Genomic DNA, 136,142 nt, shown 5'->3' with positions numbered 1-136,142 from the left:
ACAAAAGGTGATTGCTAAAGAAGCTGGCTGTTCGCAGAGCTCTGTGTCCAAGCACATTAACAGACAGGCGAAGGGACGGAAAAAATGTGGTAGAAAAAAGTGTACAAGCTCTAGGGATAACCGCACCCTGCAGAGAATTGTGACGACAAACCCATTCAAAAATGTGGGGGAGATCCACAAAGAGTGGACTGCAGCTGGAGTCAGCGCTTCAAGAACCACCACGAGGAGACTCATGAAAGACATGGGATTCAGGTGTCGCATTCCGTGTGTCAAGCCACTCTTGAACATGAAACAGCGCAAGAAGCGTCTCGCCTGGGCCAAGGACAAAAAGGACTGGACTGATGCTGAGTGGTCCAAAGTTATGTTTTCTGATGAAAGCAAGTTCTGCATTTCCTTTGGAAATCAAGGACCCAGAGTCTGGAGGAAGAGCGGAGAAGCACAGAATCCACGTTGCATGAGGTCCAGTGTAAAGTTTCCACCGTCAGTGATGGTGTGGGGTGCCATGTCATCTGCCGGTGTTGGCCCACTCTGTTTCCTGAGGTCCAGGGTCAATGCAGCCGTCTACCAGGAAGTTTTAGAGCACTTCATGCTTCCTGCTGCTGACCAACTTTATGGGGATGCAGACTTCACCTTTCAACAGGACTTGGCACCTGCACACAGTGCCAAAACCACCAGCACCTGGTTCAAGGACCATGGTATCCCTGTCCTTGATTGGCCAGCAAACTCGCCTGACCTTAACCCCATAGAAAATCTATGGGGTATTGTGAAGCGGAGGATGCAATACGCTAGACCCAACAATGCAGAGGAGCTGAAGACGACTATCAGAGCAACCTGGGCTCTCATAACACCTGAGCAGTGCCACAGACTGATCGAGTCCATGCCACGCCGCATTACTGCAGTTATTGAGGCAAAAGGAGCCCCGACTAAGTATTGAGTGCTATACATGCACATTCTTTTCATGTTCATTCTTTTCAGTTGGCCAACATTAGAGAAACAAACATTTTTTCATTGGCCTTTAGAATATTCTAATTTTCTGAGATACCAGATTTGATGTTTTCATTGGTTGTCACCTATAAATATCAAAATTAAACGTAATAAACATCGGAAATACATTGGTCTGTGTGCATTGCATGAATATAATGTACAAGTTTCACGTTTTGAATGGAATTACTGAAATATTTTCAACCTTTTGATGATATTCTAATTTACTGGCCAGCACCTGTATATAGCAGGGGTATTCCATTCTGGGTTTGGAGGGCCATCCAGTATGCTCTAGTTTTAACCTGCTTCAACACACCTGATTTCAATCAGCAGGTGACTAACAGGCTGCTGCAGAGCCTGGTGAGCTGCTGCACAGGAGATTCAACAATTGTGTGTTGGAGCAGAGAAACAACTAAAATGTGCTGAATACCCCAGATGTGTTGGATAGCCTGGAGGGTTGGGTGAAAGGCACTTCTCTAGATCAGTGCATGGTATGTGTCGGGATTGTTACCTCGTAGAATTACTTCCATGAAGCACAGATGAAAGTTAACTTCAATTCAGACTTTTAGGAAGCTCTCCCTATTTGTTCATCAGTGTTCTTTATTTAGTTTAGCTTTATTGAACAAGGACAGCACAAAGTAAAGTTACAGCCATGCAACTGTTGTATTGTACAGAGGTTTTGTAGCCAGAGGCTAATTTACAAACCTAGTCCTTGGTTGGACTTTGAGACAATCCAATGACAACATTTATAACATATAACACACACACACACACACACACACACACACACACACACACACACACAATGTAAATAAATAAGTTTAGGTGACGAGAAACATCGGTGTTCACAAGTTTGTTTTTGTTTCAGTCATTTTTCACCTGGGAATTAAAAGTTGTAAAAAAGTATTAACAGCTTTATTGCTGATGGTAGATTGTTCCAGAACGGAGGTCCTCTAAATGAAAACGAGGGTTGACCAAATGTTGTTTTGTATTTTGGTGGTTTGCAGTTGTCCGCTACTACTCTGGTTGTAGCTCCTGTGCTGCTACGATGCTACGATCCGCCTGCTCAGCAGCTCCGGGATTCGGCCATTCAGACATTTGAATGTCAGTTTTATACCAGAGAAGTTTAGAAAGTTATCAGAACTTAGGAGATTGTACTTCTCCTGTATTTCACAGTGGTACTACCCTATTGGTTTATTTATTTTTTGTCCAGTACGCACACAGACTGGGTTGCTTGCGCCAAACAGTTCCATTCCATTTTATTCATTAAGGACATTTCTACACGGCCGAGGCCAACCAAAGTGCTGCAGAGTAAAAGAGCATAAAAATCAACACATGGGAAGAAAGTAATAAAAGTAGTACTACAGTAACTACTATAAAATCAACAATAAAAATAAAACAGACATAGTAAAATGCTAACTAAGCTAAAGTAAAAGCCAAGGAATAAAAAAATAAGCCTTCAGGCGTGATTTTAAATCAGAGAGAGAGAGGGGGGGGGCATTCTCACTGCTAGAGGAAGTTGATTCAAGAGACGAGGCGCACAGATTGAGAACGCTCATTCTCCTCGTGTCCTCACCCGAACACTTGGGACCTGTAACAGGCGGTGGTCTGCTGACCGAAGAATTTGACCAGATATGTAGGGCTGAACCAGCTGAGTCAAGTACAGAGGTGCCTAAAGATAGAGCGACTTAAAAACAAGAAGAACATTTTTAAACTGGATGCGGTAGCGCACCGGGAGCCTTTTCAGCTAAGCCAGAACAGGAGTAACGTGCTCCCTCCGTCTGGTGTGCGTCAGTTATACTAGTGAGAGGTGAGACAGAATCATGGCATGTGGGTACAGCTGGGCAGCTTTTACAGGCAAATACGACCTTATCAGACAGAAGCAGTTAGAATCCACCTGATGAAAACAACCATGCTATGGACCATGTTTGCTCGTCTAACTATTTAAGGGGTCAGTAGAATACTGTTTATTTACAGTCACAATGACCCAGGATCCATGATAAACACTGCTGAGGGTCCAGTTGGTGGTGGAGCGGAGTGTGCTGACAGATGGGAAAGTAAGTGTCACATTAGGTCCTGGAACATGAGCGCTAGAACATTCTTTGTGTACCTTTAGACCATGAAAGATGTTCTTCAGTAGTTCAGTCTAGGGTTCACATCAGGAACTAAGACTCCCAAACCTGCCGTCTGAAGATACTTTCTCCTCCAGCTCACCTCTACTTCCTTATTCAGGTGCATCTGGACTTTATTTGTATGTATGACTTAAAAAGGCATTCACTCCAACTAGACCACTGCAAATGTATTAATTGAATGAGCGTGTAACACATTTAATAGCTTTTCAGGGCGTGACCTGAAATAGATAGGCTTTTGCAGCCTGTTCAGCATCCAGGGACCCAGTGGAAGTAGGCCTGTGACCTAATGGGACTCACACTCCCCAGGTTAGAGCGTGACATCCTCACTCTGATGGTAGATTGCAAACGTGACCAAATAGCAAAAATTCATTAACCCTCTGAAGGCAGGCGTTGCAGATTTGCAGCAGTTAAAACCTACCTACCTGGTTACTCCACATATGTATTTCATGAGTATTTTTTAACTCAGAAGTACCCCTGAAGGACTTAGTTGTTCGGCCTTTTATCAAAACTTATTTTGAGCCTGAGGGGGTTAAATGGGTTTGAATGGCAAAAAGTTGTATTCATGCATATTTGACAAGCCTTCTTATTCTGTCATTACATTTTTATACCCGTAGAACTAATTTAAACCACTAGAGGTCACTGCAGCCAAATATTCAGGCCTAGGCCACTCATTCTCCAGTAGACCCATCAGCACTCACGTCCTTTTTCTTTCCACACGATGATGCTTGAAATATTCACAAACATTCAGCCAGAAGAAACTAAACGACAGACAGGTCTCTTAAATTGAAGTAAAACTAGATTTTGTGTTTCCTTTTGAATCTTACATTTTGGTTTCCCCTCTCAGTTAAGGCGACTTACACTGTAGAAACATGTTTCCCCAGCTGAGCCACTCGCTCCTAAAATAACCCAAACAAGATGGAGCACAAGGGCTAATTTTGTCAGCCTCCGGGTGAACCCGCGTGTCTCTGTAACCTGGATACCGCTGGCACCCAGCCCCTATCACTATGCCAGCAACTCCAAGAAGAAACAGTTACAAGATCAGTACTTTAGACTGGAATTATTATTATTGAAGCCCTGGCGTGCCATGATGAGCTCTTTAGCCTGTATGAGGTCAATGATTCATGCCGCCGTCTCTAATCTGCTAAAAATGCTTCATGCATTCTGCAGATGACAGTCGGTAGTTGAAAAGTTTCTGAGTTCCTAAAATCCAGTTTTGAATGAACATTTTTGGGTTAAATTGTTTAAATTTGACTCACTTCTTCTGTATTTAGATTTGAGCAAATCCAACTTTTAAAAGTTGTCTTGAACAGAAATCCTTTAAGGCATTTTGATAGTTAGACGTTTTATTATTATTATTATTGTGCTTTATTTGCCTGATTGCATTTTAAGCATCAGGGAAAATCATGGCTGCTGAAGAGCTGGGCTAGCACAGACTTGTTGAAGGCTGGATGAGGCACATATTTTTATCCACAGATCTTCTTACCCTGATGCATCTTTCCATCTGGAACCGAGTCGACACACCACAGTAATCCTTTCCAACAATAAAGTACAAACTATTCCCAAACTACAGCTAGAAACTAACAAACTTAAACAATTGTCCCAGATTGACTTCATTTGACCTGTTTAATAAGTAATTTAACACTTTTGCATGAAGTTGCATGTTTTTTTATTACACCAACGTTGATATAAACTTGCCGCATCAAAAATAAAACAAAATCAGAAACTGATCGGTTTATTGATATAAACACATAGATGTTACATGTAGCTCTCCTATGAGGAACAGTAAATTGATTTAAGTAAGACTAACGAGATGTTTCAGTAGGCGAGAATAGGGTTTGATCATGTGACGGTAACCACTAAAGGGTGCTGGAGTGACTCAAATGAAAGTGAAAGACTTGGTGGACATGGATATGGACTTTATGACGAATGCATGAAGTGATGATAACAACTGTTCATCTAAACAGAAGTTGGTAAGCGTTCACAGGCTACAATCCATTGGTGGTGGTCACCAGCTGTATATACATGTTCGTCCAGGAATCCGACACCTTCCTGTGGAGGCAGAAAAATAATTAACACGGCTGACATCTTCATTTTGAACATTTGAGGTGAAATTATTCATAGGAATTGAAGGTGCAACACACCTTATGCTACAAAGGCTTCGTACCTTCTGCTCCTAGTTTTGGGGTTGCAACAGATTTTTAAAAAGAAGAATTCAGATTAGCAATTCATAAATCACTTTTAAACACATTTAAATTTCACTCTGATGATCTCTAACGTTAAAATGAAGCTCTGGAGGGAGAAGCTGCTGCTGCAGCTGCTGAGTCGAGGAAATGTGATGAAGTCACCTGACTGAGCACACCAGGAGCCATTTTAGCTTTAATTTATGGCTGCTGCTGCTGCGGCTGCTTGGACTGTCTCAGAGGCAGAGGCTACCCTTTCCAAGTTTAGTGACCTCCATGTATGGGCAGCCTCCCCAGTGGAAGTCGCTGTCCGCTCATTTATGTAACCCGTGAAATAAAGTCACTGCATTTGTTTAACTCGTGTAAACACAATAAAAAATTCACCCCAAATCAAACACGATAAATGCTAAATCACAACATTTAAAAGAAGATTCTTGTGGTTCACCTGTGACTGAGAGGACGTTCTCTATTTCTTCTCTGCATCTGGATTTGCTGGTTCTATTAAACACAAAGTTCAGCCGCTTACGTCGATGTCAGATGAGACGTACGTACAAGCGCGAGACCCGGACTTACGTTTGACCTCCAGCTTGCAGCTGACGACTGCTTCTCCGTGATCGTTCTTGGCTCTGCAGGTGTACACGCCGCCGTCAAAGTTACCGGGTTTTCGGATCTCCAGGGAACAAATTCCCTGGACGCAGATCTGCCTGAATTTAGGATCGTCTCCAATGATCATCTGGTTCTTCATCCATTCAACCTTGGGCTGCAGAAAGACAGATATGCAGCAGTGTCTGTTTTACTTGGCAGGAATGAACCACGTTGAGGAGAAGAAAACACACAACGCTCGCTGGTACAGGAGGTGTAACGATAACGACACAGCGAGTGCCTCTCAGGCCCCCAAACAGAATGTAGCACATGCCACCCAGCTTCCTCTCCTCTCCCCACGGCTCTAAAAAGAATTCTGTTGACGTTGTGTCCAGCCGGTAACCCGGCTGATTATCAGCCAAGCAAGAACTGACATCGGTGCATGGGGGTGGGGGTGGGGGTGTGTTGATGCTCCTGACAGGTGATGGAAATCCGGGTCTCTGCTATCTGTTCTACTGGCGTTTACTCCAAATGAGAGGATTGCATTGTAGGAAGAGCCAATTAAATCTGATTTATTGGGGTTTTATGTTGATTCTAACTTATGATCCAACTTACATTACATGAGTCTATACATGTTATTAATTAAATCTGTTGCTTTTAGATGGCTGGCCCTTCAAAAATAGATTTCATTTGTTTTCTTGCCCTGCGCGTCCCGCTGAAGGCTTATAAAAACGACACCAGAGCAGGTACTGCACCTTAGGGAATCCCCTGACGGAGCATAGCAGCTTGGTGCTGTAGCCCACGGTGGTGCTTCTGTCGCTCAGATTGGTGGTGAACTTGGGCGCCTCGGTGAAGTCATGCTCCTTGTAGTCAGGAGGTTTGTACTGAATACCTGAACAATGGGACACAGAAAGACTCATTAGCATCGAGAAACGATGTAGAAACGATGACGCGAGCAACATCCGCTGAGATACCGCAATTAGCGCTTAGCCACTGGGTTGCATGCTGAGGTTTTATTTCTCGTAGCAGTTTATTTGAACATTTAAGAGAATTTTTAAAACTTCTTGTCTAAAAGAAAATGTACTTGCGTGGCTCGGGAATATGTTGCGCTTTTCGCGGTTGTACTAACAACCAGAAAGTTTAAATCTGTAGCTGCAAGAGCAACGTTTGGAACATGCGCTCCGCTTTGCTGTACATCAGTGCAAGATGACCCTAAACCCACAAAGAAGTGCATTGGATTATGCTTTTAACAAGTGCCAAATGATTTAAATAGAGCTCAATGTTAAACATTATCAAATGTGTTGAAAATGATCGTCAGCTTATCGTAATTCGCAAAAACCTGCTGTTTGTCTTTCACCTGATGTAGAAACTAAAAGCCAGGCTTGCTGACGAGGGAGTTAAGGCTCTGACTCGGCTCTGCGTCTGCTTTTAACTAAATAAGAATGTGTACCTCTTTCAACAAAACACACCAACTTTGTTATGTAGGTACTGCTAAGCATCAGAGCTCCTAAAACTCACGAGGCAGAGTCAAGAAAGTAGTTCATTTGTTACTGTATGTTCGCTTTGGCTAGATTTTCACATCTTCCTCCATCCCTCCAGTGTCGTAGGCAGAGCGATTGTAACAGTGACCTGTTTGAGCTCTGACAGCTGGTGTTCCCATGTAGTTTACATCTCTAAAAAGACCCTTAAATGGTGGATTAGCATGAACAGATTGCATCATTCATCCATGGTTGCAATGTTAACAAACGCCAGGCCGGAAGAAGGTCGCATATTTCACGCAAAGGGCTCATTAGAGCTAGGATTAGGGAGGACATCGTTTCATGGTGCAGAAAAAAGACAGAATGTGTGTGAAAATGAAAGCTACTCTCAGAATGACATATTTTTTATTCAACTTGGATACTTTATGAAAGGAATTTATATATTCTTTAAATTAAGACCTCTTTTTTGTAAAGAAATAAATTCAAATGGGTGAAAATCTCACCTGTTTTTAGGATCTTAGCCTCGCCCTTTGTAACAGCAGCACTCTCGCTCATTCCACACTTGTTTTCAGAAAACACTCTGAACTTGTAGGTGTTGCCCATGATGAGGTCAGAGATGGTGGCGTTCAGCCTGTGGTAGTGCTCCAGCACAGTGAACCAGTCCTGTAACGCACATCGGTGATAAATCAGAGGAGATCCGAGGTAACTCGTGCATTACTGAACACGACAACCTTTATTCTCACTCACTCCAGTCTTTTTGTCGGCCTTCTGGATCGTGTATCCTGTGATCTCAGTGTTTCCATTGTCTGTGGGCGGGGTCCACTCCAAAGCAACGTTGAAGCCCCAGGTATCAACAATCTTCACGCTGGCAGGAGGCCCCGGAAGCTCTGTTAATCCACATCAACAGATTAAGTATCAGACTAGGAGTCATTTGAAATGTCACCTCACCGTGTCAATGTTTTACTCACCAACAATCTGAAGAGTGATGGAGGTCTTATCTTCAAAGCCCTCCACCTTCACGGTCATCTCGTACACACCGGAGTCCTCTCTCTCCGACGCACGGATAAACAGGATGCTATCTCTCTCCGTGCTGCGGATGTTCACCCTCTTTGGGTCCAAGGGCTGTCCATTCTTCGTCCAAGTCACCACGGGTTTGGGCTTGCCCTGTGGAACAAATAAGAAATAAATGTAAAAGATTCCTTGTTTTATTTTACAAAGTAACAAAAAAAAAAACAAGCCAAGCTCTTTGCTCACTGTGAAAGGGATGGTCAGGTTGATCTTCTCCCCGACGTGAGCGACGTATCTCTGCCTGAGGAAACGAGGCAGGCGGACCTTGGGACGGTCTGAGGAGAACAAAACAAAGTGAAAAGACAAGAATCGCGAGCTTAAACCGAACATACGCTCATCAAAACAATATTTTGTGTTTCAACCAGCATCACAATTATGTTGATGGTTCACCGACTCGCATGTTGATGATTGATTTTACATTTATCCTCCCTTCCTCTGTGAAATGACGGCCCTTCTATCATCTAGCCTTGCTATGTGTTTTTATTTTGAGGAAACCCACATTTCCAAGCATGTTTGGCCAATTATTGTAACTGAGATGAAACAAACACAAGAGTCAGAAGAGTTAAGCAACCCAGACAGACGCAGCAGCATGGGGGGGGGGGGGGGGATCTTTACAGTAAGTATACAAAAAATGTGTGTAAAACTACAGCCTAGAGGCTATTTAATGTAATATCAGGAATGCAGAACTCTCAAGTACATAGGTGGCAGGAACGGCCAATCACACGCTAGCAAGTATCAGCAGAGCCAATAGATGAGCTTAAGCACCCCCCCCCCCAAAAAAAAAGACTAAAACAAATTTTTATTTTCCTTTTGACACATTTAAATCTGGCTTTTTTGTTGGCTTCTGTATCTTAGGTCGATAATAACTTATTTTAATACCTGCAATGGTCAATGTACCTTTTTATAATCAGGCTAATTTGTGGGCAGCCTAGAGCTGCTGCCAAATGTATTAACGTTCCTGAAAGACATCTGCTTAATAAACACTTTAAAACATCACTGTCAACTGGCTTTCTTTTGATTTACCCGTTTCCTAATTAATACTTGGTCAGTTAATTGATTTGTTGGACTAACTTGGACAGTTAATTGATTTGTTGGACTAACTAAATTTAAATGTTTGATTTTAAAACTGACATGTGCACAGAATTAAGATTCAAGAGTCCAAAAACTGATTCAGCTTTAGAAATGTTCACTGAAGCATCCAACGTTATTATTGGTGGTATTTTTGCACGTAGAAAAGGCACAAAGCCTTTAGACATCAGCAGTGAAAATTGCTCTAAAATTTTTCAGCAGCACACATCGGCATTAGAAAAATCCACATCGATCCATCTCTACTCCCGGTCTCCACATTCATTTATATCTTCAAACCAACTAAATTCAGAGCTGGTGACAGAGACAGCTTTTCTACCCACTCAGAAAGAAATGTAAACTTTTCTGTACAAATGACCACTTATTTTCTAGTCAGTCCTCATTAAAGCAGCAGAACACATTTAGCCACTTTGACTTCAGCTGCGATACCGAAGCCTCAGGCAGACACTTGGAAGCACCTCACTGCAGCTCACCACCTGCTGAGTGCAGCAGAGCAACACTTGTCGGCACTCTAAATAAAGAAGGCATACGGTTGCTTTCACTATGTCAGCTCTCTTCATGACATGAGATTTGCAGATTCAATTACATCAGAATGCATCGAAGTCTGAATCAAATGGGACGTGAAAACAGCTGTTTGGGGCTGAAAAACGCCTGATTTGTAGACATAAAAGTTAAGATTTCAGTGTGTAAAAGAACAAAGTGAGGTGAGCGACTGCAATGTGGAAAACACATAACTGGCTACGTGTTTTCTCTCTTCACACAGATAGGCACTCTGCTTGTTAAGCCTGAAGCATGTGGGAAAATACACGGGGAATTTCAGGAGCTGTCATTAGATTTTGGTGTCATCTGAGCAGTCAGAGACCCACCCCCCTACTGAGACTGGACCCAATGGAATTTAGTACCCAACCCCAGTCTTCGCTTCTTCACTGCCCCCACCTGCTTGCAGTCAGATAAACTGACACCAGAAATTAACCCGACCTGTTCCTCAGCGTGAGTTCCAACAACACAGTCCAAAAACTCCCAGAAAGTAGGAGTTTTGAAAGTGGTCTTCCCAGATATTCATGAAATATTCAAAGCTGTTTTGGTTAAACCGTTGCTTTAGATGTGGACCACCTGTTATGGTGAACTCTGAACATGGACGTGGTCGTTGAAAGACAACCGATCGAGCTGGGATCACGTTTCCTCACCTCCCCTCCCTCCATCCCCTTAAGAACAACCGAGAGTTAAAGTAACGCCGCTCGTCCCACTAAAGCCCTCTGGGTCCAATCATCATTTAACCACAAACCACTTCAGTGATACTGTCAGTGATTAACACTGTCAGGTGGTGCGGCATCACCCACCACCTACTTATCACATCGTGACTGTCTCGACGTAAGGTGGGAGCGAGAGAGCAGATCACAGTTTTATACCTTTAATGCTGCAGGTATGTGGCAACAGGACGAGGAAAGCTGAGAAGAAAACATTGCTGAGCTGTTTCGGTGTCCCTCCTCCTCTTTATAATTAATGACTAAAACAGACAAACCCATATTAGATATGTTCTATATTTGTTCTAGAGCGCTGTAGACATTAAAAACCTTACAAAAATGTCTAAATACAAGCTACGTTCTAAATTCTCATTGTGGAAGCCATCTGTGTTGATGCTGCTGGAAAATGATCCAACTTAACACTGAGAGACAATCTTTTTGTAACACCTTACAATAAGGGTTCCTTTATTAGTTCGTTATTAAGCATTAAAACTGCTTATGTGATTATGTTATTTATTATGAAAAGCATAGCACATCAGCCCTTTGTCCTAACCTTAAGGACACTTAACAGTTAACAATAACAGGGACATTAATAAAGGGACCTTTTGTTTATTAATGCTTAATAACATACTAAGTAATGTCAATAAAGGAACTCTTTGTTTATTAATGCTTGATAATGTACTAAGTAATGTCATTAAAGGGACTTTATTAATGCTTAATAATTCACTAAGTGACGTAAATAAAGGGACCCTTTGTTTATTAATGCTTATTAACATACCAAGTAACATCAATTAAGGTCCCTTTGTTTATTAATGCTTATTAACATACCAAGTAACATCAATAAAGGGACCCATTGTTTATTAATGCTTAATAATGCACTGAATAATGTCAATAAAGGGACTCTTTAATATTGCTTAGTAATAAAGCAATATTAAGTAATAAAAGGACTCTTATTGTTAACTGTTGCCATTGATTTCAGATTTACTTTTCCACTTTCAGACTTCTCTTACCTGCGACCTCCTTGACCAGAACAGCCTCGGGGAGGGTGACGGGGGTGCTGCGGCCTCCTTCGTTCACAGCCACGACTCGGATCTTTAGACGATCATCCGTGGTCAGGTTCTTGATAACATAGCGAGAGGACTTCTGCAGCTCCTCGTTAACTGCTTTCCAGTCCTCGGCTGGATGGAAACATGACACATGCTGATAAAGCTGTGGCAGAAATGTTTGGTCACGTGATGAAATAGCTCCTTAAACCCATTAATACAATTAAGACCTGAATTTGCTTTAACTCAAAAGCACGTCTGCACATTGACCACTATTCTAAAATGCTATTATTGGTATAATTCATAAAACTGCATGATTATTTTCTCACCTTTCCCCCAAAAATAAATGATTTAAAATTAACTAAAGGACATTCAAACATGTTCGTTAATGTTATGCATCTGCACTTCATCTACTGACCCTTTTTTCCAAAAACAGGAAAAGCAAAATTGTACATTCCCAAGGATCTCATTCACATAGTTAGAGTGCATGAAGCAACGAATGGAAAGGACAAGAAAACACAGTCGCCCCTCCTCCCCAGCTGCAGGTAGAGAGGGAAAGTCCAACAACTGATGCACAATGATCGAGAGGACACGTAAATCCAGAACATTACAGCAAAGTGTGGTGTTCCTCTCAGATGGAGAAGTATCCTGCTATGGGTAGCCATCTCCTTCTAAAGATGTCATATCTCTGTTGTAATTGGGCCGTTAGATCCACCATTTCATAAACCTCACCTGACTCCACTGAGCATTCATCCGTTTTGTTGACACCATTTCTCCAGCGATCATCAAAAGTATGTGTATCAGATACTTTTGGCTGCTGGTAGACGCATCTTCAGGAGTCAGACTGAACAGAACTGGTCTTGGAATGAACGCTAAATAGATCCCTAGAGTCCATCTATCTCACTCTTTATCCTCCTCTAAAACGGACGCATCAATGGGTAATCCCAAAATATGTGCGAATGATCACCAACCCTTCCTAATTTCCTCCAACAGAATTTTGGAGATTATCACTAAATTTGGGGACCTACCAGGGCATCCAAAAGAAAACATCATCTTCCTCGTCCTGGTCAAACTCCTCCCACATATTACTGTTAATACCCTCCTAACATCCAGCATATGTTATCCCATTCTCCATACTCAATTATAATGTTAGTCTCCAGCTCCCATTTAGTTTTATGTGAAAAGTACTTTCCAGAGCATCTAGTAATACTACTGCCACACTCTAACCCATTTTTCTGTTTATTTCAACAGCAGCTAGTTATGTATAAGTCTACTTTATTCATTCATTCATCAAACACCAACTATATCTTTCATAAATGTTCAGCTTTTTGTTTTAGAAACACTTTTTTGTTTTATTCTACTTGATAAAAAAAGACAAAGTGCACATATTTCCAGATCTGATCAGATGCTGTCCACACAAAACTCATTGGTCACATTTTGAACTAATTAGTCCTATAGCAATAATCCAATTCAATTGTAGAATAAAACATACATCTTTTCAATTTCTATCTGAACTTTAAGCCTCAGCTACTAAAGGTTCTTTAAAAAATCTACATAGCACTATAATCTTACGTAACTTTGGGCCCTGTAACGAACACCGCCCTCCTTATTTCTGCTGACTAATGCTTTCATCTTACACAAACATGAAACTCCCTTTTCCAAGAACACAGACACCAGGTTTCCTGCACTTCAAGAACACGCCGTAAATCCCCCCGTGGGACCTGCCTCGTCAGATTTACGACTACAGATGGGATAAATGCAGATTTCTTAAAGGAAAGGTCGTATTTGGGAATTGAAAAGGATTCCGTGAGCCACACAAAGTTGCTGTGTGACTGCTAAAACAAGCCGGCTGAGATTAGCTTAGTGCTGTGAGTCTAAAAGGAGGACCTCCAGCAGGACTAGAGCGGCTCCTGAAGGGCTCCTCTCCTTCTAGGGAGAAGTCAGGAAGCTCATGTTATGACGCTGGGAGTGACACCTCAGGGACAGCTGCAGCTGATAGGGATGACCCACACTGAAGCAGCAACTTCACATTTTCACGAGTTTCCTTTTAAATAACCAGCTTCGGCGTTGAAACTGGAGTATGGGTAAAGCTGCACACGTCTAGACCTAGGAAGCCGTCAACAGGAAATCTGTTGATATAATTTAAAGGTCATCTTTGCTGTCAGGGTGTATTAATAAGTCTATCTGACCCCTTTTGAGCACATGGTATTACAGGAGTTCAAAGCAGCGCAGGACTCACTTCCGTCCTTGCAGATTTCAATGACGTATCCATCCAGACCGGTGGGCCCAATGTTCGCAGGCTGGCTCCAAATGATGGTGACTGAGTTGTCATTTTTGTCCTCAACAAACAGATCCACGGGAGCACTTGTTGGCTCTGAATGTGAGCAAAATTTAAAAAAAAAGAGTCATTTCAATGTAACGAGTGCAATTGATGTTTTTAGAAGGAGGATATACCTTTGGGTGGTGGTGGAGTAGGTGGTTTAGGCTCCTCAGGTGCAGGTGCAGCCTCACCTGACGTTATACAGACAGTTCTATTAAATCAGGGCTCAGCTAAAATGTTAGTGAGCAGCTTTGTGCATCGCAGCAACGATGCCCAAAGGTAAATTACGCCTAGGGAAGGAGAATAAAAGTATAGAACTTTTGCAGGTTTTACCCTCAGCAGGCGCTTCAGCAGCGGGAGCAGCTTCCTCTGTGGCCGGAGCAGCAGCAGCTATTATTGAATGTTAGACATGAATTAGTGCATGAAGCAGATGGGACATAATCTAACAAATGACTATAAATGTGTTGAGAATTTCTGATCCTGTCCTAAAGAAGTCCGTTGGTGTAAAAGCCAGACGCTCAGTTCCATCTGAATTAATTATGTTCTCCTTGTTTTATTTGTTTGCTTCGGCCATAAACAGGAGCATTATTAGCAGCAGCACATAGTGTTCCCGCAGCATGAGCAGCAGCTGGTATTACAAGTTTGGGTGTTAGAAAAAGCTAAAGAAGCTCGCTGTCCTGAGGATTCCACCTGATTTAGTTTTTATCAGCAGCAGAGACCTTCAGCAGCGGCTGATGATTTAGGATGGAGCCCCTGCAACAGCTGCTGAGGCTGATACAAGTTGAAAATTAATATATATTAATAGAGAAGATAGCTTACTAGAGTTTTTAAAATTCTGATAATCATTTATTATTTTTCCACATTTTAAAACAATTTAAAAAAAGTAAAAATAAAAATGATTACATTTCAAAAGTAAACCAGATTAAGTGTGATTTGGGGACCATCTGGTGTAGGTAATGAAGTTGTGCATCACTCCTGAATCATTTCAAGGCCACAAGATAAGATTAAAAAAAAAAAAAGGCGCACCAAAGCAAAGCTAGTTCATGTGTCTGAGACCCAGAAGCCCATGAGCACCGCACACTTCCGGGAGGATTTAAAGATGATTCAAGTGTGTGATGGTCTGAGGAGCCAGAAGCTGAACAGTGTTAGTCAGAAAGCAGCTTCCATGAGATTTTAATGGCTTCAACCTCTCATCAGAAAGTAAGCGCGCACGTGCGCAAACAGTGACAGCGCGCTACCTGCAAAACAAATCTTAATTTAAATTATAAACAACGTATCCTAAATTGGTCCGTGTGGAAATTAAGCAGGGTGGAGTCCGGATTTGCGCGCGCTGGACATTACCTTCTGCGGGGGGAGCACCCTCCTCAGCTGGGGGAGCCTCTCCTTCAGCCGGGACGGCTTCCACGGGCTCAGCGGGTGCTGGTTCCGGGACGGGCTCCGGAGCCGGCTCTGGAGCCTTCTCCTCCTTCTTGGCTGGTTCTTTCTTGGCCGCCTTCTTGATTGGGGCAGGCTTGGACGGCATGATGGAGGTCGCAGCTAATTCCCAACTTAGTTAAGTCCTTCAAACAGTATCCAATGCCAGCATTCCTCTGGGAACGTCGGGCTTATATAGGGCTCAGCAGGCCAAACACCGCCCCTTAATGAACAGCATGTAATAAACACCACGCATGACTCACATCATCATATCTGTCTCATTAACACGTAATCTAATTCTTATTTAGGGACGTGGAGTTTAATTAATTATCATAATTTATTAAGAATATTTGTTAAGACTCCTGTTACACTCCTGAGCCAAATGAATAGCTCTTTGAATGGGCTCAGTTTGAAGAAACAGAGATTAGTTCCAATTGAATAAACACGTACAGAATGATCCATCATTGGGTCTTTTACAGCGTTTTGTAACGTCTTGATTGCGTTCGATGGTGGAGCGGGAGTGGCAGAAACACATGAAAAGACAGGGAATGACTGACAACCACTCAGGCTCTGGGGAATCTCAAAAATGATAAATGATAAATGACCTGCACTTGTATAGCGCCTCTCAGAGTAAGGACTCCAAAGCGCTTTACACTACAGTGTATCATTCATCCATTCACACACACAGTGATGAGCTACGATGTAGCCACAGCTGCCCAAGGGCGCACTGACAGAGGTGAGGCCTCTGACCACCAGCAGCAGTCAAGGTGGGTTAAGTGTCCTGCCCAAGGACACAACAGCAGAATTCTCTGTCCAGACCCGGGATCGAACCTGCAACCTTCCGATTACTGGACAACCCGCTCAACGTGTTGAGCTACTGCTGCCCTTTAATAAACACACTCTTCAACAACCATATAACTCCCGGTTGAACGGCTGCTATCTCACCATACCAGAAACAAGCAGTGTTTACACAACCCGTAACGATACTTGAGTGAGGGAGAGAAAGTTTAGTCCACGTGTCCAACTGCAGCACGCTTCACCCAAGTTTTGCAAGAGCAGGAGGTAGTGGCGCATACTGGTGACATCATAACAAGACAATTTTGGCTGTCTCAAAGAGACCACATACTTACGGCTGTTGGTGTCTTACAATAATTTCATCTTTGCCACAAATTTCACATTCATATCACCCAGAGGTAGCCTACAAATATAGAAAGGCAGGATCTGAAGCAAAATTACTTTGCTCTGCAAGTTGGTCTACGCTCAGGAGCCTCAAGTCCACGCCCATCACAGCGCAGTATCGGTTTGGTGGGCGGGATAATGCGATGGAGCAGAACAACTAACTTGGCATTGGCTCATTTGAAACAACTTTGGCATCATCTTTGGACTTGGGCGTTTCTTTGAGTCGAGAACAAATAGAGGTACTTGAGTCCTTTATTTAGAAAAAGGATGTTTTTGTGTCTTCTTTGATGGTGTAATGCAGACTGCCCTGTTGACTGACATCCATAGCAGTGAGTACGCCTTGCTGTTTGTTGTCCAATAGACTCCGCTCCATGACAGAGCTCTGTCTATGGGTCATGGCCAGATGATGTATTCTCGTATATACTGACTTAAAAGTAACAATGAGCACTTTCCTGCTCCTCTGTCCTACAAACAACCTTGCTGTAGCTAGCGCTAACAACAATAACATCAATGGGCTCGACACACAGGAAGCAACTTCGCCTCTCCTCCATTTATTTTAAATGAGACGTGCATGACAAAGCGATAATCACGGGCCTCCCTCCTGCTAAGCGACACGCAAAAAAACGTGCATGTGAAATTTTGCACTTGTGCATGTGATGTGCACAGGCGAGCCAGTGATGTGATCTCAGAAAGTTAAGAAAATTTTAACTTTTCATCGCCGTCACTTGGAGAAGGACCAATCAGAGGTTTCATTAACTGACCAATGAGTGGGCAGGATGTTTCTCAGTACATCTCTGGGAAAACATGAAAAAAAAGTAATACATGTCAGATGTCCCAGAGCTTTACAACAATTCTACAAAAGAATATGGAGATCTTCAAAAAGGCAGCAGCATGAGAAATTGTTGGTTGTGAGTGTGGTCTCATATTCACGGTTTCTTTTTCTTGTTGTAACATGGCATGATCCCATTCACATATTTTTCTTTTTTATATAGTAAAGTCAGAAGTAAGACTTCACTTAACTCTAGCAAAACCTCATACTTCATATCTACGGCTTTTTCAACTCTGAACTGCTCTAACTCAACAATCCCTCCAATTTGGTCCAGCTGGTCGCTGCCGCATGTTGCGTCCCATGTGTCAGGTTATCAAAGCGATAACGAAAAGTTTCACTGATCGCAGTTGTTTGTCACCTCCTGTTTGTCGAGCCCTTTACATGATCCAACTAGTACTAAAATAAACAACCCAAAGATCCCCACTGTTGTACATAAATATTACTCACAAGTCCAGTAGCAACAAAGCCAGGTCACTATCAGTTCTTGATTTTGTAGCCTCCTTTAGCTCCCTCACACTAGTGTAGGCCATGCAAATGTTCACTCTGGTTTTAGCGCTTTGCTTCACCTCCAATAAAATTATTCTTTGACTTTTACTTTCAGGCTCCGCCATGATGCCGACAGAAAACGCAAAATTCTTCTTTTCTTCATCTTGTGCTTTTTTTTTTGATGATCGGCAAACTGAAATTGCTAACCTCTAGCACTGCAGCTAACAAAACTGTTAAGTGCAGTACGACAGCAGAGTGGTGTCAACTATGAAACTGGTCAAGATTCTAACTCAACAATCACTGAGTTCGATGGTAAAGCTCTAGCTTAACTTGTTACTTTAACTCCTCGGCCAGCCGCCCTGTAATAGTTAGGATATTAATTCTTTATTCACTTTTAACAAAAACACAATACGGTATCTGTGCCTTCAAATCAAATTAAAACACGAGGAAAATCTAAGTCGTATGACATGTATTTTATTTTATTGTTTCCAACAAAAAGTTCTAAGTGAATGAAAACTTTATCCATGTACTGAACCTAGCTGATAATTTATCTTTTCTAATGGATGCTTTTATTTTATCCTGCTCTGATTGTTGCTGCATCCAGAGTGGTAACATTGTGTATTTACAGCCTTTACACGGATGAACTGTACAAAATAGAGAAATCAAGTTTTACAAAGGAGCATTAAGAAAATAAAAGAAATATGAAACATTTCAGTTTTAAAAATGAATGACTTTCCTAATTGATGTTGATGTGAAGGTTTTTCTCATCACACGGCAGTTTACATGCATTTACAGCACTTACAAACCCTTAACATTTGCACATCAGTGACATTAGATACAGCATAACAATACTTTTTTTCTTCTTCTTTTTAATCTGAGCCCACAACAAGCTTTGCAAAAATATGACTATTCAGCAACCTGTATTGGCCGAGGACATGAGTAGTATCTCCGATTCTGGATCTAAATCAACTATACCAGCATAAAAGAAAGCAGGTGTAAGTAAGCCAACGCGGCTCATGGTTTGATTTTTATTAGCAATTTTTCTAAGTTTTTTGACCATTTACAAAATCACATTTCCTCTGTTTCCATTCATAAACTCAAAACACATCAAACAGCTTAAATACTCTGACTGCGTTTATAAACCCTGTTCAAAACCGTCCATTCCTTAAGGCTGAGTCTCACTGGCTAAAACGGGCTTTCACTTTTGTCTCTCTTGTGCAATATGGTCCATACAAGGAAGTTAAAGACCAGGAAAAAAGCAGTGAAGTGACATCCGCCAACTGCCAACACCAGTAGAAGTTGCTGCATAGTCCTGATGCACTAACAAGCAAACACAAGTCACAGCTACTACAGAGCAACAGGCACAACAACCAGTAATGAGACGAGAAGCTGGACCTAGTAGCTTTAGGTATCCCGCAGGACACATCAGAAGTGATTCTGGGAATATTTACAGCAATGATGTCTCCTCACATAGTTTTGCTCTTTAAAGACCAAGTTCACTTGTCTTTTTTCAACACATCTGCAGTGGTCTCTAGCATAAACAAATGCCTTGTGAGCCTGGGCTCTCCTGTTTCAGGAAGTTAGCCAGAAAAGAGGGAAGCAGAGCACAGCAGGATTAGGAGTCCTATTTCCTGGTATTTAGACATCTCACCTCTGATTTTCCAACATCGATGACTCTACCACTGACTCAATTTGCTCTGCGACATTGATGTTTTATCTCCACAAAGAAAACAAGCCTGAAGGAGTTCTGCTGTGTGGTGGAATTGCTAACGTTAACAGTTAGCTTCTATTATTCTATTAGCTGAGACATTCTCTGCTCTCTATTAGACACTAAACCAACAACAGCCTTCCTCATCGCGAGTCAGGATGGGTGAGTCCATGAATGTTGAGTGACAGTGTGACATAGATCTGTCAGGATTTTCTAATCCTAGAGTTTCTCCGTCTGTTTTCTATCAGAAGCTAATGCAGGAGATAGGTGTAGGAGACCATTTCCATGTTCAGCCTGCATGAAAAACTCAGAGTGACCCATTATAATTTAAAAAGAACAAGTAAATAACAGTTTCTCAGTGAACTTGGTCTTTAATATCTGTAAATAATTTCGTTTTCTCATGACCAGCCATCAATCAGAGCTGCAGATTAGTACCATGCACAAACGCAACAACAAATCTGTTGCTCAAACACAATCTAAAAGGTTCCTTATCAAGCTGTCATCAAAGTGCTCCAACATTCACTTAGAACATTTACTCGACTTGAAACAGTGAGATGGGGACTATTGCACAACCATTATCATTCATTTAATCCATTAAGACGTCTTCACAAAAGTCTACACAGAGCACCTAATGAAGTTTTAATAAACCTCTTTTCAACACAGTTTGGCTTGCGTCGTGTACCCAGAATGAAAACTGCACGACACTCACATGGGTTCACCAGGATTTACCTATATTACATTAATCTCATTACTTTTGTGTGTTTGACAGAAATAACACCTCGACTAGATTACTCTGCACAACTAAGTGACTCTCATTTAATCCTAAATTGGGGGCCTTTTTAAAGAGCACCATATATATGTTTAAACAATAGAAAAAAATGGTGACAAACGCTTTAGTTTTTGAAGCAGATTAACTATCCAGTAAAACCACAACAGTTAAAAAAGGTTCTGCAGTGGTACTCCGATAAGGCGTCCTTTAAAAGCACCAACTACACAATACTGTCATACAGTCGTAAAGTGTTTTATATACATTCATAGATAAAATTGAACTCCTAACTCGACAGTCAATAAGCAAACTTAAAGTATTTGGTTTAGTACATCAGATATTTGCACAAACTAATGCAGATAAAGTAATTGCAACATTGTTTGGTTGTATGTACATCCTATGTACAGTATGCTCAGGGAAAGAGGTGTAATTTCTTATGAAATATAATCATCAGAATTAGATTCACTGAGCATTTGCTCAGTTTGTGTTTATCAGAGGGTGTTTATTATAATATCCCTGTTTGGTAATACCTGATATATCCATATGGCAGCACTGCTGGTGCAGTTATAGAAAATAAAACTTAAACGCTCTGAAAAAGTAGCGTGTGCAGCCACGAAGGGATCCGACCACACTGGTGATAAATACGTTGTTTTATTCAAAAGAGTATGACAGCCAGTTATGCTTTAAACTTAAAAAATGCAGAAAATTATAAAGAAGACTATGATAAGGTTTTTAAATAAAATTGATCTCACAGAGTTCAGTTAGTTTTGCTCTAAAGAATAACCAGAAATAGATTTAAAGAGATCTGATCAAGTAAACTGACGGACTGATGAAAGCACCAATATATTCTGCTTAGCTTGAGGTGATGTGGATGTCTCTGCTGTTAAGGCATTTTTCACCTGCTCGGGTTATAGAGTTAAGGATTTGCATATGTGCTACAATTTAGCCTTCAGAAGCTAGACAGACGCTAGATATGTACCAGAAACCATTGCTAGCAACAGCTTTTTGTGATGCTGTCATACTCTTTTCCAAAACAATTGAACATCATCAAGAATTGCGCCATTTAATAAGGACTCAACATCCCACGATGCACTTGGGGAGAAAACAGGATGGACGGTGCACGTTTTTGCAGAAATCCCCTGAAGTGAAAGTGCTTAAACACTGGATTTCATTGTAAACTGTTAGCACCAGTCTGAAGGCTATTAAAGTGTTAAATGTAATGAATTAACTTTCATTTTAGATTCGTGAACAGTGTTTATACTGTATGTGTTGGGATCACTTGTGGTTTTTATCTTCAACCTCCCACTGCAGAGTGAATTAAACCCACTCCGTCTGCTAGGGTGCGTGTTTCTGATTGTGCACTGCTCAGTCACAAGTGCTGATGTAAGTTTTAGAGTTTGGGCAGGTTCAGATCTTCTTTGTCTGGAGATTCAATGTAATTGGCCGCCTCTTGGAGTTTCAGAAGCATTGCCATCTAGATAAAATAAGAGAAAAGTTGAGAAATCGAATCATCAGTTCACTTTTACAGATTTTTATGAAGAGAAAAGGCATCGATGGTGTCTCTTACCAGAGGATCTGATTCCATTGAGCTGGGTGGAGTTTCCTTGTGAGACTTCTCCTCGCTGGCTTGGCACGGGCTGCTGGAGCCGATGCTCGGAGGAGGAAGATGGAACAGCTTAGCCTGGTCCTGCTGTGCAGACGGCCAAGGCAGCGTGCCCCTTACCCACTCCACTGGGTCCTCCCACACCGCCTTCTGACCATGGACCTGAAGATTCACAACACAGAAACAAATAGGAAAAGGGTCAGAACACACTGTGTGTGTGTGTGTGTGCACGTGTGTGTGTGCGCGTGCACGTGTGTGTGTGTGCGTGCGCACGTGTGTGTGTGTGTGTGTGTGTGTGAGCTCCGTCTTCTCAAAACTCCAGTGACAGATGGCTGAGCCAGGATCCTCTGGAGGTTTCTTTGTTAAAAGCAAGTTTTCCTCTTTACTGTCGCTGCATGCGTGCTTAGTATGAGGACTGCTGTAAAGACTCTGACACTAGTCAGTGACTCGATGTGTCAGGTCCTCATCACGCCCAACCTGCAACACCTGCACATTATCTACTCCCCGCCTCACCATTGGACAACCACAGCAAGACCAGTTAAATACTGCTTTCACTCACTCTGATGCTCAGTCATCATCTCTCCATGATAGAGCTCCAGATCCGTGTTTTCACGTATCCACAAATCTCCGACCAACTATTTGCTTTACCAACCCGCTCCAGTTCCAATCCAGGCTCAGCCTTCCTCCTCGCCATCCATCCTTAGCTCCACTCGCTCTCACGAGATGCCATCCCATCCTCTCTGCCACCTGCTCCACTCGCCCCTGCTCTCCTCTGCGTGTGCGTCTCACCGTCACTTCCCCGTTCCTCGCCTCGTCGCCCTGACACACTGACACAATGCAACCCGCGGGGTTCCTTATACAGGAAACTTTTTTACTTATTGGCTTAATGAACTGAAATCAATGTACAGATTATCAGTTCAATTAAAATGTTTACTTTGTGAAGAGCCTTGAGACAACTTTGTTATTTGGCGCTATATAAATGAACTGAACTGAACTATTTAAAAATGAAATGACTGGATGTAGTGACTGAGATTGCCGTTCACACATTGATTCAAATCCTTAGATAAAATGTGTAATATCTTCATGGATGGAACATAACACAATAATTCAGGAAAATTGTGAGCAAGTCATTTTCTATCTTTTACTCCACTACATTCCCTAAAAAGTTTCTAAAGAAAATAGTTCTCTCATTCACGTTTTGTCAGACCCCCATTCCACCCGTGATCTGATGAATATGGGCAGCACCTTCTCTTGTGTTTTGCCCCACCCCCCGGGCCGACAGCACACTTCCACACACACACACAACACATTTTTAAATGTTACTTGAGCACCTTGTGGGTTGATGTCTGGGGGAAAGCTCTGGTGCTCTTGTTTTAGGAATTAGAAGTGAACCAGAGGGGAAGTGAGCAGAAGACTACTTGGATTTGGAGTCTTAATTCCTGATATTTGGACGGCCCACCTTGGATTGGCTAACTGCAATGAAACTCTACCACTGACTCTGATTTATCTCCACAAACAACACACGCCCAGAGGAGTTCTGCTGTGTGGTGGAGTTGCTAATGCTAATGATTAGCTTCTACTAGTCGAGACATTTTTCTGTCATTTCCTGGACGTTAAACCAACCGCCTTCACCGTCTTGAGCCAACGTGGGTGAGTCCATGAGTGTTAATCTGTCAGGCTTTTCTAATTCGAGCGTTTCCTGGTCTATTTTCTATCTGCAGCTACTGCAGGAAACGGGGGTAGAAGACTATTTTCATGTTCAGCCTACAAGTGAAACTAAGAGTGACTGGTCGTATTTAAAATACAACAAGTAAAAAAATGGTTTCTCAGTGAACCTGGACTTTAAGTACATTTGAAAATGCATACTTATTACTTTTACTTCAAACATTTCTTCGATCTTTCCACTTCTGGGTAAGTACTTTCTCTACACTTTTATGTGTACTTTTACTTAAATAAAAAATCAAGTATTCTTCCACCATTCATGATCTTTTTCTGAGGGTTCACACGTCGTTCTTTTGTTTGCTGTGCTTGAATTTACAGAGAGGTGCTGAAAAACCAGATGGAAAGTTCCTGCTAAATGAAAATATGTGATATTCCAGAGAGAAAACGAGAATATGCTCCAAGACGCCTTCATTTAGATTTATTTCTATTTGTTTTTTTTTATTTATCAGACCCAAAATGTGCCCCTGTGGAACATGTAATCTCACCTTGATGCCATCCTTTGCCCCTTCCTGCAGATAAGGAATAATAGAGTGATTCCAAAGATCGATGAACCAAGATCGAAAATCATCGACTGTGACCGGGCAGGACAGGAAGAAGCATGGCCCTGTGGACACATAACTCACACTCATATTTGTTTCTAGTCCTGTTCTGACGCTGTTCTGTATTTTTCATACCGATGAGGAAGTCAGATGTGCTGTGCTTCTCGAGGAAGGTGTGCAAATGATACCACAGTTTGGGAACCCAATCCAAGACCCGGATCAGGTCTTCGTTGGTCAGGTTCCTCTCATCTTCTGATTCCATCAGCTTCCTGTGCAAATATCGTACGAGAAAACCATTCGCTGGTTCCACGTTGTTAGAGAAGGTCACCATTCTGAAGAAAAGGTCACATCACTTTAAGATCAATCAGCTGCAAGCCACAACATTTGCATCAAAAGTGCCAATAACGTTAACTCTGAGACAGTTAAACCCTTGATTTAAAACCAACCTGAAGCTCAGATGAAGGCTGTGGTTCGCTGTCATCTTCACTGGCTGATTGCTTGTTCCAATGATGTAAGGACTGAAGGTAGAGAAAACGTCACACATGAGGTTATTTATGAAGAACACGCGTCGCTACCATCTGTACGTGACAGTTTTACCATTTGTGATATTTGCATGTCAGAGCTCCGTTGACGAGCTCGCTGATGGAAACCGGATCATGAATATCATCTAATATCAGCACCAGCGGGATCTCGGACGCACTGCTCTCCCGGTCTATTTGATTGGCCAAATTAGAAAGATACAGCTGCAGATCCTAGAGGAAGAAAAAAAGAGGCAAAAAGAAAGCGTAGCGTGAGATGATGAAAGACGAACTGATGTTCTGACAGGCCTAATAAATCCAATGAGACCTAGGTTTTGCCGGAGCGTTGGTTTCTGTTACCTTGCATGACTGACGGTGCATGTTGAACGTGATCACAATGCCGTTGGTGACCTCACGGGCACTTCGGTCCACCAGGTACTCAGCCAACCGGGAAGCAAGGTAGCTCTTACCCGTCCCGCTTGGACCAGATAGGATGAGGCGGCGATGTTTGAGTAGGAGACTGATGTAATGCTGCATCATGGTTTTAGGAATGAGGGTTTCAAAAACAAGGCTGTCCACACACTTCTCTTTCAAACCTGGACACATGGAAAGGAACAAGTCAGGATCACGCTGAACGATGCTAATGGAAATTTGGTTGTTTGGTTTAGTTTTTCCTATTCTCTAAGTGTAGGAGCTGCCCTAACGAGTGAATTTCCCCACTGTGGGATCAAGAAAGTCCATTCTGTTCTTCTATTCTAGTGTTTAGAGTTCTGCTAAAACCAGAGAAAACACGGATGGATTTGAACAAGAGCAGATTTCTATCACCTCGCATGTACTTCATAAGCAACACCAAGCTCCGGCATTTCATTCTCAAAATAACTTTGCTTCAAGAGTGGGAAGTGGGTGTGCGCCCAACCCCCTGGCTGCAGAACTGCAACCTGCCTTAACATCCATGGGGCCCATGTGTCTTAGGGTGGTTGAAGGCGATCGGCTCAGGTTGCTCAGAGCACTGCCTGTGCTGCAGCTTTCACAGCTCTTCTTGCATTCAAGCGTGCAAAGACGAAGGTGGCTGACAACTAACTACAAGCCCAAATGCAGCTCTTCTTATTGCACATTGAAATTAGTACTTAGGATTAAAAAATACCTCAAACTTTACTAGAAAGACAGTGATTTGTATTTTTCATGTGTTGTAGTGTGTGTGCAGACCTTTCAGAGCCACCGTGATGCTGCTGGGTCCTCGTGACATGCAGCGAGACGGCTGTGTCTCAGGGGCTTCTCCTCCCAGAACTCTCTTTATGTGGCCCATGCTGTAGCTGTAGATGGAGTCTGTGGAGAGGCCCAGGCTGAAGGTGGGGTCCACCTTGGCTATGTAGACCTGCGTTAGAACAAACAGAAAACCAGAACAGATTCTTGTGTGAAAATGTTCAGCATGACACAAACAGCTAAGAAAACCTACAGTAACATGATAACTAGTTGTTGTTTTCTTAATCTTTTCAGACTAAAAGTCTCACTTTAAAAGCCTGGCTGACAGCAGAATCCAACATGACCCAGTCCATTCTGCCATTCACCCTGACTGTACCGATGAAGAAGTCCTGCTGTTTAACCTCCTGCGGAGATGAGATGAAATCACCAGGTGATCCAGAAACAGTGAGGTTCCTGAAAAAACAAACAAAACAAAAAAACTCAAACCTCACCTCTTTAAAGACCCGTAAATCTGCGACGCAAACGACCACTCTGACACGGTGATCATCCCTCTGTGAAGAAAAGCCGAGGGAGTCGGCAGAATGGACGTCTGTTGGAGAGAATGAGAACATATGATGAATTTTCTAAATGATTTAAAAAAAAACATCTGTGGCCTGACTAACTTCTTCTTCAAAAGCATAATTTAATTAGAAAGTGAGTTTATTTTTTGACTGTGCTTATTTGTCCTCCTCCTGATCTATTTTTACTCTTGATCTTTTTAGCTCGTCAGAGACTGGACTGTACCTGAGCTGCTGCCCTCGCTCAGCCCTCTGCTGTAGCTTTTGGGCATGTGCATGGCTACAGACTGTCGAGGTGATGAACTTCCCAGAGCTGTGAGCCCAGAGGACTGGGAAGCGGAGTTGGAGGGTCCCGGGGAAGGACAGGGAGACAGATTGCCCGTCCTCAGATGATCGTTCTCAGCCTTCAGACTCTCTACTGTCCTCTGTGAAGCAACGTCACACGTGTGTGTTTGTTAGCAAAGAGCTGTGTTAATGCTGCAGGAGTGGAGCACGTTTCTGTGGGTGCAGTCTAAAAAATGTTCTAAAACTGCAGCAGAAATACTGAGCCACTTTAAAATGATTCAACTGGCATGAAAAATTTCTATCAGAGAGCAAACTGGTGAATAAAGCGCTACTTATTTGTTGATATAGAAATATTCAGGCCATAGTATATGCAACTTTTTCATATTTGAAATAATCTTTTGAGCCAGTGTGAGCTGAAATGACCATTTGCAGGGTTAATAAAATGTCCTTCAGACCCCCCCACCCTCTGCGGCCAGAATACCACACTTGCAACTTCAGAGTTGCTGGCCCCTCTTAGACTTAGTAAAGTGGAGCTGACATGCTAGTGTAGAAGTCTGCTTCCAGCACGTTTCCTGCATGTTTTAGATCATGAACACAGTTGATTTGTTTAATTTAGTGATGTAGAAACAAGTGAAGGCCGGGGAGACATTTCAGCTGTTAGATTAAGGTGTTAAAGAGAAGAACGAACAGCAAGGAGAGGGGTTTAATTTAGTTTTTAACTAAACCAACTCTAGGGGGTGATTAAACTGCTGAGTAGCTCTCTAAGCACACACCTGCATGCTGATCATGGCCTCCTGAAGCTGCTCCAGCTGATGTGCTGAGTTCAGAGCCTCCAGACGGATGTCCGTCAGTTTACGCTCCTTCTCCCACAGCTCCGTACGCAGCTCCGTTACAACCTTATCATCTGCAACCTCACCTCCTTCACAGAGTCTAGACAACATCCCATATGATAGGATTAAAATTAAAATTTAAATACTGTAAAAAGGTCTGTTTTCAACTGTCACTTTGAAAACGATATCTAGTTCATTGCGAAGCTTTACCCTGACGATGAGGCAGACATTACAGACTTCATTGACTGCTGAGGGGTATCTCCAACACCGTGGACCTTGGGTGAAGAAGGTGCAGAAGATTCTGGAGTGGCTATCTCTTCTATGTCAGCGTACGGACCAGACTTGGTTCCCTTCTTACTGAACGCTTTGTTGAAAGAGCTGCGCAGCTGTTCACAGGATCAAACACACAGATCAGAATAACCAGAAGCTTTGAAAACTACTGAAAAAACATAAACACGCATGCACGTGTGCACACACACACACACACACACACACACACACACACACACACACACACACACACACACACACACACACACACAATAAATGTGTTAACATGCTTGTTTCCTGGTGAATCCTGGTGAACTTTAGCCAAGTTATGCTGTGTTAAATCTCTCTTATGTCTGTAGATATGGACATGATGGATAAATATGGAAAAAAAAGTTAATATTATGTCTCCTTTTTTAAACTTGTATCCTGATGATTCTGTCCAGTGAGAAGCATGACTCTACAGGATGACGGATGAGATCAGAACATCATTAAAACACAAAAACAGGGCAGGGTTTTGGGGCATGACTCATGCAGAGTGGAAACTCCGGAAGGTTTTATTTACCACAGCAACATCACTCACCTCATAGACCTACATTTAAACATAAGGGGAGCATGAGGGGGAGAATAGAGTCATACTTAACAACACATGTGGAACAAGTTGCATCAAAAATCATAAACATGCAAAAGGACAAAGCAGGAGGACCGACTGCTACGGGGGTTTAATTCTGTTATTGGTCATTCTGTTTGATATCTTTTGTTCAAACATTAATCATTTTGAAGTTAGGCCCATGTGGTGCATCAGTTCATACCTAAAACCAGTGTTTACATCAAATCAAATCAAATTAAATCAAATTTATTTATGAAGCGCTTTTCATACAAATGCAGCTCAAAGCGCTTCACAATATTAAAAACAACCAGACAGCAGTCGGTTTCCCACCCCTCCCACACAGATTTACATAAGAGATCCCATTTGTATCAATTACATCAATTTAAAGTTTACTGGTGAACAGTAAGGCTCCTCCCCTTCCACTTGGCTCATGGGTTATAGAAGATATTATCTGGTCCACTGTGCCGTACTACAAATCAGAATGAAATGACATCACAGCTGAATCTCTTCTCCCCCAGCATCGCTGCTACTGCCCACATGGCCAGATTTATGGTGTTTTTTTCTGTTTAATGCACCTTCTGTCGTCCTGGAAGAAGGATGTGAAGCTTGCTAAACTCACAGCCAATTTTCTTCTCTTCTCCACGTCTGGTTCAACGACGTCAGTTTGGTGACATGAGCATTTGTGGTCCGCTACGTCTTTTCACACAATGTTAAATCCATGGCAAACAGAGTCAGAACATGACTTATCACTCTACAGACTCCCGTTTATTTGTTATTTGGCAGTAGGGGGCTTGTTTTCCGGAAGTAGATGAACGTGACTTAGGCTCCCTATCACCCAGACAACATCCGGAACGTTTGCAGAGGGAAAGTACTTCAGGTGGGACTGATTTCACTGCCACACACAAACACCACAGAATGTGTGAAAATTAGACATTGGGCATGTTAACTGCGAAGGTAGCTGGGCCAAAAGCAAAAGAAATTTTGTGTCAGTGGTTTCCAACCTGAGGTTTGTGACTCCCCCCAAAAGGTTGCAAGGGTCCCCAGAATGCTGTCTGTGCTGAAGCTGTGAAGTCACCCAGACTATTTATAAAACCTGCCATTTTAAAATCCCAATAAAGCACTCAGTAGTGTAATTCAAACTTTGTCTAAGAGTCATAACTCTGTCGCGATAAAGTTTGTAATAAATCACTTAACATATATGTGCAGGTCTATGGCAAGCCAAATGAGCATTTATTCTGATATCAGGATATCAGCCAGAATTGTCATGAACATGTAAGCCATTTCTGTCCACTAGTTAACTAGTTAGCCATGTTTGTGTCAACTAGTTAAATAGTGACAGCCTAAATGTCAACTAGTTAACTAGTAAGGCCTAAATTCTCTCTAGTTAACTAGTTAAAATGTTTCATATCTTACTAGTTAACTAGTATTGCTCAGTGTGTTCACTAGTTAACTAGTGGACAGATCAATGTCCACTAGTTAACTAGTTAAAACACATTTAGTTTTTACTAGTCAACTAGTAAGGTACAAAAACTCGTACTAGCTGACTACTGAATGTAAAAATCCCACTTGTTAACTTTGCCCAATTTGGCCAGCCGCTTGAGCATTAATTCTGATATCTTGTCAACAGGTCAACTAGTTAACTAGTGAGGGTCAAACTGTACACGCTAGTTAACTAGTGAACACATTTTGACCTTCACTAGTTAACTAGTTGACACAAAAATAGCTCATTAGTTAACTAGTAAAGGCCAAAATGCATACCAGTCAGCTAGTTGAAGGTATTTGTGTCTCACTAGTTAACTAGTCAGGGTCAAAATGAGCCCACCAGTTAACTAGTGGGAGACGGAAATGTTCACTAGTTAACTAGTGAACACATTTTGGCTTCACTAGTTAACTAGGTGACACAAAATGGCTCACTAGTTAACTAGTAAAGGTCAAAATGCATACCAGTCAGCTAGTTGAAGGTTTTTGTGTCTCACTAGTTAACTAGTGACGGCCAAAATGTGCACACCAGTTAACTAGTGACAGAAGAAATGCCCACTAGTTGACTAGTGAACACATTTTGGCTTCCTAGTTAACTAGGTGACACAAAAATGGCTCACTAGTTAACTAGTAAGGGCTAAAATGCATACCAGTCAGCTAGTTGAAGGTTTTTGTGTCTCACTAGTTAAATAGTGACAGTTCAAAGTGTCCACATGTTCACTAGTGAAGGCAAAACTCCTAACTAGTTAAGTAGTTGGAGTAGGGCAGTGCCACTAGTTAACTAGTGAACCATTAATGACTCACTAGCTAGCTAGTTGATTGTAGCAGGCTCACTAGTTACCTAGTTGATGCATCCATTGTCCAAACTAGTTAACTAGTGAGGACATAAATGTATACTAGTAAACTAGTTCAAGCCTACATTCACACTAGCTAGCTAGTTGCACAGAATTCTAATTAGGAGGCAGAGAATTTCTCAAATTGAGGCTTTCTATTGGCTCACTATGTTAAAATAAAATATGACAACCAATCACAGTGCAGAATTTTGCAAAATCCCACCCCAAACATTTGCATGTGGCACACAAGTTAACATGCTGGCGAGAGGAACCTCAGCTAGTAAACTAGTAGTGGCTTCAGTGTGACACTTACATGTAAACTTGTGAAGGCGGAACTGCTCACTAGTTAACTAGAGAGGGTACAAATGTCCACTAGTTAACTAGTGAGGTGCAAAATAAGTGTCACTAGTTCACTAGTGGGCCCCAAAACGCCCACAAGTTAACTAGTAAGGTGTGGATATGCTCACTAGTTAACTAGTGAGGTGCAGATTTGCTCACTAGTTAACTAGTGCACCCTTAAGCGCCCACTAGTTAACTAGTAAGGTGCAAAAAAGCATCACTAGTTAACTAGTAAGGTGCAGATATGCTCACTAGTTAACTAGTGGGCCCCAAAACGCCAACTAGTTAACTAGTTGGGTGCGGATTTGCTCACTAGTTAACTAGTGAGGCGCAGATATGCTCACTAGTTAACTAGTGACGTGCGGATTTGCTTACTAGTTAACTAGTGAGGCGCGGATATGCTCACTAGTTAACTAGTGAGGTGCGGATTTGCTCACTAGTTAACTAGTGAGGTGCGGATTTGCTCACTAGTTAACTAGTGAGGTGCAGATTTGCTCACTAGTTAACTAGTGAGGTGCGGATTTGCTCACTAGTTAACTAGTGAGGTGCAGATATGCTCACTAGTTAACTAGTGAGCATATCTGCACCTCACTAGTACCTCACTAGTTTACTAGTGAGCATATCTGCACCTCATTAGTTAACTAGTGAGGTGCGGATTTGCTCACTAGTTAACTAGTTGCATCTAAAAACACATACAAGCTGACCATTTTTGTCCACTAGTTAACTAGTGGAACAATTGAAATTTCACCAGTTTACATGTGTGGCAGTGCAGCAGCTCACTAGTTAACTAGTGCCTGAAACACAAATTATGCATATTCTAATGAGAAGGCGGGCAGAAGACTCCTGTTGGGTATAAGAATCCCACCCAGTCTAAAACGTATGTGCTGTGGCCTCACAATCTGATGGGTGTCCCTGAGCGCCAAGGCTTGCACTCATTAGTCATGGTTTGACACCTACTGGTTGGTCGTTGCGGCGGGTTCGAATCCCGCAGATGGCATTCCGCAATTGCTGTAACATTATTTATTTTCTCTTTGTGTTGTAATGTTCAAAGTTTTATTGTTTTACTGCTTTTATTCCCCCCTCCCAAATCAAGTAAAGCACCTCGTTTGGTGTCGTGTAAGGGAGATCAGTTGGCGAGTTCAAGTCCCATTGAGGAGAATTGGAATTTAGTGTGCCAGTAATTTTATTGTAGTTCATTTTTGTTTGGTATTGAAAGTTTGGTATTGAAAAAGGCTATATTAAAAATAATTATTGATATATATATATATCTCCATCCATCCATCCATCCATCCATCTTCCCAAGAAATAGATCAAATGACACTGAGGGAAAAAACTGTGGTTATTTTGGAGAGGGTGCTGGCTGCAAAACCACAAAGGCGGAGCTGCACCCCGCCCATTCACGCAAACTCAGCCTAGCCCACTGACTTCCGTTTTTGTTTTCAACTTTATCGCAAACTGACCTGACCCACATGAATTACGGCTGTTACTAGTTTACAGTCGTTAATGCTATGTTCTATACTCCAATTAAACAAGATAAATATAACTTGCTACATGACAAAGACTGAATATATCTCGAAATGAAAAGGTTTCTTTTGCGAATATCTGCCTACAGCTGGTCTAATAAAAGTGGTGTACAACAGCACTTCAGTCTATTGAACGGCCTCTGGTAGTCTAGTGGTAAAATCGTCTGAGTTGGTTTTTGCTTTCCCCTCAGCTGATGCTGGTTCGATTCTCGGTGGGGTCATCAGCAGTCTATTTAGCCACATTCAATTTGTTTATATTTTAGTTGTAATGTTTCTTTTCAGCAAAATATTTATGTCGCTAAAAGTTCTTTGAATTTGGTCGTTCCTAAACAGCATTTTAGTTGAAACTCTGCTCACAAATGGACTCACACTGGCTAAATAAACGAATAAATAAATAAATAAACACATTATATGTTAAACGGTATACCAGTAAATTGTTGTAAACATAGTACTGGCAAGTGTAGCTAGAAATGAAGAAAAGAGGTTGTAAACTACCTAAAACTTACACTACTGGGAGGCGAAACAGCATGTCAACCTGACTCCATAACCACTACACCACCACATCTGTTATAAATCAAGTGGCGTTACATGTAATTGTGCTGCCCAGTGTGTCTCTGAGATGGGATGTATGGTTTATTGGCGGTGTCTCAGTAGAAGTCATTTCAGAAATAATTTGTCAGAAAATTCACAGAATATCCAGATTTGAGAACCAAGACCAGACCCGCTTCGGGGGAGGAGACCAAATTGAAGCTGAGATGGGAGGAAAATGCATGAATGAGGCTAAAAATGGCTTTGGCGTGTTTCTTATGAGGAAATGACAATATAACATGATTAAAAGTTCCAAAAGTTAGATTTTTAATTATATGGAACCTTTACAAAAACTGTTCAATTAACTTCTCAACTCCGTCCTCAATCTCGCATTTTTTAGCTACAACACCCTCTTTGGTTCCAGAATGCTATCAAGTCTGACAACTGGAAGGAATTAGACTGACTCTGATGGAATGGGCGGGGCTGATTCTGGAATGGGCGGGGCTGACTCTGGTGCAGCTCCACCTTCTGGTGCAGCTCCGCCTTTGTGGTTCTGCAGCAAGCACCACTTGTTATTTTGAGCTAGTACCAGAAGACAGTGTAACCTTTTTTAGTTCTCTCCAGTCAAAACAAAACTTTAGACTTTTTTCTTTTTTAAATTTAACAGGGAACAGCAATCAATTGAACAGGGAACTGCAACCAGTAGTCACACAACAAAATAAAATCACACAAACAAAATAAAGTTACTCTCCTTTTTTCTTGGTGTCTGAAAAGGGCAGGGAAAACCATCAGACTCCAGTCACCCATCGAATGGACTCTTCACCCTCCTGCCCTCTGGGAAGCGCTACAGGAGCCTATGGACTAAGACTACCAGGTCCCGAAACAGTTTCTTCCCCACAGCTGTCAGACTCCTAAACTCTGCCTGCTGACATAACACCCCAAACCAGCAGCACCCTACATAAACTCTGTAGAAACAAGAAAGCCCTGGAAATCGATGCAGAGCGTCGCGGGATATGCCTGACTGGTCATATATATTACCTCTCATGACACTGACCTCTGACCCTATGAACTTGTGTATGTGATGAGTTTATTTACCTTTGATAGGGAGTTATGACCTCTGATTTTGTCAAAATCCTTCAACCCGTTCAGGAGATATTGCACACAAAAGCCAAATTTTCATATATACGGCCTCACACAACCTTGACCTTTGACCCTATGAGGTTTTGTACCTCATGAGTTTATTTACCTTAGATAGGGAGTTCTCACCTGCGATTTGGTCAAAGTATTTCAACCTGTTCAGAAGATATTGCACACAAAAACCAATTTTTCATATATACGGCCTCACACGACCTTTACCTTTGACCCTATGAGGTTGTGACCTGATCAGTTTATCTACCTTTGATAGGGAGCTATCACCTCTGATTTGGTCAAAATCATTCAACCCGTTCAGGCAATTTTTGATATATATATGACCTCACACAACCTTGACCTTTGACCCTATGACATTGTGTTCCTAATCAGTTCATGTACCCTTCATAGTAATAAAATACACAGGCGAGGGTCCGACTCTCTGGAGGACGCCATGTTGGATTTTATGTTTATTTAGCTGTATTTATGGTTTTGCTGGTGGTTTTTGACTCCTTTGAAAACTGTGCAACAACACTCTTCTTCTTCCTTTTCTCGTGTGTTATTTGGCGGATGGCACTCAACATAAAAAGATGCATTTCTCAAACAATTAATGTATTGGAGCATGAACCAGAGTCATTAATCTCATATCCTAATTTGAGAGTTACAGCTAGAGTCCAGAGAGTTTTGTTGGCTTTATGAGCATTAGTTAGTAAGGTCCTCACTTGAACAAAAAATACAGCTTGTTTGCAGTGACTTTGGTATTTACTACCCCCTATTGCCAGAAATCTACACACTTTCCCTTTAAGCGCGTTGTCTCTTTAAGCCTGGTCCTGGGTGACATTGGAGTTTACAGCGAGGCCGTAGAAATTCTCTGTCTGGATATTTATTGTGGAGATTAATGGACTAAAATGGGTTGCTGCACCGTGACTGTCTTCTCCTTTTTTTGGAGAGTAAAAACTATATTTTGGTTTTTAAATGCTGCCGCTGCACCGTATTAAGAAATCATATTACTGGTTGGTTCGAAATGGGTTGAAATGTTCACATTTCTTCTTTGCTTTACATGCTGATCACTAAAGCGTGCTTTAATTAATATTGCGTTTTCGTAAAACGTAAGAGCAAACAAGGGGGATTTTAATTGACAAAAATAATAAAATCAGCACATTTCCAAGCCAACTGCGGTTAACATTGGCACGTCGGCTTGAAAAATATCTCCTTTTTGCCGTAAATAACACACATTTCATAGCTGTTGTGGGTTATGTATGTGTTCATCAGTGCTTGAGAATTGTAACTTTGGGGAGCGGGTCGTAATTGTGGGCTTTTAATGCGGTGCTGTCTGTGGCGAGGTGTTGGTAGGGTCTGATCGGAGCTGCAGCCAGAGCGTTTCTCCCGACCAGCGGCTGCTGGGAGCTGGTCCACGGTGAAGCAGCCCACGCAGCCGAACGAGGGCTTCCCGGCTAAGAGCTGACCGCAGCGGCCCCGACGACCGCGGGCCAGCGACCCGAGAAATAACATGGGGAGTCCTGCTGCTGCCTGCTGTTGTTTGTTTTCCGTAGTAAATACCTGAATATGCAGAGACTCAACAGGTCATTCAGTTGTGTGGTATCATTCAGATGATCAAATGAAATGTTGCAACATTAATATCAGTTTACCTGATCTTGATCAATAATCACATTGATGAATTGGTGCATGAATAACTACAGACCCTGCTTCCTGCAGCAGCTTTTTCTGCTCTAGATTTATGATCTGCTATTTGTATATTTCAACGAAAAAGACGGAAATGGCATTAATTATTTAGATTTATTTGTGGATTTTTTTGTCGATGTTAACCCTGTTGTGTCTCAGTTCATGAAGCTGTTTTCAATGTTTCCCGCGATGCGAGCAGCTGATTGTGCAGCAGATGGCCGCGGACATGATCAATTTCGAAGTGCTAGTTCTGGATCAAGAGAAAGCCTGCTGTGCTGTGCCGATGATTTTATTTTGCGAGGATGGATTGAGGAAGGTGGACACACATGCTTAAATATCGACTGTCGGCAATAATCAGATTCATACTCATAAAATACTTGTTTACATGTTTTGTGTGTGTGTGTGTGTGTGTGTGTAACTCTGCCCACTAATCCGTTACGTATTTTGTTTCTTGTTGACATAAATACAAAAATTATGCAAAAGAAAAGAAGTGAAATAATGTACAAAACTAAAGTGTATGATCCAGTATCGAACCCGCGACCTTCACCATTGCAGGCGAACGCGTTAGTCACTAGACCACCGGCACTGGGTGCTACATCTCCTTGCAAATTCATACCTTTAAGACACTATGAGTGCTGGCAGGCTTTACAGCAACGTATGTAAAATAGAGCCTTTTTTGTTATTATAAACTTGTCGCTTCCGTACAAATGTGAAACAATATATCTGACGGAGATTTCTGCGGAGTTTCTGCACTTTCCTGTCAACAGAAACAGACATGCTGTCTGCCGCTGCCTTCCGCCTCCAGGCTTTTTCAGACTAATAACTGAAAACTAAAGACTGCACACGTTAACTGAACAAAGATTACAGCAATACACCACAACTTTCTCGCTACAAATATCGTCAAAACATATTTATGTGCTCAAACGATCTTAGTTTATCAAATTTTCTCTTAGAACAGCCTGAACAGAGTCCGCCATACTTTCTCTGTTTCTCAGTCCTACATGGACCAATCACATAGCTGTTCTGCATTTCTTCATTTGCATGTAAAGGCCGGATTTGCTCACTAGCTAACTAGTGAGCAGTACAGCGGTCGAACTAGTTAACATGTTACACAGAATGCCAGCCAAGTGTGTATTTATTCAAATTCCACAAATTTACTAGTTTTAGGGGCATTTTTCTGCAGCTAGTTAACTAGTGACAGTGTTTTGTGTTCACTACTTAACATGTAAGGCTCAGTTTGCCCTCTATAAGCTAGTGAGAAAAAATTATAATGCAGATATGCTCACTAGTTAACTAGTGAGTGCTTCCTGTCCCATTACAAGTGAACTAGAAAGGCCAAATATGTCAACTAGTTAACTAGTGAAGGTAAATTTGTCACTAGTTAACTAGTAAGAACACATTTTTACATAACAAGTAAACTAGATTGCTCCAAAAACAGCAACTAGTGTGCGTCTTGTGCGCACTAGTTAACTAGTGAGCATATCTGCACCTCACTAGTTAACTATTGAGCATATCTGCACCTCACTAGTTAACTAGTGAGCAAATCCGCACCTCACTAGTTAACTAGTGAGCAAATCCGCACCTCACTAGTTAACTAGTGAGCAAATCCGCACCTCACTAGTTAACTAGTGAGCAAATCCGCACTTCACTAGTTAACTAGTGAGCAAATCCGCGCCTCACTAGTTAGCTAGTAAGCAAATCCGCACTTCACTAGTTAACTAGTGAGCATATCTGTGCCTCACTAGTTAACTAGTGAGCAAATCCGCACCCTACTAGTTAACTAGTTGGCGTTTTGGGGCCCACTAGTTAACTAGTGAGCATATCTGCACTTTACAAGTTAACTAGTGATGCTTTTTTGCACCTTACTAGTTAACTAGTGGGTGCTTTAGGGCACACTAGTTAACTAGTGAGCAAATCTGCACCTCACTAGTTAACTAGTGAGCAAATCCGCACATCACTAGTTAACTAGTGAGCATATCTGTGCCTCACTAGTTAACTAGTGAGCAAATCCGCACCCTACTAGTTAACTTGTTGACATTTTGGGACCCACTAGTTAACTAGTGAGCATATCTGCACTTTACAAGTTAACTAGTGATGCTTTTTTGCACCTTACTAGTTAACTAGTGGGCGCTTTAGGGCGCACTAGTTAACTAGTGAGCAAATCTGCACCTCACTAGTTAACTAGTGAGCATATCCGCACCTTACTAGTTAACTTGTGGGCGATTTGGGGCCCACTAGTGAACTAGTGACACTTATTTTGCACCTCACTAGTTAACTAGTGGACATTTGTACCCTCTCTAGTTAACTAGTGAGCAGTTCTGCCTTCACAAGTTTACATGTAAGTGTCACACTGAAGCCACTACTAGTTCACTAGCTGAGGTTCCTCTGGCCAGCATGTTAACTTGTGTGCCGCATGCAAATGTTTGGGGTGGGATTTTACGAAATTCCGCACTGTGATTGGTTGTCATATTTTATTTTGACACAGGGAGCCAATAGAGAGTCTTAATTTGAGAAATTCTCCGCCTCCTAATTAGAATTCTGCGCAACTAGCTAGCTAGTGTGAATGTAGACTTGAACTAGTTTACTAGTATACATTTATGTCCTCACTAGTTAACTAGTTTGGACAATGGATGCATCAACTAGGTAACTAGTGAGCCTGCTGCCATCAACTAGCTAGCTAGTGAGCCATTAATGGTTCACTAGTTAACTAGTGGCACTGACCTACTCCAACTAGTTAACTAGTTAGGAGTTAAGCCTTCACTAGTTAACTAGTGTGCACATTTTGGCCATCAATAGTTAACTAGTGAGACACAAAAAACCTTCAACTAGCTGACTGGTATGCACTTTGGCCTTTACTACTTAACTAGAGAGCCATTTATGTGACAACTAGTTAACTAGTGAAGCCAAAATGTGTTCACTAGTTAACTAGTGCACATTTATGTCTACCACAAGTTAACTAGTGTGCACATTTTGGCCATCACTAGTTAACTAGTGAGACACAAAAACCTTCAACTAGCTGACTGGTATGCATTTTGGTCTTTACTAGTTAACTAGTGAGCCATTTATGTGTCAACTAGTTAACTAGTGAAGCCAAAATATGTTCACTAGTTAACTAGTGCGCATTTATGTCTACCACAAGTTAACTAGTGTGCACATTTTGACCCTCACTAGTTAACTAGTGAGACAAATACCTTCAAGTAGCTGACTGCTATGCATTTCTGCTTTTACTAGTTAACTAGTGAGCAGTTTTTGTGTCAACTAGTTAACTACTGAAGCCTAAATGTGTTCACTAGTTAACTAGTGCGCATTTCTGCTGTCACTAGTTAACTGGTGGGCACATTTTCACCCTCGATATTTAACTAGTTGACACAAACATGTCTAACTAGTTAACTAGTGGACAGAAATGGCTTACATGTTCATGACAATTCTGGCTGATATCCTGATATCAGAATAAATGCTCATTTGGCTTGCCATACAGGTTGGCTTTGGTGTTGGGGACCTCGGCTTGTCTTGGACCCAGGCAAGGGGGTCTTTAAGGAAACAATGTTGGAAACCACTTTATCACACAAAAGCACAGGTTGTTAATGCATAGAAATTGCATCGTGTTGACTAGGTGCTGTTTTGCGTTTATTTGGCTCTTTTGGGTAAGGTCGGTCTGGCCTCGCTGCTGATTGGCTGCCAAGAGCTTGGGTTGAACCAACGCAGAGGTGGCTGCTGGTGTGTTTATGCAACTTTTGAAACCTTTAAAGTGTAAAATATGTCCTGTTGATCATTACCAACACACTTTAAAATAATAATCACCCTAAATATTTTCATTAAAATCCATACAATTTATTAAAACTGTTGCCACACCCTATTTGAAACTGATGGACCTTTATTTCATTTAGCTGTTTTTGTTTGCTTATTGTTTTTTTGTTGTTGTTGTCATGTTCTATAAACCCTTAGTTTTACATTCTGCTTCACAAACACAGGAAATTAATTCACTACTAACTTTATCTGCATGTTCCATTTTTTCTGTATTTTAAAGTTTTGTTACGTGTGTGTGTGTGTGTGTGTGTGTGTGTGTGTGTGTTTCTCTACTAGTTTATTCACACAAACAGAGATGTCCTAAGTGAAAGTTTTAATTGTTAAAGTATTGGACAGTTCTTATGGATGTACTCCTTGTGATTAGTGTTGTTTGAGTCTATAATTTCCTCACCCAGCTCTTCTTTTTCTTCTTCTTGGCCTCCTGCTCTTTGAAGCTCCCCATGCTGGAGTGACTTGTAGTGCTGGCGAGACTGGAGATGCTCTCTGAGGAGTTCTGGCGATTAATCAGCAGCTCTGAATACCAGAAACAAACAGAGCAGCTATGGTGACCAGAGAAAAGGTCTGCTGTGAGCCTGAAACACACAACGCCTCCTTGTCACACACTCCACCTTTAGGTGTGATGTCTGGATTAGTCAAAGCATCCTGAATGATTTCCTGGGCTTCTGTGTTTTTGGCTTTTAAAATCTCAATGGTATCCTTCAGGTCAGTGAGCTCAGAGTCCTGCGGAGGGAGAAAAAGTGTGATTATGCTTGCTGAGACTTGGTACAGGGACTATTTTGGACTCGGAGGTGTGATATGTCTATAATTGTTCACTGGGGATGTCAGGTTGTGTTAGGTAGCTGATGACAGCACAGATAATCCCACCATGTAAACCTTTGACCTACACCTAATTTATAGGAGAAATAAAAGTCACTTAGCAGGCTCTGCTTTGCTACAAATATGGCAGAGTGCAGCTTTAAAATGATTTATATTAATAGTGAGCCTAAATCTCCCCCTTTTCCGGTCGGCCCACGGGTCCCCAGAAGAACGGAAAAATGAATGTAAGTCAGCGGGGCTAAAAACGCTATTTTCTAATCCGCTTCGCCTTACGCCCTGGATCGCACATATGTTGTACTGCTATTTAAATGAAAAGTAATGATGGGTGTTTCGACCATGCCAGTCACGTACTTTGAGATTTATCAGCTTGTAAAAATGCGTAATTAGTATGACTACAAATCAGAAATTGGTACATCGCATGTGACGTCACCATATATTCTCCTCTCCCCTAGCATAGCGTATGATGGTTCTTTCTTCCTGTGGGAAGTTTGTGGACCTTACAGCCCTTTTCCCTCAGTTTTCTCCGTGTCTGGCTCGATGACGTCACTTTCGAGAAGCGCATTCGTAGTCCTGGACTTATTTCCACACAAAACCTAAAACTGCGTTTCCCCCTGATCGAAAATAAGCGCGTTCTGGGGTATCAAAATGCTTCTTTAAAATTCATGGGCATCATATGTGAAATCCGTGGCACAAAACAAGCGGAATTAGAAAATAGCATTTTTAGCCCCGTTGACTTGCATTCATTTTTTCGTTCTTCCGGGGACCCATGGTCCTGAAGTAGATTGGCGTGACTTCAGGCTCCCTATTCTCTTTTAGTTGTTGAATATGTTCCGTCATCCTAACATCAGGTACCTTTTGATCTGAGGAGACTGACAGTGTCTGCAGGCGCGCCGTCATCAGTGCCAGACTTTGCTCAAATGCTGCTACCAGATTGGCCTACAGCAGAGAAAACAGGAGATAAGCAAACAAAACAAAACTTTATGTGTGTGTGGACAGAGGACACTACACAGCTATGAGTCACAAGGGGAACATTTGTAACAAATTAGAGCACAGAGACTGTAGCTGGAATACTCCAAATACCCCTTTGGCCTTTACTGATGTAAACATAAATAAATAAATAACTTAGAAAGTGTTAAACAGGATTACATTCCACATAAAAACTGTGTCAAGGCTTAATCCATTGTTTTTGGTAAATAAATGGTATCATATCTAAGGTGAAAAGTAAGTTTTCAATTCTTTACTTATATGACTTGTGTATAAAAACACAAACTTTTAACTTTAAGTAGATTTGTATTGTTTGTGTACATTTTATTTGAATTTTGAATATTTTATATGACAAAAGTTGTACAGAAGCAGCCCTGGTAGCATCGCCCTTTTCACAACAATGGAAGAAAGAGAGGAGAGATTTGCGCCCACATAGTAAAACAAGTCTGATGTTATTAGCGTGCAAGGAATTCCCAACATGAGTTTCACTAAAATAATAAAGGCTGCAACAGCTCTGGGTAACATGTCACTGTCACAACCCCAACACAAATGATAGCGCTGATGACACAATAACCTCACGTCACACTAACAAACCTGGCCTAGCTGCTACACCCAGCATCCAGAGGTGTGGGTCAGTGGGCGGCAGGCAGGGGGCAGCAGTGAGTCCAGCCAAGAGCGCAAAGAGAGGGACAGTTGTGTTAGGATTAGGAAAATAAAAAGATATTTATATTTAACATCCAACACAAACAAGTGGGCTTCACACACTCACGATGATCAAAACACAAACAGCAAAACAATTCTGCAAATATGTGAAGGAAGGCTGTTATTGGATCCGTGGATGCTGAGACAGGGTGGAAATAGAGTCAAACTCATGCAGCAATATGTGGTTAAATAATTAGAAGAAGCAGGGACGAGAATGTCTTCAGCTACAGGTAGTTAAAAACAAAAGAAAGTAAATAAATAGGTTTAAGATTACAAGGGCACCAAAGCGTTTAACACAGATACATCTGAGTAACAGAGAGAGAGAAGATGAAAATATAGTGTCAGAATATTCAGTTAACTGGTGTAAACTGGTTGTTTTTATTTTTTATTAAAGCAGAAATACAACGTTTTCTCAGAGGGCTTCATCTAGAGACGGAAAAATGTATCGCATCTTAAGCCCCACTCCCTATTTCTGTTATTGTAACTAGAAGCAATACTTATGTTTGCGTTTATTTATTTGGTAGGTGCTTTTATCCAAAGCGACGTAAAATTTTTCACCTATAGGGCATGTTGTGATATGTGGGGGAAACCGGAGTACCCGGAGGAAACCCACGCATGCATGAGGAGAACACGCAACTTCACGCAGAAAGGCTGCAGCTGAGATTCACACCTGCAACCTGCTTGCTGCAAGGCAAAAGTGCTAACAACTATGCCGCCCATTCACAAAGAGCTAAAATATCATTTTACAATCATTATTCTCACATTATGCTTCTTACCCATACAGGTACATCTATTTAAAAACTTGCCTGACATCTGTATGAGGCTAATGCTACTGGCTAATGCTGAGTGGTGCTCAAGTAAAATTGTATGGGGCTCTATGGGACAGGAGGATGTATTGCTTACATTTTATCACAACACTATCATTTAACAGATTTTAAAAAAAACTCCTGATTGCTGCTTTAACTATCCACCAGTTACCACCACATAGCTAGTGTCATGTTCCCCATCCATAAGGTATTTCCATTGTTGGAACTGTAGGGTAAATTCTGGGTGGGGGAAACTGAGAGTGAGATACTATGACCCGGTCCTCTCAGCTGTTGGGTCTCCGTACAGCAGGGCCAAAAAGCGTCCACACTAACATTAATAACATTAAAGGCATTTATTCTGTCAAAATATATCACAATCTAATCCGTTAACATTTGTCCCAAAAATGTAAAGTAGAAAGCAAATAAGCACATTTTACACATTTGGTTATGTTGGATTACGATCAGTTCACGTTGTACATTTATCATTAAGAGCTAATCTCTGATACAGAATAGTAAAGCGTCAGCAAAGACACAAACTGAATAAAACATTTACATACGTTGGCAGAAAGCTGCACGGTCAGGTTAGCGACCTTGTCCTGGGAGGATTCCAGCTCTCTCCTCAGTTTGCGGATTTGCTGCAGGAGAAGCACAAATCAAGTTTAGGAGGTTTTAACACATTTTTCCTTAAATGTTACATGTTTATTATTAATGTAATGATGGGCGTTAAGTGCATTCCTTTAGTCTATGTCCAACCACAATATGCAATACAGATAAAAAACAAAGGTTATTGCACAAAAACGACGTCAACTAAATGATCGCAGTAAATGCATTCCAAAGCACAAACAGGTTTGAGATTAAAGTTCTTTTATCAGTTTCCTCATGCAGTGAGAGTGTTATGAGGTCTGGCTGTTTGTGTCAAATACGAGACGGGGTATTGAACATCAAACACGAGAGATGAAACGAAATGAACAGAGTTATGAGCCACTGAGATAAAGATCCCCGGTCTTTTTGGAGAGCTGAAAACACCGTCTGATGACTCAACACATTTTAAGATGAATCAGCGTATGATCGATGGCACGATGGCCTTACCTCTCCGTGTATTCTCTCCTCATTCTTTTGAAGCATGGAGACAGCAAAAAGGACAGGATGGAGGGTTAACCCTAACGGCATAAAAGCTACTCAACCACATTAGCAAGGGGGCAATGAGTCCTTTAGACATAAAAAGGTGATAAAATATCTATTGGGATTAGCTAATTATTGATTATTCGCTTATAAATAAAAGAGATACAAAATAAAAATAATAAGCTAAATCTTCCTTATGTCAGTAAGTATTTATGAATATGTGAGTTTGAGAACATGATACAGGGCAAAGTGAAAAATCTTGGTGCTTAAAGTCTAAACTCCATCAAGAGAGTTTATTTTGCTACGTTGACTCACCGCTGAATAGTTGGATGACGCGTTGGATGCCAAGGAGAGAACAGAGCCGTGCACTGGAAAAAAGGTCACATTAAACACGTGAATAGCAAATCTGCTTAATGAATTAAAAACATTTAAATTGTGTTATGGAAAAATTTATGTTTATTAATTCTTGATCATGGACTCAACCAACTGGATGTAATATGTACTGCTCTATGCATCTCTGCATTCTCTCATACACACACACACATTCTTGTATTCATACACACACTGACTCCCTCTCTCACACAATGGCCGCACTCCTCCTTTCTTATCTTCCTCTCTATAAATAGTCTGTGAACAGATGTTCGGGGCATTTGCTTCGGCATCTTGCCACAGTTATAACTGTTTGACTTGTCTGCTCATTGCCTCCTTCTCTCCTCACTATAGGTAATGGGTTATTGATAAGCATATTGATAAAATCCACGACATTATTTGGTCCTTCGAGCGGGGGTCCCATCACCTCGCAGCGCCAAGAGCCGACGCTGGAGGACTGTCAATAACCTAAATCTCCTCCAGCGCTGAGTTTGCTGGGGGGTCAGTGAGGCCTTGGCGACATTAGGACTGCAGATCCACGAACTACTCAAGCTGTGAGTGGAGAGAGATTCGGTGAAACAAGTTTTTTTTTTTTTTTTTTTTTGTCGCTTTGTCTTGTGTTACCGAGAGAAAATCCTAGGTGACCAGGGGTTAAAGTTGGTTTTTGAGCGTTTTGCCGGAAAATATAAACGCAACCAGATTCCTGGAATGCTGTTTTGGTAGAGAATGGACCGGGGTGATAACTGAGGGGTGGCCTAAGTGAGAGGTGGCCTGGCTTTTGAGCGTTTAGCCTCTAATACAAACGCAACTTCGGTTGTCATTCTTGGTTGTGTGGTCAGAGAGAAAGATAAACAGATTCCAGGAATACGCTATTGGCTTGGTTTTCTGCATTTTAGCCAAAATTAGAAATGCAACTCGGGTGTAAGAAATAGATGGTGTCGTCCGCCGTGAATAGGATGGTTTTGTAAACCGGTATGACAACTATTGAGATTCAAATTATGGTGTCGTCCGCCTTGAATAGGGTGGTTTTGACAGGTTCCTTGAATGCTGTAAGGTGGTGTTAACAGATTCTCTGAACGCTGTCTGTATTTGGCTTGGGATTTTGACTGTTAAGTAGGTCCATGGTTGTGAAATTTACCTTGAATAGAAACGTTGTTCTGGTTATCTTGTTGTTGTTGTTTGTTGTGTTGGATGTTGTCTGTTTAAATTGTTGCTTGGATAAATGAGAGAGAGTATGGAATGCTTTGTACGTGTGGTATCTATGTATGGGGGAAAAAAGAACTCACGAAATACCTTTTGAGTAAATATGGATGAAAGTGAAGATCGAGTATATGGTAATATAATATACTTAATCTGGTGATTAAAATAATTTGAACTACAAACTGTGTCGCTTTTAGTGGCTGAAAGGGGAAGGGTTTTGGTTAAATCCCTCAATTTGAGACATTAACTGTCTATCAGTACCTGGTAGTAAAATAAGTGCCCAAATAAAAAAAGGAAAATGACTGTTGTCACATTGTATTTTATCTCCTTATTTTGTTTTTAAAATCTCTCTCTCTCTCTCTCTCTCTCTCTCTCTCTCTCTCTCTCTCTCTCTCTCTCTCTCTCTCTCTCTCTCTCTCTCTCTCTCTCTCTCTCTCTCTCTCTCTCTCTCTCTCTCTCTCTCTCTCTCTCTCTCTCTCTCTCTCTCTCTCTCTCTCTCTCTCTCTCTCTCTCTCTCTCTCTCTCTCTCTCTCTCTCTCTCTCTCTCTCTCTCTCTCTCTCTCTCTCTCTCTCTCTCTCTCTCTCTCTCTCTCTCTCCATGCACTTAAATATTAATGTTCTGATTTTATTGAAAAACTTGTTCTGTAATAGTTCCTTTACTATTGTGATCAAAAACATTTAATCTCAACTCTGAGGCTGCTCTGTAAGTAGTTTTCAAATAAACAATACACATAGCAACTTCTGATCAGACTTAAAATAACATATTGGTTAAACTACACCCATTTCCGGGTTAGGCCACGGCCACTCCGAGTACAGATACGGATACAGATAATTTAGATGGATGAACAGATACAGATACAGATAGTGGTGTACTCGCTCATCCCTACCTGCAACGTTTCGTTTGCGTCAGCCTGACGATGTTTGCAGCCACAAACGAAACATTGCAGGTAAATAAACCTTTCCTGTGTTTTAAAAAGAACCAAAAAATGATTTTTTCTTCATTCTGCTCCTTTTCGTTAAAATTTGATTTTTTGTTATGTATTTCTTATTGTTTATATGTTTTATTTGTTTTTATTTTGAATGAAATATAAAAGAGAAAAAAAATTAACAGTATTTATCTCCTGTTGACACATTTTACACATTATCTGAGTAGCACTGTTGAGTGACATTGCACGTTGTTGATGTGCTCTGAAATGACCTTACCTTACTGAATCTATGTGGATTTGAAATATTATTTTTATAATTAGGACTGGTATCGTTAGTTGATTCCAATGTTAGAAGCAAAGAGATTAAACTATGAAGTCACTAGAGGTGAAAGTTTCTGGCATAATAAGAGTGAACACGTAGACTCTATGATATTTTTGATTTGTTATTAGTTGGGGAAGCTCACAAGCTCTCCCTTTTATTTCCCGGATGGGTTGATTCTTTTGATTTCACTGGATTTAAATTTTTGCCACAGCTCTTTTACTACTGTTTCTCCTGTTACTCCTAGGTGATGTAAATCATTTTTTGTGTTTATTTTCAATTTTCTTTACATGGATTATAGCTTTTTGTTAGTTGTTTAGTTGTTTTTTTTTTTTATACACACTGTGTTGTACGACTCTGCCCCCTGCTGACGTGATCTAGTGATTGCAAGTTCCTTGGGAATGGGTGTTTGTGTTTGTTTTTTTTTTCTCATGTATGTGAGGTCCACTTTTAACATCGGGTAAGCACAAGGCTTGCCAGTATCAGACCCTTTTGTTTATGTTTTGTTTCTGGTGGGCCCTGAGTTGCCTCATACCTCAACAGGAGGGGAGGCTGATAACAATTTCCTCGCATTACTGCACTACCTGGATGGAATTACCTTAAATATTAAATGATTTTTGCTGAAAACAATTCAAAATCAACAGTGATCTCCCAGAATTGTCTTGTGCTTTTTCACCACAGTACGTGAAGCCAGGAAATTGGGTTCTGATGAAGGCGCTGAAGCGAAACAGATGGGGCAGCCAGAGGTCCATTTGAAGTACTCCTCATTACTCCCACCGCTGTGAAGATTGCTGAGAGGCCATCTTGGATTCATCAATCCCATTGCAAGCTTATCAACCAACCGCCACTAGGGCGGCAACAAATTCCAGACTACAAAGGGGTGGGCCACCACTAGGGTGCCGTCTCTCAAACCCGGTGAAGATAAGATCAAGATAAGATAAAGAACTGCTTCGAGCTTGCTGGGTTCACCACATTGTTGATGATGGTGGTTGCACTCATGGCCCTGCACTTGGGCCGTCTCTCAGCACCTGATGGAACAACTGAGACAGCAGTATTTGAGGGGGTACTAGAACTGGAACTGAAACGACAGATTGGGACTGCCCCTGAGCCCACCTATAGAAAAACGTAACCTGCATCCACCTCAGCTGAAGACCCCTTGGACACAACTACAACAGGCACAGCGAAGAAGAGATGCTCGGAAAGGATCAACTACCTCAAGCACCTGGACCCAAACCTCCAGACTGGTTTCAACCTGTAGGACCTTTTCGAGGACAAGATCAGCTCCCTGACTAGGGCTGCAACAACGAATCGATAAATTCGATAAAAATCGATTACTAAAAGCGTTGGCAACGAATTGCGTCATCGATTCGTTGTGTCGCACAACTCTTCCAAAAGCCCCCGCCCGCCGTTGCGCGCAGACCGGAGCAAGTCAGATCAGCGCGAGGGAGGTGTTTGGAAGAGGAACATGGCAGAAGCAGCGAGACCCAAAAAAGTAAAAACTTCTAAAGTTTGGGAGCATTTTCAGTTAAATCAGGCAAAGACATTCGTTACCTGCAACGCTTGTAGGTCAGACTTAACATGGCACGGGAGTACTGCAGTGATATTGCAGCATCTTAAACGCAAGCATGTCGGAATCATCAGCGAGGAAGGAGAGAGCTCTGTGTCCGGGAAGTTAAAAACTTTTCAAAAGTGATTCACCCAAGCCCCGGATTATTACACAGGCTAGACATGCCCTAAGCTCGTAAGAAAAAGTCTATAAAATCGTAAGCGTGACGCTATTAGATAAACGGGGGGGGGGGGGGGGGGACGACACTCGCGCTGCTGCGAACCGGTTCCGCCGTCACATTCCCGCAGAAAGTGGTTGATCACACCGGGGCCAGACTACTAGCATGTGGTTTTACAACCACAATGTCCTCGGAAGCGAAAATGCTTTTAAAAGGGAGGGAGGAGTCCTAACTGTTGCTGCAGGCGTGTTGTGTGAGAGTGCAGTTATATACTGGTTAATATATTTTTGGGTTTAGTTGCTTTCATGTGGCCTAATGTGAGCCTATTTGGGATCATTGGAATGATCAGCATCTCTTGATGTGACTTTATGGCAGTTGCCCAGGGCATCATCGCAAGGAGGATGACATTCATTTATTTTTGTTTTATTTGGTATTTTTTCAGTCATTTTTGGAAATAGTGATTAATTTTGATTAATTCACAGCCTATGTTTAATTACATTTAAAAATTAGTTGTTTGACATCCCCAATTATAATAAATGTCTACAGATGAGATCAAACAAAACAGATGAGAATTGCCCTTAAAGAGCAAGTCACCCCAAATAAACTTTTTTTTTGCTGATAAGCTAAATAAACGAGTGTCTAATCGTGCTGCAGACACGTGTCGTCAATAATTTGGCACTTCAGTGCATCTTAGTTAAAATTTAAATATTCTGCCTAAAACTGGCAGTGTTGTGCCGTTGTCAGGTAAAAACTCTGCACTGTATTTTAATTTAAATCTGCCACCGCTATTGGCTAAGAAGTATGCTATGATGTATACTGGTACATTATGATGTCACAATGCTGTCGTGAGCCTGAGTGTGTGTGTATTTGTTAGCGGCTCCGCCCTCTGGGTCTGCCAGGCAACAGCATGTGTTGCATTTTTCAAACATGAAGTGGGAGTGGAGTTAGACTCTGGTAGGGGTTGACTTGCTCTTTAAGCTGTTTAACTTGGACCAAGCATTTTAGGTCACAGATAGGTGTAGCTCAGGGTCTCTGTCTATACACCTTATAAGACAATTTAGGTGATGGCATGTTGTTTTTCTGCTATTGAACTGTTTTCTATTAATGTGTTTAATAAAGTGAAGGAAGGAGAGAAATAACGTTTCCCTAGCAGTTTTTAAAAATGTCCCAATGTAATCCGATTAATCGATTAATCGTGTCGAGACCCCATCCGATTCATCAATTATCCAAATAATCGTTTGTTGCAGCCCTATCCCTGACCATTGGACAACCGCCTCGACACGCCACGGAAGGACCCTGAAGTCTTCCTACTGAGAAGTTGAACTTTGAGCTTCATGCTCCGAACTACATTACTACGCTCCGGACCTGGACATCAAGATACTTATCAACGTAAGACTGAAACCATCCTGATCAACGGAAGAGGACTCTGACTTTCTAACCTATTCTCCAACCAAGACTCCCAGTCTACGGTCAAGCCCTTTGATGATGAACGCCTGGTTTGCCTCAGCTCTGCCATGGTTAGAGCTGCGCAAATTAATATTACACCATCATTTTTCCTCCTTCATTGAAAGATTCGTCTGCACCTTGGAGCTTTGATTTAAATTCACATGATGTTTCAATACACCGAACTGATGTTTTCTGTGTATTATATGGTTTTGCTAACCCTTCCCAATCTCCTTACAGGAACTGCCATAAGTTGTGGAATTGTGCATCACAGTAAATTAGTTTCAATATGTACGGAAAAGTTTTTAAGTTTATAATTGTGTTGATTTAGCTGATTCAATTTTCTATCTCTGTGAACTGCTGACAAATTGTTTTTACAAAAATTCAAGTTTTTTAAAAAAAATGATGATCTATCACTAATCTATGAGAAATGTTGGACGTAAAACTCCCAAATCTTCTTGTGACCACTCATTTAAATGGTGATGCAGAACATTAGAAGCTTCAAATTTGTAATTTAGAGGGTGAAAATACTCACCATCCTCCCCTGGTTCCCGGAAAGACCCAGACCGCATCATGCTTTTTGGCCGGTCAGCCAGAGACATACTGCTGCCCAGCGGGGAGGAGCCATACAGATCGCAGGGGGACTCACTGGAGGGGCCCGTGCTGTTGGAGCGCGATAACCTCGGGGTGCCACAGGAAATTGGGGCAACTATCAAACAAAACAAAGTGGTAAACTTAAGCCACACACATACACAATCAGAGCAGTCTAACTGCACATACAGTGTCTTATTATCACCTCAAATATAGAATTTATTCAATGGAAATACTTTGAAGAAGAAGAAGAAAAAAGAAGAAAATATGTTTTCTATAGCGCCTCAAGATAAAAACAAAAAAAATGTAAAAATATAAAAAAGAATTTAGAAATTGATTATAAATATATTTAAAATGAGCAAAAAATAGACGACTGTGAAAAAATATATATAAAGAAAGAGAGTGAATAGGAAAGAGGGAAATCAGTGGATCCTGAGGAAGGTGGAATGGGTAGGGAGAGCAGAACAAGGAGAGGGTGATGAAGGTCACACCAAAATCAGCCTGAACAGGTGAGTTTTCAGCTGCTTTTTAAAGGAGACCACTGAGTCCACTGATCTCAGGCTCAGTGGGAGAGAGTTCCAGAGTCTGGGGGCCACAGCAGCACCACAGACACGTGAAAAGAGAGTTGCAGTAGTCTAAGCGTGAGGAGATGAAGGTGCGGATGACTGTCTCAAGTTCAGAGCGGGACAGAATGAGATTCAGCTTAGCAATGTTCCTGAGATGGAAGAAGGAAGAGCGAACAAGAGAACTGACATGAGAATCCAGGGTGAGAGCCAGGTCAAAGGTCACACCAAGATTCCTGACGGAAGGTTTGGTGTGAAGAGCAAGCTGACCAAGAGAGTCTCTGACTTTGGGAACCAGCTTGTCTGGGGCACAGATGAGGATCTCAGTCTTATCTTCATTCAGCTGTAGAAAGCTCCCAGCCATCCAGGTTTTAATAGAGTCTAAGCAGGAGTGTAACATTTGCAGCTTAGACATCTCATGGGGCTTAAAGGAGATGTACAGTTGGATGTCATCTGCGTAAAGATGGTAGGAGATTCCTTTGAAGGAGCTCAGGATGTGCTGAAGAGGAAGCAGATAGAGGAGGAAGAGCAGAGGTCCCAGCACAGAACCTTGTGGGACACCATGGGTAAGGGAGGTGGTGGAGGACCTAAACTTGGGTGACAGCCACAGAGAAGGAATGCTCAGAAAGATAAGAGGAAAACCACTCCAGAGCAGTTCCTTTGCTAGCTTTTCACCTACAACAAAACATCTGTTTCCAAATAAACTCAAGATAAAATATCTCATTAGGCAGTCTTTGGATCCTGACCCACACTCACCCACGTTTGTGAGAGGAGTTCTACTGGAGGACGGATGAAGAGCACGAGTGGGTGAAGGCAGCTGAGGGGGGCTAACACTCTCCGTCATGCTCACTGCGTTGTGGGAGTGGCGCCTTCCTGGTTTGCTTCCATCACTGTCTGAGAGCGTTGAGCCATAGCGCCTGAAGATGAGAACATTATTTAACAGAAATCATTAATAAAATGAAAAAAAAAAAAGACTTTAATTAGATGCATATTTGTCCAGACTTACTCTAAACCTTTCTTAGGCAAAGTGTTCCGGTCGGTATGCAAACTGAGAGAAAGGGTAAAAAGAACATTAACTCAGCAACGGTTTTAAAATTCTGTTCGTCAAACCGTCAAAGTTTTATAACAACTTCATTTAATGTGATTAATTCCTCTCTCAAGACATTATATTTTCATGTCTTTTGCAAATCCCTGACATTTATTCAACAGTCTCTCCTGAGAAGACGGCGTCGGATTTCGAAAACATGAAGTCTCCAGGCACGAAATGGTGTTTCTAATTCACCATTGGCATTGTTAGCTCTATGTTAGCCTTTAGCCTGCTTCACCCGATTGTCGTCGTCTTCCTCCGCTTATCCAGGTCCGGGTCGCGGGGGCAGCATCCCAACTAGGGAACTCCAGACCATCCTCTCCCAGGCCAGCTCCACCAGCTCTTCCGGCAGGACCCCAAGGCGTTCCCGGACCAGATTGGAGATGTAACCTCTCCAACGTGTCCTGGGTCAACGCGGGGGCCTCCTGCTCGCAGGAAATGCCCAAAACACATCCCCAGGGAGGCGTCCAGGAGGCATCCTGACCAGATGCCCAAACCACCTCAACTGGCTCCTTTCAATCCGGAGGAGCAGCGGTTCTACTCCGAGCCCCTCCCGAATGTCCGAGCTCCTCACCCTATCTCTAAGTTGAGCCCGGCCACCCTACGGAGGAAACTAATTTCGGCTGCTTGTATCCGCGATCTCGTTATTTCTGTCATTACCCAAAGCTCATGACCATAGGTGAGGATTGGGACGTAGATCGACTGGAAAATCGAGAGCCTAGCTTTCTGGCTCAGCTCCCTCTTCACCACGACAGATTGACTAAGCGTCCGCATCACTGCAGACGCTGAACCAATCTGCCTGTTGATCTCCCGATCCCTCCTACCCTCACTCGTGAACAAGACCCCGAGATAATTAAACTCCTCCACTTGAGGTAGGACCTCTCTCCCGACCCGGAGTTGGCAAGCCACCCTTTTCCAGTCGAGAACCATGGTCTCAGATTTGGAGGTGCTGATCCTCATCCCAGCCGCTTCACACTCGGCCGCGAACCTACCCAGCAAGAGCTGAAGGTCAGAGCTGGATGAAGCTAGGAGGACCACATCATCCACAAAAAGCAGAGACGAGATTCTCCGGCCACCAAACTCGACACACTCCACACCACGGCTGTGCCTAGAAATTCTGTCCATAAAAGTAATGAACAGAACCGGTGACAAAGGGCAGCCCTGGCGGAGTCCAACCCTCACAAGGAAAAAGGTCCGACTTACTACCGCCGATGCGGACCAAACTCACGCTCCTCTGGTAAAGGGACTGAATGGCCCTTAACAGAAAGCCACCCACCCCATACTCCTGCAGCGTCCCCCACAGGGTGCCCCGGGGACACGGTCATAAGCCTTCTCCAAATCCACAAAACACATGTGGATTGGATGGGCAAACTCCCATGCCCCCTCCATCACCCTCGCAAGGGTATAGAGCTGGTCCACAGTTCCACGGCCAGGATGAAAACCACATTGCCCCTCCTCAATCTGAGATTCAACTATCAATCGGACCCTCCTCTCCAGTACCTTGGAGTAGACCTTTCCAGGGTTGCTGAGGAGTGTGATCCCCCTACAGTTGGAACACACCCTCAGGTCACCCTTCTTAAAGATGGGGACCACCACCCCGGTCTGCCACTCCACAGGAACTGCCCCCGATGGCCATGCAATTTTGCAGAGACGTGTCAACCACGACAGCCCTACAACATCCATAGCCTCGAGATACCCAGGACAAATCTCATCCGCCCCCGGGGCTCTGCCGCTGTGTAGTTGTTTGACTACCTCAGCAACTTCTGCCCCCGAGATTGGACAGTCCATCCTCAGGTCTCCCGGCTCTGGTTCCTCCTTGGAATGCGCATAGGTGGGATTGAGGAGCTCCTCAAAGTATTCCTTCCACCGTCCGACTATAGCCCCAGTTGATGTCAGCAGCTCCCCATCCCCACTGTAAACAGTGTGAGCGAGTTGTTGCCTTCCTCTCCAGGGGTGCCAGATAGTTTGCCAGAACCTCTTTGGAGCAGATCGATAGTCTTTCTCCATGGCCTCACCGAACTCCTCCCACGCCCGAGAATTTGCCTCGGCAACTGCCACTGCTGGCACCCCGCTTGGTCACTGGGGCAGCAGTGGCTCAGGTGGTAGAGCGGCTGCTGCCTCCAGAGACCCACAGACCAGCCACGCCCTGTAGGCCTTTGTCTTCAGCCTGACGGCGCCCCGAACCTCTGGTGTCCACTAGTGGGTACGGGGGTTGCCACTACGACTGGCACCGGCCACCTTGCAACCACAGCTAGCAACAGCCGCCTCAACAATCGCAGAGTGGAACAAGGCCCACTCAGAGCCAATGTTCCCCACTGCTCCAGGGATGCGGTCAAAGCTCTGCCGGAGGTGGGAGTTGAAGACCGTTTTGACAGGTTCTTCTGCCAGGCATTCCCAGCAGACCCTCACTATGAGTTTGGGTCTGCCAGGTCTACGCGGCATCTTCCCATGCCATCTGATCCAACTCACCACCAGGTGGTGATCAGTTGACAGCTCCGCTCCTCTCTTCACTCGGGTGTCCAAAACATACAGCCGCAGGTCAGATGATACGATTACAAAGTCTATCATCGACCTGCGACCTAGGCTGCCCTGGTACCAAGTGTACCGATGGGCATCCTTGTGTTCGAACATGGTGTTCGTTATGGCCAAACTGCGGCTTGCACAGAAGTCCAATAACGAAACACCACTCGAGTTCAGGTCAGGCGGGCCGTTCCTCCCAATCACACCCCTCCAGGTCATGCTGTCATTGCCCACGTGAGCATTGAAGTCCCCCAGCAGGACAATGGAGTCCCATGATGGAGCACTACCTAGCACTCGTCCCAGGGACTCCAAAAACTGATATTTGGCCCATAAGCACAAACCACAGTCAGGACCCGTTCCCCGACCCGAAGGCACAGGGAAGCCACCCTCTCGTCCCCCGGGGTAAGCCCCAACACACAGGCATAGAGTCTTGGGGCTAACAAAAAGCCAACCCCACCCCTCCGCCTCTCACCCGGAGCAACTCCAGCAAAGGAGAGTGTTCAACCCCTCTCAAGGACTTGGGTTCCAGAGCCAATGCTATGTCTCAAGGTGAGTCTGACTATATCTAGCCGGTACCTCTCAACCTCTGCCACAAGCTCCTGCTCCTTCCCCGCCAGCGAGGTGACGTTCCATGTCCCAAAAACCAGTTTCGTTGTCCAGGGATCGGACTGCCAAGGCTCCCGCCTCGGTCTGCCACCCGATCCACATTGCACCGGACCCTTCATGTTCCTCATGCGGGTGGTGGGTCCACACTTAGATGAGCCCATGTATCCGTTCAGGTTGGGCCCGGCCGGGCCCCATGGGCGAAAGCCAGGCCACCAGGCACTCGCTCACGGGCCCCAACCCCAGGCCTGGCTCCTTGGTGGGACCCCGGTAACCCCCCCGGGCAGGGTACTCCGACTCTTTGATTGTGTATCCATGAAAGATCCTCTGAACCGTTCTTTGTCTCACCCTTCACCTAAGACCAATTTGACAATTTGAGCGACCCTACCAGGGGCACAAAGTGCCCCAGACAACATAGCTCCTCGGATCATTAGGGCACTCAAACTCCTCCACCACGATAAGGTGATGGTTCAAGGAGGAAGCTTCACCCGATATTAGAGTAAAACAAAGATGACATGGCTTCTTCGGGATACACGGAATAACTTCTGGGTCGCTCTGTTACCTGCTTTGGTTTAAAAAAAAAACGCTGCTGTGTTTTGCTGGCCGGTCAGCTGAATGACCATAGCCAGTGCTGCAGCGCTAGCTGGTGCATACTCGACAGCCTCACGGCTCACTAATTGTAAACAATACATATGTCCATCTTTGACCTTTTTAAAAGGAGAAACACTGACATCCCCTCAGTCGGCCTAGAATGAAACCTGCGTCAGTATAACCCTCCTTCTAACACAATTGAGACATTAGACTGTTTTGTGATAATTTACCTGTAGAATTCTTACTTTATTCAAGGGCGCCCCCAAGGGGTGGCCATGGCCACCCCCAGAAAATTGCTGCCCCCCCCCCCCAAGGAAAAGCCAGTGTTAACAAATCATATTAATGTTCAGTCAAACCATATATTGATCTTGTTTATTCAAGACATAATTGTAAAAAATATATATATATTACAATTAATGAGAAAAGACATAATCAGAATTTTAAAAAATACATATGTTTCTGCAGCTCACCATTTTAAAGAAGTGTTTATCTCCATAATTATTCTTTGTGTGTGTGTGTGCGTGCGTGCGTGCGTGCGTGTGTGTGTGTGTGTGTGTGTGTGTGTGTGTGTGTGAAAACAGCAACAGGTGAATTAACCTTAAAAATACATTTTTAAATTAAATTTGTGATAACATAACTGAAATTTATTTTTCTAAAATGTTTGTGTTTGTGAAATGTACGTTAAATGTTTTGGATACATACTGTTATGTTAATAAAAACTAATAAAGGCGCAATGCAGCACATTGCCACAGACTAAATTCAACCAGAGTTACCACAAGGACCAATTTGGTGTGCCACCCCAAAAATTTCTTTGGCCCCATCTGGCCACCCCTATCAAGATTTTCTGGAGGCGCCCCTGACTTTATTGTACTTTCAAACATCAGTAGCAGTAAATTATATTTTTGGAGGGACATTTATTTAATTAGCTGTAAAAACATGTTTGATAGACCAAAATAACTGATTTAAATCATGTTTTACCTCAAACACTAACTTTTTTCCGGAGAGTGACGCATGCACAATACTTGCCCGTCTGACATGTTGAGAGATGTTCTACTGCCACCTCCCCAGGTTCCTAAACCTCTTTCTTCCTTCCCACATGTGTCTGCTGGGACAAACCGAGCACTGGAGGGCACGCTCATTTGGAGTGGTAAGGACTCCATACTGCGATGCATGCCAGACAGTTTAGGGTAGGGCATGGGAGACCCGCTCAAGCTCAAGCCTTCACTGGTGTATGAGGGAGAGTCAATGTGAAGGACAGGCGCCGGGCTTGGGGTGAGACGAGCGGCTGTGAGGGAACCAGCCAAGTCTTGAAGCTTGGCATATGGGGGTACTTTGGGTGGAAGGTCTTGGATGGTCACACAGGAGTCGAGGCTGTTGGAATTGACCTTGTCCAGATGAGCCATGCTGGGTGGGCGACCCAAAGATTTAGTGTTGAGCATCCTAGGAATTAAGGAGAAGTCATTAAATGTCAGAAAAACCAGAAAAAAGCAAAGTCTGACAGAAGTATGTTAGAGACCTGGGTGTTGTGGGGGAGGAGAGTTCAGGGTATTTGCTGCTGCTGGTCCGTCTCAGGCCAAGTAGTTTCACTGTAGACTCTCCGGTGGACTCAGTCTGACTTTCCTCTCCCTTCAGAGAGGCACAGTCCATGTCAGCACCCACAGCTTTGGCCATGGCTCTTTCCTTTTCCTTCTCTCTGTCCGTCTGGTTCACTGGACTGGTTCGACTGGTCATTTTCCCGCTACAGCTACCAGGCTCTTTCAACCTGGGACCTGCAGAGGCTATAGGTACGGGCTTCAAGCTCAGCAGACTGGGGTCAATGGTACCACTGACAGGCCGGGCTGCTGGGCGACCAATTACACTCAACGTGCTGGACTTGGCGGGTCGAGGCAGGCTGCGGTACTGAATGCTGTTTCGGGCATTTGGCCCCAGGAAGCCCTGCTCACTACTGGCATCAAAACTGTTCTTTCTACCCAAAGATGTTCCTCCCCCCACAGGTTTCACAGGAATGCCAGTTGACTTGGGGGCTTTTCCCACTGTAGCAGAACCACTGGAGATGGTGATGCCACCTGCTGTTAAAACGGTTGCAGTACCGGTGGTTGTTGGTTTCTTGTATCCAAAGGAGCTTCCAGCAGATGGTCTGACCAAACCCGAGGGGGGCTTACGGTGCTCTCCGTGATTATCCCTGCCAGCATCTGAACGCGACCGTTGGAGGCCAGCAGATCGTATGGAGATTTTGGATTTGTCCAGAGGCTTCTCAATTTTTGAAGCTTTGGAGAGAAAGAAAAGCAACAATAAAATTGTTTAAATGCCAAAACAATTCTGAAGCAATTAGAATAATTAGAGTTATAGATTAGATCAAATAACTGAAATTGGAGCTGACACTGACAGCTTGGTAGTGGTCCTCCTGTTTACATTGTGACAGAGTGAAAGGTCCGGAGGCAGCGGGGGGCTCCAGGGGCCGGGAAGAGGCCAGTCTTGGGGACCACTGACTTAAGTAATTTAAAAAAGTAAAAGTAATGTAGCTACAAAATATTGCAAATTCAGCTTTCTTCAGCTGAATGAAGATAAGACTGAGATCCTCATCTGTGCCCCAGACAAGCTGGTTCCCAAAGTCAGAGACTCTCTTGGTCAGCTTGCTTCTCACACCAAACGTTCTGTCAGGAATCTTGGTGTGACCTTTGACCCAGCTCTCACCCTGGATTCTCATGTCAGTTCTCTTGTTCGCTCTTCCTTCTTCCATCTCAGGAACATTGCTAAGCTGAGTCCCATTCTGTCCCGCTCTGAACTTGAGACAGTTATCCACTCCTTCATCTCCTCACGCTTAGACTACTGTAACTCTCTTTTCACGTGTCTGAGCAGAACCTCCCTGAACCGTCTACAGGTGGTTCAGAATGCCTGTGCTCTTCTGACCAAGTCCTCCAAACACACCCACATCACCCCGCTTCTCCCCCAGCTTCACTGGCTGCCAGTCAACTTCAGGGTTCATTTCAAGATCCTGGTTCTGGTCTATAGGGCCTTACATGGACAAGCACCATCATACATTCGTGATCTTCTTAGCCCCTACACCCCCAGCAGGCCCCTGAGGTTCAGTGATCAAAGCCTACTGGTTGTGCAGCACCAGGCTAAAGACCAAAGTTGACAGATCATCTGCTGCTGTGGCCCCCAGACTCTGGAACTCTCTCCCCCTGAGCCTGAGATCAGTGGACTCAGTGGTCTTCTTCAAAAAGCAGCTGAAGACTCACTTGTTCAAGCTGGCTTTTGTATGACCTTCTTCACCACTCTCTCTTTATTCTGCTCTCCCCACCTATTCCACCTTCCTCAGGATCCACTGATTTCCCTCTTTCCTATTCACTCTCTCTCTCTTTCTTAACATTTTTTTTATCGCAATTGTCTGTTTTTGCTCATTTTAAATATATTTTTAAACATTTTCTAAATGCTTTTTTATATTGTTACATTTTTTGTTTTTGTGAAGCGCCTCGTGACTTTTGTCTTGAGAGGCGCTATAGAAATGATATTTTCTTCTTCTTCTTCTTCTTCTTCTTCTTCAAATAATAACAAAAGCTTAAGTGGCGCAATGGTGCAATTTATCTGGATAGGCCTTTTTGTCTGAATAATGACAATGAAAAAAACAAGTAATGAAGCAATTTTTAAAATGTAAGGAGTAGAAAGTACACAATTGCATGAAAATGTACGAAGTAGTAGTAAAACGTCAGCTAATAGATGCCTTTGGCGGTATATTTCTGTTACAGTCTCCTTCCTGCATTTTACTGTTTTCTAAATCCTCATTGCCGGGGGAAGCTTTGCACCAACAATGAAAATGGAAAGTTTTTTTAAAAGATTTTGAAGATTATAGAAATGATAAAGAGAATAAACGTCTCACAACAAATCTAAATTACGGTAAAAATGTAAATTACAACCCCCTATCCGTAATGCTAACTGTGTATGTGCTTACATAGGTACTGTTGTAGCGTCTTGTCGTATTTTATTTTTGCAATCTTGGTCGCTATCTGCCTGAGCTGTGGTAACGCACAAATGTCCCCACTGTGGGATCAATAAAGTCTTATTGCATCTTATTAATTTAAGCATATTTACATCAAGTCACCTGCTGCAGAATCTTGTTTATATCGACATTCAGGAAGTAAATCATTTATTGCTCTCATTAGTGACCTATAGATCTTTTGCCATCGGGGCTCACCTGCAACTTTAAGCATACTCTGTGAGGTATGAGTGATGGGAGAGGTGACACCCACAGGAGGATTTCTGCTCTTTTTGAAACTTCCCGGCTGACCCAGACTTTGAGGCTTCTTTAGTTCCACTTTCATCCCGAAATCTTCACCAAGACTCGGTGGTTTTTTCCTCCACTTGCTGGGCGCTTCGGTTTTGAGACTCCCTGAGTTGTAGTTGCAACCATCAAGCTTGTGGCTGGCTTTGCCATCCTCGCTGTACCAAGAGAGGCCACTTTCCACCAGGGAGCGCTTCTCTGCATCAGTGCGGAGCTGCAGAGAAAGTAGAGGGGGACACAAAGTGGGTAACCATTAGATAAGATCTGACTGTAATCTTTGTTCCATCAGAGCTGCATTCCAGTAGGAAGGATGGAGAGATAAAAATGACAAGCGACGGTGAAGATGAAGAAACCATAGAAAAAGATAAAAATGAAGAAGGAGGCTTATGTGTATAAAAAAAGCTACAACTACATCATATGATGCATTATAAGAATGCACGGTGGGTTGATGAGGACTTACACATTAATAGACTTCATGTGGTGCATGTGGAGGTGGCACTAAGGACAAAACTGAGCATGCTGTTTCTTGGCTACTTAATAAAGTGCAATAAAGCGACAGATGGCTCATTGAGTTGCACTAAAGCTTGTTTCTTCCAAGAGAGCATTTTGGGAAGGTAAGAGAAGACAAATAAGTTCTATTATGTAAAGAAAAACGTAGAAACTAAACTCAGATCTGCACACGGATCAAACTTAAACATTAAACCAAAAATATGTGAGCTTTATTCAAGTGTATGAATTAAAATTACTCGTCACAAAAGTGAGCCTGTTCTGTATCAGTGAGTACCAAACACACACACACACACACACACACACACACACACACACTGGCCATTACTATCCTGGCAGGAAAGATCTGGTCAACACCAAACGCTGCAGCATGAAGTGACGCATTAACACAACTTCACAGGTTTACCAAATAGTGAGAGTTTAGTGGTTATTGAACTTCTTATCCTTATTTCACAATGTTTTTATTCAATTTGGGATCAATGTGGTGTGAAATGTTTTGTTAGTCCAATCAAACAATATATTTTAGTTATTTAGATTTTTAGTTTAAATCTGAAATAAAACATGCATACCAGGGTAGACCAATATTTACCTGATATTTACCTTATCGGCTGATTTACTTCCTTAGTAAAACTGATTTAAAGAGCAAGTCACCCCCAAATCAACTTTTTTTTCTGATAAACTATATCAATACGTGTCTAATCGTGCTGCAGACACGTGTAGTCAATAGCTTTGCACTTTTGTGCATTTTTGTTAAAATGTTAATTTTCTGCCTAAAACTGTCAGTGTTGTGCCGTTGTCAGGTAAAAACTCTGCACTGCATTTGAATTTAAATCTGCCATCGCTATTGGCTAAGAGGTACCCTAGAATGTTAGCTGGTACCAAATGATGTCACAATGTCGTTGTGAGCCTGTGTGTGTGTATTTGTTAGTGGCCCTGCCCTCTTGGTCTGCTAGGCAACAGCATTTGTTGGATTTTTCAAACAGGAACTGGGAGTTGAGTAAGAATCTGGTAGGGGGTGGCTTGCTCTTTAAAGTCAGGGCACATCCCGGGAAACCCTGGTGCTGCTGCAGAATTTTATTTTAATGTAAATGTATTTACATGCTATTATCAGGAGAGGGAGAGAACATCGGCATAATGAATACTCCAAAAAATGTATTTTAACTCAGATTTCTTTTCATTTACCACTTTTGAATATTTAGGACTTGGTCAGTTATTGAATTTGTTTGATTACCTTTAGTTTTAACACTGATTTTAACACTGAGCACAAAATTAAGATTCAACAGTTAAATTCAGTGTCAGAAACTGATTCACCTTCAGAAATTTTTTGCATCAACTGATGCTATTAGTGACATTTTAGCATGCAAATGAGGTGGAAAACATCTAGAAACTGGTCATAAAAAACTGATCCACAAAATCTGCAGCACATATTGGCGATCAGCTGACTGTAGCCTCTACATGTCCGTATCAGCAATGGAAAAAAACATATTGGTAAATGACAATAGCTCTTTATCCTCTAACCTCTGTGAGAGAGAAAAAAGTTTGATTTTTTTTAACCCTCCCACTGTCTTCATGGGTGACCTCGCCAGTGAGAGGGTTGAATAAAGTGGTTTGACTAAACATGAGACTCAATGCTTCACATAAACATCCTTTAGCCCTTTTCATACAAGTTTTACATGTAGATTGTTTAAAGACTGAACTTGAACATTCAAACTCTCATTGAGGCACTCAATATTACAAAACCTTGACATCTGTGGCTACGCTTTAGGGCCCAGTCCAGCTAATTAACGCTGATACAACTGTACATTTTTAATATTACAGAAAAGATGCATCAATTGAAGATGAAAATGCATGTCTTTGACTGCAAGAGATAATCACCCACACAAGAAACATTCAGAAGTTTCAATGATGCAAATAAACAAACAAATTCTGAGGACAAGCCTGATTTTTTGGCCTATTTCAACTCACCATAACAGAAGAGCTCCGTCTCGAGCCCAGCGGTGTGCTTGGGAGGGAGTTGAGTGATGAGCTGGCGTTGAATTCCTCTGAGCTGAGGTTTTCTGAACCATCACCGTCTCCGTCGCTGAGCCCACTGCTAATGGAGCTGCTCTCATCCCAGCTGGAATGAAAATAGATTCTTACTTATCAAAAGGTTGCAAATCAAACCAAAACAAGATGCTGAAGTCTGTGTTTGAAGTAAAGAAAATGCAGAAGGTGAGACTGATGATGTCCACATGTATACATTAGGCTGTCTCTGCAGACGAACCTGCAGCTAATTCCAACTTGGCAGCAGCTGCTTTGTACAGATAATATATCAGAGCAGAAAGCAGCAAAGCCATCAAAACCTCAGGAGTGTTTTCAGAATTTTCCCTTCACTTTATGATTCATTAACCCCCGATTTGCTTCTTACGGAGCACAATTCACAGTTAAAGGGAAACGTAACAGTGGTGAGATGTTGGCTCCAACAGCACATGATGTTTTATCAAAATATTTAATGCTTTTCATTAAAATGAATACCCACTCAGACACATTTCACCATGTAAACTTCTACAAGACTTCCAAAAAGGAAATGCCATTTAGCAAACCACGATAACTTTGTGGGAAAACTCCCATCCGTCACAACAATGAAGTGAGTTTGGACAGCTATGAAAACACATTTTCCTTGCCTTAATAAATCACAGCAGAAGAATGAGTTATGGTCTTAAACTGTCGCCTAAATCATAACTTGTCAAAATGTGCTTATAAATCATGTTAAACAAAAAGTTTGACTTTACAGAAGATCTGAGGCTATGTACACACGTTCATGTACAGCACATTAATAGACATGCATGCACACAGCAGTAGTTCTCCAAATCTTCAGTGTCTTTGCAGAAAAACATTCCTTGAAATACGTAGGTGGAGAGCTTTAATCGTCTTTAGCGTTGACCTTTGCCCTTGGTCTTCTAGAACAGTAACCGAGCTAGCAAAAACAAGTTAGCCAGAGTAAACACAGGTCACATGTGATGTCAGAGCATTGATGTTAACAGCTGTGACCTGGTTAGTTAAAGATAACTAGTTTTTTAACATATCTGCTGTGGTCTCTAGTATAAATTAATCCCTTGCGAGTCGATCTCTGTGGGGGAAAAAACGCGTTGGCGCTCCTGTTCAGAAAATAGAAGTGAGTTGGAGGAGAGAGGAGCAGCATACCGAGCGTTTGGAGTCTTATTTCCGATATCTCACTCCTGATTGGCTTACTTCAACGGAACTCTTCCACCGACTCCATTTGCTCTGTAACGTTGATGATTTATCTCCACAAATAAAACAAGCCTGAAGCTAAATCAACAACAGCCTTCCCTGTCTATATTATTTCAGCGGCTAACGCCAGAGATACGGGTAGGAATTTGCAATATTTCCTGCTATTTCAGCTGTTAACTTTAATTTTTCTCTAAATTTTGTTCTCCCCAGAAGCAGCTACAATGGTGTTCAGCTGAGCTGTGGTAGCTTCATGGAGGGGGTCATCAGCTAGCACACTGCTGCGGACCAATTAACATTCTCCCGCTCCTGATAATAACATTTTACTTTCTTTGACATGGAATGTGCTACTACTAGTTTACCCGTTAAATTATAGATTCACTAGGATAACGACAATAAAGTTTATCTCTTATATTCACTAAGAAATCACAATGTAACCATAGAAACATTACGTGGTGTGTGTGTGTGTGTGTGTGTGTGTGTGTGTGTGTGTGTGTGTGTGTGTGTGTGTGTGTGTGTGTGTGTGTGTGTGTCTGCTCCGTCTTCTCGATCCCCAGTGAGTCGTGGAGGATGGCTGCTTATACTGAGCCAGGATCCTCTGGAGGTTTCTTCCTGTTAAAAGGGAGTTTTCCTCTCCACTGTCGCTGCATGCTTGTTTTGTATGAGGATTGCTGTAAAGACTCTGACACTAGTCAGTGACTCGATGCAACCTGCTGGGTTCCTTATACAGGAAACCTTTTACTGATTGGCTAAATTAACTGACCTGTATTGGAATGTTTACTTTGTGATGGTCCTTGAGATGACTCTTGTTATGATTTGGCGCTATATAAACTGAATATAATTGAATTGTTTTAACATGTCTGGGTTTTTAGGGATTTCACTTGGTGTTCTCCAAGGTTCCATTTTGGGTCTGTTTGTCTTTTTCTTTTAATCCATCTTCTCCCTCTGGACAAACTCCTCGACACAATGGCACAAATTTTCATTTTATACCGATGACACACAGATTCACATCCCTTCTAAGCCCACCACCACAATGCCCCCCCCCCCCCCCCCCCACGTCTCTCATCAGGTTTAGCCTGCATGTTAGACTCAAAGTGATCAATCATAGAAAAAAACAGGTTCTCAGTGAACTTGGCCTTTAAGTCTACAACGAAGAGTTCGTAAATATACACTTTGGTCGGAGTTTTTGAAAGAGTGATTTTTGGTGACATTTATCTTCAATTTCATGTGGACGACAGGGCAAACAGTAAAAATCTTGTTTTTTTTGGGATTCCTGGCTACATGTATAAATGACCTTAAAAAAACAGAGCGGCAGACTCTTAAAAACTATATGAGCGCTTTTCTTTAATCCCTCCGATGCAACCTGACTTGACTCCTCTTGTGAAAACAGCACGGATGAGCGGTCAATCCCAACACAGGCAGGAGAATTCCCTTAACCCTCCCACTGTCTTCATGGGTGACCCCGCAAAGAAAGTTGACCATTGAGCAGGACTGATGGTTTATCCCTTGAGGTCCACGTGGCAGGGGTGAGGTGGTGCTCACTCCTCACCCCTGCCATGCGGACCTCAAGAGTGTTATCTGTTAAGGTCTGATTCCTGAAGAAGTGTAAACTAAAAAAGCAACAACCTGATTAATCAATGGAGGTTTAAAAATTATAAAACAAGCATTTAGCTAGACTTAAAATAGCAGTAATGTCCTGTTAAAAGTTAAAACCGTATCTCCCAAGGATGTCCAGATCAGATTTAGTAAAACGATGTTCCCCTTCATTACCAATGGAAACCAGAAGTGGCAATAAAACTTGTGATGGACCAGTGGAAAGGTAAATTAATACAGACCTTTAAAAATGACTCATGCTAGAGCTGAATCAGTTATTTTTCTTGTCTGTGCTTTTCCCCAGTGAGCTGAAACATCCTCTTGTGGGTCTGAAGTCTGCAATTAGCATAGGCATGGAACATGGAGTTGTGTGGAAAAAGACCGGGAGACAAAAATGGCTTCAACGCGTTCTGAATTGAATTTAATCACATAGCTGGAGCTGAGTGGCCGTGGAAGTTGTAAAACAGAGCCAGCTCTGTTCTTAAAGTGCTGAGTTTGCGCGTTCTGAGTTATAAACGTGAATTATGACCACAGGTGAATGGCTTCAAATGTGGAATTCAACAAGACAGTAAATGTTTTGTTTGTAAATTTGGAAAAATTTCCAAACAGCATCAGCGAGATTAGTTTAGTGATTTCCTCCAAGTGCAGATGTTTGTGGTTTTTCTCAGACAAAACCTCCTCTGTCAGAGGCGACTGAAGGGCCATGAATGACCCCCCAAAGGGATGTCTGCCCAGAGGCAGGAGGGTCTGTGGGCTGTTGATGTTACAAGCCTAGCTGTCTGCTCCCAGAGGTAAGAATCCAGACAGAGTGTGTGGGAGTACAACAACAGATCGCATACTTCAGACACAGGGTGGCAATTAACTTTTTTATGATGCACCTCTAATGCCTTCTTGATTTGTGTGTCTGTGATGTAATGCAGTGAAAGTTGTTGGGTTTAAGGAGACTTAGGTGGGGGCTGTCCAATAAAGTGTAACCCTGGTATATCTAATAGCACTGAACAAACAAGCACACACACACACACACACACACACACACACACTCCAAAAACAACAAAACCACTGCAGAGATTATAGCAAGTGCATTTAAACTCAATTCAAAATTAAACAAAGTAATTCTTAAAGGGGCATTATGGAAGTTTGACAGCCAAAACATGTATAGAAATAATAAATGTCTTCTTCATACATTCTCCTGCAATGCCCTGGTCCTGTAGAATGAGCCCTGGCATTTTTACTGCGATTGCCTGTTTTTCTGTAAAATCACAGAAAAAGAGAGCTGCTCGGGTCGAGCAGGCTGCTTCATGCGCGTTCACGCTCAGGCATAGCCCGTAGCATTTGCTATCAGTAGCTTTAGCAGCAGAGAGTGAGGTAGTGCCAACTCAGCAACTTTGTCGCTGTTCATAACGCCTAGTGATGAACCTAGCTACATTTCTGAGGACCCTTAGCTACTTTCTTCTAGATATTTCCTGCAAATTAGCAACAAAATAGCCATTTTCGCTCTGAACCGTTCTTTGGTTCGATGTTGTTTCAGGTGTTATCAAGGATATAAAAGTTACAGATGCTATTGGTGTGTAGCTCACCTTGTAAGATGCCTGACTCCCATGCAGAAGACCTGGGTTTGATTCTGGATATGAATATAGTTCATTTAGAGTTTATTTTTTACATTAATGGTATATTTTTTTACAGTAAGATGCCCAAATTTTTATTTGAGACTCGCCGAATGGCATTGAATTCACAGATAAAAAAGATGTGGGTTCAACTTTCATTTTGGAACAATTTTTCAAGCAAGGGAAGGGAATGATCTGAGCATGCAGGAGGACTGACCCATCATAAACCTTTGTCAGCTGTGCTGAAGAGAAAGGTACAGAACCAAATTATTTAATTAATTAGCTGCACGTTCTCCGGCCGTCTGTCCTCCGGGCCACAATCACACACAAGGGACTGTCTCAGCTGTTATTTTTGTTAAGGGGTGTATACGTACAGCATGCGCACCTCGTGCAGGAGCCTACTATTGAAGCTGCCGTTACGATTTTGGCCTGAGGGGGCAATCGTGAGCATAAAATTCAAAAGTCCGTAAAGTCCCTCTAATGTTTTTCCTTGACATGCACAATAAAAATAGCCCAAAAACTGCTATTTTATAAAGGAAATGAGGCTTCAGAGAGAACACCCCTGCAGCTGAATAATACAAGAATGTAGCTGTGAGGCAGAAAGGAACGAGATGGTCCTCACAGATTATGTCTTTAAAAAGATATTATGGTTATTGCCTCCAAAATGAAAATCTGCATTTTCCTTGCAACGTTCTACCTTTAAAAGTGCAACAGATTTGCGTGGTTAGTTTCTAACATAGATCAAGATCAAACGAATGAGTTCAGTTCTTTCTTTAGACTTAATTAAGTCCCACAGTAACCACAATGGACAAAACCACTCAATTAAAGCCAAAAACAGGAAAACTAATATTTAAAAGCACACACACACACACACACACACACACACACACACACACACACACACACTAGTGATGTGTCAGTCGCGAACGAACCGGCTCTAAGAGCCGGCTCTTTGAAGTGAACGACGGGAGCCGGCTCGTCATTGGGAGCCGTCCCCTCCCCTTCCCCCTCCCCTTTTGCTTTGGTGAAAGCCACAGGCGATTGGTCAGCATGTGTAACTGCGTGTCCAGACTGTCCACACACAGAGCAGTAGGGGTGGGGAAGAGGGAGGATAAGCCTCAGACACACAGCAGAGCACATGCGGGCGGAGGGAGACGAGAGGGAATGAGGAGGAGGAAAAAGGCGAGAGAGAGAGAGGATAGTGTGACGAAGACGGTGAGAAAATGAGCGCCAGCAGTCGGAAAGTGGAGATTTCTGAAAGTGTTCAGTTATTAAATCCATAGAAATGATAAATATTTGATATATAGCATTTTTTTTACATTAGTAAATCATTTTACACAGTTTTGCATTATTTTGGTTATAAATGTACTCTACGCAACAGAAAATCTGAGGAGCCACTTGGGAGCCGAAAGAGCCGGCTCTTTTTGGTGAGCTGAGCCAAAAGAACTGACTCTCTAAAAAGAGCCGGAATTCCCATCACTAACACACACACACACACACACACACACACACACACACACACACACACACACACACACACACACACACACACACACACACACACACACACACACACACACACACACACACACACGACTGTACACAAGTTTACCTTCTAAAACGTAAAGTCCTCTTCGGTTTTGTCACCGACTGCATCGGTGGTGGTGACACTTTCCCAATTAAGACGCGACCGCTCATTTGCGAGCGCTCTAGCTCCAGTGAGTAGCTTCCTGTGATTATCGAAGCGAAAGTGACATTTAAACCCTCAGCAAGCGAGCAAGAAGTTCTGTTCACCTCCAGCTGCAGAGCAGAAACAGTCTGCTGCTCAGCACTTAGACGGCACCCATCCTAGAAGGAGGAGGAGGAGAAGGGGGAGGGTGGTAAACGGAGGTAAAGAACGGGGGAGAGCGAGAGAGGGAGGGATGAGAGAGAGGGAGGGAGAGAGAGAAAGACAGGAAGAGATGAAGGGAAGGTGAGAGCGAGAGAGAGAGAGAGAGAGAGAGAGAGAGAGAGAGAGAGAGAGAGAGATTGGGGAACTAGAGAGAGGGAAAGTGAGAGAGGGAGAGAAAGAGAGCGAGCCAATGGCTGACAAGCATTAATTAGCTACTGTGCTGAGGGGAGAAGGATGTTTAATCGCCGGATGGAATTAAAAGCTGCTTCTTTATGGTTTCTATGGTTTATAATCATCATCCAAGCAAAATCAGATCATTCGTTTGGTTCCTACATGTTTTCAACTTACAAAATCTTTTAGGCAGAAACAATATGAAAACGACAAACACCATTTCCCATAAACCCCCAGGAAATAAAAAAATGGCTATATTGCATTTCTCATTTAGTGGGAATATAAACAGGAATTTTATTTTAATAATATTTAATCAAATGTTTAGTTTAGCATTTCTGTTTTAATCACAGAAAAAAGTGGTTACGTTGTCTTATTTAATTCTGCTGTTGTGTCTTTGGGCAAGACACTTAAGCCTCCTTGCCTGCTGGTGGTGGTCAGAGGGACCGGTGGCGCCTGTGCTCGGCAGCCTCGCCTCTGTCAGTGCACCCCAGGGCAGCTGTAGCTACATTGTAGCTCATCACCATCAGTGTGTGAATGTGTGTGTGAGTGGATGAATGATACTCAGTAGTGTAAAGCGCTTTGGAGTCCTTACTCTGAGAGCTGCTATACAAGTGTGGGTCATTTATTATTGGGTGCGGGTTATTTATTTATGGCAAAAAGTTAAACTTTTTGAATTTCAGCTACTCTTAGTTTTTTCAAGAAGAAAAAAGTGGATCAATAGTAAAACAAAATGCAAATTAAGCAAAAGAATGACTTGGTGACTTGATAAAGCGACCTCCTTTCTCCCGCTGTAGCAGTTTTATAAATGATTTAAGTTATTTTAACAGATGATGCACGTTATTCCACTGGGCATGTTGTTGCACCATAAAGGTGTGTGATTTCAGGATGTATGGCATGGAATTTGCTTTTTCTTTTGTTGTTTTTTGTTGTTGTTTCTTTTAATCTGACCTGCACGTGTGCTGCTTCTGTGAGATCACAATCAGAGAATTTCTTTTGCGAGAGTCAAAACAATATATGTTTGTCACAGATCAGAATCTTGCTCAGAAATACATATCAGTTTTCTCAGAACTCAAAGGTTTTTTTGGTTTATCAAAAAAGAAAGAAAAACAGGGGGGCAAAGCTTTAGGCCTTGGTAGACACCTATTTAACTTTGTCTTAAACAAGGTTCAAGATGTTGTAAAGATCTTGGTAACTTGTTATTTCAATACATCTGCAGAGGTCTCCAGTGTAAACAATTGTCTTGTGTGTGTTTTTATGGAGGGGGAAAAAAGCTCTGGCGCACCTGTTTCATGAAATCGAAGTGAAGAGAGGTGAGCAGAAGACGCCAGGGTTTGGAGACTTATTTCCTTCTATGTGGACATCTCTCCTCTGATTGGGTAACAGCAACACAACTCTACCACTGACTCTATTTGCTCTACAACGTTAATGTTTTGTCTCCACTAACTGTTGTAACACAAACCTGCATTTGTTCTGCCGTGTGGTGGAGTTGCTAATGCTAACAATTAGCTTATACTAGCCGAGATGTTCTCTGCTGTTTCCTGCTAAAACAACAGCCTTCCCCGTCGTGAGTCAATGGGTGAGTCCATGAATGTTAAGTGACAGTAAGACGTAGATCTGTCAGGATTTTTCTGACCCGAGTGTTTTTCCATTTGTTACTTTTCAGGGGCTAATGCAGGGAATAAGGGTGAAAGACCATTTTCCAGCTCAGCCTGCCTGAAAAACTGAGAGTACACAATGATATTTTAAAAACAAGCAAACAGTTTCTAACCTTGCGCTGCAAGATGAATTCTTGTGAGAATTGGAGCTTTCCAAACTCAGGAGAATCCATCTTGTACCACTCTGGTTGAAATCGTCCGAGTTCTGGCCCAAAATACGCCAGTCCAATGGTGTGCCAGCACTGTGCTGTAGGGTGGCAGTTAGTTTTGACGATCGTATCAAGCGCTCGACTAAGCAAAAGCATGTTTCTGGCTCCACACACACACCAGGGCGCACACTCTGGACCTTGTTTTTACCCTGAGTCTAAATGCTGACAGTGTTTGTCCTGATGACGTTTATATTTCAGATCACCATTGCATTTTCCATGTTGTTCTCAGTGAACTTGGGCATCCTAATGTTCGAACACCATGTTCGAACATTAGGATGCCTATCGGTACACTTGGTACCAGGGCAGCCTAGGTCGCAGGTCGATGATAGACTTTGTAGTTGTATCATCTGACCTGCGGCCGTATGTTTTGGACACCCGAGTGAAGAGAGGAGCGGAGCTGCCAACTGATCCCCACCTGGTGGTGAGTGGGATCAGATGGCAGGAGAAGATGCCGCATAGACCTGGCAGACCCAAACGCATAGTGAGGGTCTGCTGGGGACGCCAGGCAGAAGAACCTGTTAAGACGGTCTTCAACTCCCACCTCCGGCAGAGCTTTGACCGTGTCCCTAGAGCAGTGGGGGACATTGACTCCGAGTGGGCCTTGTTCCACTCTGTGATTGTTGAGGTGGCTGTTGCTAGCTGTGGTCGCAAGGTGGCCAGTGCCAGTCGTGGTGGCAACCCCCGTACCCGCTGGTGGACACCAGAGGTTCGGGGAGCAGTCAGGCTGAAGAAGGAGGCCTACAAGGCGTGGCTGGTCTGTGGGTCTCCGGAGGCAGCAGACAGGTGTCATGATCCGCCCCGGCCTCCCTGACTGTGTCTCTCCTGCCCTGATTAGCCTAATTGTTCTCACCTGTCCCTGATTACTCTGCCCATGTGTTCCTGATTCCCTTGTGTATTTATACCTCCCTCCTTGTTGCTGTCTTTGTTGGTTCATTGTCGTTTGTGCATGTTCGTTCGTCCTGTTGCTCCCAGTCTACAATTAAACACCTTTTTATTTGTTCATCCATCTGCCTGATCTTCTGCCTCCTGGAACCCACCACCACACATGGTCTGCCACCTCCACCCGCAGAACATGTCAGCAGGTACCGGAGCGCCAAGCAGGGTGCAGCAGTGGCAGTTACCGAGGCAAAATCTCAGGCGTGGAAGGAGTTTGGTGAGGCCATGGAGAAAGACTATAGATCGGCTCCAAAGAGGTTCTGGCAAACTGTCCGGCGCCTCAGGAGAGGAAGGCAGAAACTCGCTCACACTGTTTACAGTGGGGATGGGGAGCTGCTAACGTCAACTCGGGCTATAGTCGGACGGTGGACGGAATACTTTGAGGAGCTCCTTAATCCCACCTATGCACATTCCGAGGAGGAACCAGAGCCAGGAGACCTGGGGATGGACTGTCCAATCTCGGGGGCAGAAGTTGCTGAGGTAGTCAAACAACTACACAGCAGCAGAGCCCCGGGGGCGGATGAGGTTTGTCCTGGGTATCTCAAGGCTATGGATGTTGTAGGGCTGTCATGGTTGACACGTCTCTGCAACATTGCGTGGTCATCGGGGGCAGTTCCTGTGGAGTGGCAGACCGGGGTGGTGGTCCCCATCTTTAAGAAGGGTGACCTGAGGGTGTGTTCCAACTATAGGGGGATCACACTCCTCAGCCTCCCTGGAAAGGTCTACTCCAAGGTACTGGAGAGGAGGGTCCGATCGATAGTTGAATCTCAGATTAAGGAGGAGCGATGTGGTTTTCGTCATGGCCGTGGAACTGTGTACCAGCTCTATACCCTTGCAAGGGTGATGGAGGGGGCATGAGAGTTTGCCCAACCAATCCACATGTGTTTTGTGGATTTGGAGAAGGCTTATGACCATGTCCCCAGGGGCACCCTGTGGAGGACACTCCAGAAGTATGGGGTGGGTGGCTTTCTGTTAAGGGCCATTCAGTCCCTTTACCAGAGGAGCGTGAGTTTGGTCCGCATAGCCGGTAGTAAGTCAGACCTGTTCCCTGTGAGGGTTGGACTCCGGGCTGCCCTTTGTCACCGGTTCTGTTCATCACTTTTATGGACAGAATTTCTAGGCGCAGCCGTGGTGTGGAGTGTGTCGAGTTTGGGGGCAGGAGAATCTCGTCTCTGCTTTTTGCGGATGATGTGGTCCTCCTAGCTTCATCCAGCTCTGACCTTCAGCTCTTGCTGGGTAGGTTCGCGGCCGAGTGTGAAGCGGCTGGGATGAGGATCAGCACCTCCAAATCTGAGACCATGGTTCTCGACTGGAAAAGGGTGGCTTGCCAACTCCGGGTCGGGAGAGAGGTCCTACCTCAAGTGGAAGAGTTTAAGTGTCTCGGGGTCTTGTTCACAAGTGAGGGTAGGAGGGATCGGGAGATCAACAGGCGGATTGGTTCAGCATCTGCAGTGATGCGGACGCTGAGCTGATCTGTCGTGGTGAAGAGGGAGCTGAGCCAGAAAGCCAGGCCCTCGATTTACCGGTCGATCTACGTCCCAATCCTCACCTATGGTCATGAGCTTTGGGTAATGACCGAAAGAACGAGATCGCGGATACAAGCGGCCGAAATTAGTTTCCTCCGTAGGGTGGTAGGGCTCAGCCTTAGAGATAGGGTGTGGAGCTCAGACATTCGGGAGGGACTCTGAGTAGAACCGCTGCTCCTCCGGATTGAAAGGAGCCAGTTGAGGTGGTTTGGGCATCTGGTCAGGATGCCTCCTGGACGCCTCCCCGGGAAGGTGTTTCGGGCATGTCCTGCCGGCAGGAGGCCCCCGGGTTGACCCAGGACATGCTGGAGAGGTTACATCTCCATTCTGGTCTGGGAACGCCTTGGGGGCAGGAGAATCTCCACCGGAGGAGCTGGTGGAGAAGGCCAGGGAGAGGACGGTCTGGAGCTCCCTAGTTGGGATGCTGCCCCCGCGACCCGGACCCGGATAAGCGGAGGAAGACGACAACGACGACATTGCATTTTCTTTAACTTGTCAGTTTCTGCATCCCCACCTCCTGCTTGCGGTCTGGTTAGTTCTTGTTTTCTAAATGAGAGCACAGCTAGCAATTTTTCTGCTGCTTTTGATCCACCCTGTTCTTCTGATAACGACCCAGATTCCTTAACTTCTCAGTTTAACAAGCCCTGCCTCTCCATTCTGGAAAACATCTGTCCTGTCAGAACCAGATCAGTTCCTGCAGTGAACCCTACTCCCTGGTTTAATGACAGCCTTCGCAGCCTGAAGCGCCAATACAGAAAAATTGAGCGCTTGTGGAAGAAAACCCATCTCCTCATCCATCTGCTGCACCTAAAGGATCTTCTGACATCCTTTAATTCCGCAATCAGAGAGGCGAAGGTTGGCTATTTCTCCAACCTGATGTCCCAGAGCAAAGGGAACCCCAAGGTGCTGTTTAACAGCATCAGCAGCATCGTCTCTCCTGCCTCTCCTACAGCCTCCATCCACTCTGTTGCAGACTGTGAGAACTTTCTGTCTTTCTTTGTGGACAAAGTCAATGAGGTCAGATGTAGCATCTCTCCATCAGCCTTATCTCTGCCTCTCCCAGCTCCAACCAGGCCCATCATCCTAGATAGCTTTGCTCCTGTTTATTTGCCTGAGTTAACCAAACTAGTTAACTCTATGAAGACCTCTGCATGCCCCCTCGACATCTTACCCTCATCTTTGTTTAAAAGTGCTTGTCAGTCCATCGGTCCCAGCGTGCTCTCTATAATTAATGATTCTCTGGTTTCTGGTCAGGTCCCTGCTTACTTTAAGAACGCTGTAATCCACCCGATTCTTAAAAAAACGAGTCTTGACCCCTCTCTCCATAGCAGCTTCAGACCCATCTCTAAACTTCCGTTCATCTCCAAGATCTTGGAAAAGGTTGTGGCTAAACAACTCACAGCTACTCTTGATGAACATAACATCTATGATAGCTTCCAGTCAGGTTTTTGTAGAGCTCATTCTTCTGAAACAGCTCTTCTTAGGGTCTCTAATGACCTTCTGACTCACAGTGATGCAGGGGACTGTTCTGTTCTGGTCCTGCTGGACCTGACTGCAGCCTTTGACACTGTTGACCATCACCTGCTACTGGAGAGGCTGAGAGACTAGGTAGGCCTATCAGGAACTGCTCTGGAGTCTTTCTATCTTTCTGATCTCTGTGGCCATCTCCAAGTTTAGGTCCTCCACCACCTCCCTTACCCATGGTGTCCCACAAGGTTCTGTGCTGGGGCCTCTGCTCTTCCTCCTCTATCTGCTTCCTCTTCAGCACATCCTGAGCTCCTTCAAAGGAATCTCCTACCATCTTTATGTGGATGACATCCAACTGTACATCTCCTTTAAGCCCCATGAGATGTCTAAGCTGCAGCTGTTACACACCTGCTTAGACTCTATCAAAACCTGGATGGTGGGAGCTTTCTTCAGCTGAATGAAGATAAGACTGAGATCCTCATCTGTGCCCCAGACAAGCTGGTTCCCAAAGTCAGAGACTCTCTTGGTCAGCTTGCTTCTCATGCCAAACGCTCTGTCAGGAATCTTGGTGTGATCTTTGACCCAGCTCTCACCCTGGATTATCACGTCAGTTCTCTTGTTCGCTCTTCCTTCTTCCATCTCAGGGACATTGCTAAGCTGAGTCCCATTCTGTCCCGCTCTGAACTTGAGACTGTTATCCACACCTTCATCTCCTCACGCTTAGACTATACTAACTCTCTTTTCGCGTGTCTGAGCAGAACCTCCCTGAACCGTCTACAGGTGGTTCAGAATGCCTGTGCTCGGCTTCTGATCAAGTCCTCCAAACACACCCACATCACCCCGCTTCTCCTCCAGATTCACTGGCTGCCAGTCAACGTCAGGGTTCATTTCAAGATCCTGGTTCTGGTCTATAGGGCCTTACATGGACAAGCACCATCTTACATTGGTGATCTTTTTAGTCCCTACACCCCCAGCAGGTCCCTAAGGTCCAGTGATCAAAGCTTACTGGTTGTGCAGCACCAGGCTAAAGACCAAAGGTGACAGATCATTTGCTGCTGTGGCCCCCAGACTTTGGAACTCTCTCCTCCTGAGCCTGAGATCAGTAGACTCAGTGGTCTTCTTTAAAAAGCAGCTGAAGACTCACTTGTTCAAGCTGGCTTTTGTGTGACCTTCATCACCTTCTCCTTGTGCTGCTCTCCCCACCTATTCCACCTTCCTCAGGATCTACTGATTTCCCTCCTTCCTAGTCACACTCTCTCTTTCTTTACATTTTTAATCAAAATTTTCTATTTTTTGCTCATTTAAAATATATTTTTAATCATTTTCCAATTTTTTAAAAATATTTTTACATTTTTTGTTTTTGTGAAGCGCCTCATGATTTTTATCTTGAGAGGTGCTATAGAAAAGATCTTTTCTTCTTCTTCTTCCCTTTATATTGTTCTAAGAATTATTTACCTTCATAAATTAGACAAGGGTTTCTATTTCATTCATTATTGTCTGCAAGAAAAACTACAAGAGAAACCACAAACCCACAGATGAGAATCTCCAGGGGTGCATGAGTAGCCTTGGAAACTTCCCTCCCCCGTCATTAGCGGTGGAACACTTTTGCTGTGATTTCTAGAGATCACAGTTCAGTAAAACACTCCAGGAGGTCAAGACTGGCCCGTGTCTCGTACACATCATCAGTCAAAACCAACACATCCCGTGTATTTAAGGTCTTTTAGATCCAGAAGGAGGCAACCGCAGTTCCACATTGAATTCTGGATAAATAACTGTTGTAACTCCTTTGTTTTCATCACCCTCATTCAATTTAAAATAGATTCATTTAAATGTTTTCCCCCCAAACACTTAAAGATGGATGTGTAGTTTCATCCTTGGAATGGTGCGTGATCTGAACTTTTTACTGTATAAAAACGGAGTGGCGTAAACTTCATGTCCTGTTTATGTCAGCCGGACCTCACCACTACAAAGCCAGCTGTCGTCCAAATGACCCCCCAGTCATGTTTGTGCTGTACAAAAACAACCCAGCCGCTCTGATAAGCAAATGGTTCCCGTTGGAGACGGCCTCTCCATGTTTGTTCGTGTGTTCTGTTGTTGCTGCCACAACTGGCTTTTGTGATATCTGCAAACACCAGGTAATCTTGTTTATGCTAAGGTATGAAACCATTTGAACGTTTTTGGAGGTTTAATCTTTAAAATGTGATTTTGGGTTAAGTTCTGATCTCATAACTGTGATAGTTCTTTTGAAATGTTCAGATTTAAACTTAAAGCAAACTTAGTAAATCAAATCAGAGGAGAAAATATTTCAAACATCAAAGTTAAGTTTTTATTTTCAGTGAATAAAAAAAACTTTTTAAGAATATACGTCTTGTTTCCATGAGGTGTACTGACTTAAGATTTCCAGCAGGAGGCACACGTTTTTCAAAATTCAGCTGCTGCAGCCTGCTCCGTTGCAGGGTATTAAAATAAAGCACCACTTGACATTTAGAGGGAGAGAAAAAACAACAGTAATGAAGGTTTTTATGCTTTTGAGGAGCATACATTCCTGTATTGTTATGAAGCACAATGAAGGAAACCAGTCGAGAAAGGCAGCATCACAACGCAGAGCCCTTTGCAAGGATTCATGTCTGATCAAATATCTGTCTCACAGAAACAATGAGAGATGGAAAAGCAGCACATCTCTGATTTTCCACTTGCCTGATTTTGATCTGCATGAAGGTTGACCATCAGGAAGCAAATAGGATGCGTCAGCTTTCCGCACAGTAGTAAACAGAGCTGAAGCACATCTGTGAGTCTGTCAGACATGGTTTTCAGCTCCTCTCTGCAGAGTCCAGAGCTATGGGTTTATTGCTGGCCCAGAAAGAAATTATAATGCTGATAAAAACCTTTATTTATACAGATGTGGCCCAGAATGCTGCTGATGCCAACACCACAAAAGCATCCCCCAAACACTTAAAGATGGATGTGTAGTTTCATCCTTTGATTTTAAAGGTGTGGGACACTCAACTAACACATTTGCAATGGTCTCTAGTTGGAATCATCGGGTTGGAATGAACGTCTTGCAAGTTGTGCTTGTTCAGCCTGCATGAAAAACTCAGTGTGACCCATTATAAAGAAATAATGATTAAACAAAAATAGATTTTCAGTGAACCACACCTTTAAAACTATATCAAATAACTTAGAGTGAGATAATTAGGAACTATAAGGGTGAAGGTGTAACTCACTCAGAGGGAGAAAGACATCCAGAGTGCACACTGCCCAATGCCAGCCTGGAATAATGAACGCTAAGTTGAATTTCCCAGCTGTCAGTATTTAAAACATTTTGTTTTATACAAATTAAAAACAAAAGTTTCATCAGCAAAATATATTTCTGCACCAACATACAGTAAGGCAGTAAACAGACACCAAATGATTCACCCGATTCATTGCATAAATAACATAAAAATAACAATTTCACATTTTCCACTGGAGGCTGAGTGTTAGACGCTGGTGAGATCCAAACTGCACACCCAGACAACCACACACAGACATGATACAGGGATGATTAATGCTCCCTGGGGTGCTTCTGTAATGGTCCGTTATTCACAGGCTGAGGACACTGGTGAAGGTGGAGGCACATTTGGTGTTGGGAGGCTTTGTAAGTGGGCCTTCCAATCACTGTGCTCCAGATTGACTCCAGACGTGTTTTTGATACGCTGACCATGTGTTCATTTAACAGTATGCTTCCTTTGTCAGCTGATTTGAAAGAAGTATAGTTTACAAACCATCATGTTTCAAAATGATGTGTTGGAGGTAATGTACAAGAGGGGCTAAAAAATCTAAATAATTCCCACTCTGCTGTTCTTTTTCCAAGAACTCACCTGAGCGGTGTCCTCATGAAATTATAATCTGGTCCTCTGCAGGCAAAGCAACAAGGCCAAAGAATAATTTGAGCCGATAGGTTTAAGTGGGTCAGAGAACATGTGTGGTTTGCAATTGGTGAAGCAATAAGTAAATATGGAGAGGGCCAATACAGACAGGAAAGGGAAATTGAACACAGACTGCTGAAGGCGCAGATCCAGAGTCAGCCGATTGCTGCAAACCCTTTGCGAGTTACAGAATGCGTTTGTTGATACACACGCTTTCCATGTGTGAGGATGTTAGTGTTCCAGTTTTTAGAAAACTGACCTAAATGCTGCACATGCAAACCATTTAACAGTTGCAGGGAGTGCAGTGGTCTAAGCTTTATTTTGGTCTCTATGAAAACAACAATGCCAGTCTTCTCTACCGGTTATAGAAACATTGGCAAATTAAAAAGATCTGTCTGTGCATGCTTGCACGTGTTTGTGTATGATACGTATAAAAATTGAAAGTGCATTGAGTAATAATTCCGTTATAACAGATTTTCATTTGCTGCAACCCATGCAACTGAAAACCTTTGAACATTCTAAAAGAAAATGACATTTAAATTGATTCACCAGCAGAAAGATGATTGATTATTTTATAATTGTGTTGTTGGGGGACAATCAATCAAATACACACACACACACACACACACACACACACACACACACACACACACACACACACACACACACACACACACACACACACACACACCCTCCATGCATGCATTCGCTCAGCAGCTCCCACACTAACACACAAGGCAGCCCATCACTGGGTCAGTGGAAGGCGGTTGCCATAGCAGCTCATCCCGAGCTATGCCGGTGCGAGATCATGATCAGTAGTGATGCTGCTGAACCCGCCTCGTGTCTCTGCTCTACATCGCTGCCTCTATGCTGCTGTAAGGAAACAAAAGCTCACATTTCTGGGTGTGCACATTCACCGAACGCCCACTTTACACGAGGGAATAACTACACACAATAAACACAGAAATGATGTGGATCACAAGTGTTATGTGCCAACATCATATGTTGCTGTAACAAGATTTAAGCATAGCAGAAAAGCTCATAAAAACACATCTGCAGCATTAATCCAGATTATTTCCTACTAGAAAGCAGTTTCATATTGAATATATTATGTACTTTATTTTGAAATTCACATTTGAAATTCACGTTAGAGATTGAAACTAACAAATCCGATTGAGACAGGTTAGTGTAGCAAAAATACAGATTTGTTTCCATTTTTAAAAGAGACAGAGGCAACATATAGAGGCATAGTTCCTTTGAGCCAAGCATTAAATCTCAGCAGTGATGATTCTATGAGCAACTCTGCCAAAAAAGGCTTTTATTTCACTATTAAAAATATATATTTTTCACTGTTAGTGACATCAAGACAAGTGTGTTTCAGTCATTAAGAGCAGACTGATCCAAAAATAAACACAAACATTTTTCAAATACATTAAAGAAAACTCTTTCATTACTGGGTTTTTAGGCAAATCCCACTGAAATCTTCCAGTTTAAGTTTTTCAAACTACTATTTGCCAAAACAAATCCCATAAATCTGCCCTATTGTAGCCAAACAGATGGGCCTTCTGTGAATGTCACATCCGTTACAAACATTAATCTTACTTTTATCCCATCACAGTGTTTACACAAACTACAACCGCAAAACAACCTTCTGAAATGACAAAACGTCACATAAATGACTGGTTACTTCAATCTGAGATGCAGACAAAGCAAACCTACAACAACAATATAAAGTGATTCCAGGTCTACCCACAACCAGCTGCTTAGGATTTAAAATGAAGCTGGGCGATTTAATGTGAAGAATAGAAAAACAGGGAACATTTGTTATTCTTGAAAAGGTCAAGATGAGTGGGAAGCTGCTTCAACAGCACAGTGGGATCTGGAATAAAGTCCCAAAACGAGTCCGACTGATAAACCACATCTGGTTGACACCAAAGTCAAAAAAAGTCAGACAGCAAAAAAGTAACCATGAATTTTCAAAAAATGGTGATCAAAGCTTAGCAAAAGAAAAGAAATCATCCAAAAGGGTTGAAATGAAGACAACTGGACTAAGCTTCTCGGATGAGAAGTGAAACGTCTTCAAGACACCAAAGAAGTCCAGTTGTCGTTATTTCAACCCTTTTGGATTATCATGACCTGATGACTGAGAACCTTGACCAGCACGTGTTCATTACTAGAACAAATGAGACTTCTTCAGCAGATCCGACAAGCTGCTAATTTGATCTGTCAGATAAATAAGTTCACAATAAGACAGATATGCTGTATGTTGCATCAAACTGCTGATGATTATGGCAGACAGTAATTACAGTCAGTAAGTGCATATTTTCTGCACCCTCAGTTAATCATTTCTGCCTGAAAAACAGCTAAAATGTCTGACGCATGCAAGGATTAAACATCTTGTTTTCATGTTAAATGCAAAAATCAGAAGTGCTATTTGCACTTCAGCGATTGTTGAATCACTAGGAAATCTAAAAATGGAGGCTCTAAATGAAAGAGAGCACTACTCGTAACTCCCCCTACAATCGATTCTCAACTGGTTTCCATAGTTACAGCAGAAGGGCCAGATCTATTTTCAAAATCAAGGAGCAAATAGTTCTGAATGAGCTCAACTGTACGTGTGTGACAGTGGATGGAGTAAGAATGCAAATGTGTAAAAGCTTTAGCAGGAACAGGAAAGTCGGAACGTGAGTTGCTGTGCCTGCTTCAGAACCGGATTAGCTGCTTATCTACTCCAAAGGGCACTGGTGTGCTCAGGAGGCAGAAGCAACAGCATCCCTGTGATCCTCCAGCCGAAATGAGTACAGTTCCTTTGATATAATGCTAACAGTATTCAGGATATTAACTATTTTATAGGGGGTTTTACATGAAAATTACTTAAGAGTGGGAAGCCAGGATGCCACAAGGAAATGCACATCTGCAGCTGACTTTAAAGCCAGAGTTCAAATTAAAACAATTTTAATGAGAAATGACAGCGTTCCAGCTGTATTGGTTCACTTTGGTTTTTAGAGTTGATGCTTTAAGAAATTAACAACAAAAAATAAACCTCTGAAAAGGAGTAGGTAGAAGTAAAACATATATATTCTAACCCTCCTTTCACGTATTTATGTTTAATTCAAACAATACTTATACATGTGCATGCAGTGCCATCATGTAGTTTTTGGAACATATGCTGCAAAAGACTTACACCAAACCAGACCAGAACGACCAGATGAAATTCCAGCTCAGAATGATGTGACTGGGTTATACACTCTGAGAAACTATATGTTGAATTTACTTAACCAAGTTAAATCAACTGGTTCCACTAGACCAATTATTTTGGGTCACGACCCACCCCGGGGAACATCAAAATTGTTTGCCCCTCCCCCCATCTGCAGCATCAGTGAAGCCCCAGCCACAAGCACAGTTGCCGATCACCTTGACCACAAGGGGAGAGGTTCTGGTAGTCGCTTGTTCACTATCATGTCTATGTCGAGTTAGAAAAGCAGGTTAGCATGCTAAGCTAGTTGCTTGCTAGCCACTGCTCTTATATTAATGGGGTTATTTATTTAGTTTTACCATGAATGGACTCATGCGCTTAGTCTTAACATTGTATGGCCCTAAAATGATTTATATTTACTGTGGAAATGCAGTCATTTTCCAACCTTTCATTTGAATGCTTATGTTGGCAACAGAGATCTGTTAGATCATAAGCCCCACCAAGTATTTTCCTTATCAGGCACTACTGTATTTTTTCCCAACCAAATTCAAAGTAGATCCGAGGGCCATGTGGACTTCGTGGTATTCTGCCAGCTTTGTTGTTACACTTGTTCCACAGTCTCCTCCTTCAGCTTGGCACTCCAGTCAGGGTATAGGGAGTTTAAGTCTCCTCCCGTTCCGGTCGACTCATGGGTCCCCAGAAGAACGGAAAAATGAATGCAAGTCAATGGGGCTAAAAACGCCATTTTCTACTCCGCTTTGCCTTACGCCCTGGATCGCACATATGTTGTACTGCAATTTAAATGAAAAGTAATGATGGGAGTTTCAATCACGTCAGTCATGTACTTTGAGATTTATCAGCTTGTAAAAATGTGTAATTAGTATGACTACAAACCAGAATTTGGCACGTCGCATATGTGATGTCACCACATAATCTCCTCTCCCCTAAGTGTCTGCTACTTAGCAAATGGCCAGATTTATGGTGGTTCTGTGGCAAGTTTGCTAAACTTACAGCCCTTTTCCATCAGTTTTCTCCATGTCTGGTTCGATTATGCCACTTTTGTGACGCGCATTTATAGTCCTGGACTTTTTTTCACACAAAACCTAAAATAGCGTTTCCCCCTGTTCGAAAATAAGCGTGTTCTTGGTATCAAAATGCTTCTTTAAAATTCACAGACATCATATGCGAAATCCATGGCACAAAACTATTAGAAAATAGCATTTTTAGCCCCATTGAATTGCATTAATCTTTTAATTCTTCCGGGGACCCATGGTGCGAAAGTAGATGGGCGTGACATAGGCTCCCTATAGGCTGCTTGTCCTGCTGGGTTAAAAAGGCAGCCTGTTGATTAGTCTGAGCACTCCTGCCACCTAGTGACTGGAGGTTGATTTATTTAAGTGTTGAAAAAGATGCTGCTAATAATGGATCCTCCTGCTTCTTGTGCCAGTGGGCTGTACCCCACTAATTGAGAAAAACTGCACTACACCTATTTGCTTAAATGTAAAAAGTAATATACACTGTTATACGTTCAGTAAATTCAACATTTCGTTTTTTTAGTGCATAATTTCTGTTACATTTGCCAGGTTTCATTGATCATGTTTTAGTCTACTTTTAGATGATGGAAAAGTGTGCCACTTCCTCTTCTTGCCCTTAACCCACATATTAAGAATGTGACCTGGCATGCAGGGCCTAGTGAGTGCTCCAGAGGCAGCTTAAATCCCTCCGCATGTGTAGCAGCGATAAAGCTGCTCCTCCGCTCCAGAGAGTCGTCCTTGATTCGTTTTATTCCTCTCTGAGTCTTACTCTAAGTTGTGAAAAGGAACAAGAGAAATATGCTCAAAGGACAAAAGAAAAAACAAAAGCAGTTAAGTTGAAAGTAGATAAATGAGTAACTGTTTGGGGCATTTATCCCTGCTGACTCTGGTTTTTGAGACACGCAGGCACTGGTACACCAGTCTTCAGCTGTGTAACCTGAAGACTTGTTTCCTCAGTAAAGAAAAATAAAAGAGTTTCCTTGTTGTCGTCAGCAAATTGTCACTTTGAGAAATCCTTTGAGAGTACGAAAAGAATACGTGACTGCTGACGGAAGCTTTTTTAGACCTGACAGGAAATATCCCAGAACCAAATAGAAAAACAGCATCCTGGCATCAAAAGTTTCATTTTATGACATTTTGCCCCAAAGTAACATTTTAAATGGCTCCATGGCATTGATTAATTTTAAATATTCAAATTAAGTCAGATGAAAAGCAACACTAAAGACATTAACTATTGCTTTGAATATGGACTTCAGTGGTTCTTCAGGCGTATATGGTGCAGATTCACATTGGACAGCCCAGAAACTGCACTTAACAGCTTTGTGGCTCAGGTACGAACACTAGTGGTAGGTGTCCACCTGCTTCACAACAACAGCTTTTTACTGTGCTCATACAAGCAGCGCTTTCAGTTTGCCAACTGTCAATAAAAAGCACAAGAAGAAGAGTAAAGGAAGACGTTTGCTTTCTGTTGGAAGAAAGTAATGTCTCTGGAGGCTAAGCAAATAACTAAAACCAAAGTGAATATTGGCGTGGTCTACACTAGTTTGAGGGAGCAGAAGGAAGCTACAAAATCATTGATGGTGACCTAGCATTGTTGCTAATACTTTTTGTGTCCAACAGTGTTGATCTTTTTACTTTGTTCACACCTAATTCTCACCTAATTCAGCGGTTGAATCACCTGTTCACCAGGCTTTTAAGCTCTGTAGAAGCCTTTTGATCAGCTAATGATTAGAATCAGGTGTGTTGGAACAGGGAAACAACTAAAACATGCCAATTGTGGCTCTTGAGGGCCAGCACCCCAGTTCTATATCAAACATTTTAGAACAAAATTCAGATCGGCAGCACCTCCTAAAAAGGCCTCCATCATGTGATTTCCAAAAGGTCAAATTCCAAACCACCTTAGGGCGTCGGCTAGCTCTTGTCATGGTAACAGGAGTATAAACACGTTTTCTTACCCATTAGCCAAGTTATCGTCATCATCTTGCAGGCTTTTTCCTTGGAGGTCGGTGTCACTCAGGTACCCGGACTTGAGGTCAGCATCGTCGAGACCTTCGATGAGCTCAATGCGGGAGGTGCTACTGAGGCGGCTGGAGCAACGAGCTGGCATCGTCTGGGCTGTGTATTGTGAGGAGCTCTTACTGCCCTGGTACCCGCTGCCGGTGGAGGATGGAGCATCGCCGGCTTGAAGACGGGGACTGGACTGACCGTGACACCAGGACAAGGGTGAGGAGCGGTTTGACAGGCTGGATATGCTGCGAGCGTTGGTCTCATCGCTGTCATAGCCTACGTTACTGCTGTCTGCACAGCTGGAGAGACACAGCAAGACATTTGTCTTTGAGATGATCTTGACCCAGATTAATAAATTGTGTCAAATCATCCTCAGAGATTAAGGCCTTTCCTCTGACCTGATGAGTTTGTCTTGATATTCTAGAATACAATTAAAAGCTGCAGTTGCCTTGTTGTCAGGCTGTATGATGATGTTGTAGGTTTCTTTTTATGTTTTCATATGTGGGTTGAAAATGCCCACGAATGGCTGCAAGTGTCTTCTGTGTCTGTGGATTGCATAATAGCGTGAACTAAGTCAACCAAGTAAATATTTCAAAGCCAACAAATGTGACTATTTTTATCCATTGTTCATGGATAATTCAGCAATACGAAGACATTTCTTTTCCTTTTCAGTGACTGGTACATATGCTTTTATTTTTAATGTCATTGTTGGAAGAGAAATGTGCAAAATTCAATAAGCAAATGTATATTTGAATTATTTTAAGAGTGCTGTGATGCCAGATACAAAGTTCTGATACACATGCCAGAATAAAGTGTGTATGAACAAATGATTTAACACTAAAAGGATTATTAGCTTGTGAAAAGTGCTTAGGATCTGTATAAAAGAAAACGGTCTTAGAACAGCAATAATAGTCTAACCAGACAAATGATCTGAAATAGCACATTTTTCAAATATTAATATTTTGTTGAATAATTTGTACATTTCTAATATGAAAGTATTGTGCAAAAGTAGCTCAGGAGGTTGAGCGGGTTGTCCAAAAATCGGAAGGTTGCTGTTGTGTCATCATCATAGCTCATCATCACCAGCGTGCATGCGTGTGTGTGTGTGTGTGTGTGTGTGTGTGTGTGTGTGTGTGTGTGTGTGTGTGTGTGTGTGTGTGTGTGTGTGTGTGTGAATGGATGAATGTCTGATTGTGTTGTGAAGGAACTTGGGGGTAGACACTATACAAACACAGGTCATATGCCACATTAAAATATGCTGGCAAACACAAAACTGTCTGGTTATGTTTGAAACAAGTTGCCCGTTAACAAATAAAGCAAATTGTTTAATTTTAAAATTGGATTTATGAAATTAGTCGAACCATTTGTTGTTATTTAAAAGCTATTTCTGAAAGTTCAGTATATAATTTGTCTTTTCCTGCGTCTTTGCTGGATGTTGCTTGACCAATCAGTTATTTAGTAACTCATTCGTGTTTTTTATGGTACAAACAGAAGTTCAAAAACTTCAACAGTGCAAATGTACGGCTGCAAAATGTCAAGAATTTTAAATACAGATTTGACATTTACAGAAGACAGAAGTGGTTTCATTAAGCTCTTTTTCAAATAATTGGCAATAATAAGGACAACCATTCAGCATCACATTCCTTGTTTGAGGTTCTTAAGGTTCTCTAATGTAGCAAAGCTTTAAAAACACACAACACTGATCATTAAGTTATCTTTACATGAGAAACCAATCCATTCACATGCACCAGTGCGGGACAAAGCAGAAATTTGGTGAGAAACAGAATCAACATTCAGTCCCAGATTACATAACTCTGCAGTCACGGGTATCCAGCTGGTTCACCTGGGAAAATATGTTCATCTTCAGGGACGTTGTGCTGAAGGCTGCATGAGTTAGATCTAACCTCACGTTTAACTTATTTAAAAAAAAAAACACTTAACAACTGTAATGTTTCACCAGAACCTTGGAACTGAAAACAACTCTTAACAAATCGTAGAAAAGCACATTTATTTTACCTGATCAGCATGGTTATGATGGGGTCAACATCCGGTCTAGTCATAAAATAAATGCATTTACTGTGTTTCTTTCTCTCTCAGAGAGCCAAATGCTAAGTACTGGCTTTTATAACGAGCATTTTGAGAATAACAATTAAGGCTCTCAAACATTTCTACCAGAACCTGAAACAAAGATAAAGCTGAACACAGGCACAACTTAGCAGTTTTTAATTTAATGAATGTAAATACATGTTTAGGGTGGCTCAAGATTGTATTGGTTGAAGTAACTTTCTGTCACTAAATAAACCCAAAAAAATCAGAGATTCCTGAAATGAAGGCATGAGCCAAATACAGAAAAGACTCTTTTAAAGGGAATGGGAGCCAAATGGGCACCAGGTGGCAGCTTTCCACACAGGATCACTACAACATGATTATGTTTTATATCATCCCAGAAAATCAAAGAACCACATTAACCGAGTTAATTTACCTTCAGCTTTATCTTTAGATGACCGGTGCTTACCTGTGGCTGAGGTGGGAGCCTCGCAGGCTCGACATGGTGTCTTCCAGATTCTGGCGCAGGTCAAGAACATTCTGCACAGTCCGTTTCCTCTGGGACTCTGGGTCTGTGTCAAAATAAAGCTTGTTTAGAAGGTGTTGTTCAGGATTGTGGCTTGTTTTTAACCCATAATTGTGACTTGACCTCACATGCTTGTTTTCTCTTGGATTATTTGCGTCTGGACGGGTGTAGCGGCTGTTTTTGATACATGCAGACACCTTTATGTTCACTTCATTAGGCAGACTAAACTTTTCTTGATGGGTTGCCTCAGCATGCCAGACTATACCCCTCTGAACTGATGTGTCTTCCCCCCAAAAAATTTAAATTTTGTCTGTAACTCAGCTCAGGGGGATCCCCACTGCTCCAGAATCTCTTTCAGATGCTTTATTTCCTCCTGGAGCCTTGTTTCATGACCTGCTGAGCACTTTCTATGAGTTGTCAGTTGTAAAACCATCACCAACATGAATCACAACCATTATGGACTATGCTGCATACAATGTGAAACACGCAGCTGCAGCATTATAGCCATGTCAAATCAATATTACAGTACAAATAGAGGTGGCGTTGTGTTAGCTGTAAGAAATAAAATATACATATAAAACTCAACAATGCACGGGGGTTCTCGCTGAAATGTTGATTAAAAAAAAAGAAAAAAAGCCCAGGGCAGCAAAAAATAATCGTTCAACACATTCACTCAGAAGATAAAGACGTCATAGGACCACACGCAGTCTTCATGTTGTTAGTTCAGGGATATATTCAGAAAACATGAGTTATAGTAGAAATGTCACCTTGATACAAAACATTAACAGATTTGGAGAAATCAGTTTGTAAAGTATGGAAGTCCGGTGACTCGGAAAAAACACAACCTATATTTTGGAAAATCAAAGAAAGTTTGTTTTATTTGCTAAATTCAACCAACTGTTTTTCTACAATGATTAGCTTGACAACACGAGATCCTGACTTACAAGAATCTTGGTGTTTGCAGTTTTTTGCTCAGTGAGAACAGCTTGAGACTCTTCAACGACACAGAAATATTAGTAAACCCATTAATTGTTAGAGTGCATCTTCAATATTTAAGCAAAAATCAAGCAATGATTGCTAAGAGCTCTTTGGTTATGACGCAGTTTAAACCCTGAATTCCTTCTTGAAGTTGTCATTGGCTTCAAATGATAAAATGAGTCAAATTCAGCCTCAACATACAAATGGCTTTTCTTAAGTTTCTCCTGTTTGCGGTGTTCAGGCTTCATTATTCTTACTTACATCTCAGATGTACTATAGACTCTACACAGCTTCATAATAAAATAACTAAAGATTAAATAAATAAGAATGAAGTTAAACATTGTTACAGTAGAAATACAGATAAGGCGTTTTAAAGCTCTTTTAATAGTATGAGGTATCTACACACTATCTTTAAAATGGACATGTGACTTTTTACTTAAATTATAATAGCTCTACAGTTGATAGAATACATGTCCAAGTCCAACTCTGTCACTTTAGGAAAGCAAGCTGGAGCTGACCACCCGCCCACCACTCAGGCTGCTATAAGCTGAGAAGCTCCGATTTCCAGGTAGGGCTTGGAGTAGAGCCAGTGCTCCTCTAACAGCAGCTCTCTCCTGCATGTTAGAGAGGGTGCCATGCTAAGTCCTCCGTTTGACTTTGTGTCACACCCTGTCCTGTCTCCCCATTCGGTTCAGTCCTGTGTTCATGTTAATTGCTCCCACCTGCCTCTCATCTCCCAATCACCCAAGGTCCCAGCTTCTCCTGTATTTAAACCCTATTGGTCCATTTTGTCTGGTTGGTTCATTGTTTCATTGTCCTGCATGTCTCATTAAAACCCTTTAAATGTTCCTGTCTGCCTGCCTGCCTCCTTCCTCACCCGCGTGTGGATCCTCACCTCCATTTCACTCAACGGCACGCCTGACACTTTGAAACAGCTTGGTTTTAGGCACATCACTCCTACACCAGACACAGACTAATGATCTGGATGGTTCACGTGTTGGATGTTTCACATGTTGAGTGTTAATAGTGACAGTAGAGACCCATGTGACATTTTGTAAGTGGATACTTTTAATAAATTGTCAACAAAATATAAAAGGTATTCAATAAAATGTAATATTAAATAAAATATGAATGATCAATAACATTGAACCTTTAATATTCAGTTGGTGTAAATAGATACTTTATAAGAGTTTAACACAGAGGCAAAAACAAAGTTTATGAAAATTTTATTTATTACTATATTTCTACTACTAATGATGTTGCAGGACAAATGGTTATAAATGGTGTTTTAAGGTTATATCAACTGAGAAAATGAATTAGCAATGATGAAACATGTTCTTAGATGTTATTAAAAGCCTAAGTGACTTAGAACAGATGGGATGACTGGGTTTATTAAAAAAATCTGGCCAAATGTTTAATGAGGTTTAACAAGTTATCTAAAAAATAATGAAGCATCCAATGTCAATGCAGAGTATGGTACCCGTGTGCATTGAGGCTCTTCAGTGATCCGGCTGGCCATGAAGTCGTCTTAGCAAGCAAGTAGTTTGACTTCTAGATAACAAAGATTGTATTCCTCTGAATCTGCATCAGAGATAGCCTCCTGGATCTGCGTATCGGCAGATTCTCAAAATCGAATGACTCGGACTCGAGGGCAAAAAAACCTGATCGGGACATCCCTACCCTCGGAGACAAACTTGGCCTCCCTGATGTCCGTGTCTCCTGGTTCGGTTGGGGCGGACTGAGGTGGAAAGACCTTCTCCCCTTCTTTTTCCACTCCCTGCGAGGAAGAGCAGCTCCTGATGTCCTTCTCATCCACTGTGGCAGCAATGACAAGGGGGTGGTCAGCAGTGTGAAGCTGGTCAACATAATGAAGCAGGACCTGCACCAGCTTCACCTTCTACACCCTCATATGATGACCATCATGTCATCCATCACCCAAAGGTGTAGATGGAGGGCAGGTGTAAAACCTGCTAAAATTGAAAAGGCCAGGAGGTTAGCCAACAGTGTTATGGCTACACTTATTTCTAGCTTGAATGGTGCAGTTGTTGTGTATCCTCACATCAGACATGACAGTCCAGGGACATTTTTGTCAGACAAAGTTCATTTCACAAATGGGGAAATGATATTTTTTTAACTAATATTGCCGATTGTCTTAATGGCCAGCTCCAAAAGCAGTGAAAGACTTCCAGGTGGGAGTCTCACTTCTTTTGAATTTGGCCTTTAGGACAGATTTATTTTCGGACAGACAGGATAAACATATCCCTGACTGTTATAGCTAATGTGTTGTTGATATAATTTATCTATAGCCATAACACTTTTGACAACTCTGTTCTTCCTTCACAACCCAATGTTCCACTCACTCTGCAGCTCTCTGGGCCCCTTTTATTATTTTAAGTTTTTTTCAATGTACCGACAATTTGTGTCCTGTTATTTTATAAAATGTGATGTAAAAAATAAATGTTTTTGCTCAATTACTTGGATTTCTTTGGTTTAGACAAAAAAAGGAAGGAAGATTCATGTATGCCAAGTTATTTCTACAACAGACCTGTTTTAAGTCCAACAGTTTTTTAGCAGCCAATAGAAATGTGTTCTTTACTAACTTTCCTTGGTTTAAAAATCTTACTAAAATAAACCTTAGAGGCTGCCGTATTGCAAACCCAGTCATACTTGTTATGTAAATATTAGCTTTGTGGATATTTGTAGATATTTTTTACATATAGACATTTGTGTGCTAAAAAAAACATAAACTTAAATAATTTGTCATTCTTTATTGAAAAACAACAAAATACAGGTATACAGAAAGTGTGGGAAAATGATAATGTGAAAGTATTGATCTTTAAATGTAATACTATTTATCTTTAAAAAGAAAAACTCTAAAAATGTCCTGTACAGCAGCATGACAGAAGAATGGTGGTCCAGAATGGTGTCTGTCATCTGTCAGAATGTGCTGAACAGATTTGCTCTATCTGCTCTGATTGATGCAAGACAGACCTAAATGTGAAACATTCTATGAATGATGAACAAAGCGTTTAAATGAAAAAATAAATCAAACATTTTAATAAAAATAGGGGGCATGAATAAGTTACTGTTTTTAAGATTTTATGAGGATATTTGAGGCACAAATTAAGCACATTTATTTGAAGGCAAGGGATGACAACGATGTATACATGCTGAATGATGCAGGTGATGTGGTGATAATATTTCTCTGCAGCGGCATTCCATACTCTGGATCACGCCACAATAGAAACACTATTTAAAAAGTGGGTGGGACTAAAGGGTCAGGCCTCACATTGGGTCAGGTTATATCTTTCTGAAAAGAGTTTCAGTGTTTGTATGGAATATTTGTGTTGAATCAACACATTCTCACTCCCAGCGTGTCAAAAACAAACGCTTGGTCAGCCACCCTCCACGTCAGACCCCTGACGCCAAAAGTGCCCTTTTTCGTTACTTATGTGCGAAAAGTGGTGTTTCCCTTATTTGACTGCAGATCCCAATGCAGCGTTACACTGACGCGATGGGATGTTCGAAGCCAGGGCACCAAACAAGCTCTTTGTACCTTACCCTAACCTTATCCTCTTATTTAACCTTCCCCTCACCCCTATCCTAACCTTAACCATCTTGCTAGCGAACACGTTAGTGATGTGTCGATCGCTCTATGAAGTGAACGGCGGGAGCCGCCTCGTCATTGGTCGAGTTTGGGCCGAGCCAACGCGAGGGAGAGGTTTCAACTACCACGGTGGAGGTTAAAAGTAGAGGGTATGTGTAACCTCCCCCTCGCCAGATGGTATGTTCTAACATTCCCCTTGGGCGGCAAATACAAAAATTGGCAGTCAGACTCTGACTGTCAGAGTCAGAATGCATGGGAAACAAATGCTTGATCACAGTGAGAGTAACGTTTTAGGTAGCAAGAGGGTTAAGGTTAGGATGAGGGAGAGGGGAAGGTTATAAATAGTGAAACGTTAAGGTTTAGTTGCGGTTAAACGAGCGGGTTCGGTGCCGCATCGGTTAAATGAGGGTTAAGGTTAGGATGAGGGTGATGGGAAGGTTATAAATAGTGAAACGTAGGTGCGGTTAAATGAGCTGGTTCAGTGCCGCATCAGCGGATATCTCATCACGTCAGTTTTACGCTGCACTGGGTTCTGCAGTTACAAAAGGGAAAAAACCCTTTTCGCACATAAGTAACGAAAAAGGGCACTTTTGGCGTCTGGGGTATGACGTGGAGGGTGGCTGACCAAGCGTTTGTTTCCGACGCTTAGGGTGTGAGAATGTGTTGGTTGAATAGAGCTGACTTTCTCTTGGGTGTACTACAAGGGTCCATTCTTGGCCCTTTCTTGTTTTGTATCTACTTATTACTGCTAGGAGGGCTATTTGAAAAACATTAATTCCACATTGGCATTCTGCATATGTACATTCCTTTACGGGCAGTTTCTTTGGCTGGACAGATGCAGCTGGAAGTACCAACAGCACAAGGAGGCAAGTGCTTTGTCAGGCATGGCACCTAAATTATGGAATACCCTAATAGAAGTTTGGCAGACTCTCATGATTTTATGAGAGTACATTGAAGACACATTTTTATTGACTAAAGAGGGGAGTATACTGTGTAATTTTTCCACTCATAGCATTCAGTGCCATCTCAAACTGTACGACGTCCGCGCAGAGCAAAGTTAACGAGTCATGTTCTCACACTGTATGATCGAAGGCTCAAATGTTACCTGTTTGTTCACACTGTATGAGTGGTAGCAACACACCGAACCTAAGAAAATACTAAAAATAGTAGTTTTTACACAACATTGAGTCCGAAAACTCGGATATCCTTGGGCTGTTTCTTTGACATGTATAGAGTTGTCTGTCTCTTTCAGGTTCGCCTTAGGACAATCCTCATCATTGTGTGTAGAGAAAAGTGCATAAATAAAAGGAAATGACGTGTTTGACAGAGAAAAAACTGTGGAGACGGTTTGGAGCATGCGCTGTGTGAGAGGTTCTGGTACTCCCGGACTGCAGAGCTCCTTCAACAGTAAAATACCCTCATGAGGGCTGAGCAAAATATCAGTGAGAAGGTAATCTGCTTAAATGCAACTTTCCTTGCAACGTGATTGAGACATTAGGCTGTTTTGTAATTATTTCACTGTTAAATTATTACTTATTGTACGTTTAAGTAAATGTAACAAAATAAGAAATTTGTGAATGATTGAGAAAACCAAAAAACTCTCATTGATTTGGATTGTGGTGTCATGCCACAGACATGATGATGCCATCTGTCCTGTGCTGTTTACAGGTTTTACTCGCTTGTACGCATCTTGTGACAAACCACGTGGACTAATGAAGCATTGCTAACCAATCAAGTCACCACAGATGTGTTTATGCTGCCCTAATGATTTACATAAATGACCAATAAAATTAAAATAACTTTTTAAAAGTTAAGTTTAAAAGTTTGTTTAACCAAATTCTCCTCAGAGAAGCCTACACTGCAAAAACTGAATAAGAAAGTAAAAAAATTATAAAACTCTTTTTTAGGCCTTTTATCTTATTTTATGTTTAAAAAGGGGAAAAATATTCTTCTCTAAAAATACAATTTTTTTCTGTGGAACTGCAGAGGGAGCCCTGAGAGCTAATGCTAATTTTTTAGAGAAGAATTAATTTTCTTTTTAGACTAAAACTAAGCTAAAATGTCTGAAAATGTGGCTTTTTTTTACTTTCTAGAAATCTGTTTTTGCAGCATATGTGGAAAAATGGATTTGAAGGCTGACAATGGTTTGGTTAAACACCATCTGGAGGACTTCCAAAAATACCAAAGCTTTGTCTTGTTGCGCGAAAACAGGTGATAAAGCTCCATGTGCCACTGGATACAAAAGACCCACATGTATAAAGATAAACACAACACAAAACCAGTCAGTCAACAGAACAATAATCAACATCACATGAGGTGATTAAAATCCTCTTTACCAAACATAAAACACCTCCAGACAGAACTATATTCTCTTCTTTCCTCTTAAAAGCACAAAGAATGTCAAATCTCAGCAGATGAATGGAGAAGTAAGGTGTGTCTCAAAAACAATCTCAACGTGGCATGCTGTCGTTTTCAGCTTTTTTTTTTTTTTTTTGGTTTTGGAATCAGACACGGAGCCGCGGACAGAACCCTGGGAGCATCAGCACACATTCCAGCAAATGAGAGCTTTCGAAAGGCGATCAGTAATAATCCACAACTCCCCGGGCTTCATGCCGGAAACCTGTTATGTTGTCATGGCAATCAAGCGAATTTCACATCATCAAAGCAACCGGATATGGGAGTCGTATGCTGGTGGCATAAGAACAAAAGAGCATAATGGTGTTTGAGCACATGGCTCGTACGAATCTACTGTGACGAGGTGATATTGGACAGAACGATGAGAGAATCAGAAAGGGAAACAGAACAGCACAAAATCTGCACTGACGAACTGAAGACCTGCATCCGCAAGCGGGTGCCATGTGCTAGCTCTATCAAAAGGGGCGTGTCGTTGAACGATCAGAGGTTTGTAGCAATGGTCGTCAAATGTATGGCAGCTTGGACTGCTCCGCTGTACTCACCTAACATCTGACTGAAAAGGAGCTGCTCCAGGTCACCCAGAACTGTCACCACCAGCTCTGGGTCCACCTTTAGGAAAGGCTTATTTCCCCCTTCCTCTCCTTGGCCTTTGGTAGCAGAGTCCCCTCCAGCTTTCTTTGGGATGGCCTTGGCTTTGCTGGAAAGGATCTCATCATCTGACTTTCCATCCTCAGGTGCCTTGCTCAATGGCTTCACCTCGGCAAAAGGACCACGAGGTATGCGGCTCTGCTTGTTCAGAGCAGAAGGAGCAGCTAAAGGGCTGAAAGGCTTGGGTTTGCCCTGAAAAAGCGAGTGCTCAGATTTGGATAGGTTTCGAGAAAGGGGGGCACCCCCGCTGGCACTGCTGCTACCCCCTGCGGTCTTTGGCTTGCTCGTCTTGCTCTGCCCGGCTCCGGCTTTGGCCATGTCATCGCACCACTTTGGCTCATAGAGATGCAGCTTCTTCTCAGCATCTGTGAGAACAGCCAGGTTCGTCATCGACCTCTGCTTGCGAAGATTGGAGGGAACCGAGCTTCCTGCCCGATAAACCTTGAGTTCACCACGCTGTGTGCTCTGGGGCACTCCAGACTTGGGCCTCTTAGCTGCCATACCAACTCCTTTGCCATCTGCTTGGCCGTATGCCTTAGTGCTGTCCGTCCTTTCCATATTCAAATCTCCTTCTCTGCCTTTCACATTATTTCCAAGCATGCCTCCTGCATGAGACCATTTCAAAGAGCATCAGGGAAGGAAAACAGGTTTCTTTACTCCGACTCTTCTTGTATGAAATCACACACAAAAATGCTTCCCTTAAGTCAGTCCTGCTGCCTTCTTTTCTTCTCTCTGGCTCCTTCTTCCCCCCTCTTTCTTCCTGCCAGGCTGCTGCTGCTGCAGCTGCTGCTATTGCAGTGCTGCCCAGGCGCTCCCTTTCTCTCCTTCACTTCTGTCCTTCTCTCCTCTGTTTTTTCCACTCTCCTCCCTCCTGCTGCTGAGCGGCGCAGCAGCAGAATGACAGCGGCAGGGCAGACGCAACAGCGCTCCCTCCTCCCCCCGCTCTGCTTCCTCTCCCTCGCCTCCGTCTTCCCTCCCATCCTCCCTCCTCCTTCCATCCTTTTTGCATTGATTTAGGATGCTTTGCCATGTCTCACCAGAATATGTCATACGCAAGAGAGCGATGGGAGAGTGAATTTTAAACCCTGGCACGATCCTCTTCTGACACCTCATGCTTTCCCACCATATCCTGCAATCCCTTTGTTCTTCCCCTCCCCCTCTTCACCTCCAAGCTTCGCTGTTAAATACTCTGCATGCACGAATCACATCGATGCAGGAGTTATAAATGTATGAAGCCACACAGTTTGTTCTCTACTCCCTCATAATTTGTAATCATTGGCATACAGCGCCACAACTGGAGCGCCCAAATTTTCTGTTGATCCTACCTGAGCCTCCATATGATATCTGTTTGACTATTACAACCAGATAAATCATCTGTTTAACATTATTGGCCAGCTGTTGTTATTGTCGACACAGATGCTGAAAGATAACACAAAAAACAACAACCTCAAACTGGTTGAATAGGGACTACAGCAAGTTGGGCGAATGGCAAGATGTGTCAGTGAAAGCAAGCAACACACCAAAAACCACACTTTGGAAATATCCTCAAGACCCTGTTCAGTATTTTTGCACAGATAAACTAAAACGTTATGCTAAACAATTACATCTTGTTTAGAGCCAGAAACATTTGCTAACTCCTTAAAGACTTTTTATTCAGCGTCTATCAAGAGGATTCAGGTCACTCTGCAGCAACTGCATGCAGAGCCGCTCCTTGGAAACCGTCCTCTCCCTTCATCAGACCTTTCTGCTCCGCACACACACAGCTTAAGCTTTTGTCCACAAGCGACAGTCTTTGTATTTTTATTTCATTTTGATTCAGACTTATTGTTTTTAGGCTAACTGTTTAGTTTTCATAGCATAACCTTAGAAAGAAGGCAAAGCAACGTGGTACATTTCATTAACTTGATAGCCATAATGTCCAGAGGGGACTCTTACTCCCACAGTGGGGTTCAACACACTCCGCTGTACTTCTTATTTGGATTTAAAGACACCTAGGGTGGCTCAAACTCCGGAAACACTCTGATCCAATGTTTCGTTTGTGGAAACAATGTTAAGACTTGTTTCTCATCGTCATGTGTTAGCTCTCCAGCTGACTGCAAACCAACAACCATGACCTGATTTCTTTCATGCAGTGAATGACTGATTTGTTCCAGAGGAGGAAACTTCCCAAAACAAATTCCAGCAAGTCTTACCAATAAAAGTTACATCACATGGAGACGAAATAATTTCTGCTGATAGCAAAAGTCAACTAACTGCTTCATTAACCACTTGGGTTCAACAATAAAAAAAATTAAAAAACTCATAAATTATTAAATCTGCTTGGTGAAGTAAAATAGTTACCATTGCAAAAGCAACGTTATCTGGTTGGTTTAAACCAAAAAGGATCATCTTCAGGTTAGATAATACTGAGATTAGCAGCTGGGCAAAATGAGAATTGTCCCATTCAAGATGTCCTCAGTAAGCAACTGTCACAATTACAAAAAGTATGCTTAAAGGTGCAATATGTAAGAATTGAGTAAGAATGACATCATGTAGTCAAATTTGGTTTCTGGAGTGACTTTCTCACTGCCATTTTGTGAGTTTCGTGGCTGTTGCCAGTTACGGATTAGCACCAGAAGATTCTATGACAAGTGGAGATGAGTCACACAGTAAATTGATCAGAAGATGAATACAGTGTCATATATGCTGTTAACACTCTTGGGTGGTTTTACAGTAGGGAGCACTTACTACATTTATTAGGGAAATATTTATCTGGCATTAGAAGAAGTGTGGTTGTTTGCCGTCTTTAAAGTTCTGAACAACTCATTAAAAGGAAGTAAAACACCACAGATGACTCATTATTCACTTCACACACATTTCACTGTAATATTGGTAAATGGCCTGTATTTGATATAGCACCTTCTAGAGTCCTGAAACCCCCCAAGGCGCTTTACAACACAACCAGTTATTCACCCATTCACACACACCCTGGTGATAAGCTACAATGTAGCCACAGTTGCTCTGGGGCGAGTCTGCCGTACACAGGCGCCTCCAGTCCCTCTGACCACCAAATGCAGGCAATGTGCAATTGTCTTGCCCAGGGGCACAACGACAGGAACAGACTGGGCGGGGCTTGAACCTGCAACCTTCCGATTATGAGGCGAGCACTGAACTCCTGTGCCATCGTTGCAGAATTGAGTTGTTGGCCCTTGAAAAAGTAGCTTGAGATATTTTTGTCACAGTCTGCAGGTGAGCTCCTCTCTTGCAGCTATTCTGAGTTTGACTTGCAGGTGGGCGGAGCTGGAGAGCGGGACAGCTGCAGCTAGTTACTTCATCACCCAGGAGGACTATAAAGAGAGGAGTGAGACGCCTTCAACTTGCCGGATGATTACTCACTTTGGGTATCTTGCTCTCTCCGTTATCTCATCAAAGGCATAACCTACTAGACATCACAGCAGGCCATGTCTCCTCTCGTCTCTCTGTCCGACCCGCTCTCCCTCCGTTCACCCTCCTGGACCTCTCGGATCCCCTGGACTCACACCAAGCCCCTGGGGAGCCTAAGACCTGGCACGACATGACAATTTTTTAGCTATTTTTTTGCTTCTAAATCACCATTAGCATTGTTAGCTCAACATTAGCCTCTAGTCTGCTTCACCCGATATTAGAGTAAAACTAAAGGATGCCAAGACATCTCAGGGGTCGCTCCTGTTTACTGGCTTTTGGAGCTTTTTGCCTGCTGGTGTCAAATTACAAACGCCAGCAAAGCAGTTAGCTCGCCAAAGCCATGGCAACCTCACAAGCCCAATGAGAACAGTGGCTGTGTTCCTCTTTTTACCCCCGAGAATGAAATCCGTTTCATGAAGCCTTCCTTCCAACATGATTGAGACATTAGAGTCTTTTGTGATTACTTCACTGTAGAAGAATGCTCCGTTAAAGCACAGGACATATGGAGTGATTTTTAATAGTATTTTTTGGAGCGTTTAATAACTTTCAGTTGCAGCCAGGTCCCAGGAGAGAGAGGGTGGAGCCGAATTTTTCTAAAATGTTTTCAGTTCTGGTTTTGAATCATGTTCTCCAGCTGGTCACTTGGTTGTGTGAGTTTATGCATGCACGCACGCACACACACACACACACACACACCTGTCTGCTGTGCAGACCCCTGGTCAGTGTGTAATCATTATTGAACTGCTATATCAGCTGCTATGACGCAATGGGCTCTAACATTTAGGAGACCTCCACTTGTGCTCTGTGGGGAAAAACCACAAAGACCAAAATTATACATGTGCTGTTAGAACGGTTTAAGCACAATGAGGATTAATGGCAGTTTTATTCAGCATTTATTTGCATTCTGTTTCATTTATATAGACAGAATGAACCTGTTGTTTTAGTTAACTGTCGTCGTCGTCTTCCTCCGCTTATCCGGGATCGCGGGGGCAGCATCCCAACTAGGGAGCTCCAGACCGTCCTCTCCCCGGCCACCTCCACCAGCTCCTCCGGCAGGACCCCAAGGTGTTCCCGGACCAGATTGGAGACGTAACCTCTCCAACGTGTCCTGGGTTTTAGTTAACTGTTTCAACTTAACTCAAAATGGTTAATTTTAGCTCGTATACTTCTTTTGTTTGATTTTTTTGCCTTTTAGCAACAAAACAAACATTGTTGTTTAGACGTGTTTGTGGTTTTTTTTTTTTTGTTGCCTTGCATTTGCACTTTTTGCAATGAAATTCTGGTGATAAGTCCCCCTTCCCAAGCCAGAAGTGCAGTTAGCAGTAAGCAAGAAAAGTTTTTTTGTATAGCACAATAAAAATAAACAAATAAATCATAAGCGGGCACGTGACATTTTGGATGTTTGCAATGAGAGCGTGTGAACAGGGTCAAAGTGTGCCTCTTGTTTATTGCATGAGAGTTGGCAGCCCAGTGTTAAAGCTTAAAGGTGTGGGTCTCTTGTTTAATCAATACATTTGCAGTGGTCTCTAGTAGGAATGAATGCCTAAGATGGGTGAGTCCATGCATGTTAAGTGACAGTGTGACGTAGATCTGTCAGGATTTTCTACTCCTAGAGTTTCACCATCTATTTTCTATCAGAAGCTAATGCAGGAGATAGGTGTAGGAGACTATTTTCACATTCAGCCTGAATGAAAAACTGATTTAATATATCAATATACCCAATATAATCAGAACTAATAAATGAAAAAAAAATTTCAGTGAACCACACCTTTAGACACTAATTCGTAGTATATCTAAACCCAAATCAATCTCACTTGTTTACAGTCAGGCCATCATCATGTAATCTCTCTCTAATTAGGCTTAATTGATTGAGCTGTCAAGGTTGTGTCCACTAACAATGAAACACTTTGATTTAAAGATTCTCCCTTTGCCCATTGAAAGCAATAAAATGCTGACCAAGGCAAGCTCCTTTTGTTCTAAAATCTGTAATTAGTCAGTTTTATGTGTTTTATTAGGACAATAATATTAAAAGAGGAATATTTCACACAGTTCAGACTCATAAAAACACTCAAAAAGAGGTTGTGCTTCTCTTTTTTTTTTGGCCAACAGTCTGTTTTCCCTCAAGTGCATGAAGGCTTATTGCAAGAATGCATGATGTACATAACAGGTGGCTCATGCATTGTGGAGCTATGTGCTGGAGGAACACTTGGTGAGAAAAACACTGAAGCACTGAGCAGTTAGCAGACAGCCTTATAAAATCTTGGGTGTTACAGGATGTAATAAAACCCAAATGGAAAAACTGTGTTCTCCAACAACACGCGGCTGAGCTCAGTGAAGTGTGTAAAAAGTGTTTTTGTTGAGAGTTTATAGACTCCTTAAGGATGATGGCAGGAAGGAGGAGAAAGTCAGGAAAGTTGGGAAGCTTTCTATCACTCATTCATACACATGCTGGGGGATTTCTGAGAAAAAAAATAGCTAAAGGGTGAATTTGGGAACACTTAAAAAAAATAAAATATATCTTTTTTGAATATAATACTTCCATGTGGCGTTCAGAGGTATGCAGAATGAAGGTACAGTATTTCTTTTAAAAGCTATAATTTAATTAAAAAGCGAATCAAATATTTATTTTGGCGGTACACCAGCTTTGTGTTTACATCCACCAGCCAATAGGGGGCAGCTGCTTCTGAGCCCAGAAGATGTCATTATCCTTCTCAGAAGAGGAACGACCACAAAAGATCTAAAACCAGACTGAGTTTAGGTGAAGCCTACAACAGATGGACCCAAATAAAAACGTTCACGTATCGGCAGCGAACCGGGAATTCTGACGGCTGGAAACCTTGTTCCATTGTTGCAACTACAACCTGTGTTTGTGTTTCATATTCAACCTTCAACTTGGGTGGTCCTTCTTTAAAACTGCAACAGTAAATCTGCAGAACAAGCTAGCTTTTAAACACAAGCACTGTCATGGATCTCCCACCACTCTAGTATCGTCACTGGGCCACGTCCGCCTGATGCCAGAACCTACATTGTCAGGCCAACGAGAGAGCGCTAAACACCAGTCGCCGTTTTCTAGCTCCCAACCAGGGGCGGCGTTAGGCCCGGCTACTTGGCTCAAGCCCTGAATCTTTAATGAAAAGCCCCGGATCTCAAACATGGCAGTAACATGCAGTACCAAAGTCCAACAGAGAGGGCGCAGTTAGCAGTAGTTTGTATACAGCCTGCCTGAGCCTCCACCACTGAAGCAGAAGCCCTTCAGCAGCCGGCTTCTTCTGCAGTGCCTGGTTTTTTCTACACTCTGCCTGAAACGCATGAGTGAAGATGGACATAAGGACCTTTTTTAGACCAAAAGTACAACGACAGAACCCCAGCTTTGATGAGACTGGTGTTGACTCAGGTTTGCGAGTCTTATTTGAAAATATTTGTTGTGCTGCTGGTTTGCCTAAAGTTAGCTTACTATCAGGTAAAGTTGATGGAGAAAGAAAGGGAATATTTACTATCATCTCACACTAAACACTAACAGGAACAATACTCTGCCCTGAATATGCTTAATATGTAGCTTCAGATTAAAAATTATGTGGTACAAGACAAATATATATGTTGACTAGTGCATGTTACGTGTGTGTGCACATGTGTGTGTGTTAAGCCCCAGATCTTTCTTCTTCGCCTCAGCTTCCAACGACTTTTGTTTTCCGTTACTTCAAAAGGTGTTTTTCTTTTTGGGACTCTGGTAGTTTGTCCTGAAGGTGAACTGGTAGCAGCCGGCTGTTTCACCTTCTCTTGTATTATTGAGGGGAGAACCTCCCACACCAGTGGTGTTCTGTTGCTAAAGATGTGAGTGTGTGATGAGTGGAGGACCTAGAGAAGTATGATTTGTCAAGACCGACAACCGGATGGCAGAGGTTTTTAGACAAGTGCAAGAGAAACATTAATAATTATTAGCTATACTGTGTTACAACATAGTTAAGAGACAAGAACAATGTCTTAAGCTAGCCTGTTTAGCTTTGCTATTGTAGTTTTAATGAACTGACTGTTTTGCGATTATTTCACAGTATAAATCTTTTCACCTTCATGGTACACAAGTGTGGGACCAAAGTCAGCCAAATAATGATTTCTGCTTCTTTTTCAGGTTGATTTAAAGAAAATCCTGAGTAATAGCACACACTTGCCAAAACTTAAAGGTCTATGAGCACAGAAACTGATCCTGTAAGATTTTAGAAGGTCGAGATCCAAGATTAGGACCTGAGTGATTTACAGCTTCAGGCAAACCCAATGCTTCCTAACTGTTAAGATCAGAGGAAGCAGACTAACCTAAATCATCACAACAGACCTCCATGGAGTCCGAGGAGCAGTCGCTCAGGTCATCAAGGGTTACATCTGTGTCTTCACTGACCTGAAACCTGAGAAACATACAAAAAATATAAGTTATGGTAAAAATAAAGATTTAACATCCAATGGAAGAATTTTTATCTGTTCATCGTAACAATCAGAGATTCTGTCTCCTTTTTTTATCTTTTCCTCTCAGAAGGTGAATTGCTTCCCTCACCTGAACTTAAATGGAGCCACAGCAGCCATGTTAACTCTCCCTGGCTCACTCCCCCTGCGTTTCACGCTCAAAGCCTCAGACGAACCCTTTGGTTTGTTGATGAGCATCTCTCGAACTGAAGTTCCAAGATCCTGATTTGAGCTGTTGCTCGCTTCTTTGTGGAGGTGATCCAGTCCAGCCGAGGACAGCCGTGATGCATCATTCCCATTTGTCCCTTTAGTATAAAGAAGATGAGCTCGTCTGTGGCCTGGCTGGACATCAGCTGAGATGTTTCGCAAAGCGTCGCCTTCTTGTTCATTATCAACACTCCTGAGTCGATACTTCCCAAAGGTCCAGTTCTTGTTGCCCTTTCTCCTTAACTGCAGGTCTCTGAAAGCCTTTTGAGTTAGGGAGCCATTGTGGAGGTCTAACGTGTCTTTAGAACGAGGAAACTCCCTTTTTGGAATCTGAGGGCTGCTGTATGCCGAGCAAGTCCCATCAGTCCGCTCTGTAGCTGCTGGGCCTCTGTATGAAAACATGGGCTTTTTCTGCAGCAGCTTTGTTTTTATGACATTACCTCCCAGCAGGTCTGCAGGGCCCGAGGAAACCGAGGGCGAGGACAACGCAGGTTGTCGTTTAGCTGCATGCTGGTGCTGCACGGTGCAATCCTGCTGTTTGGGATCCATCTTTGGGAGAGGCGCAGCGCTTCGTGGAAAAGGCAGACTTGAACTGACACCTGCGCCACTCTGATTCTGACATATGACTTTGACGTTGGCTGCCCTGCTCATTAAGCAGTAACTGGACCAGGATCTGCAACAGAGGACAGGAAATCAAACAGGTTGCAGCTCTCATCTTTTATTTCTTTTCAAGAGTAGCCTCAGAAAAAAAGACACAGCTCTGAAATATGTACATTTCAACCAAAAAGCTACAAGCCGAACAATAAGGAGAACAGGTGGTTGTTTTACATGAGCCAACTTACTGTGTGCTTCTGGTTCTAGTTGGAACATAGGGAAAACTTCTTTCTCAAGTAATTTTGTTCATCCAGAAATCTGTATTTATTAACAGGTTGATTGGATAGCAGGGTGACGGGTTGAAGGTCTGCTAAAGCCCCCACCATTATCCCTGTGTTGGAGAGGTGATGCCAAGTCTTGGCATGGCCTGAAAGGAGCCGTCCCCACCCCCGCTGAACATGCCAAGTGCTGTCTGTCTGCCGCCGGTTTCCGCAGCACGTTTCACCTCAGAGCCGGGGGAAGCAGGACCCTGCATACATTAGGCCAAGCTGTTAGGACATATGCTGTCTTTGAGATGGCGCTTGGAGACGCTTCCGTTTGGCTGCTTACTGACAAACCTTATCTACCTTTGTACAAAAAGTCTGTTATTCTTCAGAAATTGGGTTTTACAAAGTAGATTACATTTTTCACTGTGAGATCAGCTGCTTCATTCTGTTGCTTAAAAGTGCAACAGAAGGTCACAACAACATCATCAGGTGCATTTTTGTGATCTCAGCGTTCTGATTGAGAACGGATGACTAGTCTGGACCTTAAAACTTAAGCTTCTTTCATGATGTAACTGATACTCGTTATATTGCTCCTTTCACTCAGACCATCCTGCTCTCCCTCCCTCTGTCATGCTGACATTCACTCAGTCAGTCATGTGGTTAGAAACCTTGTCTCTGTGAAGCAGGCTCTGTGGAATGTGCAGCTGTTTTACTGGATTTGGTACAATATAAATCATAAATGAAAGCTTGTTATCTTTCATGCAGTCAACAGCAAAGTCGGATGCCTATGGCCTCTCAGTTTTGAGAACAACATACCAAAATAATTATATGACCTCGAACTCGATGCGTACATAATTATAAAGGTATTTGGTAAAACTTCCTATATTGAAAAAGCTGAAAGTAATTCAGTTACTTTACTAGAGCATGTCAGATAGAACTTATTTTATTTATGTAGCTGAATAATCAAATTGTTGCTTGTGTGTGTAGATTAGAGCCACAATGACAAATCTGCAAACAAGCTAGCTTTTGAAAACAAACGTAGCCACGGAAGACTCACCCCTCCCCTCGAGTATCAAAGGGAGCCTAAGTCTCCTTTAGGTCGGCTCATGGGTCCCCGGAAGAAAGAAAAAAGAATGCAAGCCAATGGGGCTAAAAGTGTTATTTTCTAATCCGCTTTGCCTTACGCCTTGGATCTCACTTATGGTATACTGCAATTTAAATGAAACCTAATGATGGGCGTTCTCGACCATGCCTGTCACGTACTTTGAGATTAATTAGCTTGTAAAAATTTGGAATTAGCAGACATCAGCACGTCACATATATGACGTCACCACAGAATCCCCTCTCCCCTAGCTTAGCTGCTACTTACCACATGACCAGATTTATGGTGTCTTTTTTCCTCCTGAAGGAAGGATTTTGTTTGCTGAACTTACAGCCATTTTCCCTCAGTTTTCTCTGTGTCTGGTTCGATGACGTCACGTTCGTGAAGGACATTTGTAGTCCTGGATTTATTTTCACACAAAAAATAATAATGTTTCCCCCTGCTCGAAAATAAGCATGTTCTTGGTGTCAAAATGTGTCTTTAAAATTCACGGACATCATATGTGAAATCCATGGCACATAACAAGTGGAGTTAGAAAATCACATTTTTGGCCCCGCTGACTTGCATTCATTTTTTCATTCTTCCGGGGACCCAAGTCCAGAAGTAGTTGAGTGTGACTTAGGCTCCCTATATCCACCGAACTGGAATCCTGCATTGCCAAAGGAAACAAGATGGCGCTAAACACCAGTCGCTATATTCTAGGTTCAAACATCTAATTGTCCTCAACTTCAAATGACGTTTTTCTTTTTGGGACTCTGGTAGTTTGTCCTAAAGGTGAATTGGTAGCAGCTGGCTGTTTCTCCTTCTCTGGTATTATTAATTGGAGAACCTCTCACACCAGTGGTGTTCTGTTGCAAAATGCGTGAGAGTGTGATGAATATCCTCCAGGGAAGTGCAGAAGTTCAGCAAAACCAACAGCCGGATGGTCCAATGGTTGCTTTGGGTCCTAGCAATGTTACTGGCAAAGGTTTTTAGACAAATGTGAGAAAACCACTTCATACATTTGTTTATTTCATCTCCACTATGTATTTTTAGCTATACTATGTTAGAATGTGGTAAACGGCATCACAAAAAACTGTTTTAAGCTAACTTGATTTCCATATTTGCCAATGCAGCGTTAAGCCCCCAACACAAGAAGTGAGAGGACAACAGGGCTGCAGCTATTGAAACTTAACAGTAACTTTACACAAATAGCAGCAAAAAAATATCTTCATCCATCCATCCATCCATTTTCATCCGCTTATACAGAGTCGGCTCGCGGGGCAGTAGCCTACGGCAAGAGGCCCAGACTTCCCTCTCCCAAGCCACTTGGGCCAGCTCCTCCGGGGGAATCCCAAGGCGTTCCCCGGCCAGGTGAGAGATGTAGTCCCTCAACCGTGTCCTGGGTCTACCTTTAGGTCTCCTCCAGGTTGGACGTGCCCGGAAAACCTCACCAGGGAGGCGTCCAGGAGGCATCCTGACTAGATGCCCAAGCCACCTCAACTGACTCGTCTCGATGTGGAGGAGCAGCGGGTCTACTCCGAGCCCCTCCCGGATGACTGAGCTTCTCACCCTATCTCTAAGGGAGAGCCCAGCCACTCTTCGGAGAAAACTCATTTCGGCCGCTTGTATCCACAATCTCGTTCTTTCGGTCACTACCCAAAGCTCATGACCATAGGTGAGGGTAGGAACGTAGATCGACCGGTAAATCTAGAGCTTTGCCTTCTGACTCAGCTCTCTCTTCACTACGACAGACTGGTACAACGCCCGCATCACTGCAGATACAGCACCAATCCGCCTATCAATCTCACGCTCCAGTTTTTCCTCACTCGTGAACAAGACCCCGAGATACTTAAACTCCTCCACGTGAGGCAGGACCTCATCCCTGACCCGGAGAAGGCATTCTACCCTTTTCCGAATTAAGACCATGATCTCAGATTTAGAGGAGCTGATTCTCATCCCAGCTGCTTCACACTGGAATGCGAACCGCTCCAGCGAAAGCTGAAGATCACGTTCTGATGAAGCCAACAGGACCACATCATCTGCAAAAAGCAGAGACCTGATCCTCAGGCCACCAAAACAGATGCCCTCCACACCTTGGCTGCACCTAGAAATCCTGTCCATAAAGGTAATGAACAGAATCGGTGACAAAGGGCAGCCTTGGCGGAGTCCAACTCTCACTGGAAACGAGCCTGACTTACTGTCTGCAATGCGGACCAAGCTCTGACACCGGTCATACAGGGACCTAACAGCCCGTATCAGAGGGCCTGGTACCCCATACTGCCGGAGTACCCCCCACAGGGCCCCCCAAGGGATGCGGTCAAACGCCTTCCCCAAATCCACCAAACACATGTAGACTGGTTGGGCAAATTCCCATGCACCCTCCAGGATCCCCCTAAGGGTATAGACCTGGTCCAGTGTTCCACGGCCAGGACGAAAACCACATTGCTCCTCCTGAGCTTGAGTCTGAGCCAGAGCCATGCGTTGAGGTGAGTCCGACTATATGTAGTCTGAACCTCTCAACCTCACACACCAACTCAGGCTCCTTCCCCACCAGAGGGGTGATATTCCGTGTCCCAAGAGCCAGCTTCTGTAGCTGAGGATCAGACCGCCAAGGTCCCCGCCCTCGACTACCACCCGTCACACACTGCACCCGACCCCTTTGGCCCATCCCACGAGTGGTGAGCCCATGGGAAGGGGGACCCACGTTTCCTTTTCGGGCTGTGCCCGGCCGGGCTCCATGGGTGAAAGCCCGGCCACCAGGCACTCGCCAACGTTCCCCACCTCCAGGCCTGGCTCCTGAGGGGGGCACCGGTGACCCACGTCCGGACGAGGGAACATGGTTTCCATTTATATAATTCATCATAAGAGGTCTTCCGGCTGCTCTTTGTCTGATCCCTCACCTAGGACCTGTTTGCCATTGGGGGGTTATGGAACCCTGGAAGGCGCTATATCAAATGCAATCCGTTAACCATTTAGACCCGTCGGTTTGTTTCATGTGACAGATATCAACTGTAGCTTTCAGTCCACTGTGAATTACTTTAAATGATTAATACTCCATTATGTTGGCTAATTAGCTACAAGATAAATGGAGTAGAAAGTGACACCACCATCAGCGTCATCTCTGAGAATGTTTTGCAGTCGGCAAACGAAACTGTCAGCAAGGTAAAGAGAAACCTTTCCTGTTTTTCAAAAAGAACCAAAAATGGAATTAGAAACCAGACACAGTAAGAACATATGATAATTAGTTACTTTAGATTGTATTTGAATGGAAATACTTACATAGACATTTTCAAAATAATTTAATAAAAATGACCAGTAAATTGAAAATAGTAGTAAAAATCAAGTCTAAAGGTAAATAAGTAGTTTGTTTCTCTTACCCGGGTTAATTTAAGTCCAACAGCATCAGCTAACCATTCATGCAGAAACAGAGCCCTGACTGGAGAGCTACACCTAACAGAAGGATGCATCTTACAATAATTCACTTTATGCCCACGTGGTGCTTTTTAGTGGGTGGAGGCAAATTGATGCTTAGTAAGGAGACTACATCCTTACACATCATCCTCATGTTTCCAATTGCCCCAAACTTCAGTTTTTTTTTTTTTTTGTTGTCTTCTGAAAGTCTCCACATATTCCCACCACCACTGGCTCATATTTCAGGATTTTTTTTACTGACATAATGCATAGTTTTCCCTTTGGCGCTCAAGTTTCTGTCACAGTTTGAATATCACTTTTGAGCTGCTTTTTACTTGTCATGATAGCTGGCAGCCGCAGTTCACCAAAGCTATAATCAAGCCTCAGGGTTAGACCAAAGATACTTGTATGCATCGACATCATCAGCCTGCTGAATATTTTACACTGGAAATCGCTCAAACCTGTAACTGTGCCTGAGTCAAAAGAGATGCCAAATGTTACAAATTCACTTTTGTGAGCAAAAATAGATTAGAAAATCGAAAACTCCAATTTTTCAATCATTTGGGTGTTTACAACTTTACTTGTAATTATGATATTTTAACTGGAGTTTAATGATTTCTTGTTGCCAAGTGTCACCTTTTACAAATAAGTGGCTGATTGTGGTTAAAACCCTCCCACTGTTCTAATGGGTGTGATCCCATGAAGAAAGTTGACCATTGAGCAGGGCTGATGGTTTATCCCTTGGGTCCACGTGGCAGGAGTGAGCACCACCTCACCCCTGCCACGTGGACCTCAAGGGGTAAACCATCAATCCTGCTCAATGGTCAACTTTCCTCGCGGGGTCACCCATAAAGACAGTGGGAGGGTTAATCTCACATTTAAATGTTCATTTATGAGCAAAGCCTGATTCGGGCTCTCAGCCACGGTTCCTGTCTCTAGCTGTTCCCCTCATATAGCACAGCACTTAAATGGTAAATCATAACAATTTCATTTAGTTTCATTTTCTCAAGCCTGTAACACTATCTAGCCTGAAAGGGCACTGATCTCATTTTTATAAATAGCATCAAGTCCCAGATCCATGTTTTACTTCCTTTACATCAGTGTGCTGACTTTGTTAGAAACATTTTTGTGTCAAAACATCAGTTAAAACATTTGTACATGGTCACTGACCTCTTAATCCTCAGAAAGGTCACAGGGAACTGGTGCCTGATCCAGAGGTCATCAGCCTGCACTGGTCGTCAGTCAGTTGTTGGGCCACACAGAAACAATGGGTCACTCACTCTCTCACTCACATTTAATGACAGTTTAGTGTTTAATCAGCTTAAAATGCATTGGACAGTAATAGGAAACCAGAGGAAACTCCATGCGCGCATGGGGAAAATATGCTAATTCCAAACAAACGTGGCAACTGGGATTTGATCATACAACCTTCTTGCTGCGAGACAACAGCGCCACCAACATGCACCATGTATGAAAGACATACCCCTTGATCTAATCCTGGAATTGAAAAAAAATACATGTCTACTAGTCTAGTCGGTTTTCAGTGACACATGAATAGTTCTAAAGGAGGAAGCCAAAGGAGCCGACTCTTAGGTCTGCCAGCAGGAACCACTTAGAGGGCCGGGAAGAGCTGTAATTCCCATCAGTGCTTCTTATTTCTAGTCTTCAGGACTCATAGCCTGGCATGTTTTAGGTGTTTCTCTGCTTTACATCACCTGGTTTAAATCAACACATCATCAACAGGTTTCTGTACATCTTCAACACATATCAAATCAGTCAAATTTTATTTGTATAACGCCTTCCACTGCCTTTACGGAAGCCCAAGGCGCTGAACATGTCATAAAATAATAAAAGAGCAGAGAACAATAAAACACACAAGAGCAGAATGTAAAAATGACTAAAATGATAAAACAGAGAAGACTGAAAGTCAACAAACTCTATTACTTAAAAGCCAAATGATAAAAAAAGAGTCTTAAAGCGACTCTTGAAGACCTGCCGTAATGGTGACTGATAACAAGCAGGAGCTCGTTCCAGAGTGTAGGAGCCAGGACAGCAAAGGCCCGATCACCTCCAGTCTTGAACCTTGTTCGTGGGACTTTTAGTCATTCTTGACCAGTCGAGTGTACACAGTAAAATGAGCAGTGTTAATCTTGGGGGTTGGATCTTTACAGTAAGTACACGGTCGTGGCCAAAAGTGTTGAGAATGACACAAATATGGGAAATTGGAAAAGTTGCTGCCTAAGCTTTTATAATAGCAGTTTGCATATACTCCAGAATGTTATGAAGAGCGATCCCATGAATTGCATAGTCCTTCTTTCCCATGGAAATTAACTTCATCCCAAAAAAATAAACTTTCCACTGCAGTTTTTTGCTGTCATTAAAGGACCTGCTGAGATCAATCGTCTTGTTAACTCAGATGAGAATGTTGATGAGCACAAGGCTGGAGATCATTATTTCAGGCTGATTGGGTTAGAATGGCAGACTTGACATGTTAAAAGAAGGGTGATGCTTAGAATTATTGTTGCAAAGAAATGCGTGCAGCCATAATTGTGTTGCATAAAATGGCTTCACAGGCTATTGTGGCTACTAAGATTGCACCTAAATCAACAATTTAGAGTATCATCAAGAACTTCAAAGAAAGAGGATCAATTCTTGTTAAGGCTTCAAGATGTCCAAGAAAGTCCAGCAAGCGCCAGAATCGTCTCTTAACAAGGACTAGGGCAAAGTCATATTCTCCGATGAAGCCCCTTTCTGGTTGTTTGGGGCATCTGGAAAGAGGCTTGTCCATAGAAGAAAAGGTGAGTGCTACCATCAGTCTTGTGTCATGTCAACAGTAAAGCATCCTGAGACCATTCATGTGTGGGGTTGCTTCTCATCCAAGCGAGTGGGTTCACTCCCAATTTAGCCCAAAAACGCTGCCATGAATAAAGAATGGTACCAAAACACCCTCCGACCTCAACTTCTTCCATCAATCCAACAACAGTTTGGTGAAGATCAATGCATTTTCCAGCATGATGGAGCACCGTGCCATAAGGCAAAAGTGATAGCTCAGTGGCTCGGGGACCAAAACGTTGAAATTTCGGGTTTGTGACCTGGAAACTCTCTAGATCTTAAACCCATTGAGGACTTGTGGTCAATCCACAAGAGGCGGGTGGACAAACAAAAACCCACTAATTCTGACTAACTCCAAGAAGTGGTTATCTGCTATCAGTGAGGATTTGGCCCAGAAGTTGACTGAGAGCATGCCCAGTCGAATTGCAGAGGTCCTAGAAACGGGCCAACACTGCAAATCTGACTCCTTGCATAAATGTCATGCAATTGTTGATAAAAGCCTTAGAAACATAAGGGCTTGTAATCGTTTCAGTACCTCACAGAAACAGCTGAAACAGATCTAAAAGTGGTTTAGCAGCAAACTTTGTGAAAAAAAAATTGTGTCATTCTCAAAAGGTTTGGCCACGACTACAAGAAATGTGTATAAAACCACAGGCTCTTTTATGCAATGTCAGGAATGCAGAACTGTCAAGTACTCAGGTGGCAGTAAACCAAAACTCTACATGCTTTCAATTGAACTTTGTTTTTCACCTTGTTAGTTGTTTTTATTCCTACTCCTATAGCATAATATTGTTTTTGAATGGCAAAAAGTGTGTGGGGAAAAAAAAATACTACATCCATGCGGGACGCTACCATGGAGGGACCGGAAGACGAACAAGACTTTAAACTTTGCCCGGTAAGCCACAGGGAGCCATTGTAATGAGGACAGCACAGGCATAGTTCTGTCATTAGCATCAGGAATGTTGGAGAAGGATCTAAAACAAGCACACCTTTTTTTAGGTACAGGACTCAAAAATGTTCATTTTGGAACATTTTAGATATATTAAACATGAACTAATTAAACACGGCTTAAAATTTTACTTGGTTAGTTACACATATGACACCAGTGACATAGTCCTCATCAATCCCTCATCTTGTTTTTAAGTTGTCTTAATAAATAAATAAATAATAAATAAACAAACATCACTGGATTCCCATACCTCTTTTACCAACCAAATTCTAAAGTGCAAAGTTCAAATACAATAAAAAACACAAATGCCCACTTGCAGCAGTTTCTTCCTTGTTGTGTGTTTTTCAGCTTGTTGCAGTTCACTGAGTATAGATTTCAGTAAATCCAACCTACATTTTCTCTCTAACATCAATAACGGTCTGGCTTTCTCTCCACACTCCTTCACTCATGCTAACAAAATTACAGAAACAGTTGACAGTGTCAGGTTGTGTTTTCTGTTCCACCACTCCTACTTTTGGTATGATTCCTGATCACCAGTTAATTAAACATAACTAACTGGATTGAAAATATAACTAATACACACTTTTCTCTTTTTTTGAAGCATTAAGACCAGAGTGGGTGCTTAAAGAAGAGCATTAGCAGGCCAGGAGATTACAGGGATTATCCTTTATGAATTACTTTAATGATGGTCAGTAATGCCATCAACAGCCTGAATAAAGTCTTGACTACTGGAGGTTGAGTCCTGCTTGCCCTTTATAAACATAATTCAGCCAAGATTATTCAAAAATGAGAATAATTAAGAGAGGAAGAAAGACAGACAGACAGAAAGCAATCGTTTAGCACCTCTCACGTTAAAAATCATGACGTGCTTCACAAGAACAAACTTTTAAAATATAAAAATGATTTAAAAATGTAAGGAAAGGGGGTAACACCTAACAATAAGGTTTCCTTTGTTAACGTTACTTAGGGCATTAGTATACAGTAATACACTCTTAAATAAAGTATTAACACCTGCTTAATATCAATGTTAGTATTAAGTAATGCATTACTAAGCAGAGACACACCCCTGACCCTTTGTTCTAACCTTAATGACACTTAGTAGTTAACAATATTGGGAATGTTAATAAAGGGATCCTTTGTGTAATAATGCACTAAGTAATGTTAATAAAGGAACCCTTATTGGAATGTGTTACCAGAAAGGGAAAGGAGAAAATGAATAGGAATGAGGGAAAGCAACTTTTATTTTTTTTTTTTTTGCTTATAACCTGTCTAAAAGTGCTGTAGACATGCATAATCATTACGTGGCAGTTTAGTGCAGCTTCCTTGAAATAAAAAAAGCCCTCCTCCCCTTTTTTATGATGGTGGTAACAGGAAATCCTCCAGAATGCTGCCGAATCTGTGTCTGCTCTCCTCCTGGGTGGTAAGTCTACTGTGAGTGTGTGTTTGTGTGCATGAGCGAGTGCGCACACGTTAGTTGACAACTCGTTTAGACTGAGAAACTCCGACGCATTTCTGGCCCTGGATTACTAGTTTGGGGTTCAACAGAGGGCGTAGTGCTGTTCTGAGGCACCTGTCACGTATCCGGTCCAAGATAGTGTGTTTATCTTGTGGTTTTCCTTGTTTTTAAGATTTTAATTATGGACAAATTTGTCTCTCGTTCTCCTCCACTTTTTCATCAGCTCACCAATAAACGTTCATTTATTTGGTTTGTTTTTCCACGAGGTATTCTTCAAGCTGCTCTGTATCTGTCGGTAGATATCGTTGGCTTTCTTTATCTTTTTGAGGGCGCAATGGCGGTGCTGTTGACGACAGCGGCGTCCTGACCAATCACACGCTTGCGTTCTTCATCTCGTTGGACGGACGTTTAGAAAAAAGAGCTCGATTCTGTTTGTCCTTGCGAGCCTGCTGGAGAGCCCTCAAAAGGACAGTTAAAGGCGATGCGTGCCTCCGCACCAATGCAGATGGGGAAGTATAAATTAGGCTTAAGTTGATTTACCTACATAAATGAACTTTTACACCATATGAGGCTCACTTGTATCTTGACATGACATTATTGTTACAAGGCCAAAGAGGCCATGATGTTGTAAGCTATTTTGCCTTTTTTAGATAAGTGACTTTGTCTAACCTGAAAACAAAAATAATCTTGGCCCCTGAAGGATCAAGAGTGGATGTTAAAGTGGTGTAGGAAGGAGGATGTGAAGTCCCTACGGCACTCGAACACAGATTTCTTCCTGCAGTTATACAACTGGCACGGTTTTCTGAGGTGAACTGAGGCATTTACATGATTCGGCACAGACATGACTCAAAGTGTGGACAGTTGCCTGTGCTGGATTTTTGGAAATTGGATGATTAAAAACTGGAAATGAAACGTCCTCTATGAGCAAACTTTGATTATACAGAGAAAACTCCAGCAAAGCCTAAGATAACATAAGTGATTTCAGTCCAGATTAGGCATCCAAGAGACTTCATTACATCCTTTTTTTTAGCTTTGCAATACTGAGGATGAACAACAAACACTCCACAGGTGAAGGTTGTTAGTTCATGAGTGACATCATTGCCTCTGTCGGCCAAAACGGATGCTGAATTAGACAAGTTAGTCAGTTTTTGCACATAAAAGTGAGTCACCGGCTCCTCTTTCCTTAATTTCTGTCTGATCCCTGAAAATTTTTTATTCTGAACTCTTATTATTACATAACAGCTCTGTGTGGAACATATAAAATATGTATGTGGCACTCTGTGGTTGGCACACATGTCATTTTAGGTTAGCCAAGGTGGAACGTGTCCACCACTGGAGCATGTCTGTGGACCAGACCTTCCAAATCAAAGATCACAGACTGATGGTGACCTGGCTTTGTTGCTACGGGACTTGTATGTAATAATAATCTTTGTCCAATAGTGTGGATCTTGTTATTTCGTAGTCTATTTAGTATTAGTTGGCTAATGTTAGTGTTGGCTCATTGTTAGCGCTATAGCTAAAGATAGGCTGCAGCAGGGTTGTTTATAACAGTTGTAATTCCACTTTCAACCAGTAGGGTGGAGAAGCAGGAAACTGTCTAGTGTTACTTTAAAAGGTGCTCTCCTCCTTCTGAGCCAAACTTCTCTTTAAAAAATGATTTTGTCAAACTGGTGTAATCTGTCTCTCATCTTCTGTAACTTTTTAAAACCAAAACAGATGTTTCCTGACTTTTGCACTAACTCTAAAATGATAACTGTGTGTTTTCAAAACAAGTCCTGCTGTTTAACTTTAGTGTTTTTCTTTGTCAGCAGAAGGTTTTACTGCATGTTAAAGCTCAATGATCTATGAGTGTTTTACACATGCGAGTTAAATGAAGCTGTCAACCAAATAAGGTGATCCTTTACTTTGCCTGAGGACATTGTCGGATTATTGTCACTAATGGATGGAAAGCTGCACCACCACAAAATCCGACTTAAATCCCATTTCCAAGCACACAATAATGTGTTAAAAAGTTAAAGCTGCTCATTATTTGACAAGTTATGTCTTAAAAACAGGTGATTAAAAGTTAAATCCTGTCCTTATGCTCTGTATCCATTTTAAGTGATGCAAATGTCAAGTTATAGATTCTGTTTATTCCAACACATCAAAATACTTCATGCAAGAGCTCAAAGGACCTAAATTGCACAAGGTGCTGTCACTTTGCTTTGCTGCCCACCTAAGACAACTACATGCATGTGTGTTTTAGTTTAGGTAAAATGCCGACAACCACAGCAATGCAACCAAAACAAATCAAACACATTAACAAATGAAGATCCTTTACCTACATAATGTAGTAAGAAGCTCACTTACCTACAAGAGAAAAGAAAAAACTTCATCAAACTGAATCAAGAACAGATGGAAACATCTGGCTCGAAGAGTCTAGCTGTGCATTAGTCCAGCCTTAATGCAACCTTTGTAAAGACGTCTCTGATTGGAAGATGATCAGGACAAGGCACCAAACAGCAGCTTCCAGCCCCGGAGCATCTTTGCTTCTGTCCGATTTATAGATCAAAGTGGGGCTGCTCTCCTCCTGCTTGCATAACAATACTCTGGACGGATCCTGTGCTGCAGTTGCTGCATGTGGATCAGACCACTTAGCCAGAAGGCAAACTCTCTCCATTACAAATGGACCCGACGCCGTTTCAGACCACGCTTCTGCAACACCAGAGCATTTACCAGATGAAATCTTCTAAAAACACTGTTCTCCACTGCACTGTGGGTTGCATCTCTTCTGCCCGATGCTTGGTGTCCTGAGTCATAGCCAGAACCGGTGAGCTGGACTAATCTGAATTGTCACTGCATGTTTGTAGCAGGCTGCCTACAGGACACGCTCTCCCTTAACGCGACCCTCAGTGAGAAAGTGGGCCAAACAAAAGCAGATACAGTGGTGGCAGTTCTGGAATAAAAACCTGACAGGACCAATGATACGATGACGGCATGAATTCACACACGTTTAATCTTCAAAGTAGGGATTACGACGTGTGAGAAATCATTTTGTGAGTAAACATGAAATGACTCACACAGGCAGTCAACTTAGAAACAAGATCAGCAAGGACATGTTGTGGAACAAATGGAGTTGTTGCCTGAAGGAATGAAGCAACACTCAGTGGTGTGAAGATGGGCACCAACAAGTGGGCTGTGATAAAAATATTAGCCCTCTCTCAGGTTTCTCTTTTCTGCTTTCAAGCTTTTTAAGCTTAAAAACCTAATTTCATTAACCAATAAATACAAAATGTAGCTTTCAATATTATTTATAAAAAGCAAAAGCTTTCCAAAACACCTGGGCCAGTGTGAAAAAGTAATTAAAGGTCAACTTTATTCCTATTTTTATTACAGTTGCAGTGGCCTCTAATATGAATGGGTGTCTTGTAAGTCATACCCTGGGGAACAAAAGCTCCGGTGCACCTGTTTTAGGATGTGGAAACCAGCTGGAGGAGAGAATGGCAGAATGACGGGATTTGGAGATTTACTTCCTGATATTTGATCACGTGTCCTCTGATTGGCTAACAGCAACAAGACTCTACCACTGACTGTTTGCTTTGCAACATTGATGTGTTATCTCCACAAATAACACGAGCCTGGAGGGGTTTTGCTGTGTGGTGGAGTTGCTAATGCTAACAGTTTCTACTAGCCAAGAGAATCTCTGTTTCCTGGATGCTAAAACGGCAGCCGTCCTCGTTGTTAGCCAAGGTGGGTGAGTCCATGAATTAGGGATGGGTACCGAATTGGTACTTTTTAAGGTACCGACCGAATTCCATAGTACCGACCGAGCACCGATTCACGTCGTTTCAAACGGTGCCTTGTTTCGGTACCCGTCCATCATAACGAGAACTTGCCAAGACAGCTGCGCATGCGCAAGTGCGTTTTGTCATCGCTTGCTGTTAACCAGTTGTAAACAGAGCAGAACGGTAGAGAGAACGCAGGCTAAAGCTTGGGTCCACTTCACTAAATGTGATGGGTAACTGGATGATGAAACCAGTGACAACTATCTAAGTGAGACATCCTCATCTTAATCTGCTCCGGTAGGTAAATATAATTAGCTTGATATGTTAGCTTCCGTTTCGCTAATGGTGCGTTCGCTTTCTCCTCGGAACTCCGAATTTTCGACTAGAACAACATGAACGCGCTCTAAAATTTGGCTTCACTTTACTAAATGTGACGGGTGAAGACGAAACCAGTGACGATCTAAGTGTGAGGCATCGTTTTAATCTGCTCCAGCAGCTAAATAAACTGTTTAAGATATCGTTAGCTTGATATGTTAGCTTCCATTGCCACCATTATTATCAGCTAATGGTGTGTTCGCATTCTCCTCGGAAATTCTAACTTTCCAGTAGGAAAAATCAAATGAAAAAGGATGGCAAAAGGAATGAAGATACACAGTAAATTTAGTTCACTGTAAAGATGTTTGCTTCAGTTTAATTATCAGCTTATAAAACTACAAGGACGATGTTAAAATACAGTTGAATGCTATTTATCGTGATATTTATCAAATATTGTTATATATTGAGAAAAATATATATTTAATTATAAAAGAAAATTAAAATAATAAACACTCAAAAGTATCGAAAATTGGTACCGTTAAGTACCGGTATCGATTCGTAGGTACCGGTAATTAGTACCGGATCGATTCAAATGTCAAAGGTACCCATCCCTACCATGAATGTTAAAGGGATACTATGCAACATTTTCATATTCTTAAGTCAGTTTCTTGAACCAGTATGTGTTAAAACAACACATTCTCACTCCCAAAGCATCGAAAAATGATAATGGGCGACCAAGCGTTTGTTTCCGATGCGTTTGGAGCCCCAGCGCATCTGGAGGCTACCTGCTGTGCTAGAACGTAATTTTCCGGCTGCCGCGGTAAAATGGAGATTTCACCAGATTGTGACTTTTACCTTCCTGCTATTAAACCGTCCCCTCACCCCCATCCTAGCCTTAACCCTCATGTGCGTGCAAAACATTGTTTCTAGTTGTAACGTACCTCTCAGACACTGAACAGGAAGTTTAGAATGAGAAACTGGGTTAAGGTTTGGATGAGGTGAGGGGAGGGGAAGGTTGAATAGTAAGAGGTTAGACGTTAAATGTGCATTTTATCGCAGTCAACGGAAACCAACGCTCTGGCACAGCTCGTCGCCTCCTGACGCGTTGAGACTCTTGACAGCAGCGGTACTCAATAGGCTTACCCCACGGGCCCCTTCATTGTGGCCCTCGAACCCCGCGTGCACACCCCATTGCCGTCCAACGGCCAACCGGGAAGTGTAGGAATGACAGCGGTGTGCATGCACTGCGCTGTTATATTGCAGGCTGGTGTAATGAACAGCCAGCAGCAGCGTCAACCCCCTCGGACCATTACATTTGAGTAATCCTGCTTTACAGGGTTAGTGAACTGTTACTCAGACCCCACCGTCCTCTGTGGCCAGAATTCCACGGCTGCCGGTCCCTGCTGGAGGAGGGAGCTGTGGAACGGAGTAGAGTTGACACGGTGGAGTTGCATTCTGCTTCCAGCACGTTTCAGATCGTAAGCACAGCTCATATGGTTGATGGAGTGATTATCACTCCTCTAAAAACTAATGAAGACTGAGGAGACAGTTCAGCAGTAAAACTTACGGTTTAACCAGTGAATTAATAACGGGCACTAGAGGGTGCTAAAAGCAAGCAAAACTTCCTAGGATCCCTTTAAATTGTCCCTGATTTGTCAGGCTTTTCTAATCCTAGAGTTTCACCGTCTATTTTTTATCAGTAACTAATGCAGGAGATAGGTGTAGGAGACTATTTTCATGTTCAGCCTGCATGAAGAACTCAAAGTAACCCATTATTTTCAAAAACAATACATAAAAGAAAAAAGGAGTTTCTCAGTGAACCTGCTCTTTAACCTCCTAATACGCTTCTTCCAGTGCCATGGAGGCATTTTGTTCCACTTCAAAGAATTATTTCAAAGCCACTCAGGAGAATTTTCCAGCGCGAACAATCTGTTAGTGAAACATTCTGCTTCAGGAATTTCTGATAGAGCAGCGTTCATAGTTCATTTATGGCAAGTGGTCCAGGTCTTGAAGCAGCATTGCAGTGCCAGACCATCATACTGCCACCACCATGTTTGATTCTTTTACTTTTGTCTCAGAGAAAATCCACCACAAAGCGTATTTCCAAATCTCTCCGCAAAATCAGCCTCAATGCTCTGAATTGTTTTTTCTCAGGCCACAGTATATTTGTTTGAAATATACACGTGTTGGTCTGAAGTATTACGTAAAGCAATACACTGCAGCACTTTGACTCAATTTCTTGTGTTAGAAGTCAAATTGCTCAGCAAAATCACTAAAACTCATCAGAATTAATTACAGACTTTCAGACGTTAGAACTGTGCTGATTCGGATACTCGGGGTTCACAGTCAAGATATGTGACCCAAACCAAATGTGTAAGAAATCCACTCCTCACACATCTTCAGCCTGACCTTGAAACAAACTGTTTTAAATCAGATGATCTGCCACATGGGACTGAACACAATCCATGTTTAATTAAAGGTGTCAAGATAAAGGATCAGCTGATCCAGAGGAACATGAGTGAACTGAACGATAAAACAGGCCTGATCCTTCGCAGCTTATCAACTGTAATCTTCACACTCTGATACTTTCTCATTCTGCTTCAGATAATAATTATTTTCTCGGTTTGCATCGGCAGAGCTTACAGGGAGTAGAACACACCACAACACAGAGGAACCAGGAAACAGGGTGTGTCTCCTCACCAAAACTGCCCACTTCTAGACCAGATCTGACCTCTAGTGACAAGTGTATGAAACTGCATCCTTTCACTTCTCATTCTGGCCTCTTCCTGTGCAGAAGAGCGTTTTCTGATTGGATTAAACTGCTTGAATCAAGACAGAGGGCCGTTCACTACCGACATCCTGCCAGAATAACCCTGCTGTAGATGCAATTCTTTCCTTTCCCACATTGAGATGCAAACATATTGCATGCATTTCCTGCTAAATAAAATGCGTAGGCAACATAACATATTGAAGGCACCATTTTCTATTACTTTTTAAAATATTTTGTAGTTTTGTCATCAAAATCAGCATTCACTGATTCACTGGGAGATTTAAAGCTTCATCAGGCTGAAGAGGATGACTCCCATTTATTCAAAAACACATACGTGGAAGCAAGCAGTAAAAAGTGAAATGACTTAAATTATATCTGCAGAAATAAACCAAAGTAGCATAAACCTAAGAATGCATTTCAGCCACAGTTGATTTAACATTAAATTACAGTGAAGCGAACAATCCCAATCCCCATGTGAGTGAACTCCCATGCCTACCTCCTGCAGCTCCATCTCACCTGGTGACTTGGCAAAACTTCTGTAACAAATGTAGCCAAAAAAGGACCTGCTAACAGATGAATTCTGGCTCAAAGTCAGGTCAAACGTTGCAACAACAAGAAAAGAAATCCTCTCCTCCATTCACAGATGGATGAAACACAACTCAGCCTCTTATCTTCCTCTGCCTCCAATATTCTCGTTTCCTCTGGATTATTCAGCCGAGTTTCCAAGTCCACCCCTCTCTTGCTTTGTGTCATGTGGGTAAACACACACACACACACACACACACACACACACACACACACACACACACACAGCTAACCCAGGCGGATGTCCACAAAGCAGCGACAGAGGGCTAGTGTTGTCCATCGCAGGCTATAAATAGGCTTCTTGAGTTCATCATTGTCTCTTCCGATGATGGTGAAGAGTCTGCGGGGCTCGGGGAGGGAGGCAGGCAGCTTTTCTGTCTGCCGACTGTTGCCCTACTGGCTTCATTTTAATTCTGCATTTCTAGAGTGCAGAAAGTGCATTTTAATATATTTTTGACTGAATAACAAAGCACAATAAATCATTCTCAAAAATCCAATAGACAGACTTTCTGGACCTCGATGGAATGCAGACAAAGAAAGATGACAGGACATGTACAACATTTTCCACTAAAGAGGGAACAGGGGTCTCATTTATCAAACATTGCGTAGAATCCTTACTAAAACCGTATTTAAGCTCAGCAAAAAAAAATGTACGTACGCCAAGTAGGTTTGTGATCTATCAAACATGGAGTTGTCACGATATGGTGTTGGAGGACCCAAATATGCAGTACCCAGGATGACACGAGGCAGGGATGAAGGTTATGTAAAATCCTTTATTTAAAAGGAGCGCCAAAAACAAAGTAAATCCAAGGCTGTGAGCCAAAATCCAAACACCGGATAAAGATCTGGAAATCCAAAAACTCTGGTTTATAAACAGAGAAACAAGACGGACAGAACTACAAACAATGGACCGACAAGAACAATGAGACAAGGAGAGGCTTTATACACTGGGGCTGGAGTGATAGGAGACGAGGAGCAGGTGTGTGGAGTGAGGGCTGGAGGGAAGGCAGGTGACAATAACTACCTAAATGGGGAAACAGAACCAAAGGAGGACAGATAAACCTAAAACTACAAATCCAAACTAAAAGGCTGCAGGAAGGACTAACACACACACACACACAGAGAGAGACATAAATAACTCACACACACATAAACTTGGCTGGGGAACAAGAGGCTGGAGCTGCAACTGGAGGGGCAGAGGATAACTAAATGAGCACCGGACCTGGGGGAATGATAAAAAGGTCTACAAACAGAAGACACAATATTGAGATGCAGACAAAGGACACATGAGGGCGCTATGAGACACAGAAGGGAAACTAGAGAGGATGGAGAAACATCAGGAGACACATAAAGGAGGGGGCAGACGCAGACCATGACAGGAGTACGCACTGCTGCAGGCAATCTCCGCTTCATAAATCAGAGACTAACGAGAAAGGTACAATCCTAGAAAAACCTCGTCCAATCAATGTGCACGTCCTGTTCTCACTGATTGGGTAGAAATCCCACCATCAAACTGTGTGGTTTTGCACTGATGTAACCATCTTTACGCTGACAAAAATGTAACTAAGTAACTTTTACTTTGAGTACATTTTATTTACAATACTTTTTACTTTTACTTGAGTAAAAATTTCGGCAAGTACTTTTACTTGTACTTGAGTAAAACATTATCAAAGTACTGGTACTCGTACTTAAGTAGGAAATTTTTGTACTCTTTCCACCCCTGGCTATTTCACAAGCAGAAATTCAGGTACTTGTGGGTGAGGTGGAGAAATGAAAGGAAGTGTTTTTGCAAAACAAATAAGAGAAAGTTCATGGAGTGGCACAGCGTTGCTGAAGCCGTCAATGCTGTGACGTCTTCAGAGATCTGTGGCGGATATAAAAAAAAAGGTACAATCGAGATTCAATCCCCAGAATCTTGGGTGCAAGTCACGCGCGCTAACCATTCAGCCAAACGAAGATCTATCTTCACCAAGTAGCCAGGGTGCATGACCAGTGGGGTCACAGTGACAGGATGCTCACACTGTCACAGACGCATGACATTCTGTCTCATTCTGCCCCCTGCTGATATTCAGCATTCCCTATTCTGCTCTTCAGGCTGTGTGTGTGTGTGTGGGGGGGGGGGGGGGGGGGTGTTGCTTGTTCTGTGTGTGCACAAAGCAGTACAAGTGACAATGCTGCTGGATTTCATATTTTATCCTTCTCAGCAGCAGCACTGCAGGTGCTCTCCATGTCCCACGTGTGCGTAAGCCAGGTTCTTAGTCAACTTAAAGTTGCGCACATTTTTCCACTAAGTTTTCTTTCATAAATCCCAAAGTTTGCGTGGAAAGTTGCTTACGCAGTTTTCCGACCCCGTTTTGTGCGTAAGCAAGCTTCATAAATGAGGCCCCAGGTGATTAACAGGCTTCTGCAGCACCTGATGAGCTGCTGAACAGGTGAATCAACCACTGAATTGAACAACTGGAACATGCTGGACACCAGCCCTCCAAAAAAAAAAAATTCAGAAATAAGAATTTGCTGGCTGAGAGTCAGTGTAATGACTGTTTTCTGTTTTTTCTTCGTCTTTGAGGAAGGGCAGGTTGGACGCCTCGGAGGCAGATTGCTGCCCCAACAGTTCACTCTCAACAGAGTTCAAGCTCACAGCCTGATGTACACCCTGTTCAGCAGCTCATGAAGCACAGAGAAGCCTGTTAATCACCTGCTGATTGAAATCAGGTGTGTTGAAGCAGGAAAACAACTAGAGGTCAGGCAGAGTCTCCAGATGTCAGGAGGGCCCATGGACATGCGGCTGGGTGAGAAGATCCTTGAGTATTCCAGGAAGAGCAGAGGTGTGATGAGAGATGAATAAGTAAGAAATCCAGGGAAGAGATGGAATGTCGAATTAAACAGTCAACAGAAAAATATCAGATCAACTGCCGATAGAAAAAAAATATAAATATTAATCAGCAAGGAATCTCAGGAGGTTGATCATTGCAACAATAAAGGTCAGTCAGGCCCAGGAGCAGGTGAGGGTTAGGGTTAATCAGCTGATGAGTGTCTTCTCACAGGAGGAAGGGCCCGCCCACTAGACAACCGCTGCAAGGGCGGGAAAGCGGACATACTTCTCAGGATTGAGTCATTTCAGAGGAAAAACTCCTGATTGCTACTGAATACCACTGAATCTTCGAGTTAAACTTGTTTCTGTAAACATTTAAATCTAGTGGTCACGCTCAACAAGAGCATTCTAAGGCCCGGATCTTTGTGCCCTGCCCTCCCCATCATCATCTTCTCCCTGCTCCTCTCTGACTCCACCCTCGGTTGGAGCCGGGTGTCCTCACAGCTTCTCTCGTCTTCTCGGCATCAAAGACATCTCTTCTCGCTTCCTTAAAGAGCTGGTAAAGCCTTTGACTTCAGGACAGGTGAGTAAAAACCTGTTTCAACACTCAGAAAATAAACTTTCCCCTTGTGATTAAGATGTTTTTATTCTGAGAACTCATCCGGACCCTCTAAAAGCATTGCTACTGACATAACTGTCAGTATTAGGGTTATAATATATTTGAAAAAGTTGGTGTTTTTGCTTTTCTGTAAAGAAGTGGGCTAACGCAAGAGGTCCGTGTTTTTAAAGACTTCATCAGGAAAACGAGAGAGTGGAGGTCAGCTGTATAACAGCTGCAGGTGAGCTTCACACATCATTTAAAACTGAATTTTTAAGTAATCAGGACATTTTATTTATTTTTTTAAGCATGTTTAGAAGTCCAAATATATGGATCCAGGAGAACTGCCTCTGGCCTCTCTTCTCACAATGTCACCATCAGTTAAAAACGCTGAAAAAAAAAAACAATATCTCAACTGGTTTGGTGCGATATCCGTCACGCTGGAAGCTGCTTTGCATAAAGTTTCTGAACATCTACTGCAGGCTGAACTGGAAGAAAAGAAAGGGAACCATAACATGAGACTTGTCCTTTTATAGATGTTACTGCATCAAGATGTCTGTCTCCTGACGACACTAAGCCTCAGATACACAACGAGTAAGGAATGTATACAACCTGCTGTCCTGTGTTTGCAGAATGCCTTTCGGAGGAGGAAACAAGTGCGGCTGCTGCCAGAAAACTGTCTATTTTGCCGAGGAGGTGCAGTGTGAGGGGAAGAGCTGGCACAAATCCTGTTTTCTTTGCAGTAAGTTCTGACATTCTTTGCTAATCTGATTTTCATTAGCACTTACTCACTTTCAAACTCACAAAATATGACTAAGGAATGCTGGGAATGTGGCACGCGCGTAGGGATGTGAGCGTCTGCAAGTTTTACTCAGGGCCTTATATGGATCCCAAGTAAACATGACAATAGTAATGTTCTTCCTAATATGGCAGAGGAAGGTGGCACACACACTCCTCTTTCAGACCTGATAAGGAATCATTTGAATGTGCTAAGTCCAGTATGGTGGTGGTGGTCTGTTATGCAAGCATCACACTTCATTCTGTGATAAATGCATCGAACGATCATGCTAAAAGAGTGACTGGTTCATTTTCATTCTTTGTCTTTGGAAGTGGTCTGCAAGAAGAACTTGGACAGCACAACGGTGGCTGTTCATGGGGATGAAATCTATTGTAAATCATGCTATGGCAAGAAGTATGGGCCAAAAGGCTATGGCTTTGGAGGTGGAGCTGGCACACTGAGCATGGACACAGGAGAAGGACTTGGGATCAAGCCTGAAGCGTGAGGATCAAATTTACTGATCTGAATAAAGTAGATGGCGGGACATTGTAAATAGTCTTAAGCTGCTGTTTGTTTTTGGATTTTACTTCTGAAACAAACATTCATTTAGAAACATTATCATTCTTGACAGTCCAGCTCCTCATCGTCCTACAAATAATCCCAATGCCTCCAAGTTTGCCCAGAAAGCGGGAGGCTCAGATGTGTGTCCCAGGTGTGGGAAAACGGTGTATGCAGCGGAGAAGGTGGTTGGAGGAGGAAATGTAAGAAAATTCCCATTTTTTTATTTTCTCCTGGACTATTTTGAGATGAGACATGAAAGTGGGGCACTGATATGTTCGTATACATCATGATGTGAAAAGGTTATTTGCCTCATTACAGATGTTTGTTATCTTTGCAACTTTCTAATCGTGTTAGCCTGCTTGAATGAACAACCTTCTTACGTCTGGGATGAAACCAACCCTGCATTTCAGAAACAGAACATCAAACCAACATAAAGGTGGTGTTATTCTGGTCTGGAGCTGCTCTGATGCTTCAGGACCTGGGCCACACGCTGTATTGATAAAACCACGGATTCTGCTCTCTACCAGATGACCCTGTAGGGCAGGAGTATTCAGCACCTGGGCTGGTATCCAGTCTTTAAGAACTTTTAAGGTGTGGTTTACTGAAAAACTATATATAATATTCCCAAATTAAAATCAGGCATGAGTTTTCATGCAAGCTGAACGTGTGAATTGTCTCCTACACCTATCTCCTGCATCCTATCTCCTGCATTGAGCTTCTGAAAAATAGATGGTGAAACTATTTCACACGAATGCACATATGTGAAAATACAGCACCAGGACCAATCAGAGCAACAAACAATGTGACGTACTCATTGCTATGGATGTCAGTCAACAGGGTGGTCTGCTGTACACCGCTGACTAAGCAAGTACATTTTGAAATAACTTGAGTACCTCCTATATGCTCATGCCTCAAAGCCCTTTCAAACGAAGTCATCTTTGTAGTTTTTCTCTGTCACAGCTCTAACTCAACTCCTGCCACTGTTGCCCAACTACTCACTGAACTCTGTACTATTTCATCATGGTGGTGTCATTACTTCCATTCTAAAACTATTCTTCACCCTTCATCAGTCGTGGCACAAGGGCTGCTTTCGTTGTGCCAAATGTGGTAAAGGCCTGGAGTCCACCACCCTCGCTGACAGGGATGGGGAGATCTACTGTAAAGGTGTGTGTGTGTGTGTGTGTGTGTGTGTGTGTGTGTGTGTGTGTGTGTGTGTGTGTGTGTGTGTGTGTGTGTGTGTGTGTGTGTGTGTGTGTGTGTGTGTGTGTGTGTGTGTGTGTGTGTGTGTGTGTGTGTGTGTGTGTGTGTGTGTGTGTGTGTGTGTGTGTGTGTGTGTGTGTGTGTGTGTGTGTGTGTGTGTGTGTGTGTGTGTGTGTGTGTGTGTGTGTGTGTGTGTGTGTGTGTGTGTGTGTGTGTGTGTGTGTGTGTGTGTGTGTGTGTGTGTGTGTGTGTGTGTGTGTGTGTGTGTGTGTGTGTGTGTGTGTGTGTGTGTGTGTGTGTGTGTGTGTGTGTGTGTGTGTGTGTGTGTGTGTGTGTGTGTGTGTGTGTGTGTGTGTGTGTGTGTGTGTGTGTGTGTGTGTGTGTGTGTGTGTGTGTGTGTGTGTGTGTGTGTGTGTGTGTGTGTGTGTGTGTGTGTGTGTGTGTGTGTGTGTGTGTGTGTGTGTGTGTGTGTGTGTGTGTGTGTGTGTGTGTGTGTGTGTGTGTGTGTGTGTCTTTGGTTTGATGTCTACCAAGTCCTGATGTAGTTCTGATTATAAAGCTGAGTTTTCAACATGAAAAGGCAACATAATAAAGTACAAGAGTGTAATTGTTGTTTATTATTGGTAGAATTTAAGCCGATAACTTTATAATCCTTTTTAATGTCTTTCACAGGTTGCTATGCAAAGAACTTTGGTCCTAAGGGTTTTGGCTTTGGTCAGGGTGCCGGAGCTCTGGCTCATTCTCAGTAAAGCCCGAGGCTTCTGTCGACGGGGGACTCTCTTCTGCTGCTCTCTGATAGCGTAGCTTTCACTTTCCATCAGTCAAAATCTGACCTTCTGCTTCCTGCTGCAGGCCTGCCTTCACCCGGCAGGTCATGTAGCTGTTGGAGCATCTGGAGCACATTTATGAAATCTGTCTAAAAACGGAGCTAATTCTGTGTTTCACAAAATCTTAAAACTGTTGAAGTGAACATAAAACAACCTGAATGTGTTAAACTGATTTAAGCTGTTTATGTTTCAGCTGCGGTTAAATAAATGTAAAAACCATCTACACATTCTCCATATGCTTTTGTTTCTTCTGTGCTGCAGACACGTGATAAATGTTAAAATGGTTTCCATTCTGAGGTTCTGATCTGATGAATTAGCTTGTTCTTGGCTGTGATTTGCTCTTCGTTAGAGTCATCGTCTAACCGAGTCAGCTGACCACAAAATGACACCAGAAACTTGTGCAAAGAGGAAAATTTCACAATAAAGAGTTGGGATTTCAGCAAATGCACTTATCGGTGAGGTCAAGGTTACAGTGCTAACAGTTGATGATTAAGGGCTAAATAAATGTATTAAGTACTCAATTAGCTTGCAAAATAACACTAAATTTTTTTCCTTAAGGTGTTCTTAATGCCATGTAACAATCCATTTGAAAATATTTAATTTGCTTCACAACAGAAATGTCAGCATGTGGCAACATTACAAAAACCAAAAAATAATAAAACACATTTTCAAGAAAGTAAAAGTCTTATTTTTCTTGTCATCCATGCCTTCATTACTACCAGGCTGGACTACTGTAATTTGCTTTATGCAGGCATCAAGCAGGCAGCTATAGCAAAATTTTAGTTGGTTCAGAATGCGGTGGCCTGGTTACTGACCAGTACCAGGAGGTCTTAGCTCATCACTTCTATCCAAGCATCCTCCGGTCTCTTTGAGGATTTAATTTAAGGTTCTGGTGTTGGTTTTTAGATGTTTAAACAAGTTGGCTCCACGATATCTATCAGATCTGATCCATCATTGCATTCCATCAAAGCCCCTTCGGTCAGCGGAGCAGGGACTGTTGGTCGTGCCCGAGCACAGACTCATACCACAAACGGGTCGTGCCTTTTCAACACTGGGGTCGAAGCTCTGGAATGAGCTGCCTGCAGGTGTCAAACAGGCCCCCTCACTCCGACTGAAAACGCACTTTTATTCAATGGCTTTTCCTGGTGGAGTCTTGTTAATGGGGGTTGCTTTTGTCTGATCTTTTAAATGTTTTTAAATGTCATTTTATGTCACTTTTTGTAACAAAGGTGCTATATAGATAAAGGTTAAAGTTTTTTGACATTTACATAATATTTTTGTCACAAGAAAACAATTTTCTAATTAATCTGTTCAATTGGAGTTCAAACCAAGCAACGTTTGCTCGCCCCCGGATTCTGTTGGGTCCCCGGCGGGGTTGGCCGCTCTTGGGTTCCGGGCAGCTGCGTTCCAAGCTCGGGGTGGGCGGCTGCGGGTGGGACTGGGTCTTGCCTATGTTATCTCCCAAGGCTCTTGCACCCCCCGGGGTAATCCTCTACACTCCTAGGGAGGGGGGTTGGGGCTTACCTGGTGGCTGTCTCCATGGGGTCCCCGTGCTTCAGGAAAACCCATGGATCTCTAGGGCTTGGAACTCCATCTTCCACACATCTTTGGGGACAGGTCTGTGACCCCTCAGACTCACTATTGGACGCTCCTATAGAGAAACCTTACATACACAAGCACGTGTATGCACACAGGTGCTCACAAGGTGCTCTCACAAGGATGCCCTTGGGCATTTTCAGCACATCACCAGTGTGGTGGTTGTGGTTGGCACTAAATTCACTATGAATTATTTCCGTGTGTTTCTCAGCAAAAATAGTTACTTTTATATATCCTCATGTTGATGGTGCAGTCATATTTGGACTTGTTATGTTTTTGTGTGTCCGTTTTTCCTCTTTCTCTTCTGCAGATCTAGAAGCAGTCTCTTCATTATTGTTTATTTTTGTGAACCCCCCCCCCCCCTCCCCCTCTCTCCCCCTTTCTCTTACACTTCTGTCTCCATTTCTGTTGGTATTTAAAAACAACCAAAAACATTTCTAATAAAGTTTTGGTATCAGAAGTAGCATCATAGCAGGAGCTAGAACGCTCCACCTGTGAGAGAAAAACGAAGTCTTGTCTTCTGCATTCAGACATTAATTCTGATTGCTTCACAGCCGGACAGGATATGGTTAAAAAATAAATAACTTAAAGCTGCAACAGCAAAGATGGAAAACACATGAGCTTAAAACACATTTTTCCATCCTTCATTGTAATAACACCGTACGGCTATAAACATATTGTGGAGATTAAAAAAAATTGAATTGGTTCTCCCATATTTGTTTAAGAACCTTCGCCAATAGCACATTTGAGACCAAAAGCAAATAGAGCTCCGGGAGTTGACGTCACTTCTCCCGGCATGCAACAGTTCAAATCGAATGGCGCCATCTTGGCAGGCAGTAGCCCGCAGCTGGGTTATTTGTTATTGTCAGAAAAAACAATCAAACTGGAAATATGGTAGATTCCTGTTGTGCCACAGGATGCCAGAACAGACGTGGACAAGATAAGGGAAGAGCCTTCTACAGGATTCCCCAAGATCCGGAACGCTACAAAAGTTGGATCATATTTTTTAGAAGCTGGTAGGAATATGTTTATTTAATTTGTAAGGACACTTTTAAAATTAATAATTTCAAACTGTATTTACTTCAGCATTTTACATGATAACACACATTAAAGGTGCCTTAGATTGAAGTTACATATGTCTGCCATCTCCTGGCAGAATGAGTGATCAAATCTGCAACTGTGGCTCGTTACAGTCAGAAATGTTGCTTGTCGGAATTTGCACCTTTGGCATCTAAAGAGTTAAGTGATGCAAGTTGGCAGTTCTGTTTCACAACTATGTTTTAAGAAAATACTGAAGATATTTTTCTGAGGTTTATGAACACACGTAGTGTCCAGCAATGGTCAGTGCAGGTACCTTTCACCATCTATTCAACATCTGGTCAGAAAGGAGACACAACATTGCCTGTGTTCCTTTTAAATGTGTTCCTTCACACCAGCTGGGCATCACAGACTCACAAGTCTGAAAGATAAACAATAACTTTCTTTCCCCAAGGTCCCATCTGTCTGCCTCCACAGAAGACTCCAACTCCAGCTCGAATCAGTTGTTAAATTCAAGAATGATTTAATAAATCAATATGAACTTATTCTATGACTTATAATCTAGATAATCATTAAATAAACATTTGTTTATTACTACTTATTATAATTAAAGTAGAATGAAATGCTTCATTAATCTGTGCACACTGAATGGATGTTATGTTGTCTACTAGAACCTGCCATGTGTTCACCATGTTTTGACGACAAAGTCCCACACCTGCACCCACACATAACAAGTACGGCTAAGTTAAACCCTGACACACACAGTGTTAACCTAGTCAGAACATCCTGTACCAAGAAGGCATGTTTCTGAGTTGTCTTGGTAACATCTCTCAAACCTGTCAGCCTCTGATTGGCTGTGCAAATAATAACAGCTAAACCTTAAAACTGGATCATTCTGAGAGATTCGAGAGTTCTAGAGAATCGCTCAGACCGGCCATCTGTAGCAAAACCTCTTTAACCATCAAAGATTTTGACACGTCGTCAAAACCTTTTTGCACCTTCCTGCATAAACAAAGGTAAGATTATTAGACTCCTTAAGAGTCCGCCAGACGCACGGTTCCATCCAGCTGTTGTGACCCGAGACATCTCTGGACTGAAGAGTTGGTACCACGGTATTCTACAGCCCTCCGGTGCCAGCGGACAGCCAACCCTGTGACTTTCGGATCCACTAAGAGGGTCTCTCCAAAACGGATGAAGTAGGCATGACAGATTGCGTCTGAATGTTCTTCTGATGATAACAACTTCATAGTTTATAGCAAACCAAATTCTTTTCATCAGAACTCAGCTTATTTTGATAAGGAAGCTCTGACTGACATTTCATTCACACATAGGTTTCTTCCTCACATTTAGTTAGATCCACTCGCAGTAAATGCTTAATTAATTAGTCATGTTTTAAGTTGTTTGTAAAATAAATTCTTACTTTTATAAACTTGACTCTTTCTTGAAGTAACTCGAAGTGTGGTTGATCACTGAAAAAGCAAAGAACCTAGATCTTCTGAATTGAATCCTAGAATCTTCTGAATAATTACATCAAAGACCTTGCAGGTTAATATTTTATATTTATATAGAACACTCCATCTTCCTGGTCATTACAGATAAAATCATCAATTTGCCTCTGCTACACACATGATGTTTCACACAGAGATATCCTTGCAACGGGCTGTTGCTAATGGTAACAAAAATCTCCACTTACCCTCCCGGTGACAACAGCGCTGTCCTTTGCAGGAAGAATCCAGATCTGGATACCGACAACAAACCCTGATTGAGTCCAGTTGTATCCCTCCAGGTTTTTATATGCTCTTAGCGATGCTCCAGAGTAGAACGAGGGAAAATTAGAAAGGAAATTATGAATGTCAGGGTATGTCAAATCCGGTAAGAGGTTTGCTCCGACAGCTTCTGGTGTTTTAGAAAGTATTCCAGGAGCATGGTAAAGGTCAGAGATGTTTAGTCTATTTAATTTCTGACTTTATAAAATGATTTCTTTAGTTTTAAAGTGTGAAGTAAACTCAGACGGAGTAAAATCCAAGCCAATCCCATTAATTTTGTTGACCTTTTTTGCCTGACAACAAGTTGTCTACTCTCTTGAGAGTCACGTGACGTCCGGAGCTCTATGGGACCAGCCGGTTGTTGGCCTCACCGAATCACCACGGATTACCAGAGGTGGAAAGAGTACAAAAATGTCCTACTTAGATTGGATGCTACCACTTCAACTTTAGGAAAAACTACCAGAGTCCCATGAGAAAAACACCAGTTGAAGTCACGGACATAGAAAATGATGACTGGTGTTTAGCACCATCTGGTTTCTTCTGGCAATGTGAGTTTCGGGCCCCGGCAGAAGCGTATCAGGGATGATACCCGAGCGGTGAAGTGAGTGTTTGCATTCAAAACCTAGCTTGTTCTGTAGATTCGTTACAACAGCTTTAACCATTTCATATTAGTTCAAATGAGGACAAAATATAAATAAAGCTGCATGATTTACATTTTCAACGAAATCACTTTATATTTTTATGAGGACTGAATTAAATGTTACAGACAGCTTTGTTTCTGGAATAATTATAATTGGTGGTTTATCTGACAAACTCAGAACCAAAGTGCTCGAAATGATGTCAAATGTAAAATAGTATCTTTGAAATGGAAATCCTAAATAAATCTCATTCTTGTACAAAAAACTGAGGCTTTCCTGCTTGACTCGGACTGAAAGAAAAAGGTTTTTACATTGATTTGAAAAGATCACAGCCTGTGCAGCACTTCTATGAAAAGGCAGGCTGTCCCGAAGATTAGGAGCACCCAATGGTGGTCTTTAAAGACAAGCATGTCTGTAATCTGGTGAAAAATGACCCTTTTACAACTTTTGAATGTCAGGTCATCAAAGCAGGGTTATAAAATGTACTTCACTGTGTTTTAATCTACTGACCTCCCGGTCCAGCTGGCCCTTTTCTCTCAGAATTTGCAAATTTTCTATCATCATGATCAAACTAGAAAAAGTTTTAATCCTTGGGTGACTTTTATTTACACATTAATTATCCTAATTGTAGCACAGCAGTGGAGTTCATGTCTAATATGGAGTCTTTTAACTTACAGCAGCACGTTTCAGGCCCCACACACTAAATGGGCCACACTCTAGATCTTGTTTTCTCTTTGGGACTAAAAACCAATCATTTACATGTTGAATAGGTTCATGTGAGTGACCACAGCTGCATTTTCTTTAATGTCCTATCTAATGTTGAATCTGTCCCTCACAACCTAAAATCAAAGAGACGTATCATTAATCAGTCAGCAGTGGATGGATTTTCTAGATTATTTGACAGCAGCTCAGTCCAGGGTGGTGATCCAAGCTTGTTCATCGAGTTATTGGATAAACAATGCTGCAGTATCTTAGACAAAGTAGCTCCTGTTAAGCAGGTGACTTTTTTTAGCAAGAGAAAAAGTCCCTGGATTAACCAAAATATTTATAGTCTCAAAAGGACATGCCGCAGAGTCGAGAGACGTTAGAAGTCAACTAGATTAGAAAGTCACAGGCTGCACTTTAAAGAACTGATAACATCTCTGCATGAGACGGTGAAAACTTCCAGGGCCACTTACTTTGCTCAGCTGATTGCTGTAAACAAAAATAACTCTAAAGTCCTGGTCGACACCATAAACCCGATTGTTTCACCTCACGCCCCTCTTACGCCTGTTTACTCAAGGTCTGACTGTAACAACTTTCTAGCATTCTTTGAGGATAAAATCAGAAATATCAGGGCAAGTTTTTCACCCCCATCTATTTCCTACCCCCCCATCCAACCCCTCCCTCTCAATCATGGTCTGTCTTTACTCCTGTAGATTTCCAGGACATTTGCCTCATTCAGAAACACATGAAACCAACCTCATGCCCTGCTGATTTCATTCCTACTGCCTTGTTAATCAGGATGTTTGACCAAATTGGCCCATACATTGTAGATTTTATTAATTTATCCCTACAATCTGGCTCTGTACCATCTGTTTTCAATTATGCAGTTATTGATCCTATCCTTAAAAAACAAGTTTGGCCTCATCTCAGCCTAAAAAATACAGACCCATTTCTAAATTACTCTTTATCTCTAAAATATTGGAAAAGGTTGTGGCAGATCAACTGATTACTTTTCTGGAACTGCACAACAGTTTTCGTAAAAAGCATTCAACAGAAACAGCTTTGCTTAAAGTTTCCTGTGACACCATGATGGCTGGGGACAACGGGGAGTTCACAGTGTTATTATTGTTAGATCTTTCAGCAGTTTTTGCCACTGTTGATCACAGCACCTTAAATAACAGACTTGGTGACTCGGTGGGAATCTCAGGAACTGTTCTGGTTTAGATCGTACCTTCCTAGCAGAAGTTACAGTGTCTGTGTAAACCAAATCATGTCAGATTCTACTGATCTGTTCTGTGGGGTACCCCAAGGCTCTGTCTTGGGTCCACTGTTGTTTCTGTTGTACATACACCTTCTTGGACAGATTCTTTTCATAATGTTTCTTATCACCTGTATGCAGATGATATTCAGCTGTACTGCTCCTTTAAGGATTCTGAGTTCTACAAACTGTTTGAATTACAAGAGTGTCTATCAGCTATCACCAGGTGGCTAGAAGATAACTTCCTTCAGTTAAACTCTGAAAAGACTGAATGTATGATCATTGCCCCTGAGAGCATGGTTCCCCTGATTAGTTTAAAACTTGGTCATTTATCCTCTACCGTCAAGACAAACTTAAGGAATTTAGGTGTTATTTTTGAAGAAGAAGAAGAAAATATCATTTATATAGCGCCTCTCAAGATAAAAATCACGAGGCGCTTCACAAAAACAAAAAATATAAAAAAATTGTAAAAATATAAAAAAGCACATAGAAAATGTTTAAAAATATA

General features: G+C 42.5%; 3 protein-coding genes across 13 annotated transcripts; 1 reads left to right on the top strand and 2 right to left on the bottom strand.

Annotated features, from left to right (window-relative positions):
• Positions 1-4,829: 4,829 nt before the first annotated feature.
• Positions 4,830-15,837, bottom strand: mybphb (myosin binding protein Hb). Of its 3 annotated transcripts, none has more exons than XR_008559234.2 (14): positions 15,456-15,837; positions 14,448-14,504; positions 14,249-14,305; positions 14,034-14,168; positions 11,762-11,929; positions 8,608-8,696; positions 8,322-8,517; positions 8,101-8,240; positions 7,857-8,016; positions 6,631-6,767; positions 5,867-6,053; positions 5,739-5,791; positions 5,255-5,286; positions 4,830-5,162 (listed from the first exon to the last, which is right to left on the bottom strand). XR_008559234.2 is itself a non-coding variant. In XM_054731577.2 (14 exons), exons 1-12 carry the CDS (start codon positions 15,634-15,636, stop codon positions 5,760-5,762), a joined length of 1,539 nt encoding a protein of 512 aa, XP_054587552.1. In that variant the 5' UTR covers positions 15,637-15,837; the 3' UTR covers positions 4,830-5,162; positions 5,255-5,280; positions 5,739-5,759. The 3 variants fall into 3 exon arrangements, 1 of the variants encoding a protein (XP_054587552.1); XM_054731577.2 differs by having other exon boundaries at positions 5,255-5,280; XR_008559235.2 differs by lacking the exon at positions 14,448-14,504.
• A 5,820-nt stretch (positions 15,838-21,657) lies between these two features.
• On the bottom strand, positions 21,658-121,973 carry nav1b (neuron navigator 1b). Of its 4 annotated transcripts, XM_070549488.1 has the most exons (32): positions 121,769-121,973; positions 110,357-110,412; positions 103,716-104,504; positions 103,481-103,569; positions 88,045-88,147; positions 85,478-85,828; positions 63,070-63,220; positions 60,511-60,811; positions 57,832-58,582; positions 57,342-57,755; positions 52,521-52,562; positions 52,271-52,431; positions 50,896-51,069; positions 44,695-44,747; positions 44,347-44,370; positions 43,815-43,892; positions 41,618-41,701; positions 40,558-40,669; positions 40,341-40,462; positions 27,963-28,138; positions 27,696-27,852; positions 26,864-27,062; positions 26,572-26,669; positions 26,389-26,484; positions 26,084-26,252; positions 25,238-25,473; positions 24,957-25,111; positions 24,806-24,877; positions 24,495-24,691; positions 24,306-24,424; positions 22,063-22,260; positions 21,658-21,969 (listed from the first exon to the last, which is right to left on the bottom strand). In XM_070549488.1, exons 1-32 carry the CDS (start codon positions 121,907-121,909, stop codon positions 21,886-21,888), a joined length of 5,952 nt encoding a protein of 1,983 aa, XP_070405589.1. In that variant the 5' UTR covers positions 121,910-121,973; the 3' UTR covers positions 21,658-21,885. The 4 variants fall into 4 exon arrangements, with proteins under 4 accessions (XP_070405589.1, XP_070405590.1, XP_070405591.1 ...); XM_070549489.1 differs by lacking the exon at positions 44,347-44,370; XM_070549490.1 differs by lacking the exons at positions 103,481-103,569; positions 103,716-104,504; positions 110,357-110,412; positions 121,769-121,973 and adding an exon at positions 95,644-96,571.
• A 2,631-nt stretch (positions 121,974-124,604) lies between these two features.
• csrp1b (cysteine and glycine-rich protein 1b) lies at positions 124,605-128,856 on the top strand. 6 transcript variants are annotated; one of them, XM_070549486.1, is made up of 8 exons: positions 124,605-124,646; positions 125,055-125,252; positions 125,424-125,508; positions 125,900-126,009; positions 126,378-126,546; positions 126,677-126,806; positions 127,677-127,770; positions 128,479-128,856. In XM_070549486.1, the coding sequence occupies exons 4-8, from the start codon at positions 125,901-125,903 to the stop codon at positions 128,553-128,555; spliced, it is 579 nt and encodes a 192-aa protein (XP_070405587.1). In that variant the 5' UTR covers positions 124,605-124,646; positions 125,055-125,252; positions 125,424-125,508; position 125,900; the 3' UTR covers positions 128,556-128,856. The 6 variants fall into 6 exon arrangements, with proteins under 6 accessions (XP_070405587.1, XP_070405586.1, XP_015814102.1 ...); XM_070549485.1 differs by having other exon boundaries at positions 124,644-124,702; XM_015958616.3 differs by having other exon boundaries at positions 124,646-125,252; positions 125,459-125,508.
• The last annotated feature ends 7,286 nt before the right edge of the window (positions 128,857-136,142 follow it).

Source organism: Nothobranchius furzeri, chromosome 3 (assembly GCF_043380555.1).
Source record: "Nothobranchius furzeri strain GRZ-AD chromosome 3, NfurGRZ-RIMD1, whole genome shotgun sequence".
In the NCBI taxonomy this organism is placed as follows: Eukaryota; Metazoa; Chordata; class Actinopteri; order Cyprinodontiformes; family Nothobranchiidae; genus Nothobranchius; species Nothobranchius furzeri.
This window is presented reverse-complemented; position numbering and strand designations above follow the sequence as displayed.

What these genes read in the sequence shown, in the direction of transcription:
- mybphb (XM_054731577.2), bottom strand. Translation starts at nt 15,636, where the DNA reads ATGCCGTCCAAGCCTGCCCCAATCAAGAAGGCGGCCAAGAAAGAACCA. An exon ending in GGGTGCTCCCCCCGCAGAAG is followed by an intron (nt 14,505 to 15,455) that starts GTAATGTCCAGC and finishes ATTCAATAATAG; the next exon opens with CTGCTGCTGCTCCGGCCACA. An exon ending in AGGCCGACAAAAAGACTGGA is followed by an intron (nt 8,017 to 8,100) that starts GTGAGTGAGAAT and finishes TGTGCGTTACAG; the next exon opens with GACTGGTTCACTGTGCTGGA.
- nav1b (XM_070549488.1), bottom strand. Translation starts at nt 121,909, where the DNA reads ATGGAGGAGAGGATTTCTTTTCTTGTTGTTGCAACGTTTGACCTGACT. An exon ending in CCGTGCAGCTTTCTGCCAAC is followed by an intron (nt 41,702 to 43,814) that starts GTATGTAAATGT and finishes TCTCTGCTGTAG; the next exon opens with GCCAATCTGGTAGCAGCATT. An exon ending in CTGTCAGCCAGGCTTTTAAA is followed by an intron (nt 26,253 to 26,388) that starts GTGAGACTTTTA and finishes GTTCTAACGCAG; the next exon opens with GTCTACATAGCCAAGGTGGA.
- csrp1b (XM_070549486.1), top strand. Translation starts at nt 125,901, where the DNA reads ATGCCTTTCGGAGGAGGAAACAAGTGCGGCTGCTGCCAGAAAACTGTC. An exon ending in CTTGGGATCAAGCCTGAAGC is followed by an intron (nt 126,547 to 126,676) that starts GTGAGGATCAAA and finishes CATTCTTGACAG; the next exon opens with TCCAGCTCCTCATCGTCCTA. An exon ending in TGGGGAGATCTACTGTAAAG is followed by an intron (nt 127,771 to 128,478) that starts GTGTGTGTGTGT and finishes TGTCTTTCACAG; the next exon opens with GTTGCTATGCAAAGAACTTT.